Below are 144179 nucleotides of genomic sequence, written 5' to 3'. Positions count from 1 at the left end.
TCTTATTTCCAATGTTTCTTTTGACCTACCAATTACTTTTAATATTAGCTCTGTTTTTTTCTTGTTCATAGGAGTGCTCTAACTTCTTGATAACATCTTTCAAGGTTTGGGGTTCTAGAAACTCAATTTTATCTTTGAATGCCATAGGCAACCCACTGATGAATCTCTGAATTTTGGCTTTTTCATCCTTGATATATGGTACATACCTCAATAGTTCTAAAAAATTGGTGACATACTCATCACTAGTTAACTCACCCATTTTGAGTTCATATAACTATTTGGCCTTCCTATCATAATAGCAATCAAAAAAGTATTTCTCTTTGAAGAGATTCTCAAACTCATCCTAGGTAAATTATTTCTCAACCGTGGCTCTAATGTTCTTCAAGTCTTCCCACCATATGTTTGCTTTTCCTTTAAGATATATGTGGTGACCCTAGCTTTCATATTCTCAAAATAGTTGTGTATTCTGAAAAACTTCTTCATTCCTAGCAGCCAACATTTTGCATCCTCTCTTTTCTTCGTATCCCCATCAAATGTGGGCGATATGGCTTTCTTAAAATCCTCTGGCATGTGATGCTTTCATTTGCTTCCTGAATGATGATGATGGTATTGGTGAGAATGGTTGTGCCTCCGGGAAATAGAACTAGATGGTTTGCTAGAATAATGTGCTTGTGTGCTAGCTCCTCCCCTTGGAGTGCTCAAAAGTACATCTCCTAGCACAATTTCCTCACTTCCTCGCCTAGGCCTCTTTATGGACTTGCCACCATCTGCTCCATTGGTGTTTTCTTCCTACTCATGAAGGCTTTTCCTATCTCTACGACTGACCCTCATCTCATATTGTCGTTGCCTCTCTCAATCCGAGAGAATTCGCAAGATGACTGCATTGATATTTGCTTGCCTTTCTTGGGCTCTTACTAGCCTATAATTATCGGCCATAAAGCTTCCCACCTTAGCCCTCATGCTTATCAATGTGTCCATCTAGTCTGGCAAGTGATTCCCCCCCCCCGGGTCAACTGATATGTCTTCCTCTTTAGCTCTAACCTAGCCACTTCCATGTTGTGATTTATCAGAACTATGCTCAACCATTTCGGTCCTCATTATTGTATTTCCTTCGTTTTGTGATGCTTGTGATGTGATGTAAACCACACACATTTTTATACTTTTCATGATAATTGGATAAACACTTAATCATAACCATGAATATTGCATTCATGGGTCTGCCATGGAGACCCCTGTTATGACAAAACGACCATGTTAGTGTGCCAACCATATTTACAAATCATATGCATTAATCATTCAATATTGCAATTCTATCATGATAATATAAAAAACATATTTATGGCCATGATCCTACTCTCACTGAGTTTTTATCTATCTGCAACCAAACAGTTCAAATTAGCAAAAGGTTACCATCAAGGAAGCAATCAATAGTTTAGACCGACTTTTAACACCTAAACAATTTCTTAGTATTTTATTTTTATAATCAATACTTGCTTATGTTGAAGCCCATCCAGTCCAAGAGTTGAACCTGGAATTTCTAATACCACTCTGTAACATACCCAACTCCTTAAGTCATGTTATAGGAATTGGGTAAACATTAATTTTTTAACTCTACTTAGGCTTCCCAACTCATCATAAGAGCTTCGCAACAAGATCTTTTACTCTGCAAGCTTAGATATATATCAGGCCTTGTCAAATGCAATGGCCTATGCTCCCCACATCAGCTCGGCGCCTTTAAACACAACAACTTATGCCTCTTGGGTGGGTCCTGTTGGACACAACACCTTGCTTACCTTCTCCCATTGATTCCCCAAGTGCACACTTCAGTTTACCACCGGGGCCTCTATTCCAGGCTTACGAGGATGGTGGGGTTATGTCATTTTCTTCACATTGGTCAGCCCTTCCACTCTTTCCTACCATCGTGACCTATCCCACATCACCCTGACTCCCTCATATTGGTGCTTCCTTCGCTACACCTCTTTACTTTCTAAGGTCACAACATTGGGCTGACCTAGCCAGCGAGACCCCTTCTCCACCAATTGGGTACACACTTTGCCATAATGGTATGAATTATGTCATCTTGCTAGTCTTCTCCTGGCATATACAATCAAATCCCTACTTTAGTCTTTTAGGGTGAACTCGTCGAGTTGAATCGACAGGTGGGCCAACACAGTTGGCTTACATCACCCTGTTGGGTCCTTTCTTGCCCATTCCTAAGCACGGGCCTTTGCTAACCATCAGGATTATGTGGTTGATGGGGTCACTCCCCTACCAATGTTGAAGCAATCAGGACACACCATACTGCTGGATCTATCCCAGTGCTCTCTTCTACCATGTCGATGGGGAGCCTCCACATCTAGGGTTACCTTCCAAGGGTAGGATGAAGTTTAGTCAAACTATGCTATAATTCTATGGCACTCCTCTCTACACTGCATTGAACGAGCACTCGACCTCCACCATGGCTTGACTAAGGGATTTGTATCCTGGCTTATGCAATACATCAGACTGGGATCTTTACAATTTTTGTAAGAGAAAGTCTTCGCACTGCCATGATTTCCTTAAACTAGATATTTTGACCATGGCTTTATCTCAGAGATCCTACAAACCTGTGGATCAATGCCAGTACTCGGTGCCAACGTCGATGGTTTATTAAGGTGCCCTATGGTGCTACCCTTCCTAAGATTGATCCAAACCAACTCCAAGGAGTTCCTAGCCTATCTACATTCCCCATTTGTGGACAGGGAATTCTAGGCATGTTGGTATAGGAGCTCCTGCAGCCCTTACCTACCACATCCTTGGTGTGAACTCCTAAAAAATATCCACCTTGTCTACCACACATGGAGATTGTCAGAATCCATGCCAAGAGTGCAAAGAACTCTATGGCGCTAAGAACAAGCTTCTAGGGTCAAGCTAGCTATGCCCTGATGCTAGCGAAAGACATCCAAGTTGTTGATAATGCATGGTTGGTGAAGCCTACCTACATGGGTTTCGATTATCCCTACACTTGAAGGAAGAATAACCCTTCCAGCGTTGACATAATGCCTTTTGCATAGGTTCAAGGGTTTATAGCCCGATGAAGGAACATCCATGTATATGCACAGACCCTCCTAAGCGGGCGATCCCTTATGTAATTATTTCATGTTAATGAAAATGGTATATGTAATTATTTCACATATATGCTATTAGCAACATTCTTATATATTTCGTACATAATGAAATTATTGTGTAGAGAAGTGGCATAATATTTGTTATTAAGTTTATTCATTTACATTTTGTTTCATATTGTAGGTTATGACAATATTAGCAAGTGCTTCACACAACATCTCTTTACAATCTAGAGGCATGTGCTTGAGAAACTCATTTAACTCCAACAATGCTTTTAGAAATGCAACACATACATATAACTATGCATATTTATCATAACCATAAAAGCCATCTCCACACAGAAGAGTAACCACATACTTATTGCATCAACAACACTATTACAGTCCAAAATTCCAAGACCATTTCAACCATAAATGCATCATAAATTAATCAACATGTGAACATACACAGATGGTTACTTATCTTTTAAACTTGGAGGGAAATTGAGTCTAGGACAAGGACTCTCCACCCAACCATAGACAATTGCAACCACACTTACTTGTAGCTATCACCCCCAATCCAGATTCCAGAGTCTGGGGGGTGCTTGCTTAAGGGAATTGACCACAAACTGCCAACTAAAGATATGGAATCTTAGAGGACCTCTTCCTCAATCCCACAGTTGATTGTTACCATCTTCTTCTGCACAAGGAATCCAGAGGTATAATTCATCATGGTGTTGGAAACATGGAGTTGGCATTGATGTCAACTATGAAGTTAGCCTTGTATTAGCATTGATGTCAGTTGTAGTTGTGGGAGCTTGTACATAGTTTGATGTTGTGTTTTATTGATGAAGGTGCTTGGAAGAGTGCTTGAGGGTGGTATGAACCTATGGTTGTAGATATGGGGAGAGGATTTTAAGTTTTTCCCCATTTGGCTAATGGATGCACATTAAACATGGACAACTGGCATTTGTAGTCTTCGCAACTTAGATTCTCAGTGGAATACTAGTGTCCACAAACTAGATTAGTTGTGGAATATCAGTGTCTGTGACCTATGCATGGAAAAAGGAGATCCACAAGCCTTTACCATTAAATTTTCCTAGGTTATTTTGACACAAGGAGTGATTGATATATACTTAATTGGCTATATGATTTGCCACATTTCATTTGTTTGAATTGTTCATGGTTGATCAGTTGCTTGAGTCTCCAAGGCATTATGGAATGAAATTAATGTGTTGGATTTGATCATGTTTAGCAGTTGGTTGATTTGGTCAATCTGATCTAATCATCAAGGAGAATTGGAACGCATTAATATGTTTGATTTGGTCAACATGTGGCCTAAACAAGTTAAGTTTTAAGTGTGTTAGCATGTACATTCCAAAGGTTGGATGCAAAGCAAATTATATGTCAATTGTTACCCTATGCAAGGAGTGAATGTATAATTTTACCCATACTCCTAGACACATTATGATTGGAGCAAATGTATACATTTTTATATGTTGTGTGAGTTCCTTGTGTGATTGACCAAATCATTGGCCAATTCATGCAACGATTTTAGCTAAACAATGGATCGACATCACTAATCTGTGTGTGGGCCAAAGTGTGTATACTTGAGTGGTGTTTTGGAATTCAGACTAGTCATTGGTTGAGGATGTGTGTTTAGTCTGTTATGAAATGGTTAATGCATATGGTGTTTTGCAATTTACCTAAGACGGTGATCCATCATATGATGTGTGATTTGATGTATAGAAAGAATGATGAGAGCGGATATGATGTGGAGCAAATTGAGTGTTTATTGTGTGTGTTCATATTTATTCTTGTAAACCTATAACAAATCATGTAAGGGTGTGATTACAGGATGAAGGATACTCTTGTGTAGGTTCCTTAGTAGCCTGTAGCATTATGTGAGGCATAAATATTAGAGGTTGGATCAATAAGTGTTGTGCGCTCTGGATTGGTTGTTCAATTAACCAGTGTGTTAAAGCCCGTGTGTGGAGTATGGAAAGTGATGGATCATATGTGTTGTGCATTGAAATGTCGAGTAGAGATAAACCGAATCTTTGATGTGATGGATAGATGTATTGATTATTGGTTTATCTAAGTTAAACATGTTATGAATGGAGTGACTTGTGTATCAGTGTGCACAGAGTATGGTCAGGGTTTGATGTTGTGTGATGGACATATTGTTCCTCGTGTTGTTGTGTTCTTCTTGTGATAGAGACATGGTGCTTATTCCTTGTATCGATACCTTGCATTATCATGATTATATGTTGTATATACATTGGTGCAGTTGCCATACATTCTGGATGTATAAACCTAGTATTGTCATAGTTAACTTTATTGAGTCAAATCTTTTTGTTTGAGTTTGTATCTTGAGTGTTGGTTGAGTGGAGTATGTTGTTGGTAGCATTTTATTGCTAGAGAGATATTATGCATATTGCTAGGGTTTGAGTGTAAGAGTAGCCCGAGGCTATGTTAGAGAGTGTGTGCTTAAGAGCATTGTGTTGCTAAGTGGTTTGTATTTTAGAGAGGTTCATGTGCTTTAGTTTCCTTGTGTGAGTCTACCACCATTAAGGTTTGCTCTCATTGTTGAGCAAAGAGTGAGTTTGACAATGTTGTTTGTTGAGACAAAGGATGAAGATTGTAATGATGCTACTACAGTCATGTCAAAGTGAATATTGAGTCAGAATATGATGTTGAGTCTTGAGAGTTTGGTTGTTGAGATTATGGGCTTGGATATTCCACAGTTTGCATTTTTATGTTGTCTACATTTTGAGTCTAGAACAAGACTCATCCTCAGGACTGAATCTACAAAGAAGAGAAATTGGAGTTATAAATATGATCTAGTATGCTATCAAGGTGGGGAGCCGACCAGCTCAAGGTGAATAATCACTTTTTTATTTAAACATAATTTTTATTTCAATTCATTTTTTATTATTTTGTCATTTAATTAATAAATTATTTATTCATAAATCTTTTTATGATATTCTATTTTATTTTAATAATGATTTTTATAAATTAATGCTTTAATTTATTGCTAATATATTTTAATATAAGTTATATTATACTCAATTAATATAAATCTTGTTATTATTAAATTCATTACTACATTTATGTTTTCAAATTTTTTGTAATATTTGTTTTTTCATTCTTTAATAAATTTCATTTTAATTTTAATTTAATTTTATTTTATTTTTATTTTTAATTAAATTATAATATTTTTTTTTGAAGAGTAGTATTAATATATTACTTTACTAATATTTTGATTTTTGATTTATTTAAGCCTATGTTATTAGTTTATTGATAATATATTTTAATATGAATCTTAACTATACCTAATATCAAATCATGTTACTAGATTATATAAGAAATATTACTTAATAATACTTAATATTATTATTAGGGGTAAGAGAGGGGTAGAGCTGGGTTAACAAAGGATTGGTTCAAAGAAGGGAGGGTTCAAAAGGGGGCACGGCTAATAAATTCATAGGGATGGAACATGAGAGGGTGATAGGGAAATTTTTAGGAGAAAAGGAGGAATGTGATATAGGAGAGAATTGGGAGGAGTAGGGGGCGGAGGTGCAGGAATGATGAAGAATGGTAAGGATGATGTGAAAGGGAGAGCATTTTATTCATTGCGGGGGAGAAGGGAAATCCAAATTCTGCTAACATACAAGCCTCCACCCCTATTGAGGTTGTGTGGGTGGTTGATGATTTCAAGTGCCTCCTGCACTTTATGTTTAAAATGGTGTTTTTCATTGGCAATGACCTTTGTGTCTTCCAGGCAGATATGGAGGAGCAGGGGGCAAAGGTGTGTGAATGATGAATAATGGTAAGGATGATGTGAAATGGAGATCATTTTATTCATTGCAGGGGAGAAGGGAAATCCAATTTCTACTAACTTACAAGCCTCGATCCCTATTGAGGTTGTGCGGGTGCTTGATTATTTTAAGTGCCTCCTGCACTTTATGTTTAAAATGATGTTTTTCATTGGAAATTACCTTTGTATCTTCAAGGAATATATGGTGGTTTTCCTTGCCCACATGCTCAACTAAAGTTGAAGAACGCGTTCTTTCATTTCGGATATCTGCACTGTGCTCTTTAAGCATGATCTTGACAGACCTACCTATTTCCCCAATATAGTATTCCCCACAAGAACAATTGATCATATAAACACCTTTCTGCTAGAGGTGCTCTGGGTTGTCCTTGAAATATTTCATTCTTTGTTTAATATTCGTCATGGGTTTGAATGAAGTTTTGATGTCTTTCCTCGTGAGAAATCTAGTTAGCTTGTTAGTGACTCCATGAATATATGGAAGGTAAGCATTAGCAGTTGGGGGGTTTTGAGACTTATCTTTCTTGATTCTGGATCTGGCTTTCTGGATGGCTTTGATGATGTCTTCATTATTGTATCCTAAGCTTGTAAATACTTTTCTTAGGTAATTAATCTCTTCTTTGGTGTGGATTTCATCTGATATTCTACATGCTCTAGTAAAGAGGGTTTGAAGAACACCCATCTTTTGATCTGGGTGGTGGTGTGAATTTGAATGAAGGTAATTATATGTATGTACCTTCTTTCTAAACATTTTGTGCCCTAAGGATCCATCCTTGTTTCTTATGAGGAGGATATCAAAAAATGGGATGCAATTATTCTCCTCGACCTCCATTGTAAAATTGATGTCATCATATATGCTATTGAGATGGTTTAAAAAAAATTAAGTTCATCATCCCCATGAGGCCAATCGACACTAGTGTCATCCACGAACCTGATCCAAAACTTAGGTTTTAATGGGTAGGTGTCAAGAGATTTCTTTTCAAATTTTTCCATGAAGAGATTGGCTACAATAGGTGATAGAGGTGATCCCATATCAACTCTTGATGTTTGCTCAAAGATTTCCCCTTGGAAGGTGAAGAAAGTAGAACAGAGACAGATTTCAGCCAGCTTTGTAGTTTGGGGGTCTGCCACTTCTTTTACTACTTGGACTACTTCATCTAAGGGAATCTTGGTGAAGAGATGGACCACATCAAAACTAATAATTTTATCACCCGGATCCAGCTTAGCTTGTTTAATGAACTCAACATACTGGCTAGAGTCTTTGAAGAAAGAACTGGTTTTACCAACTAGATTTTGGTTGTTGCCAGAGTTAGGGGTGTTATTAGGCTTTGAAAATGAGAGTCTGTTTGTCAACAAATATTTATGTATTGTTACTAAGCAGAGAGTCTTAGTGGATCTAGTATGAAAATAGATGAAACATGGTCCATAATTGTTTTAGCAGAGATTCATGGAACTAATTTGATAATATATGAAGAATGGTCCACAAGGGTTTAAAGGTTGGGACCTTTAGTGGCAAGTGGTGGCTTCCTTCAGGTGGTGGACTGAGAAACTATTTGGGGGTCGGAGCCTCCAATAGATCAATATATAAAGAGCCATTTGGAAGTGGGTGCTTCCAAGTAGGTGGGTGCCTATAGCTCATTGGGGGTCAGTGCCTCCAGTAGATGAGTGTTTGTAAGTAATTATGGAAGTGGCGGCTTCCATTAGGTAGTGGAATGGAGCAAGTGGTTGCTTACATATATCACAAGTCAAATATTACACATTTGTGGCTACCAATGATTGGTGTAAAGGAAGATATTATTTAATAAGAAGAAGAAAACAAAGTTCAACGGTTTTTCTCTCGGGAGGTTTTCCACCTAATGTCTGGTGTCATCATGTGTTGATGATGGTTTATGTGATTTGATGTGTTGTTCACATGTATTTTTGATCTTATGTTATGTATGCATGTGTTACCTGTTGCTATATTTTGTGTGGTGCTCTTTGATGATTTATTTAATTGTTGTACGAAAAGGTAAAAAGTTGTAATTGGTGATCCATTGGTACAATATTTATTCACCCCCACCCTCTCAGTATTTTCAAGCTCCCAACAATTGGTATCAAAGTAGGTGTCTTTAGATGTAGCTTAACCATTGGAAGGAAGATTTGGTATTTATTTTTTATGGGTCATCAAGGTGTGTCTCTGCTTAGTGCTCCAAGCTATCAGATATGGAGCTAAAAGGTTAAAAACTAGTGGAAATGTTTGGAATATTATGTGAAGGATGTGGCAAATGTACCCTCTGAGTGAAAGTACAAAAATGTAATTCCCAAAATAAATGTGTGATTTTCAGTAATTTGCATAATGCAGATCTTGAGAAGCTAATGGATCTTAAATATGAAAAGGAAATATGGGATAGATTACAGGTCTTTAATGGAGGAGACATTAGTAGCAACAATGGAGAGCAAGAGAAGAAGAACAAAAAGAAAAAGAAGAAGGGATCTCGAAAGAAAAAGTCTGATCCAGATGAGATCCATTCCCCCCTAGTGCGAGTTCAACAATTCTTTTAAGAGAAGAAGTCAAAAGATGGAGGCACAAGAGAACTAGATGTGATGCACCAACGATAGATTTGAAGGTAAAGATGATGGTGATATATTTCTTAGATGTGTTTTATATGGATTTGATGTTAGCCATATAGATTTGAGTAGTCAAGATGGTGATGAATGTGATATAATGATGCTCCTTGAAGTTGAACTTGATTCAACCCTAGCTATAATAGAAATGTTAACTGTTGAAATCAAAAGACTAACAACTGTGAATGGGATAAAAAAAATTATTGAAACTTTTTGATGTCAAGGGGGTTGAGATGAAAGATGAAATCATCAGCTTAAAGACCTAGTCAGACTGGGAAAGAAGAATTTAAGATGTAAATAGAATTCGATTAAAATAAAGTGAGGATCGATGTGGAAGTTGGAGGCAAAAATTGTCTCCATGAGAAAGGAGCCAGAAAAGAAGGACAATCAGTTGAATATGGAGAAGAGTATGTGGCTCTTAGACAACATAGTTGAAAACCACGATTCTCCCTTGAAAAAATCTAATCAAGTGTTTCATAAGGGATAATCTAGCTCACAAACACATGCAAACAATATTGCAATACCCAAGAATCCTAGAGCTAAGGATGGAAACAACATGAGCAACAAAAGAGGAAGGAAGAAATAAAATCACCAGCCAAGAAGTGTACCAAGAACAGCACCTATGTCTAGAAGACAATTCACTCCAAGAGAAGAGTTTGGTAGATCTCAAAGGAGGAATAATATCCCCTTTGTTGCTTTGATGGATGAGGTCGAATGATATATTTTCCAGAATTATGGACATGTTGCAACTAGTTGTAGAAGCAAAATGTTTAGATCTGACTAGTAGAATATGTAGCAGTTTGGGTAGCAAAGAGATCATCAACCTTTAGGTATACTAACACATTTTATGGCTATTTCTTTCATGTAACATGTTTGGCCACAAGGCAGTTGAGTGCAGATATCATGCATGGAGTAGAAGTATGATCATTGGTAGAATAGATCTAATGTGAATAGTAGAAGATTTTATCCTCTACCTTATATCTTGGGCGTGAGATGCTATACTTGTGAAAATCTTGGTCACGTGTCTAGAGATTGTAAGTTGTCCAATTTCTTAAGAAAAATCAGGCAAAAGGAACAATTCAACCAGAGTAGGCCTAGCAGAAAACCAAAGGAGAATGCGCATATTGGAAAGCAACCTACCAAGGTGCGGAATAAGAAAGAGGAGCGATTGGTGAAGTGTTGTATCGCTCTATGCATGTTTGAAGAAGATGATCAATGGTACATAAATAGTAGATTTCTTGTCATATGTCAGGGGACAACAACAAATTCCTCGCCTTGAAGAAAACCAAAGATGGTCATGTTATTCTTAGACATAATGCTCCAGCTAAAGTTTTGGGAATAGGTAAGGCCAACCTTGGTGATAAGAAGACAAATACAGTTGATGTGTTGTTGGTTGAGGGCTTGAAGCATAACATATTAAGCACAAGCCAGATGGTATATGGAGGCAAAGAAGTCATCTTCAACTCCAAAGTTTACAACATCTAGAAATAAGAGTCAAAGATATTGATAGCAAAAGGAATTATAACCTATGACAATGTGTACGTGTTGAAGGGAAGATCAATTAAAAGAAAGAGATTGAAGACAATCTCTCCCTCTTCAAATCTTGAGTAGGACAATCTAATCTCCATTATTGTCCATTATTCTTAGATTTATTCATAAGCAAGATTGCAAAAGAGAAATGTGAGGCATTCATGGTCTCGGGGGGAGCATATGGCGGCAGCATGGGAATCTTGAAGACAAAATGAAGACAAATTGCAACAAAAGCATGGTGTGCTTGAGAGCCTAATGCATGATGAGGTTTGCAGGATCAACAAGAAGGTTGGAAAGTGCATGAGTTTAGCGGGAGTTGTGACATCAAGGGTTTCATATTATTTCTATGTTTATTTCACCTCATATTGTAGGAGTTACACATGTTGCATTCATAAGTGAAAAGAACGTATTTTAGCCATGTATGTACTTGTTCATCATTTGGAAAATTGGTTAAGTAACCCTTGTTTTAGGCATGCATAAGATAAAGTCATTTAATTTTAGCCATGCATAAAAGGAAGTCTTATTTCAATCGTGTATCCACATTTGAGTGCAAGATTTAGCTTTGTACTTCCATTCATATAGCCATGTACTTGCATTGTATATCATTGTTATCATTTGTAATTATTGGTTGTGTAATCATTGGTCTAGTTTGTGTAGTCTCTTACATGTGGCAAAGAGACATAGGTAGCAAGAAAATTCATGAGCAGCATGAAGAGTTGATTGCATCCCAAGCACATGTTCAGGGGGAGAATGAGCGTGTTCATCATTATTGGCCCATTATTTTAAAGAGATACAAGTATGAGCAACAAAGTTTTCTTGGTTTCTAATGTCTATTTCGCAAAATGTGATGTAGCTTATTATGTCATATGAAAACAATTGGTATCAACATAGTACAATTGGTGTCAGCATGGTGTTCCAAGTGAGGTTTGGTCACCCTTTGCTAGTGATTTCAAAGGGGGTCGAATGAGACCAGCCACAAGTGGAGAATGAAACCAACCAACCAACAGAGAATGAAGGGTAGTTAAAGAAGATCAGTTGGTGGTGTGGCTATGGTGTTGCCATCAATGGAAAAGGGGGGGATTGTTGGTAGCATGGTGTTGGCATCGATTTCAATTGTGAATTCATCTTTGTATTGTAATTGATGTCAATTTCAGACGTGGGAGCTTGTAAATGGTTTGATGATGTGTTTTGTTGATGAAGGTGCTTGAAAGAATTCTTGAAGGTGGTATGAACTTGTGGTTGCAAATTTGGGCAAAGGATTTTGAGTTTCCTCCATTTAGAAAACAAATGCACATTAAACATGGAAAATTGGAGTTTGTAGTCTTTAAAACTCAGATTTCTAGTGGAATAATAGTGTCCACAACCCAAATTAGTTGTGGAATACCAGTGTCCACAACCTGTGTATGAAAAAAAGAAATTCATGGCCCTTTATCATCGAATTTTCCCAGGGTATTTTGAGGCAACGAGCAATTGATCTGGTCTTAGTTGGCTATTTGTTTCAATCACGTTTGATGTGCTTGAATTGGTCATGGTTAATTGTTTGATTGAGTCTCCAAGGTGTAATGGAATGAAGTTAATTTGTTGGATTCGATCATGTTTAACAGTTGGTTAATTTGGTCAATCTGATTTGGTCATCAAGAAGAAGTGGAACACATTAATATGTTTGATTTGGTTGATTTATGTCCTGGGAAAATTAGCTTTTAAGTGTGTTAACATGCTATTCCAAAGGTTACATGTAGAGAAAATTATATGTCAATTTTTGCAAGAAGATTTTCATAGTCAAGAACTTGATGATGATAAAAACTTATAATAAACTATGTGTTTTCCTTGTTGGGATGCCTGATGTTTCAAGTGAACACTTCACCCATCTTCATGGACATAAAGCTTAATTGATGATGCAAAGAGTGCCACACCATAAATCAATAGAGGATGGATTTAGAATCTAATCATCAAGGGAAATAAAAAGGTAGTGAATGTTGATATCTCTCAATAATTAATTTAATAATATAAATTATTTAGGAATTAAAGAATATTAAAATTGAACTCCAATTTTTACCAAGAATGGTTAAATTAATAATATGCTTAGGAAAGGTAAAATAATTATATTGTGTTAGAATTGAAAGGATGAGAATGATGATAACTCTAAATAATTAATTTAATAATGAAATTTAAAATCACGAATTTAATAGTCAAAATGATTTATTAGGAAATAAGGGAAAGGGAAAATAAATGATATTGAAATTGAATTTTTATTATAATTGAAAATTTGATAAAATTGATTTTAACTTGGAATTGAAAATTTATTTATAATAAGTATTGGATAAGATTAGAATAAAAAGAGGGGTTTAATGGAAGAATTATCATGGACGGAGAACAAAACCAACCAAACAATGGAGAATGAAGGCCAATTAAAGAGGATCAATTGGTGGTGTGGTTGTGGTGTTGTCATCAATGCCAAATGGGGGAGATTGTTGGTGGTGTGGTATTGGTATTGATGTCAACTATGAAGTCAGCCTTGTATTGCCATTGATGTCAATTGCATATGTGGGAGCTTTTACATGGTTTGATGATGTGTTCTATTGATGAACATGCTTGGAAGACTGCTTGAAGTTGGTGTGAACCTGTGGTTGAATATCTGGGTAAAGGATTTTGAGTTTTCCCCCATTTAGCTAATTGGCCGACACTAAGCATGATAAATTGGTGTTTGCAGTATTTATAGCTCAGATTTCCAATGGAATACCAACGTATGTAGCCTAGATTAGTTGTGGAATACCAGCGTCCACAGCTCATGTGTGGAAAAAGGAAATCCATGGGCCTTTGACATTGAATTTTCCCAAGGTATTTTGAGGAAACGAGCAATTGATCTAGTCATTATTAGCTATTTTATTCGGTCATGTTTAGAATTTGGTTAATTGATCATCAAGGAGAAGTGGAACACATTAATATGTTTCATTTGGTCGATTTATGGCCTGAGAAAATGAGCTTTTAAGTGTGTTGGCATGTACATTCCAGAGGTTGGATGCAAAGCAAATCATATATCAATTGTTACACCTGTGTGAGGAGTGATTCTGCAATTTTACCCATACTCCTAGACACAGTGTTATTGGAGTAGATGTATACATTTTTAGATATGATGTGAGTTACGTGTGTGGTTGACTAGATTGTTGGCTAGTCTGAGTAATGAGTTTAGTTGAACAATGGACTGATATCACTAATTTGTGTGTAGGTTGAAGTATGTATACCTGAGTGGTGTTTTGGCATTCATACTAGTTATTGGTTGAGGTTATGTGTTTAGTTTTTTATGCAATGGTCAATGCCTATGGTGTTGTGAGATTTATTTGAGATGGTGATCCATCATATGATGTGTGATTTGATGTATAGAAAAACGACGAGAGTGGGTATGGTGTGGATTGATTTGAGTTTTGATTGTGTGTGTTTATAATTGCTCATTTAAACCTGTAGTAGATCATGTAAGGTTGTGATTAGATGATGAAGGATACCCCTGTGTAGGTGCCTTGGCAACCTGTAGTGTTATGTAATGCAGAAATGTCATAGGTTGGATCGATAAATGCTACACACTTTGAAGTGGTTTTTCAATTAACCAGAGTGTTAAAGCCTACATGTGGATTATGGAAGGTGATGGATCATGTGTATTTTGCATTGAACTATCCAACAGGGATAGCATGAATCTTTGATGTGATGTCTAGATGTATTAATTGTTGGCCGATTTGAGTTAGACATGTTGTGAATGGAGTGACATGTGTATCAATGTGCATAGAGTATGGTCAAAGTTTGATGTTGTGTGATAGACAGATTTTTCATGCTACTATTGTGGTGTTCTTATGATAGAGACACAATGCGATAATCTATGTATATGATAGAGTTTTTGATAAGTTTTTGTGTATGTTGATGCCATGTATAGATGCATTACATTTTCATGATTATATGTCATATATACATTGTTGTAGCTACCATAAATTCTTGATGTATAAACCTAGCATTGCCACAGTTAGCCTTATTGAGTCAGAGTCTATTGTTTGAGTTGGTATCTTGAGTATTGGATGGGTGGAGTATGATGTTGGTAGCATTATATTAATAGAGAGATACTATGTGTGTTTCTAGGGTTTGAGTGTAAGGGAAGCCTAAGGCCATGTCAAATAGTGTGTGGTTGAGAGTATTGTGGTGTTGAGTAGTTTGTATTGTAGATAGGTTCATGTGGTTTGGTGTCCTTGTGTGACTTTGTTACCATTCGAATTTTTTTGAGTAGAGAGTGAGTTTGAAAATGTTTGTTGTTGAGACAGAGGAAAAATATTATAATGTTGTTGTTATAGTTGTCTCCAAATGAATATTGAGATAGAATATGTCGTTGAGACTTAAGAGTTTGGTTGCTACTATAGTTTGAGGTGTTGCTAGGGTTTAGCAGTGAGAGTGTGTTTGTCAGTAGAGATTTAGGTATTGTTACTAAGCAGATAGTCTCAATGGATCCAACATCAAAATATATGAAACATGGTCCAAAATTATTTGAGCAGAGATTCATGGGCCCATTTTGAAAATATATGAAAGGTGGTCCACAAGGGTTTGAAGGTCGGGGCCTTCAATGGAAAGTGGTGGATTTCTGATTTGGGGAGTGGTGGATTCCTTCAGGTGGTGGCCCTAGAAACTATTTGGGGTTTGGAGCATCCAATGGATAAATATTTGTAGAGATAGTTTGGAATGGGTGCTTCCAAGCAGGTGGGTCCCTGCAGCTTATTAACAGTCATTGCCTCCAACAGATGAGTGTATGTAATTAGTTGTGGAAGTGGTGGCTTCCATCAAGTAGTGGCTTGGAGCGAGTGGTTTCTTGCATACATCGCAATTCGGAGCTTGCAAACTAGTGGCTACCAATGATTGATGTAAAAGAATATCTTATTTAAGAAGAAGAAGAAGAAGGCAAAGTTCTGTGGTTTTTCTCCTGGAAGGATTTCCACCTAATGTATGGTTTCCTCATGTGTTAGTAGTGATGGTTTATGTGCTTTGATGTATTGTTCACATGTATTGTTGATCTTATGTTTGGTATGCATATGTTACCTACTACTATATTTTGTGATGATGCTCTTTATTTATTCAGTTAATTGTTGTAAGGAAAAGTTAAAAAGTTGTAATTGGTGATCCATTGGTACAATATTGATTCACTCCCCCCCTCTCAGTATTATCAAGCTCCCAACAATTGGTATCAGAGTGGGTCTCTTCAGGTGTAGCTTGACCATTAGAAGTTATTTCTAGTAATTTTTTTCTAATGGATCATCAAGGTGTGTCTCTGCTTAGTGTTGCAAACTAACAAGTATGCAATGAAAAGGTTAAATATGAATTGTTAGCTAGTGGATCTAATGTTTGAATATAGTATGTGAAGGATATGGAAAATATCACCTCTCAGCGAAAGTGCAACAATGGAATTCCCAAGCTAAATGTGTGATTTTCAGTAATTTTCACAACGCGAATATGAAGAAGGTAATGGATTTGAAATCTACAAAGGATGTATGGGGTAAATTGTAGGTCTTGTATGGATGAGACATTAGTAGCAACAACAGAAAGTAGAAGAAGAAGAACAAAATAAGAAGAAGAAGATGGGTTCTCAAAAGAAAGAGTCTTAATCAAATGAGATACATCCCCCTAGTGTGAGTTCAACGGTTCTTCAAGTGAAGAAATAAGAAGATGAAAGCACAAGAGAACCAAATGTGATGCAACAAGGAAGATATGAAGGTAATAATGATGGTGAGATATTTCTTAGTTATTTTAAATGGATCTGATGTTATCCATGTAGAGTTGAATAGTCAAGTTGGTGATGAATGTGATAGAATGATGCTCCTTGAAGCTGGACTTGATTTAACCCTAGCTGTAGAATGATCTTCCTTGAAGATGAACTTGATTTAGACCTAGTTGTAATAGAAAGGTTAACTATTGAAATCAAAATACCAATAGCTCTGAACAAAGATCACAAAAATTTATTGTAGATTTTTTATGTCAAGGAGGTTGAGCTGAAAGAAGAAGTTATCATCTTAAAGACCCAATTAGAAGAGGCAAAAACAATTGAAGATGTAAAGAGCAACTAGTTAAAAGAAAGTGAGGATCAATGTGGAAAGTTAAAGGCTAAAATTATATCCATGATTTAGAAGCTAGAAAATATTGGCAATCAACACAAGATGGAGAAGATTATGAGTTCCTTGGCCAATATGCTTAGCAGCGAAATATCTCCCTTGACCAAATCTAGTATATGGTTTCATAAGGGAGAATCTGGCTTAAGTCACATGCAAACAATGTTGCAATATCTAAGAATCCTAAAGCAGAGGATGGTAATAGCATAAAAAAAAAAAGAGGAAGGGAGCAACAAAATCGACAACCAAGAAGTGTACCAAGAATAGAACCTATGTTTAAAAGGCCATTCATTCCAAGAAAAGAGTTTGGAATATCTCAAAGGAGCAATGATAACCCCTTTGACCCTTTGATGGATGAGGTGGAATGCTATATTTTCCACAACCATGGACATGTTGCAGGTCAATTGTAAAAGAAGAATTTTCAGATCTTACTAGAAAAATATGCAACAGTTTGGGCAGCAAAATAGATCATCTTCCTTCAAGTATACTAATGCATTTTATGGCTATTGATTTTCATGTGACCTGTTTGGCCATAAGGAAGTTGATTATAAATCTCATGCATGGAGTAGAATTGTGATCATTGATAGGCATAGATCTAATGTGAACAACATAATATTAGATCCTCTTTCCTTATATCTTGGTCATGTGAGAAGTTATATTAGTGACAATCTTGGTCACATGGCTATGGAATGTAAGCCATAGTAGATTATCACTTCCATACATTCAAATATTGGTAGTTTTTTAGGAATATTTTCATCAGAACTTGGTTCAATAGTTTCAGTTTGAAGATAACATATTTTTAGTAAAATTATTTAGAGTTGTGATTGAGGGGGGGAATGTTAGACCATGAGTCCCTAAACAATCATAGTTCCAAGTCCGTGAGTTGTAGACCCTATATTTATGAGGTGTCTTCATTATCCATTGAGTTGTCAGTGTGATCTAGATCTAGATCTAGAAGATTTAGACAATTCAATTATGTATTATAAATTCATATTTTGAGATCAACCCAATACAACAAATTGGCTTCAAGACTTTTCCACCAATATGCTTGCTTGTCTCTTGTCCATGTTAATTCTTAATAGAATGTCCCAAAATCCATAATTTATGTCCTTTACCACTCTTACAAATGAGATTGTTTATTCAACTAGGTTAACCTCATTTCCAATGAATTAGCTTTCCAACTAATTAATTTGTCTAAGAGCAATAGATTCTTTATGATGGCATATATGATAACAACCCTCATGTCAAACCATGTCTTTCACAACCTACCCCATAAAACTAATTTCTACATGGATGAATAACTAACACAGTTCTGGTATCCCATATTCTTGAAGCATGAAACTTCTTTATTTTTTTGTCAAATCCAAGATTTCGGGAAGTCAATTGCATTATAACTGGACAACAACCCACCCGAATATCAGCACAAGACCAAGTTTTATTGTGAGGAAAAGGGGTCCATGAAGAAAGATAAAGTAATATCGTGATTCGAATTTATGGATTTCAAGCTATGTCACTACAACTGCCAAAATTTGTTATAGATAGATATTTTGTTACTACAGTTTGTAGGCAATACCATTCATGGCTGCTTTTATTTGAATGCAAAAAGAAAAAACAATTTATTTCTTTGCGATTTACTATTGGAGAAGTCACTATAAATAATGTGACTCACATTCCAGAGCTTGCATAGTCTTTATATTCTTTTAACTTAAGTGAAGTTGAAGCCATTCAAGGCTTTGATCCAGAATCCATATTTTCTAGACACCTGGATACTATTAAGTACATCAATGTTTTTATAAGAATTGCAAAAGAAAGTAAGGAGAGTCACACTACCCCATACAAAAATCAAGATTTAGTAATGGATATGAAGGAAATTGTTGAAGAAGTCGACGTCAATAGAGAAGGAAGATACAAGTAGAGAGACACAAACCCTACATAACAACCTTCACCTTGAACACTTTGGATTGGTCTAAGTTTATCTTTTAGTCAAAGGAAGAGAAAGGATACCTCAAGTGGAAGGCTAAATATTAATGGGCTATCAAGTAGTAGAGATGAGGAAGAGACACCTTTGAGATTCACTCCAGAGAGAGTGAACACGATTAAATCAACCGCCAAAAGTTCAGAAACACAACAACTATCATGTGGATGTGGAATTTGATAGCACTAGACCATGTGATTGGGTTAATGCTTGTTTAGCAAAAAATCAAGAAATAATGGAACAAATTGTTGAGGAAATCATCACTTTCAATGACCACCTTGTCACATTACAAAATGCAAGCGATGAGAAAGGTAGAAAAAAGTTGGAAATTAAAAGAGTAAAGTTTCATAATAAAAAGGTTATTAATTAAGTAAAACCAAATGTTGATGTGTCTGGGGTTGGAGCCACGAGGCTCCTAAAGTTGCATCAAACTATGGTTGATGAACTGGCATAGTCTATTAGTGAACAAGAAGTAGAAAAACTGAGGTTGAAAGAAAGAATAAAAGAGCTAGAAGAATCTCTAAATATGTTCCCTTTGTTTATGACTCCATTAGCAATACAAGCTCCACTATTGGAATTTCCAACCTAGTACACCCCATAGATTTAAGAAAGCGGCCAACCTCCTTAATGGAGTAAAATCATACATTATTAGTAAAATAAACAAAATATTGAAAATGATTGAGATGCATGGGAAACAACTTTCCATATTAAAAATTATCTTTAGTTGGACATGAATTTTGTAGATAATGGTTTATCTAATTTTAGTCGAAAGGTTGATTCACTCTCTGATATAAAGAGAAAATAAAAATATCACCTAACAACTAGCTGAATAAAGTAGATCAAAACTAGATGGTGTGCGAAAATCAATATACTGGAGGAAATCAATTGTGAATGTAACAATATAAATGACAGAAGAGGTGATGACTTTTTCAAGGCGCTAAAAATTGTTGAAGATCCGCACGGTCCATGCATCACAAACGAATCTGGATTAATTTTGAAACAGATGTTAATCACTGAATTGGACAGTCCAAAACAATCAATGAGAGAAAATTTGGATAATATAACTAATTTTATTGAATATAAAAATAGCAAATGGCTAATTGCTTTTGTTGATGTTAATGAAGATTAGTCTGCCTTGGTTGTGCAATTGTAGAAAGAGGCTTGGGAAATTGAGGAGGATATATTCAATGAACGGGTCAAAATGGATATTACAGCCCTTGTGATGAAATATTATAGTCAAAATTGGCTAGATAAATCCGTCCAGGAAATCATGAATCCGAATGACAGCTAACACTTCAATAATCACGGTCTATTCTTTCACATGTTGTGAGTATTCTTAAATCTTGGAACATTTGCTTTTCTTCTTTCCAATGTTTGATCATTTAGGTTTCTTGATTATGTTATCATGACTTAAGACAATCATGGATGGAGTTTCTTACTTTTCTTCCAGGTACCTTCTTCACATTATGGTTCACGGGAGCCAAATCCTAGTCCCCGTTGGGATGAATGCATTTACTTTTGCGATTAAGTATCAAGATTTGGATGAGTTCTTTAGGCATCAAACATTAATGACTACATCAAAAACATTGTATTTCATTTAATATCTAAATGTAAGTTTAGTTACATTATGGCTTCTATCCACACATGCCTTCCCTTCAGCACATGCCTTTCTTTCAGAGATAATAATCTTTTATTACGTGTACTTAATTTATTGACTACAACTTTATTATTTATTTTGATCTTGAGCATAATGAAATATTTGAAACTACATCTTATGACTCTCACTTTGCAACTATTTTCCAGAATGTAACGATGGATAAAGGAGGGAACATGCAAGAACGACATAATGAGTGAATGTTAGGGGAGGTGGCAAAATATTCTTATTGCAGATCTAAGCAACCTTCGGGATAAAAAAAATGTTGGTCGTCTTCAACTCTAATTCTAGTGCTTAGTGGCAATGATGTTTTGTTCTTTAGTTATTTGATTACTCTCACTAGTACAAAATGGCTAATTAGTTACTAAAAAAGCGACTAAAATTTGCATATGAATGACCATTTTTCAATTGGTGACCAATAGTGGCTAGTTTATAGTATCTTATAACATGACCAACTTTTAGTCGTATTTAACTTAATCATTAATTGGTTGCCTCAATTTTATTGTCTAGAAGTATATTTAGTCATTGATTTAGTCATTGATTTAGCCATTAATTGTCATTATTAATGACCAAATACACAACAAAATATATTACTACATGATCACCCGAGAAAACCAAGTAATGGAAAAAAAAATGACCAAAATGTTGGTCGTGTTATAAGATACTATAAATTAGTTACTAATAGTCATATATATGCTAATTTTAGTCATCGTTTGAAACCAATTAATGCCCAAAGAAATATGACTAAATTTTGGTCGTGTTATAAGATATTGTAAATTAGCTACTAATAGTTGTATATATGCAAAATTTAGTCGTCATTTGTAATCACAAATTTATCATTTACAGTTGTCTTTTATTTTTTTTAGTAGTTTCATATTAATTATATAAAAGCCTAATTTAGTAGTTTATATTCATTTCATTTACTTTCATTGAAAATCACTATAAACAACTAATTTAGTCATCATTTCATGGTGGGTTCAGTCTTTTCCAAATTAAGAATAAATAAATGTTTCCAAAGAAAAACATATTCAGCGTTATCCATGCATTAATAATAATGCATAGCAAAAGAAAAAAGGAACTTGATAAAAAGATATAGACCTCATGTAAAAATGTGTCATTCTTATGTATACTTCTGTTTTGTTTAGATATGTAAACCAAATAAAGATTAAAATTTTAAGAAAATATGATTCATTCCCAATGACACCCAATTTGTCATAGAAGAGTAGATGATGTTACAAGCCTTTGCATACTAAGATCAAATGGCTTCATAAGGCCTCATGCAACAACAATGTAGAAATGATAGCACCAAACTTTCAAAATGTAAAGTTGTGTAAAAGATACCCATGCTAACAGAAAAGTTTAAAACTTGAAGAAATGATTCATGCATGCAAGCATCCAATTACAGAAACTTAGATGTATGCATCAAAAAGCCTCAAGCAGAACCAATATAGAAATAATACCAACAAATTTTCAAATGTATAGCAATATGGGGAAGATATTATGTGAGGTCCCTATACTACTAGTTTAACCCCTTATTGTTATTAGTGCAACCCCCTTATTATATTTTTGTACCCATGTAGTCCTCATATTTTTATTATTGTGCCCCATAGAAGCCCACTATTGTTATTGTTGTGCCCTTACATTATTATTGTTATGTCGGCTCTGATTATATTATGACCCCTTAGACTCCTATATATAGAAAGGAGGTCTTGCCATTTGTATCATCCAAGAACTATTCATTTGTGTAATGTAAAGGAGGTTGCCCCCTCGAAGAGGCTTATTTTGAAGGCGTTGATCTCTCTTTTCTATCTTTTTGTGAGCTGGTTTCATAACATTTGGTACCAGAGCTTTGAATTCTAGGGTTTCGCTGCTCCAAACAGGTCATCATGGAATATTTGCTACAAAATTTTTTCTGCGATGTTTCAGAAGCTAAAGATAAAACCCATTTGAGCTGAAATCGTTATAAACCTCAGGTCCGAATTTCAGATATTGTCTCGCTATATTTTCGGAGATATGATCTAAGGAAGTTATGGTTTTTGAAGACTCCCGAATTACATTCCAAACAAGTGACCTTGGGAAAATTGTCATAACTTTCTCTGCGAGCATCAGATTGAAATTTCTTAAGAAGTTACAGAAAGAGGACGGATTGTAGTTTTTTGTGTATCTTTTTCAGATCAGAAGGTCGAAATAGTGACACGCGGCATGTCATACAAGTTCGATCTATTGAAAACTTATATAATCGGGTCATCTTGGGAGATTGGGCATAACTCTTTCCTGGAGAATCCAATTTTGACCATACTAGTGGCATTCAAAAGAGAACTCAGAGGGTTATCACAGATCAAAATTTCAGAACTTAAAGATCTGAAATTACATAGTTACAGTCATTTCAATATCAAGCTCCTAAAACCAAGAAAAAGTGATATGAGGAAGTTTGATGGCAAGGATCCGGTAAACTGGATACTACATATGGAGCAATATTTTGATCTACATGAGGTGAAACTATTACAAAATGTACATATTACATCTTTATATTTAGAACCAAATCAATTTTTATGGTATAAAGGGATTTGTTCTCGTAAACCACTTGTCACGTGGTTAATTTTCACGGAGGAAATGATAGCACATTATGAGGATACAAAGAGCAACACCTTATTTGACCAATTGATAAATCTCAAACAAAAGGGTTCAATGGAAGAGCAACATTGAGAACTTCCAAAAATTGAATATAAGGGTAAATGATATTCTAGAGAAGCAAAGGATTGATGTCTTCACAGGGACTTTAAAGGATAACATTCAACATGAGGTTCGTCTTTGGGAACCTGATTCATTGTAGAAGGCATTCGGGTTGGCAAGAAAAACTGAAAGTGAAATTATGGAAACAAGGAATCCTACCACTCACAACTATAAATATGGAAGTGTTTTTTCTCCTAGCCTTCCGCAACCTACAAGGTTTACACCACAACAATTGGAAGAGAAAAGATAAAAAGGGCTTTTTTACATTGGTGATAGGAAATACACTAAAGGTCATAAGTGTGTTGAGAAGAAATTATTTTACATAGATTGTGAAGAGGAGGAAGAAAATAATCAAGAAACTTCAAAAGAAGAGGATATACACCGGGAACCAACCCTAGAGAAAGAAGAAATGAATTCGACCATATCTTGTACTGCATTGGCAAGAATTACCACTCCTCAAACTCTCAAGATAGAAGGACATGTCAAGAAGAAAAAGGTTCAAGAAGTGAAATATGACATCGAGCATCAAGAAATGAATCTAACCATATCTTGTAATGCATTGGAAAAAATTACCACTCCTCAAACTCTCAAGATAGAAGGACATATCAAGAAGAAAAAGGTTCAAGGAGTGAAATATCACATCGAGCATCAACAACACGTTCTCCAACTTTTAAAGGATGACCCCACTTTGGTGCAAAATCGAATGAAACAACAAGTAGATCAACATCACAGTGAAAGAAGTTTTGATGTAGATGATTGGGTATTTTTATGGCTACATCCATACAAAAAGATGTCCCTCAAGCAAGCTATTTATGAGAAGGAAATGTTGGCAATACTACATGCACTTAAGAAATGGCGACCTTACCTAATGGGAAGACACTTCAAGGTAAAAACGGATCATGATAGTCTTAAATACTTTTTAGAACAAAGATTATCTTTAGAAGAACAACAAAAATGGGTCACAAATATGTTGGGTTATGAATTTGAAATCATCTACAAAAAAGGGAAGCAAAATGTTGTTGCATATGCACTCTCAAGAAAGGATGAGGATGTGGAAGCATGTATTTGTGCCATTTCTATTATCCAACTAGATTGGATAAACGAAGCAAGGGATGAATGGAAGAATGATGAATATGTGTGGCCACTCATTCAAAAGTTGCAGAAGATCCTAGTTCAAATAATATTGCTAGAACTTGACGAGGAAGGAAAAATCATATTGGAACCTGAATCAGTCACTGAAACAAGAACCCGACAGCTACGAAATCGATCAATTTCAGAGTATCTCATCAAGTGGAAGAAATTACCCACTAAAGATTCCACATGGGAGGGATGATAATTTTATACAGAAGCATCTAGAACTACTCAAGCATTGAGGACAACAATTTTGACGGAGAGGGGCATGTTAGGTATTTATACTACTAGTTTAACCCCTTATTGTTATTAGTGCAACCCCTTTATTATATTTTTGTGCCCATGTAGTCCCCATATTTTTATTATTGTGCCCCATAGAAGCCCACTATTGTTATTGTTGTGCCCTTACATTAGTATTGTTATGTCGGCTCTGATTATATTATGCCCCCTTAGACTCCTATATATAGAAAGGAGGTATTTTCATTTGTATCATCCAAGAACTATTCATTTGTGTAATGTAAAGGAGGCTTCCCCCTCGAAGAGGCTTATTTTGAAGGCATTGATCTCTTTTTTCTATCTTTTTGTGAGCTGGTTTCATAACATATTCATTTTATCCACTAAAAAGAGAAAGCACCCAATAAAAATTAACCCAAAATTTTAGTGAAATACACACGCATCCCCTTTTTACTCAAGAAACAAATTTTGCTCCTTACAGATTAAAAAAAAAAAAAAAAATCTTTTACAATTTAACAAAGCTCCATGGGTGTCTCATACATTTTATTTAAATTATAAATTAAACAAATGATGTTATTTATAAGGGTCTCTCCTTAGCTATGCATGAACAATGCAACAACTTTTTCCTTTGGATGTATTTCTTGCTTGTCTTACCATTTCATACAAAAAATTCATGTGAGAAGGCTATAGATCATAACATTACCATGAAAACTCTAGTAATTTTCCAAACCCGATACTTCAACTAAAAAATTATCCATGTCACTTGCCTTATTAAAATAAAGGCATGTGGGATGGTTACATATCATCATATTTGCATCTAGCAATTGTTCAGCTCACAACTTCAATTGGAAGACATTGAATGTCATCTAAATAACCATTGGACTATATTTGATAAGATACAAAAGATTAATATGATTGTTTACAATCACATGAATTGAAAGGACCGTCTCAATATGGAACATTCTTGGGAAGGTTCCTAATTACATTATTCTTAAGACCTACTTTTGTCCGCATTGCCTCCACTCCAGAATGTTGTATTTTCTTTAATGAATTGCACCTCAATATCTTCTCTTTTGATTGCACAGTTGCCAAACCCATGCTTCAATACCTGCCAGAAAAAATCCACTCATTTTTCCATGCAAGGAACAAATTTTCAGCCTTGAAACTCAAACTGTATTCATGTGCACACTACATTTCAATATATTATCAAAAAATGCCCTGGAATATATCACCTTGAGACTAATGCACGAGAAAGAGAAACATCTCTCTCAGTCATTGGGTGTGGCTTGTGATGGTAATAATGAAGAAATTCAAGAGAACCAAACACCTTGCATGTTTTTCCATTTTCAAATTTTCTTTGGATTACCAGTGTAGCCCCTCCAAAGAAAAGTTCAAAGTTGACATTGAGATTTTTTTCTATAGGCACTATTTGCAACTCACTTTCATCCACATAACTATCCAGAAACAAAAAGTAGTTCCAAACCATAGCATAAATAATAAATAACCATGCAGTAAGCAACTATATCCTTTGACATCACATACAAGAAATTGAAAAGCGGGAAAACATCCTATGAAATAAACCAATTACATAATACAAGAAACCACAAACCTGTTGTTGTAGTCATAAAAGTCGTCTAAATCAATATCTTCTTCTTCATCTCCATCTCCATAGTGTAATTTGCAGTGGTTTTTGGAAATCATATGCTTCTTAACAACTTCTAGATTTAGAAATGGTTTTCATTTCTCATTGCAATACAAACACATAAAATTATTGGTCACCTGTGATGGCAGAGAAAAAGCACTCAATTCTAAGGATTTTGAATAATTTTGTCAAAATGTGCAGTGGAAAACTTGAATTATATATATATATATATATATATATATATATATATATTCTTCTAAAATACCTTGAGGCCAAGATAACTTAGTAATCCACAAGGATCTTTCAAATATCCAACATTAGGAATAAAAAATCCTTGCATCTTGTGAATATGCTCTACAAAACTCTCAATGGTCCTTAAATCAGATATGAAGCAGCAGTTGACATCTCACTCTAACTTCTCCGTTATCGACTCAAAACTGCCTCCAACATTTCCTAAACTTGATTCATTAACATCCTAATTGTTGCAGTCATAAAAGTCGTCTAAATCATTATCTTCTTCTTCATATCCATCTTCATAGTGTAATTTGCAGTGGTTTTTGGAGGTCATACGCTTCTTGACAACTTCTAGATTTAGAAATGGTTTTCATTTCTCATTGCAATGCAAACACATAAAATTATTTTTTTTTTACAAAATCGGATACTGGTATATTATAAAAACTTCAAAGGACTGAGTCCTATTACATCGGGATGACAAACTAATGTAATGAGGATCCAAAACGGGTTCGCAGACCCTTGATCCTTGTTGCTACAGAAACGGTAACTGAAATAAAAGAGGTAACGGCTATATTGCCGGATAAAGGAGCCTGCAAGCCAACAAAATTTGCAATTCATGAGTCTTAGGTGTTCTTCTGGTTAACAGAGTCATCCGGTAGGGATTCCTTCCTTGCACTAGCTCTGGTTGAGGCTTCCGCATGCATACTTTGGGTGAGATTCCTGATATGGGCAATGGCTTCCTCTAGATGGGTGCATCTGTCCTTCAGGGCCTCGATCTCGGCTTTATATTTCTCCAGCTTCTTCCTTTTGGCTCTGCTATCCGCCTGATAGTCATCTTTGAGATCATTGAAGCGCTTAATGAATCTACCTATCATAAAGGTGTGCGCTTTGCAAAGTGTGCATTCACTGTTTGTAATGACATTTTCGAGGGGATTTGGAGCAGGCTCCTGAGCTCCCTGCTGGTGCTGCTGGTCCTCCATTTCTTCAATCTTGGGGAGGGAACGAACGGGCTGGTGGTGCAGGGAGGGACGATTTCTGGGGGAGGAGGCGATGAAGGGAAGAGACAGGGAGGAGGAGAGCAGGACTGGGGCCAGATGAGAGGAGCAGGGAGACGAGGGAGCGTATGAGGGGAGGGGAAAGTGCTGACACAGCCAAACAACCAGATTGTTAGTATAAAACGAAACACTGAGATTAAAAATGCGTGAGTATACCGCTGATGGAGGACGAGATCCGATCTCCAGGTGGTTGCGCCCGTCTTCAAGATAATGACTGTGCAGGGAGAAGGCACCCGCAATGCCCAACGAGACAGAGAAAGATGGAATTGCGGGGGGGGTTATCTGCTATAAATAGAGGGAGAGAGGCAGCTTGAGCGGGAGGTCCAGTGATGATCAAATCGGATCCTGAAGTGACTATGAGGCCAGATGGAGATTTTACTGCACGCGATGAAGATATTGGAATGATTGCCGTCTGAGCAGAGCCTGAGGTTGGCAGCGGGGTGCGGATATGACACTAAGTCGAGGTTGAGAGAGGTGACCTGAACGTTCATAGGGGGGCGGTTCTGAAAGAGGAGGGACGGAATGGTGCAGTCGAGGAGATTTGATAGAAGGTGAAGCGATTTGGGGATTGGCGTAGAACGAGAGAGATGGAGTCTGAGGTGGCTCAGAGTCTGAGGATTGGGAAGTGCACAAATTTTTTTAAGGAATGGCTTTGTCATAGTGCTGATCATTTTCTCTGACTTGGCCGACCTGTCTAGTGGTTGCCTTGTTGGCCTGTTCGTCAGCCTCTCTATTGTTGCTCCTTAGCACATGTTTAAAAGTGGCTCCATTTAGATCTCTTATGTTATCGTTGATCCTGGCTTTGATGTTGTTCAGTGCAGCTTGCTTGAAATCCTTCCCCGAAACCATGGCAGCTATAATAATGGTTGAGTCTCCTATAATGAGCGGATTTTGTAGCCCAAGGTTCTTCAGAATGGAGGTTCCCAGGAGAAGACTATAGGCCTCGGCCCTGTTGTTGGACATCATGCCCAATCCCCACTCATAAGTTACTATATTCTTGCCTTGGTGATCTTTGATGACTCCTCCTGCACCTGCCTGACCCGGATTATTTTTTGAGGCCCCATCGAACTAGAGAGAGGGCCTCTTTTGGTTTTGGATCCATTCTCTGATTTCCTCATTAGAGCCTCTTAGCTTCCAATCAATCTTTTTCTGACCTGTGTTAGCTGCTTTGAAGTTCCTTGTTTCGTAATTGAATTTTCCCATCCATTCTGTTTCCACTGGGTTTCCGGATTCTTGATCTGAATGAGCTATTCCATTAGCGCTGATGGTCTCCGAGATGAGAGCAATTGTTTTTGCAAGAGTGCTTGAGATGCTGGCCTTTTCATTGTTAAAGATGCTTTTGTTTCGGGCATTCCAGATTTGCCAACAGAGGGTAGGAGGGATACTATTCCACAATCTTTTGGCAAGGGTTTTGTTTTTCTTGGGGTAAGGATAGTTGTTCCCCCAATTTTTTTGGAGGAGGTTGATTTGAGTGGGAAATTCACTTGTTCTTAACGGGCTAATAATGAGCTTCCAACAGTTTCAGGCGAAGGAGCATTCTAGGAAAAGATGATTGATGCTTTCTTCAGCAGCTCTACACAGGCAGCATATTGAAGGACCGAGGATGCCTTTCTTCCTTAGGTTTTCTGCTGTGAGGATTTTGCTTTTGAGGAGCGTCCAATTGAAAAATTTGATCTTTGGGATACATTCCGGATTCCAAGCCACTTTGTGGAGAGGCCAATTATTGATTGCTGTGGCATTTTGAAGGATTTTGTATCCTTCTTTGACTGTGTAGATTCCTCCATTGGGGTCCCAGACATACTTGTCCTCGGATGTACTGTTGAGAGGAGCTGCCCCTGAGAGAGATAGCTTGAGGTCGACCCACGGGTTCCTTAGGTTGTTTGGGAGGGGGAGATACTTCCAGCCCAGCCACCTGTTTTGCTCCCAACAAACACATAAAATTATTGGTCAACTGTGATGGCAGAGAAAAAGCACGCAATTCTAAGTATTTTGAATAATTTTGTCAAAATGTGCAGTGGAAAACTTGAATTATCTATATATATATATATATATATATATATATATATATATATATATATATATATATATATATATATATATATATATATATATATATATATATATATATATATATAGATATATATATATATATATTCTTCTAAAATACCTTGAGGCCAAGATAACTTAGTAATCCACAAGGATCTTTCAAATATCCAACATTAAGAATAAAAAATCCTTGCATCTTGTGAATATGCTCTACAAAACTCTCAATGGTCCTGAAATCAGATATGAAGCAGCAGTTGACATCTCAGTCTAACTTCTCCGTTATCGACTCAAAACTGCCTCCAATATTTCCTAAACTTGATTCATTAACATCCTAACTCTTCATAGATTCTGATGCTACACTAGCCATGCCATAGGTCTCAGCCTCCTTCCATTCTTCACTGCTTTCATATTCTTCTGATTTATCTTCATTCAAAGAAGAATAAGATTTTTTGACAAGATATGAATTGTTTATTGCACGTTCTAGTAGTGGCCTAATGACAGTAATGCCGGCACTTTGAGAATCTGGAATTTTCGAAGCACACGAAATGTCAGCCTTTGAATTAAGATGTTGAGTGTGTGCCTTGACACTTATGTATTATTTTGCACAAAGCGAGCAACAATACAACATTTGGTTGCTTTCCAACCTCTTATGTTCCTCTTGCAGTGTTTCTTGAAACAATAGTTGGAGGCAGTGTGGTCCCTTTCGGCAAAATTCAATAGATGGATAATATATAAGCCTAAGATAGATAATTATTATTATCCAATTTTAAGGTCACGGCTAAGCCATACACCAAATTGGTGTATGAGACCCCCTTTTCTGTGGGACAATAGACTCACCTCCGCACAATGATTTGACTACTAAGTCTACGAAGGCATACATACTCTACCCCCCTCTAGTTTTGATCTTGTGACCTCTTAGGAGGAAACACATGCTCTTAATCATTAGGCCCACTTAGGTTGTATAATCTTGGATAATACATAAGACGATATTGATGCAGAGCTTCTAGTCTAAAAATAATATCACAACAACATCAATACCAAATATATGCAATCAACTACAAACTTTCTAAAAAAATAGACCATCAGGCCATGGGTTCAATACAGGCACCTCTTGCAACATTGTTACATTTTGGCCTGCTAAAAATGTCACATTCCCATTATATTTGCTTATGGTTGTTGCTCCAACAAATGGATTAAAGCGAGCATTGCCATTTCTGGATCTGAGAAATGGAGTGTAACAACTTGTTGAAGGATCGCGTAAAAATTTGTCAGGATCACAAATGTGATGTACGAAAAGGACAAGACAAAAAAATCACTTTCACCTTAAGGTAGTAATGAAAATCACAAAATTTAGTCATATATTATTTTACAAAAGTTGCATAGGAATAGCAACACAAAGGGTAGTTAAAGAAAAAGCCTAGTTTTCAGTCACCTATTAATTTACAAAAGGTGCATTATAAAAGAAATTGAAAGGTACAGTATATGTAGAAATGTGTAGAATAAATTTTCAGGACCTAAACCAATTCGATGCAAAAATTATTCGAGCTATCTGCTTTTAAACAAAGCAAAGTTTTGTGGAAGAAAGAATGCATTCTCTTTAAAGATTTTTGTTAATAGAATGATTGTTTCATTTATTAGGTTATTTAAGGTAGGGAAAATAAACTTATGCTATGTCCAGTGGGGTCAATGCATTGACTACAATCCTATAACATACTAAACCTAACTAATGACTCACTCTTGATGCTACTTAACCAAAGAGATTGGATACCACCACTAAAAGTTTCAAAAGTTATAGGCCTATCAAGGAAGGAAAGTGCAAGCCAGAGAAATGACAGGATAACTTTGTAGAAATAATTTATGATTACTAATAACATGCATCCCTACTTCTATTATTTGATTATTAGCAGTTGTATGTACATGTAGTTTTTTTTCATTGACCTGTTTTAAACATTTATTGGAAGCTTTCTCCTTAAAAATTGAGACTTCTAACAATGTGCTTTTATATCAATGCCATATCCATATGCCAGAAACAAGGAAATGTGAGAAATACCACAGGGCCTAGTTGTTGAGAAGCATCAAATGGGCTAGATAAGGCAAGTTCATAAGAATGGTATTGGCAATCCATAATCTGAGGCATTAATGTAACACTTGCAATACTTGGATCAGTTTCAACAAGTGAATAATGAGGGTCCAGCTGTACTACTAGATCTTGCTTGGATGGATCAGGTTGAGAAACCCCATTTTTTGTGATTGAATTTGTAATCTCAATACTAGAAGACAAGTTATGATCTTCACTGGGAGTTGTTTGTTCATGGTGTTCACTTGGAGACTCGGGACTTGGGTCTGACGTCCTGCAAGAATTCCCCATTATTAACATTTTTAGTTTATTTCAATAAAGATGAAATAAAATGCCTCAATTTAACTGACTCAACATTATCATAAAAAAAGGTATTAACCTTGAATAAAATTCTTCATTTGAATCCTCTATTTTTGGGATGTCTCAGAAAGTGGAGTGGAACTCTTGTCACTACCACCCTTGCCAAACTTTGTGCTTAAAGTATTTCCAAAGAATGCTCCAAAGCTTCCAAAATTGAGCCCTATAAAAGCAACTTCAGGAACTTGAAGATGATTCAGAATGATTAGATGTTGATCATTTCGAACATTTAGTTGTTCCAGTTCTTCCTCCAACTTGGTAGCTCCATCATCCACATTTACAGCATTGGGTGGTGATAGAGATGATGCACTTATTTCAGCAACACTTGCACTACTTGTGCTACTATTAATTACGCCAGGGTTCTACTGTTAATTACGTTAAGATTCATAGATGTAGTAATCTGGTTAGGGGGATTTCACTTCCACTCCATGTTAGGCCCAATTGTTAAATAGGAAAGACAAAAATTGTCACCAAAAAATGGTATACCCAAGCAATGCACTTGTTATGATTTAAAACTCCCTTTGTAAGTATTAAATCAATTAATGTACAACACCTTGCACCCTAATTCAAAATATCAACAAGTTTTATATCTAAGTTAACACTAGCAGGAAAAATTAATGCCTCCTCTAACAAGTCATCAGTGCTCACTATAGGACACAATACAAAGGATTGAAGCAGAATGTGTAGTAGATTTTTCTTGCAAAAATCGTTGAATTGAAATTATGTGTGTGTTAGTTGTAGTACATTATGCATAGATAGATGATACATACTATCAATCTAATAAACATAAAGAATTCTTGTATAACTCAGGTTGAAGAATTCAGAGTGAGATTGCTCCAATGCCTTTGTTTTAAGGTATATGGAAAAAGTTTAGATCAAGACCAACTGATAAATCCATAGCACCCAAATGCAATAGAAACATGAAAGAGGCATATATATTTTCCATTTAGAAATTAAAGTAGGGATTTTATGAAAGATTTGAGAGGTTGAATGGATTATCATACCATGAGGCAAAAGTATATGGGAAGATCAAGAAAAAACATGCAAATGATGCATGTTTCATGCTATGATTTTAAGATTTCAAGTTCTTGTAGAGGAACTTCAATGATCATTGTGGAACAAAAGAGAATATACAATATCGATTAGTTAGATTGCCACAATTCATTGACTAGAATGGGGATTATCGTACTCAATCCAAATAAGATGAGATATTCATATTGATAAAGAAGAGGTTTTTTATACATCCTTTGATAACAATAAGTAATTAAATTACACAAAAGATCCCTGATTCATCATACTAATGTGTCTCAAATAGAGAATGGAAATGAGAGTTCCCAGGCATCTAGCCAATCCTGTAAATTCTAACTTAATCCCCAAAATGCATAAAATAGAGCCTTGAATGAATTCATTTGACCTGCCCATCCAACACCATAGCATAACCATGTGACCAAACAGTGTAGATTTTATAGTTATATATTATTGTGGCATGCCCTACTTACAATTAAACCATGTGACCAAAGTCACCAAACAAGCATGAGATGAAACAACAAGGGAATTAAAAATGAATAAATGGAAATCAGTAGAGCCCAATTGCATAGTCCATAAATAAAAGTATCACCTAGATACTTTTTAGCATCAAGGCTTCCACTCACATCAAAAAGGGAGAATGTATGCCCCTGTAGCTACACCATGCATATAACTCCTCCAAAATTGTCAAGACAAAACAATTAGAAAAACTACCATCTTACTTAGATTGAGACCTATAAGCAACCTAAATAGACCTGGCCAAAGCTTAGTCACTTTATTTATCCCTTGGTTTGAATTGGAATTAGAATTGGGTGGAAACTTCCTATTGAGGATAAAAAAAATTGGCAGGTAACAGTATGAGTTTCCACAAGCAAAGAAAATATGAGATAGTCATTGGCCAGTATACAACTAGACCATTTCATGAAATCTAGTGAGATATTTCTTTTGTACACAACTCCATAATTGTCTCTAGAATGAGTCTCAAACTGAGGATCAACCTTTCATTGTGTCTGACTACCAAGACCAACTCTATGTTTTGTAACTTATGCTTGTACAGGCTCTACAATCTCGGTGCCATCCTTGCCAAGTCCCTGAACCAATCCATATAATTACAGGATCAAGATTTAGGAGACAACCAACCAGGGTTAAAAAAGAAATTAATGCATGTTGTGCACTCAAAAATCAGTCTCACATACCGAGGCTTCTTTCCAACCCATGTTTCTCAACATGTGATTCCCCACATTACTTCCATCAATAATTTTATCAGAGGTGATGACTTCATAAATTTGAGCTTCACCTCCTAGCAGCACTAAGCCAAATGTCACTCTACCCACACCTAGGGAAAAGGGCATGTCAAAGCATTTTCCTCTACTTTTGAGACCTGAAAATAATGAAATTTCTCGATATGGAAAATTGCAAAAGCCATATCTTACAGTCACATTTCTATGCAACAACCAAAACTCTCACAAGGAATGATATAATGATAAAAGTGTAAATTGCATTTCTGGTGAGTTAAAAGTGAGACTATGGTAATATGACATTTTAGTAAATATGCAATCACATTTCTATGTGCTAAAGCGAAAGTAACTCTCAATGGATAATACAATGAAGGAACCGCGGATTACATTTCTGGTGACATAGACATGCAAATACGGTAATATAACATGAAAAAAAGTCTTCTAGAACTTGTAATATAATAAACCTGAGACAAAACTAATTTCTAAAATACATACTAACACTAAGAAACATTGATAAAATATCAAAATACAAGCAATTAAATCTTATTTTTCTCTGCATGCTCTAAGTCTAATAGACTGTTTGCAAAAGATGATGATCCATAAAGACTATGCGTTTATGTTTCTCTATCTCTATAACCGTATTGAGGAGTTTCAGAAAACATGTGTTTTGTTGGAGTCATTGGTCCATAAGAGCCTAATGCAGATGCATTTGTCTTGAATGGAGTTGATATTGTACTAGCCTCAGGGACCACACTTGGTCCAACCATTGATGATCTAGATACTATTGCTCTAGTAGATCCTAAAAAGTTTACATTTGTTCTCACCACTCCTCTTGTTGATTCTTTAATCACATCCCTTATTATACCACCAACACTATTACTAAAAAATAGAGGCTTTGGCTTTACTGCACTATCAAATGGAGCATAATTACCACCAAATGGATTTCCTGCTCCACATCCTAGATATGAAAATCCCTTATTAGCTTCTTTTGCATTTACCATGTTAGACTTAAATTTTGGAGCACTTACACCTTTACCAAACATATTTTCATTATTAGTATTATTATGCTTCTCATCTGAAAAGGTAGGTAATGTTGCTAGAGAGGAACCATCATCTAGGGCATATTTGCATTATTAGTATTATTATGATTCTCATCTGAAGAGGTAGATAATTTTGCTAGAGAGGAATCATCATCTAGGACAATCCGAGCAACCTTCTCTTCATGAAGACATTGCTTCCACATTGTCAAGATAGTGTTCATTTTCTTCTTACTAACCAATATATTGCCTTTAGAGGCCAAATTAATTTCTTTTAATTTTTCCTTCTCTTTCTTTGTATTTATCTATGCAACAGTTGTAGCAGCCTCGATAACATCTAGTAAAGAGGATTTTTTATCTAAAGCTTCATTATTAACAGTGATTTTTGCAACTAGAGCTTAAATGACCTTTATTCAATGATTAATTTCCCCCTCTCTAGACTTGCTTGATGTCTTATTTTTGTCACTAGCTTGATCCACATAAGGCATATATTGTTGTGTCTCTTGGTCATAGGAATACCAGGTACCATTATTAGCATCATAATAGAGCCCTACATGATTGGCTTAACAATTAAGGTAAGGAACAAAGGACTAGTGTTTGGTGTTGCAACTTGCAAGTCTCATCTACAATAAGCATGTGCCAAACCTCACAAGTAGTGCTTAATGATAATATCTAACATATGAAGGGCATGAACTCATGAAAAAATCCTAGCAAAAGAAGGGTAATATGAGACAAAATAAATGGATACCAATATGACCATAAGATTTAAACCCATATGCTTCATCCCGGACAAACCAGATTGATGAATCATGCCTCCTTCAGAAGGTTAAACATTTTCACCCGTCATTTTGCCTTCAATGTGTTTTTTATCATCAAGGTTGTACTCCTTAGGTGCCCATCCAACAAAGTCATATTGCAAAAAGAAATAAATGAACAATGTAAAAATAATGATACTTTAGATTATGGAGGTATAATTTGGTACAATTTTCTAGCAACCAGTTTCTTATTTAGTAATGTATTGTGTCAAACAGTAGCACCTATCAACTTATGCACATTACAAAGAGAATAAATTTGTTGTCTTGAAATCCAGTGTAATAAAATTCTACAGCAAAGAAAAAAAAATCTTGAAAGCTTAAATGATGTTCAAAAAACAAGAATATAATAGAAAACCTGATGTGAAAAGGTTGCAGCTTCAATTGCAGCACTAGAAGGCTTCTGGACTGAGAAGTTCCAGTAGAGGAGTTTGGTACCATGAATACTATTTTCATATGCAACCCTCAAGACTTGACCATTCCTTTCCAAATTTTTTCCATTAGTTGCCTCCAATGCCTTTGTTGCTTCTTTCACCTAGAAGGATACTCATCCATATAAAAACAAACTATGCATATGAAAAAGGAAAATTAGCAGCAAAGAATGGGAATTAGCTTTGGAGATTTTATAAATAAATGTATGAAAGTCCATACCGAATGAAAAGGTACAAATGAAAATCCCCTTGAAACATGAGTAAATTTTTCATAAACAAGTTGAAGGTCTGTTGTAGAGGCTACAACCACCCTCCAAAATTTTTCCTTAGCTTCGTTTTGGAGCCTCCCTACCAACCTTTCACAACAGCATGTCTTGTCTTGTCAAGTACACAAGCTTCAGTGATTTTCTTGCAGAATGACAGCTTGTCCATCAAAGCTTGTTGCATCCCCCTCACAGGCTGTTTCACCAGACTTGGTCTAGCTGCAGGCTGAGAAGCTCCCTCAAGAAATTGCGCAATTCTAGAGGGAAACCATTCTTCCCTCCAAAAATTGCGCAATTCTGTCAAGCAGCCTGCTGTGCTCCAGAATTGTGCAATTCTACCTGTCATTGTTCATTGATAAAATTGCACAATTCCTCCCAGTAGGGCTGCTTAGTGCAAAAATTGTGCAATCCCTGTAGGCAGCCATCCCAATCCCTGTAGGCAGCCATCCCAGCTCCCTCCCATAAATGTGCATTTTTTCCTCCTAGCTGAGCAGATTGTTGCATGTGTAGTTGAGTTCACCAGTTCCCTCCAGAACCGAGCAAAATTGATTTGCATGCATGGGCTACTCCTCCAAAGGCAGCATGCAAAGGCATCCTTTTATTCAAGGATCTATTTTTAGCAGCTGGAGGTTACATGCAAGGATCATCTCAGAAACCTCCCGCCAAGTGTTGATTTTCATAGATTTGTGGCATGCACGTCACAACCTCGATCTGATCAAAACTCATCAGCTAGACGTTGTAGAGCTCATTCCTCACCTCGACCTTGCACCATTGGCATCCCACATTACATCTAGGAGTCGTCGAGACATTCAACTCAGTTTTCTTGGGGTAAGCCTGATGCTAATGACTTGCATTACGTTTCTGGCATTTTTTGTGTTTCGCTTCGTATGAATGTTGTTTGCTTGATTTTAGTGAAAGCTTGTTGTCATTTGCATGCATACTAGCTTGTACTAGCACCGTTTCAGTTTTCCTTTGCATCTCACTACTGTCGCATGCATAACATTTTTTTGCATGGAGAGTCATCGTTGCGGCGACTCGATTCACACACATGCATGCTTTCCAATTTTCTGAATCATGCTCTTGTTGTTTGCATGAATGATCATTCACTCTTGTTTGCACTTGTCTCATCATGCATTCACACTTCTCATGTTTTCAATCACCCGTCAGCCAGATTGGGCTACCTTGGCCCGAACCGTGCCTTGCCCAGCTAGCAATGCGCATTTTTGGAAGCAAAGGCTTTGCTTTCCCTCCAGAAATTACGCAAGTATAGCTAGGCACTGACCTCCAAGCTTGCACTGCGCAATTCTTGGAGGCAGTTTCCTCTTGGCCCCAGAAACTGCGCAATGCAGTTTGTTGGTTGCATGTCACTGCAGACTGAAATTGCGTAGTTTTAGTCCTTAGTAGGCCAGACTGGACTGTGTATTGCATAGTTCCAGCAGTCAGTCCGCCTCTTGATAGCTTGGACTATGCCTTGCGCAGTTTTGGCAGTTAGTCTCCGAAAATCCTGGTGGAAATTGTGCAACCTTCATGATCATTCACGCAGATATGTTGCAAGTCAGTTCTCAAGTTCGTTTTGGTTTTCAACTGACATATTGCTTGCCATGAGTGTTTCCATGTCTCTAGGTATCTCAGGTGTTCATCTGCCTCTCAGTCGCATAGGTACAATGGTTTTAGGAGAGTAGAGTTAAAGACACTATCCAGAGCACGCTTGGGGATGCAGTGAATCAAGTGTCTATGAACTTGCCTACCCACGAAGACATCAAGTTGTTTGTAGACAAGGACCTCAAGATATGACAGTAGCAACATCACAGCAAGCAACACATCAAAAGCAACTAAAGGAAGCATATCCGATGCCACGAACGCAAGAGGAAGGTTGTTGACAACATAGAGGCAGAACAAAATTGCAAGCTCAAGCAAATCCACTTGTGATCAAAGAAACTTTGGAGACTCAAGCTATGAGGTGACAACGTGAAATGAAGATCATGAGAAGACAGAGAACGGAACAAAGAAGGAGTTGCATGTGTTGAAGCATCAACTCAAGGGAGAACAGGAGTTGCATAGACGAGAGAATGAGTTGCAGCAGGAACAGGTACAGCAGTGAGCGCAACCTACACTCACAGATGAAACTGCACCCGTACAAGTTATAGATCCATCCCAGTAGTTGATACAAAGCAGACAAGGTGATCAGTGTTGTTGATCGCATGCAAGGGAATTCAGCATCATGCATGTCATTGTGCGCACGCATGCGATCCCACCCATTTGGCACACTCACCGAAGCGAAGACAAGAAGCAAATCCAACTGGAGTTGAAAATGTATTTTGACAAGTCAATGCGCACGGCCACCAACACATGCTTGGAGATTAGTGCAGACTCTATGTATCAACATGTTGTTGGTCGGGTCACACCTAGGACGACCATGTGCATGCCGCCAGACAAGTGGGACGGAGGAGCCATATCAGTGTACCCGGATGCAACGAAGGCAAGAGTTTGCCTCAACAATATGTCACCATTGAGCACACGGACACCATCACGGATGACCAAGCTTGGCATTAGTTCGCCACCATCGACCATCACAAGGATGTCAAAGAGTTTGGTCTCAACACAATGGTCCAAGTGTTAGTGATATCTTGCATGGCTTGCTCAAGCCATTTTGTCTCACATGGGTACATGTGCATTGTAACGTAATGTCTTGCCAAGTGTAAGTTCAAGTGTCGATAGTTGGATGTAACAATCATAGAGTAGATGAAGATTCATGAGGGTAAATGAACTATCACAAAGGGGAATGTCAAGGGTCACCCCACCCTTTGTTATAAATAGTCCCTCATAACTCATTGTAAGGGCTTTTGGTTAGCCAAGCTTTCGATAGCACTATCTAAGAGATAGCTTGGATAGTATTGTAACGAGCCTTGGCTTCTCCACTACACATACCTGGTACATCTCTTTGGAGGAGCAGGGAATTGTGGCTATAACATTCCGCTGTCTGAACTAGTGGTTGGACATGGATGTATTGTATGACTGGAACTTACACTTCTTAATATAACAAGAGCCAACACATTTCATGCATATGTTGTATTTATTTCAACTATTTGTTTACTCTAAATGATATATGTATCTGTTTGCTTATGCATGCATGTATAGCTATTTTTGTGTATGTGTGTATGAATCTTTCTTAAATGTGTTGTTGGTTTAACCATCACTTTGGATTGCTAGCTAACTTGGCTTCCATGTTGTGATGCATCCTTGCTCGTGTGTTCCCTTCTTAACTCCGTGCTATCACAGGTTTCCAAGTGGTGCACTCATCTCAACCCCCGCATGTTAGAACCTCTCATGCACCTTCCTCGGCTCACTGCATATGTCACACCCTTCCTACCAACAGAGTTATCTTACTTGCCTCTGTGCGAAATCACGGTCAAGGCATTACTGTATGACCCAGTGCTGGGACTCCTACACCAAACGCTCTAAGGTCTAATTTGGACTTCTTACCGAGGAGATCCCCTTACATGTTGGCAGGTATAGCACCGTCAACATTTTTGGTGCTAGAAGGAGGGCCAGATGATAAGATGAGTCCTCGCATATGTTTTGAATCTCTACATATCTATCATGACTAACTACAGAGTTGCTCTTCTAGAGTGTATGTCTTATGGAAACGACTTCATAATCTCGGAAGAGCTCTCAGATAACTTGTCACATAAAACATACGATGGTGGAGGCTACATATCCTTGGTTAGGCATGCAGTCGGCATTGTAGGCTCATGCGAAAGACATGGAATCTTTGAAGAATACATCACCTGCGTGTTTTTGATCTACACGATTTGAGGGCATCCAATGCACTAGTGTGTCGCGCTGCCCAAAAAATCTATTCGTTATCTTTCTCATCTGGTCACAGAGATAAACAGTGCTTTCAATCACTTTAACCATAAAGAACTCGATCAAGAAATTCTTAAATTACAAAAAGAACCTGATGAATCCGTTGATTGGTTTTACACATGCTTTTGTAATCTTGCATACCGATTTCCCGAAGATGAAATTGATTGGGAATTTATTTATGGGAGATTTGAGTATCTTCTTCACATATGTGAACCCCACTCAGCACACTTCGGTGATGGAGCTGCGCAATCACAGGAAGGCACAGTTTTTGTCACAAGTGATTGTCTTCCTTCACCTCATCAAACAACTCCACCACCATGTAGTGATGTGGGAGACCATGCACACACATATGTTGAACTGTCACAACTTCCCACCCCACCTGCTCTTGAGATCTACACAAATTTGGCTTGCAAGCCTATTGGTTGTCATGTGGATTCATTCCCTCAACCTCCATCCTTGCATCCTATTGATCCTCTCGATTGTACTGTCTCGTTTTCTTCCATTCTAAACTCCTCACCTGCTGTGAATGAGGATCAAGTTGTCGACGGAGTTGGTGTTAGCCAACCTTTGCCATCATTCATGATGAGTGTGTGCGGGAATCTAAAGAAGAACCCGCTGTGAAGGATGACTCCCTTTCAACCGCGCCTCATCTTCTTTATCCTGACATCACTTGCAATTCTACCACTGTTGTTTTCCCCTGTGAAAGCTCATTTCCAGATGTTTCTACTTCCAACTGTTCACAAGACACGTCGGATGTCAGTCTGTCATTACAGTGTGGAGAGGACACATATTCCTCTGGAAATCTGTCCAATCTGTCATTTTTCATTTCTAAAAACACAAAGGGTGAACATCTTTGCTTCCCATCTACCCCTCTTCCCGATTCATCAAATCATGAGGATTCCGACAAACATCCTGAATTTTTTGATCTTGGTTGTCGTGACCTCTTTACTTCTTCATCTGATGACGATGTTGATTTAATCATTGTTAATATGTCTAATACACTAGTCTACGATGATCTATCTATCAACGAAGTCAAAACCCCATAGACTGACGAGGCACTTCAGCCTGAGCTGATGGTTATGTTAGACCCTTGTTATCCTGAGGTTGGTTTCACTTTCAGTGAGGAAATTGTTGAAATACTCAAGGCTCCCCATCACTCTCTACTTTGCATTGAAGATCAACCAAACACCCAGATTACGCTTCCTCCACTCGAACTACACGATCCCATCGCTCATGCATTGGAGGAATCTTACACAACAAGCACACATGCACAACGTAAGTGGTCTACCTTTCTCACATTTTCTTGCATTTCTAAGTCTAGAGAATGCATACACTCGACATCTGCACATAATGTAGCATAGCACCATGGCAGCTCCACAGAGTGCATGTCATGCGCTTTCACTCATCGTTGTTTTGTGGTCACTTGTAAGCTCAGAGTGTGTTTGTCTTCATCGTTATATCTTTCATGATTTGTTTGTTTGTGCAACTACGATGTTTGCAAACCGTGCCTTCACCAACATGGGTCAACCAATGCGCCGGTAGCTGCCTTGGAAGTATCACTTCACGTGAGATGACCCATGCACTGTTAGCTTAGGAGTAAGAGTAGTGTTTTCTTTTGGGTTGTTTGCTTGCATGCATGTTTGCTTCTTTCTTTGTGTGTTTGTTTTCTTACTCACTTTCCTTCCGTATTTGCTTCTACTTCTTGCTTTGATTTTTGGTTTGTTTGCTTGTTATTATCCGTAGGTTAGTTTCGCATGGACCGTGTGCGACTCTTGAAACAAGTTGGGTAAAGTACGAGAGGACTTGTACAACTATCAGCATTTGGTTATATGTTGTTCGCTCTCTTATGTAAGAACTTGTTGCCTTCATTCCATGATACATCAATGGAAAATATGTATTGTTCAAAGTGAACCTTGGTGAAAATACAACGCTTGCACGCTAACTAGTATCCCCTACTCTAGACAGTTGTTTGTGGGTTAATCCTTGTCAGCTTAGCCAAGTAGAGTAAGGTGAGGGGGGAACCTTAACAATCACATCAGAGGTATACATAAACTACTTCTCTGAAGGAACAACCTCTTCTGCTCTCAATAAGTTGGGATCCCTCTTCCTCCTCTAAAATGAATAAGTGCTATACACAGTTATGAAGATGAAAAATGAAAAAGTGAAAAAAGTTTAAAAATAAAAATAAAAATGAAAATGAATAAGGAAAAAGAAGAGAAAGGATTCATGTGCAAAGAGGTGATGCAAGTAACTTTGTCGGGGTACTAACTAAGCTCACTAGCAGCGAAGCGATGCTTATGTTCTTGCGTGACTCCACCGAGGTACTGTCCAGGCCTACTGGCAGCGAAGCAACACCAGAGATGAAACTAAGGCTCTGACGATCATACTGCTTGTGCACCAATATACCCCTCAACCCCAATGGAAACAATTGTGTTGACTTGGCTTGGAATGTGTATCAATCGACAAAGAGCTTGGCAGATGCTACATCTTATGATCAAGCAGGTGTGGAAACCAAGACAAACTGAGAACTGAACAATACTTCTGGAGGTGTTAGACTTGCTTTTCACAAACAAGGTCCATTCAGAGCGCTGGAGTTCTACCAGTGTGTCGCCAATTGTTGTAGCGGCTACAACCACCCTCTAAAATTTTTCCTTAGCTTCATTTTGGAGCCTCCCTACCAACCTTTCATAGCAACATGTCTTATCTTGTCAAGTACACAAGCTTCAATGATTTTCATGCAGAATGACACCCTATCCATCAAAGCTTGTTGCATCCCCCTGACAGGTTATTTCATCGGACTTGGCCCAACTGCAGGCTGAGCAGCTCCCTCAAGAAATTGTGCAATTCTGGATGGCAACTAGCTTTCCCTCCAGAAATTGCGCAATTCTGTTTGGCAGCCTGCTGGGATTCAGAATTGCACAATTCTACCTGTCACTATTCATTGAGAAAATAGCGCAATTCCTCCCAGCAGGGTTGCTCAGCCCAGAAATTGTGCAATTCTGGGTAGCAGTCAATTGCTCTACCCAGAAATTGCGTAATCCCTCTGGGAAGCCAACCCATCTCCCTCCCAAAAATGTGCATTTTTTCCTCCTAGTTGAGCAGTTAATTTGATCGGTTCCCTCCGGGATCAAGCAAAATTGATTTGCATGCATGGGTTGCTCCTCCCAAGGCAGCATGCAAAGGCATCTCTTGATTTAGGGATCTATTTTTAGTAGCTGGAGGTTACATGCAAGGATCATCTCATAAACCTCTCACCAAGTGTCACTTTTCCTATATTTGTGGCATGCACGTCACAACCTCAATCTTATCAAAACTCATCAATTGGACGTTGCAGAGCTCATTCCTCACATTGACCTTGTAGCTCTGGCATCCCACATTGCATCTAGGATTCGTCGACACATTCAACTCAGTTTTCTTGGGGTAAGCCTGTTGCTCATGACTTGCATTGTGTTTCTGGCGCTTTTTGTGTTTTGCTTCGTATGAATGTTGTATGCTTGATTTCAGTGAGTGCTTGTTGTCGTTTGCATGCATACTAGCTTGTACTAGCACCGTTTTAGTTTTCGTTTGCATCTCACTGTTGTCGCATGCATGACACTGTTTTGCACGGAGGGTTGCCGTTGTGGCGACTCACTTCACACACGTGCATGCTTCCCATTTTTCGAATCCTACACTTGTTGTTTGCATGAATGAGCATTCACTCTTGTTTGCACTCATCTCATCATGCATTCACACTTCTCGTGTTTTCAGTCGCTCGTCATCCGAACTAGGCTGCCTTGGCCTGAACCGTGCCTTACCCAGCTAAATATGTGCATTTCCGGAAGCGAAGGCTCTGCTTTCCCTCCAGAAATTGTGAAATTCTAGCCAGGCACTGACCTCCAGGCTTGCATTGCACAATTCTTGGAGATAGTGTCATGTTGGCCGCAAAAACTGCGTAATGCAGTTTATTGGTTGCATGTCACTGCTGACTGAAATTACACATTGCACAGTTTCAATCCTCAGCAGGCCAGGCTGGACTGTGCATTACGCAGTTCCAGTAGTTAGTCAGACTCTTGACAGGCTGGGTTTTTCCTTGCACAGTTTTGGCAGTCAGTCTCCCAACCTCCAGGCGGAAATTGAGCAACCTTCATTATCAGTCACACATGTATGTTGCAAGTTAGTTCTCATGTTCGTTTTGGTTTTTGACTGACAGATTTCTTGCCATGAGTGTTTCCATGTCTCTAGGTATCGCAGGTGTTCATCTACCTCTCAACAGCACAAGTATAATGGTTTCAAGAGAGCAGATTCAAAGACATTATTCAGAGCATGCTTGGGGATGCAGTCGATCAAGTGTCTATGAACTTGCCTACCCACGAAGACATCAAGTTGTTCGTAGACAAGGACATCAAGATATGATGGCAGAACCATCAATAGCAGCTGAAGGCAGCATATTAGATGCAACGAATACAAGAGGAAGGTTTTTGACAACACAGAGGTAGAACAAAGTTGTAAGCTCAAGCAGATCCACTTGTGATGAAAGCAACTTTGAAGACTCGAGCTATGAGGTGATGAGGCGACATGAAGATCGCACGAAGGTAGAGAATGGAACAAAGAAGGAGTTGCATGTGCTGAAGCAACAACTCAAGGGAGAAAATGAGCTGCATAGACGAGAGAATGAGTTGCAGCAGGAACAGGTACAACAAGGGGCACAACATGCACTCACAAATGAAACTACACTCGTACAAGTTATAGATCCATCCCAGTAGCTGGAACAGAGCAGACAAGGTAAGCAATGTTGTTAATCGCATGTAAGGGAATTTAGCAGCATGCATGTCATTATGCGCATGCATGCGATCCCACCCATTTGGCACACTCGCCAAAGTGAAGACAAGAAGTAAGTTCAACTGGAGTTGAACATGTATTTTGACAATTCGATGTGCACGGCCACCAGCACATGCTTGGAGATCAGTGCAAACTCTATGTATCAACATGTTGTTGGTCGAGTCGCACCTAGGATGACCATGTGCATGCTATCAGATGAATGGGACGGAGGAGCCATATCAATGTACTCGGATGCAATGGAGACAAGAGTTTGCTTCAACAAGATGTCACCATTGAGTGCACGCACACCATCATGGATGATCAAGCTTGGCATCAAGTCGCCACCATCGACCATCACAAGGATGTCAAAGAGTTTGGTCTCACCACAACGGTCTGAGTGTTAGTGATGCCTTGCATGGCTTGCTCAAGCCATTTTGTCTCACATGGGTACATGTGCATTGTAATGTAACGTCTTATCAAGTGTAAGTTCAAGTGTCGATAGTTGGATGTAACAGTCATAGAGTAGATGAAGAGCCATGAGGGTAGATGAACTGTCACAAAGGGGAATGTCAAGGGTCACCCCACCCTTTGCTATAAATAGTCCCTCATAACTCATTGTAAGGGCTTTTGGTTAGCCAAGCTTCCGATAGGACTATCTTAGAGAGAGCTTGGACAGTATTGTAATGAGCCTTGGCTTCTACACTGTGCAGAGCTAATACATCTCTTTGGAGGAGCAGGTGGTTGTGGTTGTAACGTTCCGCTATTGGAACTAGTTGTCGGACATGGATGTATTGTATGACTGGAACTTACACTTCTTAATATAACAAGAGCCAACATCTTTCATGCATATGTTGTATTGTATTTCAGTTATCTGTTTACTCTAAATGATATATGTATTTGTTTGCTTACGCATGCATGTATAGCTATTTATGTGTATATAAGTATGAATCTTTCTGAAATGTGTTGTTGGCTTAACAATCACTTTGGATTGCTAGCTAAATTGCCTTCCATGTTGTGATGCATCATTGCTCGTGTGTTCCCTTCTTAACTCCATGCTATCACAGGTTTCCAAGGGATGCACTCATCTCAATCCCAATGTGTTAGAAACTCTCATGCACCTTCCTACCAACAGTGTTATCTTACTTGCCTCTATGTGCAATCGTGGTCATGGCATTACTGTATGACCCACTGCTGGGACTCCTACACCAAACGGTCTGAGGTCTAATTGGGACTTCTTACCGGGGATATCCCCTTACATGTTGGTGGGTCCTGTTAGCCTCCTGTTGCAACAGGTTTCATATTTCATGATTGACAGTGGAAGTGCCAAACATGTTCATCTTTTCCATGCTGCAAAGGTTCCATTTTGAAAGGTTGCTCAGTCAAAGGAAAACCAAATAGCCTAAGCTTGGTTTCCCTAAAGTTTAAATTGCTTGTCTTAGAATATAGAGAATAATATCTGGCCAAACAGCTTAAGCTTGGCAGATGTGTAGATAGGTAGAGAATCTTGGGAGCTCAACAGTTCAAGCTGAGCCCCTGGCAGAAATAAGGGTAGTTTTTAGATAGGAAGGCAGTTGAAAAGAAAAAGAAATCAGGGTTTGCAAGTCTAAATGCACCCTTCCTGAAGTAACAAAAAATGCTAGGTGTTGTTAAAAGGGTAGGTAGCCTGGGGTTGCAGAAACAAGATTGTCTTCAGTTTTGGGCTTTAACAAGCACAGCTCATCTCATCAATGGTAGAATTTTTGAAGCATATCTAACATCCCTTCTCCTCCCCCTCAAAAGTTCCTCACTAACATCCCCTTAAAGACCTCAGGATCTGCCAAACAAGTCCTCATTCCATTTCATTTTTGTAAAACATCAAGGTAAAGTTGGTTTTCTTAACTGAAAAGAAGCCACATTTCTTGTGTAAAAGTTATGTTTTCATCTTCTACACAACCATCTATGTTTATCATCAGTTCACAGACTTTTCATCATTTCCCCTCCATTTTCATTTTCATAAACTCATATTAATTCCTAATTCTATTATGTAGCTCCCTAATTTCTCCCGTATCCCTATTCATTACTAAAAATATATAAAAAATCCCCAAAAAATATTAAATAGCCTCCCTAGGCACTATAGCCATATGTTCTAAAAATAAAAAAAAATAAAAAAGGTAGGGAAATATCGAATCCATCTGGGCCCCCTCGCTTAAAACCTTACCCGCAAAACCCATGTTTCCGAAGTTCATAACCCCGCCCGCTGTGTAAAACCCGAAAAACCCACTTTATTAATGTTGTAACCCCCCCCCCCCCCCCCCCCCCCCGCTGTACCAATAAATTAAATAAAATACCGAGTGGGTCCCTGCCATAACCCACCGTCACGTTGATTGTCCCGCCAGCCGTTAGATCTGGCCCGCCCCAGATCTATAGTGGGCGGGCTTTTCTATATGAAACACGTCCGAGCTTTAACGTCCAGGAGTTCAGCGGTTTTCCCGCCGTACTCCCGCCACGCGTCAGGCTCTAGGGTGTGGCGGAGCCCCTCCTCCCAAAACTGCTTACGTGAACATAAGCGGTGCACCCAGAAACCGCTTACCGCCCTCTCCTGTGTGACGTCAGCGCCACGTCTTATCTACTGACATCACCTTCTGCACTCCGTTGTCCTCACACGTTGCCGCCACCTCACCCCGTTGTCCCTGCACCCTGCCTCCATGGCATTGCCACGTCACTGCCACGCCACTCATCCGTACATAATGACGTCATCCATCCCGAAAAAAGCGCCAAATGACAATTTTTTCGCTTAAAAGAGCGCGGACGACCGTTGTAATTCATTTCTATGGGTTCATTTGAACGCGCCGGCTCCCTATTCCATTCATTCTCTCACTCCCGAAGCTTCAAAGCGACCAGGCAAGCTACTGCGGACTGCAATTCAGCTCCATCATCTATCTGCGTACCAGTTTGTCCACCTTCGGCACAGTCTGAACCAGGTATTTGTCATATCCTCCTCTTTTTCGCTCCTGCTTGTTCATTTTATCCACTGCACTCACTGTAAACCTGTAAAGTTCCCCAATTCGTAGTTCTGTTGCGCCTGAGACTTCAGTAAACCTGCTGAAGGCCCCTCACTTCAGAAAAATCTCAGAAAACCTCATGCCCATTTACACTTTTGCGGGCGAATTCTGTTTAAAGCTCGGCCCCCAGTAAAAATTGCTCAGCAGCTCAGCATTGCCCAATTTTACCCCGTTCCGCTGTTCAAATCCGTCCACTGAAACTGCAATTGCCCTCTGCTCCCCTGCATTGTTCCTCACAGTCTTTAGCTCCAGAGAATTTACCAAGAAAAGGGAGGTTGACCCAAAAACTCCTCCAAGTTGGTCTCTTACAGCATAGGCTCTCAAGCCGTTCAACTACTATCACATTTGAAGTTCAATTTGCCTACTCTTGCTGGTTGTTGTGAGCAAATTTGATAGCCGATTGTTTCAGTAGCCCTCCTTTCAGCTCAAGCACGCAAAGTTACATAATGGCCGCTCCATCTGCTCTGAATGTTACTCCCATCAACCCGCCAAGTAAAGAATTGGAGTCCATGCCCTTGGCCGATACAGATTACCTCATTCAAGACTTTGTTGCCAAAAGAAATCATCTACGCACCTACTGCCAGCTGAGAAACTGTTTCATAGACAGAACTGACAAGTATTGCATATGGGAGTCCGGTCTGCCCCATTATTTCCTCCCTTCTGTCAACGTCTTTCCTGAGATCATTCACCTTTGTGCTGCAAATTATGAACCGAGTCAGAGGGTTGTCAAGTCTTCATCTGGAAGCATACTTTTCTACACTACTCCTGACTCCATCAACCAGATGTTGAACTTCAAAACAAGTCACACGCTACTGCCCTTTTCCATAAATAGTTTGCTGCAAGAGGCCTCGTGGTTACTTGGTACCAAGATTGAAATGGTTGCTGAAACATTTATGAGGGCAGATTGCCAACCAAAAGAACCACCTCCATTTCCTTATGATCATTTCAATGAGGTGGGCAAATTACTGGTAGATATGATATCCTATGTGTTGGGATTCACATCAACTGAACTTGTAGACGAGACAGTGCTGGTTATATTGTCTTCTTTCAGCCAAGGACAGCCTCCTGCTGTCAAGTATAATTATGCCAGGTTCATATCAGACAAAATCCATGACCAGCTCACAAGACTAGATAGGCAGGGAATTTTCAAATATTCCTCCTATATCTATCATCTCTTCATGTTTTATCAATCTGACATCTTCCAATGCCCTATCAAGAAACTGGATTCAAGGGGAGAAAGGAGGTCTGTTGTCTTCTGGTCATCAGTTTTCCACCAAGTTCAAGACTCCCCTTATTCATACTGTGAGTTCATTGACCAGTTTGTATATCCTGTGTCCTGCCTCCTAATGAAGGTTCCTCCTCCTAGAATAACCTATGAAATGCAAAAGATCTTACAGTTGTCTAAGAATTTCAAATTAGGTGATTGGTACCTATATCAAAACCATACGGTCATCAGAATTTATGGCTGTGAGTTGTGTCCTTACAGGCTTCCAAGATACGTGCCAATGAGGCTGTTTGCATTAGAATACTACAGGCAACTTATAAATTCAGATTTGACTCACTTCCACAGCACTAAGAAAAGGGCACAACTGAAATTCAGAGACCGCTTAGGCCCCTTCATCATGAACAAGAAGGATGGTTGGCAAGAAGCTGACCTAATACTCAAAGATCAATTTAAATTGAAGAGGAGTTTCTGGTGGGTCCCTTATGACCCGCTTGGTTTTATTAATGCCAGAAGGGTCAAGTATAGATTGACACCATATGACCACTGCAAAAACCCTCAAGTCGAACCATATGCTAACCAAGATGCATGGGTACAAGGAACTCTAGTGGAAGAATTAACTCAAGAGGAAATTTTGGAACAAACTGCTAAGGATCTTGAAAAAACTCTTGACTTGGATTCTGATGACCAGGTATATTTCAGGCTGCCATACCAAGTGAAAGAGGGCCCGTCTACAGCTGCATCTTCACAGATTGCCCAAGGAGCTTCTACATCAGCAACAGGTACAGCCAAAGGGAAGGAACCGATGGAAACAGAGCAAACGGTCAGGGAACAGCAGGTCACCTCAACGGGACAAATTCAAGGACAAGCCCTCCCACAACAAGCAGAGGCAGCCCAAATACCAATTTTGCAGACTCCTGCCCATGAAGAGAGAGGCAGGAAAAGAGACCGGGAAGACTCCACACCTGCCAGTGGGTCTACACAGCAGCCTGAGTCAAAAAGGCAAAGAGGTGACTCTCCAATTGAGGAGGAGGTCAGTGAAGAGGTTGTAGAGAGCCCAAGAAGGGAAGCAAGTCTGCATACACCAACAAGCTCTGTTCAGCAAGAGCAACAGAGACAACAAGAGCAAGATGTACAACGCGGATTGGAGGTATCTTCCTCCACACAGAAAGGCAAGAAACCAGCCAGCACCAAGGCCAGCTTCAAAGAAATCAAAGCTCAAAACGAGCAACTGAGAGTGCAATTGTATGAACAATTCTTGAAGGCAACACCTGCCAAACAGGAAAGACTGATGGCAGCATTTGATATAAAGCAAGAAAAGATGTTTTTGACCCACTTCAAGCCCAAGGTGCAGCAGCCACAGTCAGCTGCAGATTTTGTTAAGACAAGGCTAGAGGTCCTGTCCAAAGATATTCACCCCATGGACCAAATAGAGCTACACAAGCAGACAGCTGAAATGCTTTATGCTACACTTGCTGAGAAGGCCACATTGGCTCATGAGTTAAATGAATCATTGAAGAATACCAACACTCAGTTGGATTTTGAGAGACTGTCTTCCACGGCCAAAGATAATAGAATTAGAACACTGGAGGAGATTATTGTGGACTTAGGACATGATCCTAAAGATCCTAAGGGTGTGAGGACCCTTATGAAAAAGAAAGACGACGACATTGCTGCATTAAAAAAGAGATTGAGGTTGCTTCCTACTGAGCATCCTCAAACAGGGGAACTGCAGAAAGAAAAAGAAGCTGAGGATCAACTGGATTTGATCATGAAATTAAACCAAAGAGTGATTGATTTGGAAGGGGAATTGGAGAAGGCACTGCAAGAAAAACAGGGAGAGTCGACCTCCCAGCCGCCTCAAACACTTCCAACTGGTGTTGCTGTTCCTCCAGCACATGCAACGGCCACCCCTCCAATTATTCCAACAACCACAGCAACTACAGGTGCTACAGCAGCAACAACAGCAATTCCTGAGTCTAGCATGAGCATGGACGAATTAAAAAGGGCTATCAAAGAGGTAGAGCTTCAGGCAACAGAGATTAAACAAGCCCAAGAAAAATTGGCTGAGCTAGGAACAAAATATGACAAATCTAAAATGACAGTGGGTGAGCAATCAAGAGAAATCAAGGCCCTGAGGGACAAAATCAAAACCTTGGAAAAAGAGCTGTCATTGGATAAGACTTTGGCTGAAGTAAAGAAGATCCTGTGGGCCAAAATAAATCAGTCAATCGCTGGCCAATGGAGGTCAATTCAGGCCATATATGAACAGGTGGAACTGCTTGGTCGTGCTAAGACTGAAAGCCAGAGAGCCAAGGCAGCATTAGGAAATATGCCTGACCAGGCCAACAGAATGATCAATTTTCTGAATCATCAGACTAGGGAAGAACTGGCAGCACTCCATATCGTGAGCAGAACAGATGCCATACTGACAGCAAAAAGTGTGCTCACATTGAGAAGCCTGGTGCAAACTCTGGAGGCAAGATGTCGGGATATACAAAGAGATGTAGACAATTTTGACGTAAGGCTTGCAGCATTACAAACCAGGGGATTGCCCAGCCTGCTGACCAGTGCTGGAAAACTATTGACATGTGACCAGTATTCTACCAGGCTCAATAACTTTGTCAATAATCAGCTTACTGCTGCATCAAGTTCCGCAACAGAGGCCGGGCCACCTACAGGACAGACGCTCTACGACAGACTGGAAAGCTTATTTTACCTGGAGCACGAGATCAATCATCTGTTTGAGATGCCGCCTAGTTATTATAAGTACACAAAGGCCGATGAAACACTTGTCAAAATACAAAGACATCAGTGGCCTTCTGAGAATTGGTGGTAAGCAATGCTGGCCGTATTACCCAGGTGATTTCAGTTTTTCCCTCTTTTTTGTTTATTTCAAAATCACAGACAGCTGCAGGTCATCAGCAAGCCCAGATTAAGGCACAGAATGCACTAGACAGAGCAATGAAAGAAGGCGCAGGACAGGTAGGAGCAGTTACCAAGCAAAAACGCTGAGATGGCGAACCTAGGGGCGCGGATTTCTAAGAACGCGGCCCAGCCGACTCAAAGTGACTCAAAAGTCAACATTTGCTGCCAGAAGAGAACAGCTGTTGCACTTGTATTTATTCCAGCATTTACTTTTTCATCAACCACTCCTTAGGAGTTGGTAGAGAAGTTATGAGCTATTAACTTCTTGCCTAGATATTTTTGTATTCAAGTTTTGTATAAATACGACCCTCTGCATTGTTAGAGGGGTTGGTCGGCTAATGTATCTCGAGAGAGACTCGCACTGTATGTCTGATATTTTTCTATAATCAAAGACTGCTCAAAAGTTTTGGAGAACATCGGTCTGCGCAGTGTTTAATGGTTGAAGATGTTAATGTGGAATTCTTGCGCTGCTATATGAAACAATAAGTGTTCCTCATCTCTGTTACTTTCATCTCATATATGCTCAAATCACAGAAAGAAAGATTGGTTTAGAATTTGCATGCTTGCACTCTATGCTCAATTTCTGTGGTCTCTTAATGTTTTCCTCTTGATTTAGGGATGAATATGAATTCCTTTATGGCTCATGTTTAACCTATTTTACATATGAATGGCTGTTAACTAGGAATTCTTAATTGCTCCTAGGCAAAGCTTATTCGTCTTCCTTCTGCTAAACATGTTTGAGAGATTCTTAATTGCCTCTCATGCCTTAGTTTTCACTCCACCCTATAGCTTGAAAGATTGTTTCATATTCAGCTACCTTGCTCCATGTTTGTCTTTTTGACCAAGAAAACGCACCAGCACTCCTACTCTTTGACTCCATGCCCAATGGTTTGAAATAGACCAGATAATGTTTTGCCTCTCTGCTTGAATTGCACCATCCTTCCTACCAAATTACAAGTCAAACCCCTGAAATCAATACCTAGCCTAAAATCCTTTTCAAACAAAGCTAAATCATAAAGAGAGAGCCCTCTCTGATTGCAGGTTGGCTAGAACCTGCAGTCCAAAGTTGGTTTGTGGTTACCTCGGCCGTATCCTTTTCCGGAGCTTAAGGACAACCTGAGTGATAACAGGTCCAGCACCGTCAACAAGGTCCTAAAAAAAAGTTAGTTTGTGACATAGACACTTATCATTTGGAAAGAGTAACTTATTCATCAATCACATGAAGCAGAGTAATCAAATCTATCATGGTTACCTTTATAGGAGAAGGCTTGGAAAATTCATATTGTAACATCTCTTCATCAACATTCTCATCTAACCCATGAACAACTAGAACATGTGTTGGTCCTGAGAGACAAAAATCTTGTAAGATCTATCAGATAGTTCACAAACACAGTGCTTCAACTTCATACTAGATGCCTCTGAATAGAAAAAATGTGTCTCACCATCTTCTGATGCTTTGTTTCCAGTTTGCATTGGATTAGAAGAAGCTACATCATCTGCAGGAGCATCTTTAGTTTTCCTTGTTGAAAAGTAACTAGGTTTAGTCTTCATAATGACGTGTAATTGTGATTTTATGTAATTGATGAAAAGAAGAAAAATAAAATTATTATTGTAATGTTTGTCTCATGGGTTTCATGAGCAAGGAATTTTATTTTTAGTGATGTCTCTCATTGTGAGCCTTTAGGATTTTTCATCTAGTCATAAAAGTCAATTTCAGTCTATGTCATGTACGAAGGACCCTTATTGGGCATATTACATTTGTGTATGAATCAATGAAAGTGTCAAATATCCCTCCATGACCAAGACAAAGTCACCTCCTTAAATTTAGCTTCAAAATAATAATATAATCTCTCAAATGGACACATCGGCTCATCCTCCTGTCAAGTCAGATAATTAAGCATGGGAAACAACTATAAATAGGCTAGTTTGGATTTCAATTAGAGACAAAAATTTAGAGAATTTTTGGATGGTCATCAAGTCTGCAATTTAGTCAAGGTTTAAGGCAGAAGAAGAAGTGCAAAAGGGGTCAAGGAAGGCAACCTTATTCAGCAAGTAAAGGGAGAAGAAGATAGAATTATTTCAAGACTACTTTGGGCTTTTTTTTGTCACACATGGGCAGTAAAGAAGCAACATCTATTGCAGAGGTAACCGAGAGTATTGCTAGAGGATCCAAAGTTGGCAAAGTCATTTATAGAAGCTAAAGTCATCAAGCCAAAATATGTGAGAGAGTCATCCCTCTAAGCAAAGAAGTAACAAGGTGTAGAATTTAGTTATTATACTTCTCACATATTGCAATTAGGGCCAAAATACAGTGCAAATCTGAAGCAGAAAGAAGTCGAGATTGAAGGGTAGCCGAAAAGAAGGAAGAAACAGAAGTTTGACTAGTATTGACTTACGCACAAAGATCAGTGGCAGGGAACTTATGTCTTGGTCTTGGAGAGGCAAATAGGTCAAGGGCCTTGGTCTTGGTATTTGTCAATTGGAATATCTATAAGAAGAAGAATTGTGTAACAAACCTAGTTAAAAACTCACGTAAAAATATATAAGGCCACGATTGATGGGACACGTATTCCAAGTTGAATGTTGGTTAGGACATGCTGGTAGTGGGTGTTCATTTGGTTGTTTATGGCTAAGAAAATTGGAAAAGGCAATGGCTAAGGCTTTGGAAAGGAAAAATGGCATTTTTGGCACATTTGTTTATGAAAATAATGGAAAATAGGAGAAAAGGAAGGTGAAAGGTCACATATTGCATGTGAGGAGGAAACTAAAGGGAAATAATGGAAAATGAACAAAATAAAGGCCTCGTTGATAAAAAGGCTTTTGAGGATCAGTTGGCAAGCTCTTAGTTAGTGTAATCTCTTGGCTCAATATTTTGTTGTGGTTATGCATGGGATCAAGAAAGGAAAAAGAAGGCAAGATGAAGCAAAGATCAAGTAGGGAAAGGTAGGATCAAGCAGCTACAACAGGATTCGTTGCAGGTATCTTTTTACTTGTGTATTTTCCTTGCTATATTTGGCATGCATGGTATTGCATGTGATTCTTTTGTTGTTGTGTCATGGTAACAGTATTTTCAGCCCAACGTTGCCATTTTCAGATAGCCATGGTGTGATGGGGTTCTCATGTTTTGGTTGAGTTGGATTGCCAGATGGATTCGAAGCTGAGTGGGGTGGATCTTCAAATGATAGAGCACATGTCATAGTGGTCCTTGAAATGGATTGTGGATTGTGGTAAAGAAACTAGCTAAGTGATCTCTAAGCCATACTGTGGGTTGCGGTAAATCTAGGATTATGTTGCATCGGTGGGCTTAGGAATCTTTGTTGGTGAATGGCAGGATATATGGTAAAGCCAAGAGGTGGTTTTCTATCCATTGGGCCTAGTAATCTCAAGTGTGGGATATGTGGTAAAGCCTGGAGAGTGGATCTTGGTTTAGGGCCTAGTGATTCGGGTTTGGATTGTGGTAAATCCTTAGAGACTAGGAGGTAGGAAAATTCCTCACGGTGTAGGTGGAGAAATATGGTGGCATCCATGTTTGTTTGGCCTAGTGATCGAGTGGAGATCATGGTAAATCTTGTTATGATATGTTTATTATGTTGGCCTAGTGATCTAGGATGGATTACGGTAAAGCCTGGTTTTTATTGGTGAGGGTGAGGTGGTTTAGCCTCAGTATGCCCTAGTTGGTTCTTTTGGTTTGAGTCCCACATTCATGCTTGGAATATGGCATGAGGGTGAATGGATGAAGGGAGATTTGGCTTAGCCATTCTATGGTCGAGTAGAACATGGAAGTCCCATCTCGAGTTTGGTTTTTGCATCATTAATGAAAGCTTATTTCTCCTTGTATTTCTATGAGCATTTTGATGGATTATATGTGGTCTATATGACTTTACTTTCATGAGTATTTCTATTTTTATGATGTTGGTTATATGTTTGTTGTATGGCAGCAACTATGTATAGTTCCCAGCATGTTTTACTTGTAAATGAATGGATAATGTATCTATGGTCTAATAGATGGTAATGTAGAAAATGACATGAGGGAATAATGGTTCTTAGTGATTCTCATATAAGTATAAGATCCCTATGTTTAATTATGTTGGTTACACCTGTAGATTACATGCTTGCAACATGTTTGACGAAATGCATGACATGGCTAGTAGGGGTCTGATTAAGGTCTTGTTAAACTTGTTACTTTTGAATCATTGTTTCCATGTTCTTTTACTGCTCCTAAGTTATCATTCCATTCCGGGTAGTGAACTGAGCTCTGGGCCTGAAAAAGTGGCTCAAATCCTAGGGACGTTCGCACAGAACTAGCAAAATGAGTCTTTGAATGCTGCCAGGCAAGCCTGTGGGAGAGACTATGGGTTTTTGGACACTATCATTCCTATAGCATGAGAGCGACTAAGTCTTAAGTTGGTCAAAACATCAATAGGACCCAAGGGCAAGTTGTCTAAAGTGTTGGATTGGTTCCTTAGGGTCCTCAAGCTGATGTTGAATGTTTTTGTGTTATGTTTCTATTGATTCCACTTCCTTAAGGTCACATAGGAGGTTGAATCCAATCATAGTAGCCTCTCGTCGCATATTTACCACGGTTGGCATGGTTACTTGGTTAGATGTGGGAGGGGGTGTTACAATTTGTTTGGTTTTTCCTCTCAAAGAGTGAGAGGCTTTGGTCATGGTTGATAGCATATATTTTGTGTTTCTTGTCTCTTTATGGTTTATGCATTGGTATTTGTTTGATGAAGAAGAACACTAATAACCTAACTAAAAGAATATCTTAATCTAAAGAAGTAAAAATCACTCACAAGCAGTTACTAATAGAAGAGAAATCACTTAATATTTATGCCCTATATTTCTCAACACAGTATCATAGCTAAGGTGACAAAGTCAAGGAAGGGCATCTAATCAAGGGACACTCAAGGATCAAATTTCAAGGAAGGCATCAAAGCGAAGATCATCTTGAAGTCAAAAGAAGCATCATAACCCTAGATCAATGAAGTCTACAAAGAAATATTGGGATCATTGTCAAGAGGGAGAAGGCCAAAACCCTACATCTCCTCAAGTTAAAGTGTTTTGAAGACTATTCATCCAAAGTAAGCTAGATCAAAAGGTGGTGTTTTCTCACTTTCAATGGGATCAAGGATCATTCTTGAAGAAATATACCTTCATTAAGGAGAATTTTTCTATCCTCTATATCATCATCAAGGAAGCAGCAAGAAGAAGGAGCATCCTATCAAGTAAACATTTGAATCTCTAAAAATTTATTTTTGCAAGGAAAGCAACAAATTAGTTGGGGCTTCAAACTATCTTGCATGGAAGAAAAGGACATATATGAATCTCATTGAAAATGAGGTTATGGAACATGTCAAAGGTTTTATCACTAAATCAAGAAAGGAATATGCTCAAGCTCTTGCCAAGTATATGAAAGAGGAGGTTAGGCCTCAAAGGATTCTCATAGAATCCATCAAGGATCCCCTCATCACATATGTGTCTAAACTTGAAACCTCAAAAGAAATCTATGGCAAACTAGTAGAGTTGTTTTCTGTAAGCACTGTTGGAGAAGTCATATCATTAAGGAAAGAACTCTACAAGTTGAAGATGTTAAGGGAATATGGAATAGCCTCATACTTTATGAGGCTATCTCAGATCTGGGATCTACTGCAAGATCTGGGAGAAGTCATGTCTGATAGAGAAATGACTACATTTGTATCAAATGCACTACCAGAGAAGTGGGGTAACTTTTATTCAAGTATTATTGGAAGAAAGAAGCTACTCCATTCCAAGACCTATGGTCATTGTGTAAGATTGAATAATCTAGACTAAAGGCCAAATATGATGTGGGAGTAGGTGAGAAAAATCAAGCTTATGTTTCCATAACAAAAAGAAAGGGACAATTTCGAAAGTTTGGTCCTCAGAAAAAGAATAAGAACATGGCTAAAATACAATGCTATGGGTGTCAAGAATATGGGCACTCTAGGAGAGATTGTCCTAAGCTCAAGAATGACTATAACAAAATAGGAAGAGAAGAAGCCCACATCACCAAAGAAGTGGAGGAAGTTGAAAAGAAGTAATCCAAGAAGGAGGAAGTAATAGATCTCCATTATTGAGATAGTCTTCCTCACATAAGTTCTTTTCAAGCTCCTAATTCTTCTAGGATATGGATGTCATGATTCACTAAGTAAAATAATGGGATGCATCAAGGAATCATAGAAGCATTGAAAGCAAGAGCTTGGGACAACATCATTGAGAAGCATGAAAGATGGTTAGAATCTATAGAGGTCAAGGATGTAGCTATTGGGAATCTCATTGAAAACACGAGTGGCAAGGTCATCTAGTATAAGTTTCATCATATATTTGTCAAAAGGAAACATCTGCTGATGGGGATACTTTAGATCCTCAAGATTCTATGATGGAGTCTTCATTGAAAGGTTCACCGATCATGAGGGGGAGCAAGTGTTTCATTAAGAATTCCAAACTTGTAGAATTCATGGGATGATGGTATGATGACATAAAAGTGACACAGATCAATGGATTAAAGCTCTTTCAATCAAGGAAGCTACTACATGAAGTCTGGATGACCCAAAGGAAAAATTAGGTATGTGTGCTTACATTTGATATTGTGGAAGTCATGTCATATGGTTGCAGGTAACATGGATCAATGCTCTATCTTTAGAGCATAATAAAAAAGAAGGATCTCCTCCCTCGAAGGAATGCAAGAATGCATGGGTCACACATTCACTAGATGAAATCAACATAATATGTCCTCATATGAAGTATGAGGAGGTTGACAACAATTGAGGAACTCTAATCGGAAGCTCCTGGGAATGAAATGTGTGAAGAAAGGAAGGAAGAGATCATGGAATATGCAACCATGGTAAATGAAATCAACATCCGAAAGACCAAGAAGATTTGACTAGGATATCTCCATAAAAGATATGAAGACTCTCATGGAGTCTGAAAAAGAAAGAGGCCCTTGACAATATATATATTTGGGAGATGTGTCGATATGTATGCAGGATGCTGATAAAAACTAGGAGATGTCATGATGAAAAGACATCACAAAGGTAATGTTGATTATAATGTTCATTCCTTTATTTTCGAACAAATATATGCATGGGTTTATGCAGGGCTGTCGAGGGAAGATCTATGGATATCTTCCACCACCGATGCACATGTAACAAGATGAAATATCCTTAAGTAAACATGGCATGAATAAATCAACATGGCATGAAGGAAGGCCAGATACGGAGTGATGGATCACTTTCCGATGATGATATGGCTGATTCATGGATAAAAGTGATGGATTTTCGATTCCATATATAGAATTCCCAAACATGAATACTCCTAGATAAAGAAAAGAAGTTCATGGCATCATGAAGAGGAGTTCTTAAAGCAACTGGTTGTCCCATAATCTCCACCTGAGGAGTTATTGTAGGTCACCAACTAAGAGGGAGCCTGGAACAAGTTTCTTACTTGGAAGAAACTTGTGAATTCATGAGCCAAGAGGGAGCTTAGGTACATTCCTTTATTTTAATAGATATGTCCTCCCTAATTAAGAGGCAGAGATAGATGCATCATTCTTGTCTTCACTTGGGAAGACAAAATGGAGGATTGGGTAAACATCTGGCATCCATTGCCTTTAAGGATGTATTAGGGCATCCAAGATAAGAGTAGTCGTTGAGGAACGATATTCTTTGAGTATTAGGAATCCAAAATGAGAATAGTCTTGGTGGAACACACCCTGAGAACCCGAGTGGGATATGTTCCAGGAGAGACAATGATGAGGTTGTTTATACGTCATTTGTCTCACCAGCATTGTGCTCAGATCTTGTGGAGAGATATAGTTGTTAGTCAAGGCCTTACTATGTGAAAATGTTGGTTGATATGATGCTAAACAGATGGGTTACCAATCTGACTCTTCTTATGAGAATTTCTTCAGATTGAGAATGACCAAGTACCATTATGAATACCTCCCTAGTTAAGAGGGAGTGTTGAAAATTAACTAGGTTCGGTCTTCGTAATGACATGTGTAATTATGATTTTATGTAATTGATGAAAAGAAGAAAAATAAATTATTATTGTAATGCTCGTCTCATGGATTTCATGAGCAAGGAATTTTATTTTTAGTGATGGCTCCCATTATGAGCCTTTAGGATTTGTCATCTAGTCATAAAAGTCAATTTGAGTCTATGTCATGTATGAAGGACCCTTATTGGGCATATTACATTTGTGTATGAATCAATTAAAGTGTCAAATAGCCCTCCAAGACCAAGACAAAGTCACCTCCTTCAAGTCAGCTTCAAAAGAATAATATAATCTCTCAAATGGACACGTCATCTCATCCTCTTGTCAAGTTGGCTAACTAAGCATGGGCAACAACTATAAATAGGCCAGTTTGGATTTCAGTTAGAGACAAAATTTCAGAGGAGATTTCGGTGGTCATCAAGTTTGCAATTCGGTCAAGGTTTAAGGCATAAGAAGAAGTGTGAAAGGGGTCAAGGAAGGCAACCTATAATCAACGAGTAAAGGGAGAAGAATATTGAATTATGTTAGGATTTTTTTGGGCTCTTTTTTGTAGCACATGCGCAGTAGGGAAGCAACATCTATTGCAGAGGTAACCGAGAGTATTGTTGGAGGATCCAAAGTTGGCAGTCATTTATAGGATCAAGTCATCAAGCTGAAATATGTGAGAGAGTCTCCCCTCTAAGTGAAGAAGTAACAAGGTGTAGAAGTTAGTTATTATACTTCTCATGTGCTACAATTAGGGCCAAAATACAGTGCAGATCTGAACCAGAAGGAAGACGATATTGAAGGGTAGCCGAAAAGAAGGAAGAAATAGAAGTTTGACTAGTATTGACTTGGACACAAAGAGAAGTGGAAGGGAACTTGTGTCTTAGTCTTGGAGAGGAAAATAGGTCAAGGGTCTTGGTCTTGGTATTCGTCAATTGGAATCTCTATAAGAAGAAGAATTTTTTTCGGGTTTTCCTGTCAAAGAGTGAGAGGTTTTGGCCCTGGTTATTAACCTAATCTTTATGGTTTATGCATTGGTAGTTGTTTGATGAAGAATAACACCAATAACCTAAGTAAAATAAGATCCTAATCTAAAGTAAAAAGCACTCACAAGCAGTTACTAATAGAAGAGAAATCACTTAATCTCTATGCCCTAGATTTGTCAACACACCCTTCTTTGCATTGTACAAAAAATAAATGAAACCTGAGACATTCATATATAAGCAATATACCGTAATCATTTTCTAAAGACATAAATGATAAATTATACAAAAGTGAAAACTAACCTAAAAACATGATATGTGATGAACAAAGTTGACACAACCACAGACAGTGCACATCCAGTTAGCTGCAACATTCACACCTTTAGCACCTCCTTGAATGGAACCCTTTGTTGTGCTTTCATGTCCCGATTCTGGTGCACCTATACCTCTAGTTCGCTTGCTATTGCAAAGTGAAAATGGTGCACACTAAGAATGTATATAGCAAACACAAGATACAAAATTCGAGATATAATATTCAGTTTTCTTGAGTTGATCACATGCAAAATTTTAAAAGGAAGCAACTCAAAATATATAGATTTTTACCACTTGCTAAAAAAATGTCAAAATGACACAAAATAACATGAAAATTTGTTGTTTAGCACATATTTTAATATGAGAGACAAATTTCAGTCTCATTTCATGAATACCAATAAGCTTTTGAGATTAACTTACAACATCTTGGAAAAATATTTCATCAAATCTCTAATCAAAATTCCTATTTTGGTGATCAAAGAATATTTAAGTACAGATTGTTAAAACATTTCCATGATCTCTGTCATTGAGATTGCAATTGCAGGGTATTGTAGTGGAAGAGGGCATCCTTTCAGTATATTTAAACAGAACCAAAGAGGTCATTGTTGAGTCTTACATCATATCAAAAAGGTGCAGTGCAGAAAAATGGGCCTCTTAGGCCCACACAATAATATTGTAAAAGCCTCAATATATAGTGTTGTAATTTTAAAAAAATGGGGTTGGTACTATTATCTTGTCATCTTGAAGTGCCCAATGCTCATGGTAGCACATGGTGGTATGAGTTACCCACATAATAAAGTTTGTTTGAATAGTTAGAAACACCCACCATGTGGCACTGAAGGTGCTATAGAATCTCATCTATCCTCATTTGGGGCACCCCCATGGTGAGGCCTTCTAGGTTCCTTTATACCTCTTATAGCTCATGTATAGACTCATTCCCATGTTTGTTTTACGTTAATAATTCTATAATAGTTTCATCCATTTTTATAATTACTGTGATTAGAAATTTTATTATAATTTATAAAAGTTCCCTTATTTGGTCCAAAATTGGTTGTGATGATTCATCTATGGTCTCAGTGGCTTAGATACATTTGGGCATGTTTAATTGGGAGTCCATTGAGTCAAGGATTATTAACCATTCCCAATTCCTATAAGAAAGTAAACCATGACTTTCATGGGATGTATCCCATATATATGTTGTAGTTTATGGAACAATGCATACATATTTAAGAAAATCCATACAATGCAAGCCTTGGAACCCATGATTCCTCATAAAAACCTATAATATGCTTCTTCCATATGGATTTCTTCACCCAAAGGTCAGGCAAATGTTCACTAATGCCTCCAGATAATTTATTGAATTATTTATATTTCTCCTATCCTTGTTGTAAAACATATTCCAAATATCTCTTTTTAAAAACAGATATTGCATGATCACTTATGGATTAGCATCAAGTTTTGAGGTATCACTTTTGGTGCTCCACATGCTTGGTGAATTTCCCTTATCATCTTCAATTCCTCTACATGTATCTCCCACTTCTAGTTTGATTTCCTCCTTAAAGTATTGTTGACATGTCGTATGTGTCTCCATTGCCTTTTACCCAATCTAATACCTTTGAAAATTCAACTTTTCTACTTCAAGGGAGGTTCCAACATAACTTAGGTAAGGGAGCTTTAGGTCACAATACATCACCTAATTTTTATTTTTTTATTTTATTTTTATTTTATTGTCAGTATTTGATATGGTATCACCAAGGTGTTTTATTACATTGCATTAGAGATTATGATCATGTATATTCTACAAGAAGATGTAGCAACATATGTAAGGTTGTTATTATTAAGGAAAGATATATTAAAATCCTTCTACATAACTTGTCTTTATCCCAAGTAAATCCAAGATCTACAAAATTATTCTTCAAGTGAGCTCCCCCATTCCCTCCTTTTTCTTATATGCAACCATTAGGTTACTTAACTTATCAAAGGAGACTAATAAATTAAACCGAGTTAGTTTTCTCTCACATTTTAGTTTCTTATGAACTATAAATTCCTTAATTTAATCTATATCCCTATATTTGATAATAAACCTTAAAACCATAAGTAATCTAGTGTCTTTACTTCTTCTTTCCCTTTTCTCTTCAACTACTACAATTTTTTAGATTTCCACTTAAATTGGGTGGTGATTCCACTCTCTACATCTTTATTACTGTAGTATGGAACTTTAACCTAACCATCACACTACTTTTTTTGCAAATCCATTAGGGAGTTCCTCTCAAGCCTTTCTTCTCATGAGTGATAAGATTTTCTTGTGTTATTCCCCTTTCCTCATTATAAAGAATGTTAGGTTAACAATTATTCTTGAATTGGTTCAAGATGTAAAGCCTAGTGATAGGTAGATTGTATTCTTCATGTTAGTTGGAAGCCTTATTTTTCAAGTAGGGATGTTGCAACATGATGGCTTATCTAATCACACGTTGTGATTCCCTCTCATGCATAGAGAGGATGTTATTTCAATTTGTGGAGAATACTACGATGGTAGGTATGGATGTGGTAAGGTTTACCCATATGCTAATCAAAGTAGATGAATTTTTAATTAAAATGGGAAGAGTATATCAATATCAGAGTTTTTGGGACCAAGTTATAAGGGGAATCCTAACATGTTGATGAACTTTGTAGGTGAAATGATGATCTAAAATGGAGCAGATTAGTAATGTTGTGCTAATTCCCGATTCAGAATAAAACCCAAGATGCTTATCATTTGCTTATTCAAGTGCTTAAGGATTCACCTGTTTTCTTAATTAACTGATTCCCATGAGAGTTTATTATGTAAATGTTATAAACAATTTAACATAAAAACATATGATGAACAGTAACAAAATAACAGCAAAGAACATCAAAATACAACACACAACACATAGATTTGATGAGGAGTTCACCCCTCCTGGGCTACGTCTCCTTGGTCCAACTTCCAATGCTTGGGCCTCTCTATTATGCTCAAAATTACAACAAAAGTGTGTTTACAATGCTCAAATGCCTCTGAAAATTGTCTCAATGAGTTTAGAATAGTCAAAATTGCTATATTTGACTCTTTTTTTTACCTAATTTGGATAAGAACTGAAGAAGTTATGACCTCTCCCAGTTCTCCCACAATTTGCTCAACAAAGTCCCCTTTTCCGGCCACTAACCATCAAATTCGGCCTAAAATCCGCCAAATTTGCCACATTTCAGCCACTAGAGCCATACTTCCCGGCGAGTTTAGAAATCGCAATCGGCAAGGACCAAAACCCATACACTGCGGCATCGGCGAACCCAATGAGGATATAAACTGCAACATATAAAAATATCACGTCCGAGCAGTCTATCGGAAATCACAATCAGCAATTATTGCCAGAACCGTATTACAAACACCAACCATTTTCTGCAATTGCGATATGTGATAAATCGCATCACAACCTGTCTCCGTCAAGGCTGATTCTGTAATACTCGTCCACCTCCGATTTTTGATATGCGATATCGCAATCGCAAATCAGCGTTGTTGGGGGTCAATTCTTAACCTGCATCCTCGGTTTTTCCCCAATATACGATATGTAGGACCCAGTGGCAACCTGCCACTTGGCACTTCCCCATTCGCTAAGACTTTTTCTATGTCATCCAATCCTGCCACGTGTCCAAGTCAAACCTGAACTTTGACTTGCTCTAACTTTTGCATATGAGCTTGGATTTAAGTGTCATTCACACTGTTGGATTCAGAATGAAGATTTCTTCGATCTGAAGCTAAGATTATCAAGATTTTAACACTTTGATTTTTGAGCATAATTTTGAGCACCTTATCACTCCTCCCCACTAGAAGTCTTTTGGACTCCAAAAGATTATATTCAGTTATTGAACAAATGAGGGTATTATTCCCTAACCTTCCCCTCTTCAATCCATTTGGCCTTTGATGGATTTGTACCTTTGAGACCCACTCGAAGATAATCAACATTTCCCCTCTTTGATGACCTCATTTTTCTGTTAAGTATGGTGTCTTGCTGAAGCTCATCAAGAAATTCTAGAGAAAAATATTTAATTGATGGAATCTGTACACTTTCTCCTTGATCTTCAATCAAAGGAGGCTCATACAATCTCAAATTTTCAACATTAACAACAGAATAAATTTTCATATATGAAGGCAAATCAAGCTTGAAAGCATTATTTCCAATCATTTCTAGGATTTTAAATGGACCATAATGGATTGGTTTCAGTTTTTTACCTTCGCCTTGAAGCCTTTCCTTGCTAATGTAAAGCCAAATGTCATCACCTACTTGAAACTGATGATCCACATGATGCTTATCATGTCTTGCCTTATACTTGCCTTGACTCTTTTCTAGTTGTTCTTGAACTGTTTGGTGAATCAACTGAATTTGCTCAATGAATTTCTTTGTTCTGTCTATGTCGATATGTCCATCTAAAACTAAATATTTCTCAAAGATAAAATCCAACGGCGATTTTGGCAAATAACCAAGAAATACCTCAAAAAGGCGAAGTTAGAGTCGAAGAGTGTTTTTCTCGGTTGTAAGAATGTTGAATATAATGCAACTGTTCATCTCACAACTTAGGATGTTTGTTACAATATCCTCTTAGCAAATGAATAATTGTCCTGTTAACCACTTCAGTTTGACCATCTATTTGCGGATGGAAAGTTGTATTTTTCTTCAACTTGGTGTCCATCAAGTTCCATAAATTTGACCAAAAATTCCCAACAAATCGGGAATCACGATCACTTACAATAAAAGTAGGTAATCCAAAATGAACCCATACATTTCGAAAGAAAATTTGAGTTGTTTGTTCAGCTGTAATTTGTTTCTTACAAGGCATTAATATGCACATCTTGCTGAACCTATCCACAACTATGTACAAATAATCATGCCCTTTCCTTGATAAAGAAAGACCTCCTACAAAATCCATAGAAACACTCTCCCATGGACATGAAGGCACTGGGAGTGGTGTGTACAATCATAGTTTCCTATTACTAGGCTTACTGACTGAAGACAATGAACCTCTGATAAAACGTGACACACTTTCAAGCATACGAGGCCAGTAAAAATACCTATGGATATTTTCCACTATTTTACTTACACCGAAATTTCCAACAATAAGAGAAGTGTGTGCTTCCCTTGTGACATTTGCTCTTTCTCCCTGTGGAACACAAATTTTTCCCAAATGATACAACAAATTATCATGTACATGGTAGTCTAATTCCTCAACTTGGTGGCCTTGACTCAAGCTTGAATATACCTCTTGAAAGTCAGCATCATGTGTGTATTGTTCAACATAACTTTTAGGCAAAACATAATTATTCTTGAGTAAAATAGCTACATTAACAACCCGTCTAGAAAACATATCAACAACTCTGTTATAAATACCTTTCTTATACCTGATTATCAAGTGGAATTGTTGTAAGAATCCCATCCAACAAAAGTGCCTTGATCGTTGCAATTTTGTTTGAGATTGCAAATATTGCAAAGGTTGATGATCGGTGTGAATAATGTTTTCTTTTTCCATTAAGTAATGCTCCCATTTCTTTACACTTTGCACCAATGCGTAAATTTCTTTATTATATGTAGGATAGTTAATAACAACACCATTAAAAATCTCAGAATGAAATGAAATGGGCTTACCATGCTATAAAATAACTGCACCCATGGCGTATTCAATTGCATCTGTTTGTATTTCAAATGGTTGTTTCACATCTGGCAATGCTAAAACTGGGGTTGAACTGATCTTTTTTTTCAAATCATCGAATGATTTTTGTTGTTTTCCTCCCCACTGGAAGACAACCTTCATGCTGATCAAAGCATGTAGTGGAGCTGCTATGGAAGAGAAATTAGCAATGAACTTCCTCCAGTACTGTGTTGCTCCCAAAAAACTCCTTACTTTTGTGACTGCTTTGGGTATTGATCAATTCACAACTGAAACTTTAGAGGGGTCAATCTTCAACTCACCTCCTCCAACTATATGACCCAAATACACTAAATAAGTTTTCCCGAATTCACATTTAGACATATTCAGAAATAATTGTTCTTTTTTGAAGACACCCAACACTTTCCTCACATGCTTGACATGCTCTTCTCGTGATTCGATGAATATCAAAATATCATCTAAATAGACAATTACAAACTCATCAAGAAAGGATCTTAAAACATCATTCATAACTCTCATGAATGTAGCTAGAGCATTGCAAAGACCGAAAGGCATAACCAGCCACTCAAACAATCCCTATTTGGTTTTAAAATCAGTCTTCCAAATATCCTCCTCAGCTATTCTAACTTGATGATATCCACTTCTCAAGTCTAATTTAGTGAAATATTTTGCATTCTTCAACTGATCCAGTAAATCATTTATTTTGGGTATCGATTCTTTATGGTAATTTTATTCAAAGCTCGATAATCTACACACATGCACCAGGTTCCATCTTTCTTGGGTACCAAAATAATTGGTGAACCACATGGCGAAGTAGAGGGATGAATTACACCTTTATCTAAAAATTCTTGGACTTGTTTCTTAATTTCTAAACTTTCCAGAACTGACATTCGACACATACCAATATTTGGGAGTGGACAGTCTTGCTGTAGTTGAATTTGTGTGTTGAATTCCCCTTTTTGATGGTAATCCCTTTGGTTCTTGAAACACAACTCCATATTGATTAAACACATCAACCAATTCAGCTTTCAGCTTCATGTCACAACCTGCAAAGGATTCATGCTCTGTGTCATTCTTCTGCTTGATCATAAGGAGCATGAGATTCTTGTTGGAATTGACCAGTTGCTTCATTTGCCCTGCACTTGCTATAGAAAGATTAAGCTTTTTACGATGGGCTCTCACAATATACTCCACTCCATCTTTGAAAAAAATGACATTTGCTCTCAAATCTATGGAAAACAACTTTCATGTCATACAGATACAGACTTCCTAACACAATTCCAGAAATATCCAGTGGCACTACATCTAATTCAACTTCATCAATGAAATTGGTAGTAATAGCAAACCTGAAAACATATTTCCTTATGACCTGAAGATTTGCATCCTTGGTTATCCAACCCAATGGATACGGTTTATGATGAGGCACGGTTTCCAGATTCAAATTCTTGACCAAGTCTGTAGAAATTAAATTTGCTTGGGATCCACTGTCAAACATCGTATCAATCTTGGTGTATTTGGAAATAACTCTAATATGGAACAACTCAATTCTGTTTTCTTCATTTAAAGCGTTGTTGGAGTTATTTGTTACATTGGTGCTTGGCACGGCTTCCTCTTTGCTTATTTTTTCCACGACTTTTCTTTTGGTGACTATGGCTGCAATCTTTGTTTCATCACCTAAGTCGGAACCCAAGTCTTGTTGTACAACAGTGTTTGTCTTCTATTTCCCTTTATTGTTGAATTTATTCAGTCTTAATTCAGGATGAAGCTTCCAGCAACACGCTTCACCATAGCCCTTTTTGGAACAATTCTTGCACACGGGTTTCTCCCCTTCTTTCCTAACAAAATCATTTTTTAATGCTTTCCTTTAGAATTCTTTCCTTTCTCACCACTCTGGAATGGCTTATTCTTACCTTCTTCTTGTGCATTTTTCCCTCTTGCTTCGAGGTGTGTAGCTTGAACACGGACGTCATCAAGATTTGTGGGATTAAACATAATAATGGTGGGTCGAAGATAGCTATGAAAACCTCCTATGTATTTCAGCAAAGTATCTTGTGACTGCAAGTCTACTCCTAGCATAAGAGCTCTTCTCCTAAACTCCTGAGTATACTCTTGCACATTTTGACCTTTTAACTGTCTGAAATTTTTCCAATTCATGATGGATTTTTGCATATGAGCTAAAGGGTAGAATTGTCTTTTGATTGTAGCAATGAAATCAGACCAAGTAATAGAGATCTTACCATGTTTTTAATCTCCTCTTGAGTCCTTGCTTCCCACCAAATGAGTGTTGCACCCTCCATTCTCAATGAAGCCAACTGAATTTCGATATCATCCTCTTGAAGGTTCTAAATTCTACAATACACCTCTAGTTGACGAATCCAGTTATCCAGCTTTTCCGCATTAACTTCACCACTATACATGGGCAACTCGAATTTAACATCAAGTTTTAGAAAAGGTGATTTACTAGCTCCTTTTGAAGAATGATGATGAGTATGAGTAAGGGTTGTATTAGTGGAAGAGTGTGCAGATGCTTGTGAAGAAGAAGATGAAGAAGATGGTGTAGAGGGTGGAGTTTTATCTCCATTCCCGTTACCTCCTCCTAAAGAGCCTTCTCCTTTGGGAGGTTTAGAACTTTCTCCTTGCAATGTGTTATTCCTCTCTTCATAGAGGACCTTCACCATCTCTGTCATATCAAAAAAATCCTTTCTGAAGGTCTTCTCATCTTCTATCATGTTTGTAGGTTCTCCTTCTTGAGACATGATCTCTGGAGTCTCAACTACAACTTGAGGCTGAACTGGTGTTGGAGATTTTGGCAGCCTTTCTCTTCTTCCCCTTGACCCAAATTCAGGGCTTCAAACCAGCTTTCCTTCACCTCTTTTAAGTTTTAAACTTGTAAGCATGACATAAACTTGAAAACAATTAAATCCTTCTTTCACAAAGCAAATCTATAAGAAAAAAACCAATGCTCTGACACCAACTTGATCTGAAATGGAGCATATTAGTAATGTTGTGCTAACTCCCCATTCAAAATAAAAACCAAGATATTTATCATTTGCTTATTCAAGTGCTTAAGGATTCACCATGTTTTCTTAATTAACTGATTCCCATGAGAGTTTCTTATGTAAATGTTATAAACGATTTAACATAAAAACATATGCTGAATAGTAGCAAAATAACACCAAAGAAAATCAAAATACAACACACAACACAGATATTTGATGAGGAGTTCACCCCTCCTAGGCTACGTCTCCTTGGTCCAGCTTTCAATGCTTGGGCCTCTTTATTATGCTAAAAATTACAACAAAATTGTGTTTACAATGCTCAAATGCCTCTGAAAACTATCTCAATGAGTTCAGAATAGCCAAAACTACTAGCATTGACTCTTTTTTTACCTAATTTGGATAAGCACTGAAGAAGTTATGACCTATCCCAGTTCTCCCACAATTTTGTCAACACTCCCCTTTCCAGTCACTAATCATTCTTCGTCGGGGCCGATTCTGTAATACTCGTCCACCTCCGATTTGCGATATGTGATATCGCAATCACAAATCGGTACTGCTGGGGGCTGATTCTTAACCTGCGTCCTCTGTTTTTCCCTGATATGCGATATGCGAGACCCAATGGAAACCTGCCACTTGGTGATTCCCCATTCGCTGGGAATTTTTCCATGTCATCCAATCTTGCCACGTGTCCAAGTCAAACCTGAACTTTGACTTTCTCTAACTTCAGCATATGAGCTCAGATTTGAGTGTCGTTCACACCGTTGGATTTAGAATTGTTGGAAAATACTGAGAGGGGGGGTGAATCAGTGTTCCTTAGCAATTATCACTTTTAAATCTTTTCAGAGCATTAGTTAATCTTCAATTATTATTAATGTTCATGCAGTAATAATAGTAAATAATAACAACGATTTTCGGTAGAAAACCCCTTTGGTTCAAAAACCATCGCACGCTTTTCTAATAAATTCTTTAATCTTCAGCCCCAACTGAAATGAAAGCATCAACTTCCTAGAATTCTAGAAAAGCATTCTTCTCTAGCTCCCACTGGATGGATGCTCCAAGGCCTAAGATTCTTTAGTAATCAACTGAACGGATGCCCCAACACCCAATGAGCTACAACTCACCCTAGCACCACCCTACCACCCTGAAGTTTTCACAGGCTTGAACCTGTTGGTGACTTCATGCACCAGCCTACCACCACCCTACAACCTTGAAGTTTTCACAGGCTTGAACCTGTTGGTGACTTCATGCACCAGCCTACCACCACCCTACCACCCTATAGAAGAATAAAAGAAGAATGGACTCTCGTCCCAGGGAAAATGGTCCACTTTACAATGATATATAATGATGTAGAAGAAGAAGACACACTAAACCATAACCCAAACTATGACATAACCACCTAATGATGATCTTAGACCTCCCGACACTACCTCTTCAACTCTTGGTAGATAGACACTTGCACAACTTTTATAATGATGCTTTTACAATGACTTTGTACAGTGATACTTTTACAATGATTGTATGCAGTGCTTCCCACTTGAAGACTTCATGTAGTGAACTTCTTGTTGTTGTTCTGCACCTTGATTTTTGCTCTTGTCATGCTACCCTTTCTCATTCTTCAAAACATTAGATTATGCATTGAGTCTTCTCTTGATGAGTATATAATACCTGCAAAAGGTCTTCAAAGAAATACCCATGACATGATAATAGCAAAACTTACCTCGTCCTGCAGAGCATATGTCAATGCTAAACAAATACAACAAATTAAAATACAAAGAATGTTGGGTCCCTATAATACTAGTGATTACCTCATTAATATTGTAGTTGCATCCCTTATTAATATTGTTGTGCCCCTATTATCCCCATATTGTTATTATTGTGCCCCATAGAATCCCTCTATTGTTATTTTTGTGGCTTTATATTATTATTGTTAGGTCGAATGGGTTATATTGTGACTCCTTAGACTCCTATATATAGAAAGGAGGTTTTGTCATTTGAATCATCCAATAATTATTCATTTATGTAATGTAAATGAGGTTGCCCCCTCGAAGAGGCTGAATTCTAAGGCGTTGATCTATATTTTCTATCTTTTCTTGAGCTAGTTTCATAACATTTGGTATCAGAGCTTTGGGTTCTAGGGTTTCGCTGCTCCAAACAGGTCATCATGGAATTTTCGCTATAACTTTTTTTCTGCGACGTTTCAGAAGCTAAAAAAAACCCATTTGAGAAGAAATCGCGCTGAATCTCAGATCCGAATTTCAGAGTTGTTCGTGCTATATTTGTGACGATATGATCTGAGGAAGTTGGTCTTCTTGCAGACTCCTGAATTTCATTCCAAATAGGTGACCTGGGGAAAATCGTCATAACTTTCTCTCTGAGCATCTGATTGAAATTTCGTAAGAAGGTACAGAAAGAGGACGGAATGTAGTTTCTTGTGTATATTTTTCAGAGCCAAAGGTCGAAACAGTGACTCGTGGCACGTCGTATAAGTTTGCTCTACTGAACTAGTCTATAATCAGGGCACTGTGGGATATTTTGCGTAACTCTTCCTTGGAGAATCCAGTTTGGATCAGACTGGTGGCATTGGAAAGAGGACACAGAGGGCTACTGTAGGTCACAATTTTAGAACTGGATGATCTGAAAGTACAAAGATACATCAGAGGCAATATCGAGCTCCTACAAAGTGAAAAAAGGTGTGTAGATTCTTTTAAATTTTTGCTTAAGATTGGTTTGAAAATTTATTTTGAAGGAATTCAAAGGGCATAGTAGAGCATTATTATCGGTAACGGATGCCCCGAGGAAAGAAAATGCAAACACCTAGTAAGCAACCTGAAAGCCCTAGCATGACTCATGAAGAAGAGGAAGAAATGCTACATGATATATCAAAATTACAAGAACAAGTGCAACAAATGTCACGCTCACAAAAGCTAACAGAAGCTAAGATAAATGGCGTGGAATCTAAGATAAAGGGCATGGAAGCTAAGATGGACGATTTGAAGATAGATTTGAAGACAGATTTGAAGAGAGACATGGCAGATTTGAAGACAGATTTGACAAATTTTCTACAAGAAATACTTACTAATGGTGAAAAGGTTGTAAAGGAAACTCATGATGCGAACAAAAGAAATGTTAATCATGATTTCATAGACTCCAATGTGGGATCGAAGACCCACCATATTCCAAAAATCAATATGAGGAAGTTTGATGGCAAGGATCCCGCAACATGGATATTACAGATGGAGCAATTTTTCGATCTCAATTATGTGCAAAACACACAAAAGGTACGTATTGCAACTTTATATTTGGAACCAAATCAGTTTGTATGGTATCAATAGCTTTGCTCTCGTAAACAAATTATCAATTGGGCAATTTTTACGGAAGAATTAACAGCACATTATGAGGATACAAAAAGCAACACTTTTTTTAGCCAATTGATAAGTCTCAAACAAAAGGGTTTAATAATGGAGCACATTGAGGAGTTCCAAAAATTGAACATAAGGGTAAAAAATATTCTAGAGGAGCATAGGATTGATGTGTTCATAGGGTCTTTAAAGGATAATATCCAACATGATGTTCGCCTTTGGGAACCTGATTCATTAGAAAAGGCATTCAGGTTAGCAAGAAAAATAGAAAGCAAAATTATGGCAACCAGGAAGCATACCACTCACAACTATAAAGATGGAAGTGTTGTTGCCCCTAGTCTTCCACAACCTATAAGGTTGACACCACAACAATTGGAAGAAAAAAGAGCAAAAGGGCTATGTTACAGTTGTGATAGCAAATACACTAAAGGTCATAAGTGTGCTAAGAAGAAATTATTTTACATAGATTGCGAAGAGGAAGAAGAAAAGGAGCAAGAAAGGTCAAAAGAAGAGGATATACTCCAGGAACAAAGCCTAGATAAAGAAGAAATGAATCTGACCATATCTTGTAATGCATTGGCTGGAATTACCACTCCTCAAACCATCAATATAGAAGGACAAATCAAGAAGAAAAAGGTAATAGTGTTGATTGATTCAGGAAGTACCCACAATTTTATTGATTGTAAGGTAGCAAAAGAATTGAATTGCTTCTTATATATAGCACCAAAGTGTCAAGTGATGGTTGCAAATGGAGGAACAATAAATTGCTCTGGAAAGTGCCATAATATCAAGCTATCGATGGGAGAATATGTATTGACTAGCCCAATGCTTTCCATTCCAATGGGAGGTGCTGATGTTGTACTAGGAGTCCAATGGCTACAATCCTTGGGTACATTAGCTTTTAATTTTCAAGAACTTTTCATGAAATTTTTTGTGGAAGGAAAGGAAGTTGAATTAAGGGGTATTGCAGGGAAACCAAGAAAGATAATCAGCTCTAACAGTATGACAAAGCTTCTAAGAAAGGAACAAAGGGGTGTAATTTCACAATTATGTTCACTAGATGTTTCCACATTGGAATCATCTATTTCTCCAGATCTCCAAAAAGTCTTGAACAATCATTCCAAGGTATTTGAGACTCCCAAAGGTCTCCCACCATTCGTGATCATGATCATGCTATTCATCTGATTCCAGGAAATGTTCGTCCAAACATCAAGCCATACAAATATCCCTATGCCCAAAAGAATGAAATTGAACGTATGGTTGTAGAAATGCTAGAGGCTGGTATAATTCAACCGAGTCAAAGTTCTTTCTCTGCTCCAGTAGTATTAGTGCACAAGAAGGATGGATCATGGCGCATCTGTCCGAATTATAGGGAGCTCAACAAGCTCAATATTAAAGATGAGTTTCCGATTCTTGTCATTGATGAATTACTGGATGAATTGCATGGATCAATTTACTTCACCAAGTTGGATATTCGTTCAGGATATCATCAAATCAGAATGAAGACTGAAGACATTCCGAAAACAGCATTTAGAACTCATGAGGGTCATTATGAATTTTTGGTCATGCCTTTTGGCCTTACCAATGCACCTTCAACATTTCAAGGTTTGATGAATTCCATTTTCAAACCATTCCTTAGAAAATTTGTGTTAGTATTTTTTGATGATATACTAATCTACAGCAAGTCTTGGAAGGATCATGTTGAACATGTTGACAGGGTGCTACAACTATTGGAGGAGAAACAATTATATGTAAAAAGATCCAAATGTTTCTTTGGAGTACAAGAGGTGGAATATCTGGGTCATATTGTATCTCATGGAGGAGTTAAGGTAGACCCTAGCAAAATTAAAGCCATTAAGGAATGGAAAATCCCCACATCCATAAAGCATCTGCAAGGATTTCTCGGGTTGACAAGGTATTATCACAAGTTTGTTAAGAATTATGGGAGAATAGCAGCACCTCTAACAACATTATTGAAGAAAGATGCATTTTCATGGACTCCAGAAGCAACAAAGGCCTTCGAACATCTTAAAGAGGAAATGTGCCAAGCACCGGTCTTAGCTACACCAGACTTCACAAAAACCTTTATTGTGGAATGTGATGCTTTAGGAAATGGAATTGGTGCTTTTTTAATGCAAGATGAAAGACCCATTGCTTTTGAAAGTCGTCCAATCAGGGGAAAGTTTTTACACAAAGCTATTTATGAGAAGGAAATGTTAGCAATACTCCATGCACTTAAGAAATGGCGAGCCTACCTAATGGGAAGACACTTCAAGGTCAAAACAGATCATGATAGCTTAAATAATTTTTAGAACAAAGATTATCCTCTGAAGAGCAACAAAAGTGGGTCACAAAGATGTTGGATTATGACTTTGAAATCATCTACAAAAAAGGGAAGCAAAATGTGGTGGCAGATGCACTCTCAAGAAAGGATGAGGACTTGGAAGCATTGTTGTGTGCCATTTCTATTATCCAACCAGATTGGATAAACGAAGCAAGGGAGGAATGGAAGAATGACGAAGAAGTGTGGGAACTTATTCGAAATTTACAACAATATTCAAGTACGTCTAATACATTTAGCTGGAAAAATTATTCTTTATGGTACAAAGATCGCTTATACCTCTGTAAGAATTCCCAACTAAAACAAAATATTCTTATGGAATTGCACACTTCTCCCTTAGGAGGGCACTTAGGATTTTTAAAAACTTACCACAGGGTTAAGAAGGAATTTTTTTGGGATGGCCTTAAATCAGATATTCAAAAGTTTGTGGTAGAATGTTTGGTTTTCCAACAAAATAAAGTTGAAACAATTAAGACCCCGGGTCTATGACAACCTGTATCCATTCCAAGCCAACGTTGGGAGGAGGTTTCAATGGATTTTATCACAGGTTTACCCAAGTCTGAGGGAAAGAGTGTCATCATGGTGGTAGTTGACAGACTTACCAAGTATGCACACTTTTGTGCATTATCACATCCATTTAAAGCCAGTACAATATCTACTACATTTATGGAAACAATTCAAAAGTTACATGGAAACCCAAAGATTATTGTAAGTGACAGAGATCCCATTTTCACCGGAAATTTTTGGACAGAATTATTTTCTTGTCTTGGTACTCAGTTAGCTCATAGCTCATCTTAACATCCTCAATCTGATGGGAAAACTGAGATAGTAAACAAATGTTTGGAAGGATATCTTCATTGTCTTGTATCTGATAAACAGACACAATGGGTCAAATGATTGCCTCTGGTTGAATGGTGGTATAACACTTCCTTCCATACAGCAACAAAAATGACCCCATTTATGGCACTTTATGGATATCAGCCACCATCCATCACATCATATTTAAGAGAAAATTCTAAGGTTCAAGCAGTGGAACTTCACATTGAACATCAACAACAAGTCCTCCAACTCTTAAAGGATAACCTCGTGTTGGCACAGAATAGAATGAAACAACATGCAGATCAACATCGCAGCGAAAGAAGTTTTGATGTAGGTGATTGGGTATTCCTACGGCTACAACCATATAAGCAAATGTCCCTCAAGCAAGCTAAGAAGGATAATAAATTATCACCAAATTATTATGGTCTGTACAAGGTGTTGCAAAATATTGGTACCATGGCATACAAATTGGAGCTTCCTGCAGCTTCTCGATTGCACCCAGTTTTCCATGTTTCATGTTTAAAGAAGGTTATAGGTGACAAGCTCCCAGTTCAAACAATATTGCCAGAACTTGACGAGGAAGGAAAAATTATATTGGAACCAAAAGCAGTCACAGAAACAAGAACTCGACAGCTACGAAATCGATCAATTTCGGAGTATCTTATCAAGTGGAAGAACTTATCCGCTGAAGATTCCCCATGGGAGGATGAGAATTTTATACAGAAGCATCCAGAACTACTCATCCGTTGAGGACAACACTTTTTTGAAGGAGAGGGGCATGTTGGGTCCCTATAATACTAGTGATTACCCCATTAATATTGTAGTTGCATCCCTTATTAATATTGTTGTGCCCCTATTATCCCCATATTGTTATTACTGTGCCCCATAGAATCCCTCTATTGTTATTTTTGTGGCTTTATATTATTATTGTTAGGTCGGATGGGTTATATTGTGACTCCTTAAACTCCTATATATGGAAAGGAGGTTTTGTCATTTGAATCATCCAAGAATTTTTCATTTATGTAATGTAAAGGAGGTTGCCCCCTCGAAGAGGCTGAATTCTAAGGCGTTGATCTATCTTTTCTATCTTTTCTTGAGCTGGTTTCATAACAAAGAACCTAATGAACTTAAGAGATGAACATACATATATAGAAGATCCTTACCTGTAGCATACCTTTATTGCATCATTTTGTTGCACATTTCTCTTTGCTTCCCTAGAAAGTCTGGTCCTTTGCACCCCTTGACAACACTTGATCTAGTTTTTCTTGCCTTCTAGGAGCACAATATTTAATCTGATGTATCTCTGTGATTTTAAATCCCCAATATGTGATCTTTGGTTCTGTAGCCCTCTAAGCCTTCTTTCCAATGCCACAGGTCTGGCCCAATTTGGATTCTTCAAGGCAAATTTATGCCCAATCTCTCACAATGTCCTAATTATGGACTAGTTCAGTAGAGCAAACTTGTACGACGTGTCGCGTGTCATTGTTTCCTCCTTCAACTCTGAAATTGATACAAAGAAAACTATAGTCTGTGCACTATCCGCCACTTTTTACAGAATTCCAATCCTCTTCTCAAAGAGAGAGTTATGACGATTTTCCCAAGGTCACTTCTTTGAGATGAAATTCGGTAGCCTGCAAAAACCCTAACTTCCACATATCATATCTCCAAAAATATAGCGAACCAAGATCTGAAATTTGGTCACAATGTTCATCAGGATTGCAAATCAAATGGGTTTTAATTTCAGAATCTAAGACTTCGCAGAAATGAAGTTATAGCGAAAATGCCACAATCACTACTTTTGGAGGATATATGAGATTTCTTTTTATAGAGTTGAGAGGGGCTTCTATAGAGAATATTGGAGGGATTTTAGGAGCTTAAAAAACTATTAATTATTGACTATTCAATGAAAAAAACCAATTATGAGTGCCATGCCACAACCCCATAGGGTTTTGCCCCACTAACTGGGGTTACTAACTTCAAACATGAATATCTCTCAAACCGTGAAGAATTATTTTGCGTGCCATATATCAACGGAAACATCTCAACAAGTAGAATCCATATAGAAGATCCTTGATTCAAAATAGAGTAAGTTTTCGAGTCAAAATTCCCTTGCAAGATTAGGGTATCCCCTGGTGATGCTTGGGTTGACATCAATGACAACCTCATATCATTTTTAGATCAACAATCTCTCCCTTTGGAATTGATGGCAACACAAGTACTCCCCCTGCGATCAGGGCACCTCTTCCTACAGCCTTCTCTCACCCTTTGACATCAATGGGAAAGGGTAACTCCTCCTGACACACAACCATCCTGTGGACCTATACACACTTCCACTCCCCTTTATTTTCCAAATAAGGAAAATCTAATGAGAACTTGGGAGAATCCCAAGCTTCTGGCAAAGATATTCAAATGCTTCACGAGGTAAAGGTTTAGTGAAGATATCAACGATTTGTTCTTTTGTACCAACATATTCAGGTTTGATATTCTTTTAAGTGACTTGTTCTCTAAAAAAATGATATTTTATCGGAATGTGTTTTTTTTTCTAATGCATGACAGGATTCTTGGAGATGCTGATGGCACTGGTGTTATCACAAAAGATGGGAATAGGCTCACTAAATTGTACTTGAAGATCTTGCAAAGTTTATTTCATCCAAAGGACTTGAGTACAACAAGATGTCGTTGCAATGTATTCTGCTTCCACTATAGATAACGAGATTGAGGTTTGTTTTTTTCTCAACCATGATACAAGACAACCACCTAGATAGAATGTTGCTCCACTAGTACTCTTACGATAATCAATGCTTCCTGCCCAATCTGCATCTATAAAGGCTTGAATAATGAGATTGTTGTCCTTGGGATACCACAAGCCATATTCTGTTGTGCCCTTTAGATATAGAAGAATTCTTTTGATGATAATACTATGATATTCTTTTGGTGCTACTTGGAATCTTGCTACTTGTCCAACTGCCTACATCGCATCAGGTCAGGAGGCTATGACATATAGGAGACTACCAATCATGGATCTATACAATCTTTGGTCCACATCCTTTGACGAATCTTCTAAGCTTAACTTGCAACCTATTATCATGGGGGTAAGGACTGGCTTGCAATCTTCCATCTGGATTTTTGAGCATTTCCTTGATGTACTTGGTTTGATATATGAATATTCCTTTATCCTGCTGAGAAATCTGAAGCCCCAAAAAGTATGTCAGCTCTCCAAGCATAGACATTTCAAACTCACTTTGCATTTTTATGGCACGATAAACATCCTAATAGCTTCCATTCTGGCAACGGGACAAAATGTTTCTTCAAAATCGATTCCTTAAACCTCTGCATATCCTTTTCAGACTAATCTTGCCTTGTTCCTGGTAACCTGTATTCCTTCAATTGTTTTTCTCCCCATGAACATGTAATGAAACTACCATATTGTTCAAACTACATGTTTGTCAATCGTAGACTTGTATCATATACTATTGCATAGACTCCTCGTCTTCAAATTTCTAGGAGTCGATAAGCTGAATTGTTCAAAATAGTGTGTCATTTAATGAATCGTCTTGACTCGAGTCATTAACCGAAGCAACTGTTGATTCCTCACAATCTGTTACGAATCGTGAAAGCATAATTGTTGCGACCTTATTGCCTTCTTTCTTTTCTTGGTCATCTTGTACTTGCTCATCCTGTATCTCTTTTCCTTTCCAAACCTTCTTATTCTCGTCGTCAAGCTTTTCATTCATGGTTGATTCCATCTTGTACCTGCAGTTACGAGCTATGTGTCCATAGTTATGACATTTGTAACATTCGATGTTATTCATAAAAGATTCTGTTTGGTGTTTATCTCATGATCCTACAAATTTGCTTCTAGGATTTTTTTGATAATAGTTGAACTTGTTTGGAACTTCACAATCCCTATCCATGTGTCCAAAATTGTTACATTTATAACATTCAAAATCATCTCTCAAATGATAAAATTTGTGGATATTATGTTGAGTTCTGGAATATCCATTTCTAAGAGATCTCTTGGAATTATATTCATTCCAAACATACATGAGACATTCTGAAGCTCTATGTCCAAATTTTCCACATGAATAACAATAGCCAAAAAAAATATATTGGTACATGGATGAAAATCTTCGTCGGGGAATTGTCTTCCAAGGTTGTTCTTGTGAATCTTGTCCAATGAAGTCTACATGTCTGTCAAATCTCATAGGTTCATTGTATTTTGTTGTAGAAGGTCCTACTTCTTCTTCTTTGTAACCGAGGCTAGTTCTGTCGTTGTAAGATCATTGATTGTTGATGAGTTCTTCCAACACCCTTGAGTTGTTGGCATAGTTTTGGACAGTTTTCCCCTTCTTCACTTCCTTATGCAGTGAGACTACTTCGACTTCAAATGCTTCCCTTGGTTGCTTTCTTCCAATTTCTTTTGAAGTGACTCTTCAATACATTTGTGTTCTTCAACTTCAATTTTGAGACCTTGAACTTGTTCTTCAAGAGTATTGGAACGGATCTTCTCATCCTTGAGCTCTTTTATAAGCTTGATTGCCTCCTTAGAAAAATATTCTATGGTCAACCCTTCTTCTTCGTTGTTTGATACCTCTTATTTATTGTGCTTGGCCATAAACAATACTCTCTCATTGGCTTCTTCTTCACTGTCATTGTCTTCATCGGATGATGAGCTATCTTCTTTAGAGAGAAAGTTCCTTTTGAATCCTTTCTTCTTGCCTTGCTTGTTGAATTTCTTCTGTTCGGACATTTTGTTGCGAAATGCCCAACCTCACCACAACAGAAACATATCAATGGAAGTTTACCTTTGATTTTTCCCTTACCAATTTTTAGTTTTCTCGTAAAGTAAGCATATTCTCCATCTGAAAAACCTTCTTCATCATCTTTCTTTTCTTCAGACTTGTAGGTACAAGTGCAGGTCTTTGCCTTTGAAGGTTGTTTGTCCTTATTGGTTTTCTTAGATGCAGGGAACGCAGTTTCTAGATGCGAAGTACCCTCTCCTTCACCAAGTCTCATTTCATATGCTATGAGCACCCCATGTAATTCCTCTTTGCTGAGTTTGTCCAGATTTGCACTGTATTCTAAGACCGATACCTTTGGGTTGAATCTTCCTGGTAACGTTCTAAGAATCTTTCGTATAATAGTCTTCTTGTCAACAGGCTCTCCCAATCCTTCCAGAGTGTTGGTTATTTCATCAATGTGTTGGAAGTATGCAACAATGTTGTCATCTTCTTTCATTCTGAGTTGCTCAAATTTTGCTCTGTAGATTTGAAGCTTTGCTTCTTTGACATTTGAGTCACCTGCATATATATTCTCAAGCTTGTCCCATACATTTTTGGCGGTTTTACAACCCAACACCTTATGATAAGCAGATTCAATAAGTCCAATGATAATAATATTCTTTGCTTTTGCATCATTTACCAAATTCTTCTTACCTTGTTCATCCACAGTTGGTGTAAAGCCATTTTGAACAGTGTCCCATACTTCGTAATCTTGTGCCAAGATATAGACCTCCATTCTTCCTGTCCATAGTGCATAATTATTTTCATTGAATAGAGGTACACCATTCTTGGTATGCTCCATGATCTCCTTCCAGTTGTTAAACTGTTATTGAAGGAACCAAGCTCTGATACCAATTGTTGGAAAATACTGAGAGGGTGGGGTGAATCAATATTCCTTAGAAATTAGCACTTTTAAATCTTTTCATAGCATTAGTTAATCTTCAATTATTATTAACGTTTATGTAGTAATAACAGTAAATAAAAGAACACAGGAGGCACAAAGATTTTAGGTGGAAAACCCCCTCCGGGTCAAAAACCACCGAACGCTTTTCTAATAAATTCTTTAATCTTCAACCCCAACTGAAATGAAAGCAACAACTTCCTAGAATTCTAGAAAAGCATTCTTCTCCAGCTCCCACTGGATGGACACTCCAATGCCTGAGATTCTTCAGTAGTCAACTGAATGGATGCCCCAACACCCAATGAGCTACAACTCACCCTAGCACCACCCTACCACCCTGAAGTTTTCACAGGCTTGAACCTGTTGGTGACTTCATGCACCAACCTAGCACCACCCTACCACCCTATAGAAGAATAAAAGAAGAATGGACTCTTGTACCAGGGAAAATGGTCCACTTTAAAATGATATAGAATGATGTAAGAGAAGAAGACACACCCCAACTATGACACAACCACCTAATGATGATCTTATACCTCCCGACATTGCCTCTTCAACTCTTGGCAGATAGATACTTTTACAACTTTTACAATGATGCTTTTACAATGACTCTGTACAATGATACTTTTACAATGATTGTATGCAGTGCTTCCCACTTGAAGACTTCATGTGGTGAACTTCTTGCTGTTGTTCTGCACCTTGATTGTTGTTCTTGTCATGCTACCCTTTCTCACTCTTCAGAACATTATATTATGCATTGAGTCTTCTCTTGATGAATATATAATACCTGCAAAAGGTCTTCAAGGAAATACCCATGACATGATAATAGAAAAACTTACCTCATCCTGCAGAGCATATGTCAGTGCTAAACAAAAACAACAAATTAGAATACAAAGAAGCTAATGAAATTAAGAGATGAACATACATATATAGAAGATACTTACCTGTAGCTTACCTCTGTTGCATCATTTTTTTTCACCTTGCTCTTTACTACCCTAGAAAGTCTGGTCCTTTCCACCCCTTGACAACACTTGATCTATTTTTTCTCGCCTTCTAGGAGCACAATATTTAATCTGATGTATCTCTATGATTTCAAATCCCCAATATGTGATCTTTGGTTCTATAGTATCCCTCTCAGTCTTCTTTCCAATTCCATAGGTCTAACCCGATTTGGATTCTTCAAGGCAAAGTTATGCCCAATCTCTCACAATGACCTAATTATGGACTAGTTCAGTAGAGCGAACTTGTACGACATGTTGTGTGTCACTGTTTCCTCATTCAACTCTGAGATTGATACACAGAAAACTATAGTCCGTGCACTATTCGCCACTTTTTACAGAATTCCAATCCTCTTCTCAGAGAGAGTTATGACGATTTTCCCAAGGTCACTTCTTTGAGACGAAATTCGGCAACCTCTAAAAACCCTGACTTCCACAGATCATATCTCCGAAAATATAGCGAACCAACATATGAAATTTGGTCACGATGTTCATTAGGATTTTGAATCAAATGGGTTTTAATTTCAAAATCTAAGACTTTGTATAAATGAAGTTATAGCGAAAATTCCACAATCACTACTTTTGGATGATATATGAGATTTCTTTTTATAGAGTTGAGAGGGGCTTCTATAGAGAATGTTGGAGGGATTTTAGGAGCTTAAAAAATTATTAATTATTGACTATTCAATGACCAAAACCAATTATGAGTGCCATGCCACAACCCCATAGGGTTTTAGCCCACTAACTAGGGTTATTAACTTCAAATATGAATATCTCTCAAACCGTTGAATTTAGGCTTCTGTGATCCATATCAATTATTATGAGACAAGTGTTTCGGCGTAAATCACATGATAGAGCATTTGTCGACGTGTTTCAAAACACTTGTCTCGTAATATCTCTCAAACCGTGAAGAATTACTTGGCGTGCCATATATCAACGGAAACATCTCGACGAGTAGAATCCATCTAGAAGATCCTTGACTCAAAATAGAGTAAGTTTTCAAGTCAAAATTCACTTGCAAGATCAGGGTAGCCCCTGGTGCTTCTTGGGTTGACATCAATGACAACCTCAGATCATCTTTAGATCAACAAGAATGACGAGCTCTTCAATCTGACGCTAAGCTTATCAAGATTATGACACTTTGATTTTTGAGCATAATTTTGAGCACCTGAACAAATGATTTCCTAGAGAACTGGCAGGTACAACGATTGGAAAGCCATGTATCTCAGTAGATGAATCTATTTTTCTATAAAAATCAAAAATCATTTTTTGCAGGCACCAAAGGAAGGAGCAGAAATTTCAAGGATGAAGGCCACAATTTGAGTTGTAGTTACGAGAAAAAGCAAAGAGAAACCACCCATGACAAAGGGTGAAAGGAATAATCATAAGAGAAGCCTTGATGAAAAATCAAGAAGAGATTATTGATAATGTTGTTAATATTTTGCTAAGCCTTTGGGAAAGACCAAAATTTTAATTTATAGAGATAGACTAGGTATTGTATGTATTTCTCAATTAAGTTGGCAGTGTTAAAAATAATTGAGAAATACATTTGTTTGTGACATAGCTATAGCTCTATTGTAGACAACTCTATTTATCAATTATTGTGCACATCTTGATGTTTTCCTACTTTGTCTTTTTGCCAATTTGATCTAATAATATTACCATATTTTATTAAAATTTAATTAAAAAAAAAAGTATATGGTACATTCTTGGAGATTTTATTTTCATCGGTTTCATCTAATAAAAAATCTTTATTATATCACTATCTCTTAGTAAAAATTCATATCAAAAGATTGTATACAATTCCACGCTCATTGAAAAACCAATTTGATTAATATCACAAACCAATTAATAATAAAATAAAACCCTCCTTGAAATCACAACACTAGAAATTAAAAATATTACATACCAAGAAATGAGATCATTGAATGTCACTAACTGTTTCATGCTTGCAAACATAAGAGTTGGTGTAAATATCGTGAATATGACTTGTAGAGAAACAAAAACACAAATTTTCTTGATTATGCAAGTAAAAACTCTCACATGCCACAAAACATATGTGGCCTCGAATGAATTAAATTATTTTGTCCTCAATCCTTCCTCTAGATTGTTATCTCTCATCACCATACCTTATTGGCACAAGTACCTCCCTCTTTTTTTTCCTTCATTTAGTTTTGTTTTCTTTCACAAGTATATTATGCCAAACGACTTAAGTAAATAGCTTTATATGGTCTAAAATCCCAACAACATTATATTAGTTAAAGGTGACATTGTGATTCAAACACTAAAATATGAAAACATGGTTTATGCCCTAATGTAGGATGTTATGTGGCTTGATAAAGTAGGATTTTGACTTGGGCATGGAAAACAATTTGCTAATTTTGATCAAATTGGCATTTTTTCCACTTAGCTTAAAATTATATAAACCATTGAATGAGTGCTTTGGATAACTAAGCAAAAGATATTGGTAACTAAAGCATCATCAACAACATTAAAGAAGTTACTGTTGATGATGTCACTGCTTATCCATGATGACGACTCCTAGTTGATAAGATATCTCTTCTTAAATGAACCAGATTGATATTTGTACCTAGGGTTTGGAAGCAAGTCTTGAGCCATTCCTAGGGTTGTGAGTTTTTAGGGTTTGTAACCCTAGCAAGGACCCGAAGGACTTAGGGGTTGAACCCTGAGACTAAGAAAGCTATGCAATATTGAGCAGTATTAGGGTTTGGAAACCTGGTACTGAGTGATGTAAGTCTAGGGTTTGGAATCAAAACCATAAACAACCAATTTCAAACCCTAACCAATCTAAAGGTTTGAAGAAAATTCTAGGGTTTATAGTCATTTAGTGAAGAAAGTCAACAGTGAATATTTCTGATGTCTAGAGTTTATAGTCATTAAATGAACTTGAAGATACTGGGTTGAGCTTAATTCTTTATCTTTTAGATAAAAGGATCAAAAAACTATTATTGTTGGTAGAATAATGAAAGGACCACTAGTGTTGAACTCATTGGCAAAGTGATGTTGTTTTTGTAATAACTATGCAAGAGAGTTTTCCATACGTATGTTCTCATTGGTACAACTTGTTTTGGCATTTGAACTCTTGTTAAAGTACTTCGTGTGATAAAGTTACAATATTGATATTGTTGTATAATGTGTATTGTGGTTGGGAGGATCTAAGATTTAAAGATTACATGTCTTAGCAAAGCCTTAGGGTTTTGGATAATCAAGATTGAATACCTAGGTTGAATATCTAGGGTTTGTAATTTTAGGGTTTATAAACCCTAAGTGTGTTAGAACAAGAAAAATCTAGGGTTATGGATAAAACCCTAGGACTATGATTCTATGGTTTGTATCGATATAATATTTGGATATAAAACCCTAGCTGATTAGTGAAAACCCTAAGGATTAGGGTTAGGGCTTATGGGTTAATCCATAGGGTAAATTGTTTCTAGAAACCCTACTTCCATGACGTTAATGCAAGGAAGATCTAACATGTTGTGTACTTTCTGTATTATTACTGTCATCGCTTTTATTTACAGTCTCTTGTTTTGGTAAATGCATTTGTTCTTCCTTGGCCTCCAAATCCATATTATAGGAACATATGATGAATATTCTGATGGAAGAATAGGATAACAAGAGTACAGGTGTTCTATGAGCATTAATCTCAAAGGGAGCAGGCATAATCAACAAGACTAAAGCATTAAAGACCATTGTATCTTCTAAATAACAGTGTTGATTCATTTCTATGAGCCTTGTTGAGATTTTCCATTATGGATTGTGTGTCCATGGATATCTACTTGAAAAATTCTCCACTACTAAATTGATGAGACCTTGTGACTAGCACACTTTATGCATACCTATCAAGGCTCAGTAAAACTAATTCCAACCTCCATATGAAGGTTGTGATGGATGAAACTGGGAATTTGCGTCCTTATGTGTTTGACTCCCAAATGAAAGAGGTAGTAGGATGTTGAATTGGATAAGAAGAATCTTGGGTCAATTCCCTATTTGGAATTGGAAGTCTAAATTTTCGCTTGGGAAAGGGAAGAATGGTATCAATATTCTATTATAGGCCTATGATCATCATGTGCAGGCAACAAATTGGGTTGCAAGGATTCTCCGATTATCTCAGAAGTACTAATGATAGAAAAAGCACAACCAATGGTTAGTTTTGGCTCTCCTATGATGAGAAAAAACCAATATTCTGTGGCACCTAGTTCTACTAAGGCAGGGTGCATGGGAGCATGTGCATGAAGCAATTGCTCATTGCTTTGTTTTGAGAATCTATATGAGAATCCAATGCTCTATGAAAAGATAAATCATATTGGCAGGAAACATCATTGCTTTCGTGACTTGATGTAGAAAGGAGTGGTGAAGCTCCAATATATCTCCACCATTGAGTCCTTCTAGACTGAATCTTAGAAGAGATATAGAGCTCTGCTACTCTTTCCCAATAATTCTACAATGAGGCCTAGAAAGGATGTGAAGATCTATTATCTTGACGCTAGGGTAGTCTATATGATTCTAAGTCTAGGTTAAGACCTAGAGATGCTTCAAAATCAGTCTTTACAAATCAAGATGTTATTTGGGAGAAATAACTAGGTCATAGTTTGACCTGTGATTCAAGGCATGCTTCTAAAGGTGTCTGAGATCTAAGGTTTTGTCACATGATCGAGGTATATGCTACCATCACAACCCTTCGTCTAGTGTAGTCTTATCTTCTACATATGATGAAAAAGGTCATATCTCACTAAACATGATTGAGACATTGGCACATGAAACCTAAGAACTTGTGGGCGCACTCTTGCATTAGTATAGTTATTGTATTGATGTATTGTTGAAGATCTCTTTAAGAAAGGAATCCTTTTTTTGGTTTTTTTCCCATTGTGGGGTTTTACGTGGTCTCTGACCTAAATATCTGTGTCTCTTATTGTGCTTTGTGATCTATGTTTTCTCCTTATTATTATTGATTGATTTATGAAGTGAATTTAATGTTGGAGATGAATAAATTATGCAAGATAATTGTAAAAATTCCTCGTATATTCAAACTGCTAATTGTAATTTACTAAGACAATAGACTTGAATATACTTTACTCATCTATGAAAACAATTTAACGATCACAAAATCACGAAGCATATAAGAGAAAGAATTCAATCAACACATTACATAATGATTTCCTGTGGATAGCCATAGCTAAAAACCCCTACTAACTGTATATTGCATTAGTCAAAAAATATGAGAATATTACAATGCTTTGCTCAAACCTGAGCAATCTCTGCACTATCTATATATGTCTCATTGCTTCCTAGACAAGCCCAGGCCAGTACTTAACCAATTTTATGCTTGCCCAAGTCCCTCTTTCCTTGCGTTGTTTCCTTGGGAATTAGCCCCTATTAATTAGGGGAATTCCTTAATCAGAATTGTGCAATCCTCATAGGCCTTCCTCTCACTACATGCACCACCTTCACAATTCGGATGATTATACAATTGATATTACATTGTCCCTAAACTCCAATCTCAACTAGGCAACTCTCAGATATTACATGCATGAGTTATTTATGAGTGAATTATCATTTTACTGGTTGATCACTATAGGCAACACCACACTACATTGCAGACAGTGCCAGACTACTAGACCTCCTAGAAGTTCCTCAACAATTGGAACTAGTTTAACTTAATTTAACTCAGTTAAACTGAATTAATTAATTACAACTCAAAATGAACTCAACTAAAGATCCTATAAAGTAGGAGACAGTCTACATAACTCAAGTTAGACCCTCAACTCGAATTAACTGAATCAACTAAGTCAAATTAACTTAGTTAACTAATACAAGTTATCATGAGATCTGGAATTACACTTTTATTCCCAATTTAATTCAAGGACAAAATTAAATTAGGATTTTCTTGTTGCATTTTCAACAATGCTATAACAACCTCACTTGTAATTAACTGAAGCTTAGAAATATTATAAATTCTCTCTGCATCTGGTTTCTCAACAATCTCACTATTTAAGGAGGGCCTTGGGTTGGGTCATGGGATCTAGTTGATCTCAAAGACACAAAACAACAAATACTATGAATGCTTTCTTATTGAGACACAAAACAATAGATATTATGGGTGCTTTCTTATTGAGACACAAAATAATATACTCAAACTCAATGTTACAATCAATAGCTCATTGTTCTTGTTGTTTAAAACTACTCCAATTCTTTTGATTTATGAGGAAGAATGAACACAAACACTCAAATTGTACAAAATAGGCAAAACACAAGGATGCAATTTTTCGATAAAATGTTCTGAAAAGTAAAATGAAATATGTCAACACTAGGTGGATGAGATATTGCTTGAACTTGATTGTTGGACAAAACAATATTAGTTGGATTTTCTTTTGAGGCCAACTAATATTTAGGTGAGAATATTCAATTTGTCAATAATGCTCATAATTATGGAGATATTGACAAGTTGCTCCAACCATGCAACAACATTTGACATGGTTGGTTTTTCATTTGGGTTATGCCTAACAGAAAGCTCTACAATATCATCCATTCTAAGAAAAGGTGCGACATTTACATGATAAATCCACATTATTGTCTAGAATGATTGCCCATTTAACAATGTTAGGTGGATCAAATTCTATATCATATGATTTTCTTCCACTTGAAATTTCCAGCCACACCAAATCTATACATGTCAACCTCCTTAATAAAAGTCGAGGCTTATGGTAATCTAGATCAATATAGACATCCCTTTTTTAGATATGAGAAGGTAGACCTCTTTCTCTATATACAATTAACCAAAATTTATAACCTTGGCTCCCTCTTTTACATCCAAAAGGATATTAAAGGCTTTAATATCTTTTTTATGATTGCACATAATCTATCCTTGTGAGGGTAATCGATGCCCCATACTACTTGCATGGAGATTTTCAATCTCAAAGACAAATTAGGAGGAGGAAAACATTCATGCAAATGACCATGAAGAGTTCCATGAGGCATGAACTAATACACAAAAAGCCTTTCACCTATCTCCTTGCAATAACCCAACAGATTAACCAACTACTATGTTGGAGTTGGCATATAATTTCAAGATCTAAATAAAATATATATTGTTGTTACAAGAGTACAACCTACAAGGGGTATCAAAATACCTACTTTTGGTTGTATTGATTTCTATTGTCGGGCTATATGATGCAGGAGCATTAGAAATTTCAAGACAATCAACTTTGGAGAACAAAAGCTTCAAGAGGGGGCCTTGATGTTTTAGAATAAATTTTATTCTTCTATGTAAATAAATTATATTTTCCTAAATTGATACATTTGAGTTTTAGATAGGGTGAGTTATTATTCTAGAATCTTGAAGAAGATTAGGATGGAAGATTTGAATGTAACTGAATCTTCTCTAATAGGCAGAATTTAAATAGGACTATGGTTGAGATCTTATAGGATCTTAGGAGTGATATTAGGAGAATGAATAGGATCTAAAACCAATTTAGATCTATCTATGTTACCTATATATGCAATGTAAATCTAAGAGAAGCCTAATGGTCAAATAGTGTAAAATACGATCAATAGAGAAAATGGCCAATTGAGAGAGGAATCAGGCCATAAGAATGTAGATCAGGGTTTGTGTTGATGAATGTACAATTATATTACTATGTGAAATTATTTGTATCTCTATGTATTCTCTGAAGCATTTGAGTTGGTAAATGTTCATGGCAATGAAATTGACTAAAACTACGCATAATTTGTTCCATTCATCTAGTATATCACAACGCGCACACAGAATGATAGTCTCATTAACTAGCATAAGTAATTTCTCGTTCTCCCTCATGTGGAAAACTTCTACTTGCTTGTTGAGCGAACACAAGTTAACAACTCACTAGTCCAACTCAAATGGGTATTGGTACAAAGTACTTTCGACCTCTCGAATGCGATACAACTAGTACTCCCATTAAGAAGGATTAAGAAGGTTTATAAAGGTATCTAAGAATCCTTTCCCATACTAATGAAGAAGACAATCCATCTGTGGGTGTCTATAAAAGGAACAACGAGATTGAACTCCTAGAAGGAGAATTCGTGAGTGAGGATTTTGTGCATATGATGATTCACTGTATGTGAATTTGAGGGTTAAGCACATTTGTAGATTTGAGGTAAATGGATCTACCTAAATTGAATAAGGGAGGCCAAGTGAACTGTAATCCATTCTAGGTGAGTAAGCATGTAAGATATAGTAACCTTTTTTTATTAGGGAAAGGGCATAGTCAACTAACAAAAGTAAACAGCCAATGGCAACCTAAAACAATGGCTTTGTGCAAATGTAGGACTATTATTCCTCTCACATCACAAACCTAAATGAAACCTATTCTTGAACAACCAAAGGGTAATAATGCATCAAATTAGTTAAACTTATCAATTTTTATTAATGCACAAATCCGTATAATAAGCATCTCATTGCTTTCACAAAAATAATGATATGTTGTGGCTGATTAAGATCATGGAGGTGTGCAAATTATCATATGCATACAATTGGTTGATAAGTGGAGATAAAGGTTGCCTAAAGAGATATAATATAGAGTACATGCTCCTAGATAAGCATTGGAATTCCACAATTTCGAAATTTGGATCAACAAAGCTCCACTAATCTAAGAAAGATATGTAACAACTTAGGTCATGGAGACTTTAGCCTTTTAAGTAAGCATTTGATCCTCATCTTGTTATGAATGTACAAGCAAATTAAATAAATTGATTTTAAGCCTATTAATTGGGATCAAGCCTCCAAAATACAAGCACTCTTGTAATAAAATTATTAGCGTTGCTACAAGAAAAGGTCATGCTTATGTAGTTTTTTCCTTCTATTATGTCATAATTGGCAAATGTAAAGTCATGAAGAACCCATTTTCATACTAAATAATGCAAATGTTCATATATTCATTTCTTTGGTATTTTGATACATTTTTTTCTCTTCAAATGAATAGTATGGTTTATTTTAATTTGTCCATATAGAAGGGTAAAAATATGACGACCCTTCAAATTGAAATATGACCTTGCCCTTCAAATTTTATCCCTAGATTATCTTGCCAGTGGTGTTGTCAACTTCCTTTCATATATTCCCCAACAATAGAGAATTTGAATCTATATACCTAATCATCTCCATCAATAAAGATGTAAAATAGACATTACATTTGCATTCAACCTAACAATCACCATTCAAAACCAATTCTTTAACCTTCTTTTCATGCTCTACTTTGGCTTCCACTTGTCTAGAATCTATACCACTCAACACTATCAATAGTAGATTGTAAGGCCTTTTCCACCTCAAATCGCAAGAAGAATGAAATAGGTGGTATATCTTGTATTTGTTTGTTTAAGGAATTCTTTTTTTGAAAGAATCCTATAAATGGAAAAAAGTTCCAAAAGCACTTACGCACCTCTCCTGCATCCAAAATAGTGCATGTGATACAAGGAATTTTGCAAAACTCTTTGACGGTTTATTTAGATCATACACATAAGGAGTCTAAAATATATGTATATATTTACTTCGACTCATCAATCCAAAAAAATAAAAGTCGGTAGTGCGTCTGTAATAACTTTAGCCACAGTAGGAGGACCAACCTCTTTGGTTCTATCCTTTGATACCTCAAAAAAGAATAATGTTCCCATATTTCCAATACAATCAATTGCCCTTAAGAAGTAGGGTCCTTCTATAAAGGTCAACAAGGGCCTTTTTTGAATCATTGTTCAACCACAAATGATAATTGAGCACCCTAACAAAACCCCGCCTTACTTAAGGTCTTCCATTAACCCTTTCCACTTTGATACCCCCATATCTAAAAAATTCATTCTTAATTTATTATAACCTAGGTGTATAAACCATAGTTTATCTATAGATTTCCTCATGATTTCCTTAATGAAGAAAGGAGAACATGTGCCATTAAATGCAATACATTCAGTCATTAAAAAAATAGTAATTTCATCATCTACCTCTTGTCTTTGTTGTGCATCATACATATCTATCAAATTTTGAATTTATTGTAGACCTTCACTCTAAATTACAAAACCACACATCACTCTCAAGAAACTGACAATGTGCATTTACACTGTAATCAGTGATTTTGGAGTACTCTCCAAGTTTATGTTTCTTAAAATCAAGAGGATGGTCTAAGTTCATGTCTATAGTTTCACATGTCCCAACCATAGTTTAAAAAATCGGTCGATTTGAACCAAAAACTGGTCAAATTGGTCGGTTCATTAGCCAAACCACTGAGAAAACCTGGTCAAACGCATGATTCGCCCTTTTTTAGACAAATCGGGCACAAACCGACTGGTTTATGATGGAACCAACTATATTTCCCATAAACTAATCGGTTCATTGCAAGCTAGTCGTGGACCCACCAGAAGAATCCTTGAAGGCTTGTGAAGTAGTTTGGAGGGAAAATAAGGGTTGTTTCCCTCCAAAAACAACCCCTCCAAGCCAATAAAAGGAGGCCTCCCCTCTCATTTGCCTCACACATCTCATTTGGATTTGTTGTGAGCTTGGAGAGTGTTGAGTTTTTGTTGGAGTAGTGGAACAAAAAATATTCTAGCTAAGTAGTAGCCATCATGCCAAAATCCAAGGATACTACATGGGCTCATTTTGATATGATTGATGGAAAAATGATTTGCAAATATTGCTAAAAATCTATTGAAGGAGAAGGTATTAACAAGTTCAAGCAACACTTGGCTGGGATAGGAGGCCATGTAAATCCATGTGGAGCACCAAATGAAGAAATAGGGCATATTAAGGCAGAATACCTTCAAAAGTTTGAGACTCAAGTCATTAAACCAACATAGAATTTTGTGACTCAAGTAGTTGCAAAGTTTAGGAGCGAGACTCAATCAACCTAGTTTGATCATGTTGAGAAGTTTCAAGTAAAATTGTCGATCACTAATATCATATATGTAGACTTGTAGTAGGCTAGTGGCCCCATAGTTTGTAGGCTTTGTTTTTGGGCTCTAGAGGCCATTTAGAGCCTCATTGATTAAATATTTTGTTGCTTATATGTATGCACTTGGTGCCATTTTGATATATTCACCTTTACATGGTACATATATGAGCAAAATTTGTATATTTTCTGTCTATTGGTTTGGAATCATTGTTTTAAATATTTAAAATAGTTTTTTTTCATTAAAATTAATTATTTCAAGTGTTTTTTTAAAACTGGTTCATTAAAGATCTAATCAGTCTTGGTTTGACCAATTCTGGTTTTTAAAACTATGGTCCCAACCATGTCAATCCTAGCCATTTCAATTCCTTTGTTTGGCATTCTACATTTCTACCAAAATTTTAATTTATTTAATAGAAGCTTATACCGAATAGTCTAACAACCAAATCGACAAGCTACCTTTGTATTGCAATGTATAATGCTCCATCCAATTCATATGTCACTACAAGCAACGACAAACTTACTAGCTTCTAGTCAGGAACTCTAATGATTGTCATGACAAGCTACATTTGTAATGTAATGTAAAATAGGAAGTTGAAGTTCATTATGATAAAAATTTCATCCTTCGAAGGGCACTACAAAATTTGGTGGAATGGAGTTCTAATACTAAGTAAAAATGTACCCATTTTTCCTTAATTGATTGTAAAACAATCTAGATCCATCTCAAATCCGAATCAATTAAGCACCAAGAGGGATCAACTCTACTGAGATGCAAACCTTTTTTTTAGAATGAAATACTTGAGAAAAGGTTGGCACCTCAAGGGATTTGATCTCTCTTGGTGCTTGATATATCTAGAGGTAAGATGGACCTAGGTTGGTGATAAATGAACACATTAATGAACTACAAAAACGCAGATACTGAGGGGTGCAGGGAAAGGAAAACAATTCAAAAAGTGAAATGGTAAAAGGATAAATACATGGGCATACAGAAATAAGAAATTCAAAAGATAACTAACAATTTATGTCTATTGATAATATTAATGTCTGGAGCAACTACTCTTAGTTTACCATGTCGACGTTTCAAGATACTAAGTGAGAGCCCATCATCCAAACTCATAGTGAGAGAGAAGGAAGCCAAGGAAATGGTGTTCTTTGCTTATACACCTTAAATATTTGGATACATAGTGTGATGTAATATCTTATATTTATGGTATTGAACATCGTTTTGCACAAATTAGTATGGCCATGAATATTTGGGTTTATATTGAGATGTAATATTTTTCATTTACAATATTGAGGACACATATTGTGATGTAATATCTTATATTAAAAAAAAATTACACCGTTTTGCACAAATTAGCATGGCCATGAATATTTGGGTGCATACTGAGATGTAATATTTTGCATTTACAGTATAAAGATGAATCAATGTAGACCACTGGGCATATAAATATTGAAGTTTAGGTGGACAAAATGGACAATATATTTGCTTTCTTTTAACATGAATGGTTGCATTGAGAGAAGTCGAAACACCATGACAAAACTTTTAACCCAAGTACTCTCTTAATTTTTTTTTATGCCGGTTGAATTTATATATTCTCCAATTCGAGCCAGATAAACCATACTCAAATCGCCCTTGCTTATTCTATATTTCATTATACTATGCATTTGTTAAAAATTTGATTTAAGTTATATTGAGGGTTATAATTTTATTATGTAATGAAAATTTGTTTATGGTTTTTTGTCTTTAAGTTTTCGTCATAATATATGATTTTAAGTTCTTACAAATGAAATAGCATTTTTTTCAATAATTTTAATTGTTTTAAAAAATATCTTTCATTAATATAATATATCAATTATGGTTAATTAATTTTAATAAATTTAATAAATTATAATTCTAATAATTCTAATTTAATTTATTTGATTGAATGTATAAAAAAATAGTATATATTAATATAATAATTATTGCAATATAGTTAAGTTTAGCTTGTAATTAATTATTAGTTAAGTTTGGCTTGAATTGTTAGGAGGAATAATTATTACGTCTCACTTAGATTTGATCCCCCCATTTAAAATGTAATGAATTCACATATTTTATTTATTAATAATATGGCTAGGTGTAAATTACAAAAATTAATTTAACCATTTATATTGTTGTAACTTGTTATTGAATTATTTCCCTCTGACTTTTGAGCCTTTATCAATAGTTGGAACAATCATTACTCTGGATCTCTTGTGGGAAAGCCTCGCTTAAAATGGATCTAGTCCTCCCTCCCGAAATATATGTTGACAAATTTGGTTTTCTAGAAATAGTGTCATTTTTAAGAATGTCTTCTTCTCCTCTAGATCTATGTTCATGAAATCCCTCTCTCTTTGTTTAGAATTCAATAAAGCAAAGCTAAAAGACTAAGACTCACCTTTAGATGCTATAGAAAGGCGTTGGATAGATCTTCTCATTACCCCTTAAGACTTTGTCCCCTTGCCTGTCCAAGGTCGTTGTACAACTAAAGTGAATTGGAAACCCAAACTCCGTGATAATGCAATTGAAGAGTGGATTTCTCAGCAAAAGAATTGGATCTTATTTTTTGATGGGGCCTCTAAAAGGAACCCTAGGGTGGCAGTAGGGGGAGAGATTCTTCTAAATCCCAAAGGAATACATGAAATTAAGTATGATTTAGGGCTTGGAAATAAATCAAACAACCTTGCATAGATGTATGGGCTATATTGTAGCCTCAAGTTAGCCAAGTCCCATAATGTCTCCTTAATAGTAATCACTCATGATTCTCTCATTACCATCCAACACCTACTCAAAGAATATAATCTAGTGAACAACCAACTCTCCCTCCTCCTTTGCAGAATCAAATCCATGTTGGAGGCCTTCTCCTCAAGATCTTATTTTCACATCCTCAAAGGACATAATAAGGATGAATATATACAAGCATCATATATCGACCCCCTGAAAGGGGTCTCTAAATTTTAACATTGTAGATGGATTCAAAGACTCCTTTGTCTCTAAATTTTAACACTGTAGAAATCCATCTACAGTGTTATAATTTAATGAAATGTAATACTTCAGTATCAAAATTGCAATTTTTCATTTTCGGAGTGACACATTTAAAAATGACTAATTCTTGTTGTACTTGTTATTTGGTCATATTTTTTTTTTGCACTACAGTAGTCGTTTACATTAATCATTTTTTATTTTGTCGCTTATTATCTAGTCATATATTTTAGTCTTGGACTAAATTAGTCATTTAAGTTAGTTGCTTTTAGTTGGGTCATTTATTATCTAGTCATATATTTTATCTTAGACTAAATTGGTCATTTAAGTTAGTTGTTTTTAGTTGGGACAGTTAAAATTGCTCAAATTTAGTAGTAATTCACTTGAAATAATTATGGTGACTAAATTTTTTAGTCGCATAGTCACTAATAGCTCATTTTGTACTAGTGCCCATTTTGATTATGAGTCTATTGACCAAATTTGTGAAGAATTTTGTGATAATATTTTGAATAAGATCTTGTATATCCCTGAATTCTATGACATTGACCAAGAATATTAATTGAGCATGGGTTTCATAGATTGTGCTTTCAGATTTTATATTATATCTGATGTTCTAATATTAATTAGCATAAAAATGAAGGTTCAACGAGACTTTTGGGTTGCAGGTATCTATTCCATTTGTAGTATTTATTTTAATCATGATTATGATGATTGACATTTAAATATGGATACAATTCTTACTATTGTAGTCGTGTTGGTTATTGTCTAATATTTTTTAAGCAAGAAGACTTATAACAAAGATCTATAGACATCACCAAATGAGGAAGATTGTGATTGTTGACTTTGAGCTTAAATTTCATGTGAATAGTCAAATTTAGTAAATTCTTGCAATTAAATAATTAATGTGAATTTAAACTGAATTTACTTTTTGAGTATGTGGGTGTTGCATGCATCAATTAGGTGCAAGGCCAAATTTCTTCATGCTTGTGCAATATTGTGGGAGAAAAATGGTAGTTACTCATTTACTTCTACACATGGTTTACTTCGGCATAGACTTTATCTTGTCGTATGCCTTGCTTCCACACATTCTTTGGCTTGGCACAATTTTTTGTGACACAACACTTCCCCTTCGGCGCATGTCCTCTCTTCTACGTGTCCACATGTATTCTTGCCTCCACACACCTATTCGATGCACCTACATCTCATGCAACATTTGTTCCACAAGTACACAACCTATTAGTTTATGACACTTGTAACAAGACAAATTAAATAGAAATCATGATGAATCAATGAAACAGAACCCAAGGTAAAAGATTTTTATCACTAGTTGTTAAGATTCCCATCATAGTCAAGGTTCTGGCTCCAAAAGGTTCTAAATATGTTTGAGTCAATAATCTGATATAACTTTCCATCTTGGTTTTCAAAACCAGATATCGAGCCATTTGCAAGGTGGTTTTGGCAAAGCTCCTTTGCAACCCGATATCAAAAAAAGCAATGCCAAGTCAACATAGTGGTAGGAACCAACCCACCCATCGGTTCGCTCTGTGTGGTTAATCACCTTCCTATTTTGCATTAGATATGCATTGTCCATCGTGATTTAGACATCTGACCACACACCAAATCTTTCAGGTAAGATGCATTTTATTGGAGTATAGACCCCACTTTCTATGACATTATGTGCATACCCCTAACACCCTACCCCTCCCTCTCCCTCCTCGCTTACGTAACATAAATTCCACCGTGAATTGTCGGCAATGTCTAAATAGCTAAGTGTCTTTGCCAACATGATTATAAATTAATTATTTCCATTTTGGTCCTAGATTCATAGAGTGGTAGAATTACCTATTTACCTTCACACATGCAACATGTGTTACTTGCTTATGGAGTTTAGCTCTACACATATCTTGCTTTGATAATGTTTAACTCATACATGCCTTACATTTGCACATGCCATATTCCACACATCCTTTACTTTCACCAATGTTAGTGTTAATAAACTTTTTCTAGTAGGGAGACTTGTAACATAGACCTATAGACATTACCAAATGATCAAGACACCTATGGACATTACCAAATGATAAAGTGATCCAAGTCGATATTGGTGGCCCACTTGGACCCTCGCCATTGTTCTTTCAATTTTTTTTCATTTTCCTTAATTGTAGCCCAATTTACTATTTTTGGCAGTTTTTCAGGTCCTCAACTTCAGGAGTCGTTTTTAGGCCCTAAACGACGTTTTCCTGGCAAAATGAAATTCGGTGATTTTGAAAGAAATCACATCAATAGTTGTAGTCCTCAGAGATCTTTCCAACAAGGTATCATACATGTCAAACAAAGATAATATGACCAAGTTACAACCCTAGGAAGTTGGCTACCCAACTAACTCCAATGGGGCACATAGACTCTTCGTGCTACATCTCCTCGAGTTATGGTTTTGGTTATTTAGGGTTTTCTCTCATTGATAAATAATAAAAAGGTCCTTGAGCCTCATTTTAATGTAGTTCAAAGGCATGTAGCTGCCACATCTCTTCTCAGAGATAAGCTATCATCGTCCAAGCTAGTCTTATTTCCATTCTATTTGTAAGTATATTTCAGTATTTGATATTAATGAAATGAAGTGTTATTTCTGTTGCATCTCTGTAATTTGTTGCGTTCCTATTTAAATCTGGATCAGTGGTATCAGAGCGGTCTGATCTTTCTCATTTTTTCTTTGCATATCCCCAATGAGGTCGGGATATAAGGAGTTAGGGCTCGATCTAGTTGAAACTTTGCAAGATCAACCTTGCAAACCCTGACAATCACCCATGGGGGAAGAAAATAAAGACGAGGGAGTAGGAGATCCTATCAAAATATTGATCGAGGAGGCCCTCGAGAAACAAAGGAATGCGATGATGGATAACTTTGCCTAAATCCTTCAACGGTTGCCCATCAACGGCGCATCCACATCCAGTGGCCACTCTGGAGTCTCCACACCTTTTAAGGTACAAGTAAACTTTGACATTCCCATATTTGAGGGCCAAATAGATGCAAAAGTTGTAGATAAATGGTTAAATCTGTTAGAAGGATATTTTTTTGTTCATGATTTTTCCAGCAGGGAAAAAATTACTTTTTCTATTCTCAAAACCACCCACCATGTTAAGGACTGGTAGGAAACCTACTGTGAGAAGAAGGATGAAATTACGACCTCACTGTTTTCAGTCGCTTCCACTTGGAATTCATTTTGAGATGCCATCAAGGAGAAGTATTACCCTGTCGAGAGCTATGAGGACAAATACATAAAGTGGACCACGCTACGGCAGGGAAGGGATCAAGATGTGCAAGAGTTTACCAATGTTTTTCATACCCTTTGCACAAAGTTGGGTATCAAGGATTCTGAGAAACATTTGGTACTCAAGTACTGCAGTGACCTACACAAGTACATCCAGGACGAGATGGAGTTCCTGGACATCTTCTCGCTCGACACGACGTACCGATACACCGTCAAGATCGAGTAGAAGTTTAAACAGAAGAAGCAAGACTTTGGATCTACAAATCCGAAGCAAGGGAAAGGTGCCCCCAAACCACAAAATAAAGGACAAAGCTAATGAGGGACGGCCCAGGACAACCCGCCAAAGGCACAAGCAAAGGATAGCATTGCGAAGCCGAAGAAGGACACAGGAAAGTGGTGTGAGTTCCATAAGAGCTCCACTCACAACCCAAGTGAGTGTCGGACCAAGCAGTCACTGATGGCCGAGCTAAAGGCTTTAGAGTCAGATGCATGTTTCGACTCTAAGTTAAAACCCAGCAAGGGTAATGACAAAAGGAAGCAAATTATCGATGTGGATCCCAATACCATTGTTGCCACCACGAAGATCCAGAAGGAGGAACCTGAAGATCCAGAGGAGGAGGAGCATATCTTCCGCTCCCAGATGTGGGTAAAGGGTTCGTTATAGCTCATTGTCGAAAGCGGGAGCCAAAAGACCCTCATTGCAGTAGAGGTTGTGAAGCAGCTAGGCTTACCGACCACAACATACCCACAACCGTACACCATCAGGTGGCTTCACCAAGGACAGGATCTCCGTGTGAGCCAACAATGTCGCCTTCCATACAACATCAAGCCCTTCACGAATGAGGTATTATGTGATGTTGATCCCCTTGATGTTTGTGATGTATTATTAGGATAACCATACTTGTAGAAGCGACATACTGTATATGAGTCAAGGCCTCGCGTTGTTAATGTTACCTTGGGAAATAATTTGTATAGGATACCAGAGGTAGCACCGCCTACCACCATCTCTCTAGTTACTACAAAACAATGCAGTAAGCTCATTTCCAAAACTGGGAAATTTGTTTTCATGATCATACGCCCTCAAGGAAAGAAGAAGACAGTGGCCATGACCTCCAGACATGGCTCCTCTGCATGAAAACAATAGATGGACAAGGTCGTCGAGGAGTACAACAACATCTTCACCTCCCCTGCAGGGGTGCCTCTACACTATTAGGTCAAGCACTCCATCGATCTGACCCTAGGTGCGTTGTTGCCCAATGGACCAATCTATCAGTGCTTCGTTCTGGAGAACAATGAAATCAAGATAAAAATTTAGGAGCTGGTGTAGAAAGGTCACATCTAGATGAGTTCATCACCTTGTGGGAGGCCGATCATATTGTTACAGAAGAAGGATGGGACTTGGAAACTCTGTATTGACTATCGGGCACTGAACAAGATCACTATCCGGAATAGGTACCCGACCCCACGGATTGATGACCTTCTAGACCAACTCAAGGGGAAAAATATTTTAGTAAGATGTACTTGAAGTATGGATATCACCAGGTACCAATCAAACCCTCTTATGTGTGGAAGACTGCCTTCAAATCCAAGGAGGGCCTTTTCGAATGGTTGGTTATGCCTTTTATGTTGACGAATGCTCCTGTAACATTCATGAGGTTGATGGATGACATCTTGCAGCCATTCACCAACTCATTTGTAGTGGTATACTTGAATGACATCCTGATCTTCAGGCAAAGTTGGGAAGAGCACCTCCACCACATCCGACAGGTTCTCCAAACATTGCGGCAACACAAGCTGTGTGCCAATTTGGAGAAATGCACTTTTGGCATGACCCAAGATTAGTATCTGGGATACATTATTAATGAACGAGAGGTGCATGTGGATCCAACCAAGATCCAAGTCATTCGGGATTGGCCAACCCCAACCACTCTGACAGAGCTCCACAGATTTCTGGGTCTTGCCAATTTCTACCGCAGGTTCGTGTTAGGGTTCTCTCATATCACTTGGCCCTTGAGTCAAGTCACCAAGGGAGGAGAGAAAGAAAAATTATTTTGGTCTGAATCTCAACAGAAGGCATTCGCAGAGTTGAAACATTGCCTCTGCTCTACACCAATGCTCACATTACTAGACTTGCAACAACCATTTGAGATCAAGATAGATGCCTCTGACTATGCTATTGGGGCAGTCCTTACTCAACAGGGGCATCTAGTGGCATATCACAGTGAGACACTTTCAGACGCAGTACAGAAGTATCCCACTTATGACAAAGATATGTATTCCATTGTGTAGGCCTGCCGACAATGGAAACATTACATTTTGGGGAAGGACACTGTCATCCACATAGACCACCGACCCTTGCAGATCATAAGACACAAGAGAAGTTGAAAAATGATCACCATCAAAAGCGGTCCACATACCTGCAACAATTCCATTTGAATATCAAGTACAAGAAGGGCAACACCAATAATGTTGCAGACTACCTCAGTTGACCACCGATCATGGCGTTAACCACCGTGCTCAACCCTTGTGGGCATGAGACTTCTAATTGGCCACTTCTCTACAAAAGGGACCCAGAATTCGGCCACACATACCATATGCTCTTGGAGGGTTAGAAATTTCCATATTTTCACCTCTAAGATGCTCTGTTATGTTGTTGGACCTCAGAATTACTCTCTCCTTGACAACTTTTCTCACTTCTTTCTCTTGTTTTCCATAAAAGACAGATCCCCATCACTGATAAATGATAGATTTTGTCTCAAGGAGGACATTAAATGATTGACATGTTATACTTTTATGTTTTTGCTATTTGAAATAAGTTTTTGCAAATTAGCTATGGAACGCAACCTATTCTATAGCTAACTGTGTGTTCCGTAGCTACTTCCATGGTTGAACAGGTTACAGGTGTCAAACAAAGAAACCGGCCACATGGGCATCTCTGGAATCGTCTCGACATGGATCCTATCCTAGTCACCCAGCCCAGATCGATAAAAAAGCCAGCTCAAGACCACAGTCAAAGGTGGAGTCAAACGTATGAAACCCAGAAGCAATAGGACTCTTTGTCTACCCTTTCGTGGTTAATTAATAAATCCAACAGATCTGTTGAAGCATTAACTCGGATCAACCACCTATGTCAACGGTTTTGTGCAACCGCCTTGTTCAAATTCAAGTCACCTATAGCTGATCAAACATTTACGCAAACTGGTTGTAATACGTGTAGACCACCTATAGCTAATTTTCCTTAAAAGATAGTTATGAATATTTTCTTTTAAATACCAGTTGAACAGAACTAGAGGGAGTTCGAAGTTTTTGATGTATTAAGTTTAAACTTATCAGCTCTGTAATTTTGGACTTTTGTTCCTGTTTTATAATACAAAGTCGTGTGTTGGTTGATGATCATTTGAAGGAGCATTTTGAATTAAGTTAGTAGCTCAACCTAGTCAGTTGTAGAGGGCCCCTGCACTAAAGGAGGTTTTCTTTTCATTTGTTTTCTTCTTTCTGTTCATTTTTAAATTCCTCATTTACTTTTAGTAGTGTTTATAACTTAGGATTTCTTGTAGTTTGATTTCTTTTAGTTTTAATCAATAGCATAATGTTAGAATTTAATTGTGCAATCTTGTCTCCCCAATCCATTTCATAAATAAAATGACTTTGTTTCTAAACGAAGTAAGATGGAAAGTAACGAGGATGCACTATTGATTAGCTTACTCACTATTTTTGTTATTTATTTCTTAGTTCAGGTCGTCAATGCACTATATTAATGAATGTTTCTGGTCACTATTTCAAGTTGATATCCATCCTAAACTAAATGATTGAACATTCACTTTACATAAGGGTTGAAACCAATCAGTTACCTTCTACATGTTTTTATTTAGTTTTTTTTCTAGATCATGAAGTACAAAAGTTGCTTGAATTCCATCTCAAGGAGGTTATGTTGGAAATACTAAGAGGGGGGGGAGTGAATCAGTATTTCTTACTATTTATTTTTTTAATTGTTCTAGTGATTGCCAACAATCTATATAGATATGTATATGTATACACAGAACACAGAAATCAACAGTTGAATTTAAAGCTTTTATTAAAACTCAAGACAGTGCAAATAAATAAATACAATATAAGTATAAATCTGATTGTGAATAGTTGCCAAGCTCCAACTTGGACTTCAGTGAGGCTCCAACCTCCAAAGCACCAACTCTGTTTTGCAGTGGTTCTACACTTAGGAGCACCTACCCCAATGACTTTAGTCCTGTTCAGTTCTAAGGCTCCAACCTCTTGGGCTCCAACCCAACCTTGGTATAAATAGGTATGTTGCTGCACTCTATTCAGCTGAGGTTGTCTCACTCCTGCTCTCCCACCTCTGCTGCTTCTGCTTTCTCACCCTCGGGTTCTTCACCACCATTATAGCACCAACAGTTCTCTGTTTCTACTGTTTTATACATTCCCATGCCTTTGTCCATTCGTTTCCGCTTACACCGTCTCTTAGGCTTCCTCCTCAGTCGTTGTCATTTCCTCTGACTTGCTTGATCTTTCATCTTCCCTCCTTGATCGCTGTGACTTCCTCTGTGCTAGCTTTTCATTCAACTTCTTGGCTTTACGATCAATGTGTTAAAAACTGTAATCCAGGCCCGTTTTTTCAATGATAACAGGCATCCACAACCTCTTGTGCATATATGTTCTAGTCTGCTTTTCACCTCCGACCATGTTAAACGCAAGTATGTAAGGCTTTGGCCGCCGATGGATAGTGTTAAAATATATATGTGTGTGTGTGTGTGTGTGTGTGTGTGTGTCAGTGTCTGTGTCTGTTTCTCCTCCAATCACGTATTCTGCGCATATATCTATATATATATATATATATATATATATATATATAAATTGCCTTTTTTTTTCGTTGATCGCTGCACCCCAACGTAATATTTCCCTGTCACATCCACCTTGATCTCCACCGTCGATCGCCCATGATCTGACGGTCTCCGCTATGTTTACCGCACGATTAAACCCTGTTCGTATCCCTGTCGTTGATTACATTCACTGCTTGATCTAACGGTGATCGCACCTCCCGCTTTTGTTAAGTGCTCACGCGTTAACACGTGATTGTGGCGGTTTCGTGCCCGTCACTTCAGCCACGTCTCGTGCATTAACTGGATCGCGCGGCCATATACGGAACCCGCCTTGGGCCCAAAGGCGGTGCGGGGAATACCGCCCGCCCGCTAAATTACCTGTCCCCCGGCTGTTAACGTCCGTGAATTCCGCTCTCGATTACTGTTGGATCCACCGCGCCCTGATCCAACGGCCCGCATCACTCTCGTTAACCTACGTGCATCTTTATCGCCCGCGACTGTTGGATCTGCCCGTCATGCTCTATCTGTCGTCCATCCTTCGAAATACCTGCTTCAAAACCTTCGGTGGTAGAATCAATAATCAAAACAGCACAATCGGCCTGTGATGTACTCGTAATCATGTTCTTGATAAAGTCATGATGGCCTGGTGCATCAATAACGGTACAGTAATACTTGGTTGTCTCAAACTTCCATAGAGCAATGTTAATAGTAATACCACACTCGCGCTTAGCCTTAAGCTTGTCAAGAACCCAAGCATACTTGAATGAACTTTTGTTCATTTTCGCAGCTTCCTTCTCAAAACACTCGATCACACGCTTGTCGATACCGCCAAGCTTGTAAATAAGATCACCGGTAGTGGTGGACTTGTCAGATTCGACATGTCCTATGACCACAATATTGATGTGGGTCTTCTCTTTACCCATGGTTTTCTAAAAACCAAGTATTCCTGAATCAAAAACGCGAATAAGCAGCTTCAGCTTCCCACCAAAAAAGAATCGCAAAGCTCCCCTGCTTCGCTCTCCACCTACTCCGATGGCTCTGTGTGCTCCTCTTTTTTGGCTCCGTCTGCTCCTCTCGTCTCTATCTGCTCCTCAAATATTGCCATATTGACATCAATGACAATCTGTGTCCAACAATCTCCCCCTTTGTTATTGATGGCAATATTCTTCTGCTTTCTCCCCTTTTGACATCAATGGAAAAGGGATGCATATGGACTCCCCCTGTCAAACTGCTCCCCCTGTCCTGCTACATCTTTATGAATGAACTTGAGTCATGATAAAGAAATAACCCCCATCTTTTGATGCAGATGTTCGAATGCTTCTCGAGGAAGAGGTTTTGTGAAAATATCAGCTATCTGCTCCTTAGTACTGATATATTCCAAGATGATGTTTTGTTCAACTACTTGTTCACGAAGGAAATGATACTTGATTGGTATGTGTTTGGTTCTTGAGTGCATCACAGGATTTTTGCTGAGACTGATAGCACTTGTGTTGTCACAATAGACGAAAATTGGTTGATCTGTACATATGTCGAGATCTTCTAAAGCTTCCTTCATCCATAGTATTTGAGAACAACAATCTGCTGCAGTAATATACTCAGCTTCGGCTGTGGATAATGATATGGATGACTGTTTTTTGCTGAGCTAGGATACCAAACAGTCTCCTAGGAAGAATGCATTTCCACTAGTGCTTTTCCGCTCATCTATGCTTCCAGCCCAATCAGCATCGGTGTGTGCAGTTACAGTCAGTGTTGAGTCCTTTGGGTACCAAAGACCGAAATCAGAAGTTCCCTTCAGATATCTGAGAATTCTTTTTACAGCTAATAATGGGATTGTTTGGGAGCATATTGAAATCTTCCCACCATTCCTACTGCATGCATTATGTCTAGTCGTGTAGCTATTAAGTATAGAAGGGCTCCAATGACCTGTAATGAGTTGCATCTACTAGAGGGGAGTCGTCATCTTTGCTCAGTTTGCAGTTTGTGGTCATAGGTGTGCTCATGGGTGCACAATCCTCCATTCCATATTTTTTGAGCATGTCTTTTAGGTATTTGGTTTGAGATATACACAATCCTGCTCTAGTTTGAGTTATTTGAAGTCCAAGGAAGTGGGACAGCTCTCCTATCATTGACATCTCAAACTCTTTTGACATGTTTTGAGAAAATTCATGCCTCATTTCATCATTATTACTATCAAAAATCAGATCATCGACATAAACAAGAGCAACTAGTAACTTACCTTGATCTGTCTTTATGTATAGATTGCTTCCAGCCACTCCCTTTTTGAAGCCTTGTTGTTGTAGATAGTGATCTGGTCTTGCATACCAAGCTCTAGGAGCTTGTTTCAACCCATATAAAGCCTTTTTCAGCTTACAAACTAAGTCCTTTCTTACTGTTAGATCAAAACCTTATGGCTGCTCCATGTAGACTTCCTCCTCGAGTTCCCCATTTAGAAATGCTGATTTCACGTCCATTTGATAGATTTTGAATCCTTTTGAGCAAGCAAATGCCAAGAACATCCTGATAGCTTCCATACGGGCCACTGGTGCAAATGTCTCTTCAAAGTCAATTCCTTCAATTTGTGAATAGCCTTTGCAGGCAAGTCTTGCCTTGTTTCTGATAACCTTTCCTTCCTCATTCATTTTATTTTTGAACACCCATTTGGTTCCTATTATGTTTTTGTCCTTTGGATGAGGTACTAACTCCCATGTCTTGTTCTTCTCAATTTGGGTCATTTCTTCTTCCATGGCTTTTACCCAATGAGGATCCTTACTTGCTTCTACAAATGTTTCTGGTTCTATCATAGATAGGAGGGCAATGACTTTTCTCTTGGGTGTAATTGTTATCCTTCTTTGGGTCTGCACACCTTCATCTTTATCACCAATGATCTGCTCTTCTGGATGGTGTCTTTGGACATACTTCGTCTTAGAAGGGGTATTAGGTGGTTCTCTTTCCTCTTCTTCTTCTTCTTCTTCCTCATCTATTTCTTTTTCTTTAGGTTCTTCTTCTTCAATGAGAGAGTCATCTTCATGTTCTTCAATTTCCTTTACTAGAAGATCTTCATCAACCTTTACATCAATGTTTTCCACTATTTTCTTCAGTCGATAATTGTAGCACTTGTAAGCCTTGCTCCGTATAGAGTATCCAAGAAATATCCCTTCATCAACTTGAGAATCAAACTTTCCTGGTGAACTTGCTTCCAAAGATCTTGAAGTACTTCACCGAAGCGGGTCTTCCTTTCCATAGCTTATAAGGAGTTTTATCACAATTTGGTCTTAATTGAGTTCGATTCAGTGTGTAGACAGTTGTCCCTACTACTTCTCTCTAGAATCTAGGCTGTAAGTCTGCTGCTAATAGCATAGTTCTTGCCATTTCTTGGACTGTTCAGTTTCTTCTTTCAACTACCCCATTTTGTTGAGGTGTTTTGGCAGCCAAGAATTCCCTTTTAATTCCATGAATATTACAAAACTCACTAAACTCGTTTGATGTGAATTCTCCTCCTTTGTCTATTCTGAGGCACTTAATTTTTGAATCTTTTTCATTTTCTACAAGGGCTTTTAGATTCTTGAAACACTCAAAAGTTTTAGATTTATACTTTATGAAATATATCCACATCATTCTAGTATAATCATCAACAAATAACACAAAGTACCTTTCTCCTTGGAGTGCTTGATTTCTAGTTGGCCCACATACGTCAGCATGGATGATCTCTAAGGGCTTCGATGTAGGGTGTTCCTTTGTCTTGTGGCTGATTCTGGTCTGCTTTCCATGTTGACATGTGATCCAGATTTAAACAGGAACACAACAAAATATAGAGATAACCATATACACAAAGATGCAGCGGAAATAATACTTCATTTCATTAATGGAAAATACTGAAATATGCTTACAACCAGAAATGGAAATAAACCAGCTAGGGCAATGGTAGCTTATCTCTGAGAAGAGATGTGGTGGCTACATGCCTCTGAACTGTCTTACAATGAGGCTCGAAGGCCTATTTATTGTTGAGAAATAATGGAAAACCCTTAACATTCTGAAATCTAACCCTAGAAGATGAAACGCCAAATTGTGGGCCCCGTTTGGGTAAATTGGTACATCAATTTCCTGGGGTCGTAACTTTGGCATATGATCCCCATTTGATGCGTACAATAGCTCGTTAGAAAGATCTATCCGAGCACTACAACTTTGGGAGGCAAAATGAATGGACCCATGTTGCCCCAGATTTCCCAAAAAACGTCGTTTAGGGCCTCAAAACGGCTCCGGAAGTTCAGGACCCGGAAAACTACTAAAAATAGTAAACTGTGCTACAATTTAGGAAACTGAAAAGACTGAAAGAGACAGTTGTGGGGGTCCAAATGGGATAGGTGGGTGGCCACCAACATCCACCTGGATCAACGTGGACCACAGACTGCTTGATTCGGTTTAAGCAGCCTTGGCATGTCTCGTACAACTTTGATCTTGCTGATATTGATCAGATTTTCAAAGCTTGTATGTCCAAGTCGCTTGTGCCACAGCCAACTCTCATCTGTCTGACTCAGGTAGCATTTATTTTCTTGAATCTTGTTCATAATGTAAATGTTGTCTGGTGTCCTCACCCCTTTTGCCACAAGTTTCCCTGAGGCAGAGTTCCTTATTTCACAGTCTTTGGTGCTGAAAACAACCTTATGTCCTTGATCACAGATTTGGCTGACACTCAAGAGGTTGTGTTTGAGTCCATCAACCAGCAGAGCATCTTGAGCTTTTCCCTTTCCATTGATCAACGTAACTGTTCCTTTTCCTGCAATTCTGCCAGATCCGCTTCCAAAGGACACATTCCCTTCCTTTTTGCTCAGTGAGACAAGCTTCCTGTTGTCTCCCGTCATGTGTCTGGAGCACACACTATCTATAAACCACTGGTTTCCATTATTTTGAGCATATAGAGCCAGGCTGCATTTGTTCATGCTGGAGTTCTTGCTACTTGTCTTTCTTCCTTTGAGTGGGCAGTCTTGTTCATAGTGTCCATTATTGTATCAAAAAGAGAAAATCAGATCAAATTTGGTCAAGGGATCAAATGAATTAAAGGTTTTGATTTGTCCCTGCCTTTTGGGGGCATATGAGTTGATTATTCTATCCTTTAGCTTTGTCTTTTCACTTCTGCGAGCCATACAATGTCTGGCTTGATGACCAAAGTTTTTACAGTGAAAGCAGTGTCCAAGAAAGATGGTTTTGTACTTGTTGAAGCAACCACGGTTTGAGTCGATTTCCTTCCTGGGAATTACTCCTCCCTCGTTCTTTGGATTTGCGATGGGCCCTTGGTGGAGTACAGGTTTGTATTTGCTGTAGTGTCCATGATTCGACTCCACATTCTTCTTTGGAGTAATTCTCTCTTCATTCTTGGGATCTGGGGTGCACTTTTCATCTTTTGGATTGCAGGAAAGTGCATCGACATAGCTTTTCGCATTATTCTTAGTGCTTGAGGATTCTCCTTTGAAACCTATTCCAGACTTGTCATGTTGAGGTTTTTGATTTTTCAGAATAGTCTCAAGTATTTGAGAGCTTTTACAGCCCTTTTTAATTTGCTCCAACTCCTTTCTCAGAGACACTATTTCGGTCTCACATTCTTCACAAGTCTCTTCCTCTTCTTTAAGCTTTGCTTCCAAGAGATCTTGTCTCCTTCTTATTTCCTCGTTTTCCACTTTGAGAGAAATGATTTTGTTCTGTAGTTTCTCATTTTCTTCAATGGCACTTATTAACAGTTCATCTACATTTCCTTCCAACCCTGAGTCATCATCATCTGCGAGTGCCATGAATAATGCTTCTTGGCTTTCATCATGATCGCTTTCCTCATCTAATTTCCTTTTGATGACCATAAACTCATCCTCATCAAACTCATCTTGCTTGGAGAAGAAGTTTTTCTTATTGAACCCTTTCTTTTTATGTGCCATTCTTTTAGAATTTCCTTCATCATCGATGTCATGTTTATGAGGACATTTTGGTGCATAATGACCTATTTTACCACATTGAAAATAGATAAGAGGATACTTGCCTTTAAGTTTATATCCTTTCTTCAGCTTTCGTACAAATTGAGCCAATTCGGATTCCACATCTAACTCATCACTACAGTGATTCCTTTCTTTCCCCTTCTTTGACCTTGAGGCCTTGAATGTTACATCTTTGGAGCTTGGGCCACCTTTCCTCATTTCATAGGCAGTGAGGATTCCATGGAGTTCATCCATTTTGAGGGTATCTAGATCCTTTGCTTCTTCTATAGCGCTTATTTTGGAGTCAAACCTGTCTGGAAGAGACCTTAATACCTTTTGAACAATGGTACTTTCTTCAACTTTTTCATCCAATCCTTTAAGGGAATTTACCACTTTAGCTACTCAGAGGAGGTATGCTGCAATATCTTCTTCATCTTCCATCCTCAAACTTTCAAATTGTCTTTTGTGAGTTTGAAGCTTTGCCTTTGTGACTTTTGAGTCTCCATTGTACAAGCCAACTAGCTTCTCCCACATTTCTTTGGCCGAGGTATAGTGCATGATTTTTGTAAACTCGGAATCAGTGGTTCCACTAGTGATGGAGTTCATGGCCTTTGCATTTGCGATGTAGGCTTTCCTCTCGTCTTGGTCTGTTGGAAGAGTGGAAGTAGTTTTGTATTCATTTTGAACAAAATGCCAGACTTCAGGTCCAACAGACATTAAGTAGTAAGTAATTCTTTTCTTCCAGAAACCAAATTCAGTGCCATCGAAAAAAGGAGGTCTTCCTGATGCTTCGTGGTTTCTCATCATGGCTGCAGATCCTTATTCAAGCTGTTAGGCTAGTATGAAGAAGCCTGCTCTGATACCAATTGTTGAAAATACTGAGGGGGGGGTGAATCAGTATTTCTTACTATTTATTTTTTTAATTGTTCTAGTGATTGCCAACAGCCTATATAGATATGTATATGTATACACAGAACACAGAAATCAACAGTTGAATTTAAAGCTTTTATTAAAACTCAAGACAGTGTAAAGAAATAAATACAATATAAGTATAAATTTGATTGTGAATAGTTTCCAAGCTCCAACTTGGACTTCAGTGAGGCTCCAACCTCCAGAGCACCAACTCTGTTTTGTAGTGGTTCTACACTTAGGAGCACCTACCCCAATGACTTCAGTCCTGTTCAGTTCTGAGGCTCCAACCTCTTGGGCTCCAACCCAACCTTGGTATAAACAGGTATGTTGTTGCACTCTATTCATCTGAGGTTGTCTCACTCCTGCTCTCCTACCTCTGCTGCTTCTTCTTTCTCACCCTCGGGTTCTTCACCACCATTACAGCGCCAACAGTTCTTTGTTTCTATTGTTTTATACATTCCCATGCCTTTGTCCATTCGTTTCCGCTTACACCGTCTCTTAGGCTTCCTCCTCAGTCACTGTCGTTTCTCTGACTCACTTGATCTTTCAGCTTCCCTCCTTGATCGTTGTGACTTCCTCTGTGCTGGCTTTCCATTCAACTTCTTGGCTTTACGGTCATTGTGTGTTAAAAATTGTAATCCAGGCCCGTTTTTTCAATGATAACAGGCATCCACAGCCTCCTGTGCATATATGTTCCAGTCCGCTTTTCGCCTCTGATCGTGTTAAACGCATGTATGTAAGGTTTTGGCCACCGATGGATAATGTTAAAATATATGTGTGTGTGTGTGTGTGTGTTTCTCCTCCAATCAAGTATTCTTCGCATATATATATATATATATATATATATATATATATATATATATATATATATATATGTGTGTGTATATAAACTGCCTCCTTTTTTTCGTTGATCGCTGCACCCCAACGTAATATTTCCCCTTCACATCCGCCTTGATCTCCACCGTCGATCGCCCACGATCCGACAGTCTCTGCTATGTTTACCGCACGATTAAACTATGTTCGTATCCCTGCCGTTGATTACATTCACCGCTTGATCTAACGGTGATCGCGCCTCCCGCTTTTGTTAAGTGCTCACGCGTTAACGCGCGATCGCGACGGTTTCGCGCCCGTCACTTCAGCCACGTGTCGTGCATTAACTGGATCGCGCAGCCATATATGGAAACCGCCTTGGGCTCAAAGGCGGTGCGGGGAATACCGCCCGCCCGCGAAACCGCCTGTTCCCCAACCGTTAACCTCCGCGCGACTTCCGCTCCCGATCACCGTTGGATCCATCGCGCCCTGATCCGACGGCCCGCATCCCTCTCGTTAACCTGCATGCATCTTTATCACCCGTGACTGTTGGATCTTCCCATCGTGCTGTATCTGCCGTCCATCCTTCGAAATACCCGCTTCAAAACCTTCGGTGGTAGAATCAATAATCAAAATAGCACAATCGGCCTGTGATGTACCCGTAATCATGTTCTTGATAAAGTCACGATGGCCTGGTGCATCAATGACGGTACAGTAATACTTGGTTGTCTCAAACTTCCAGAGAGCAATGTCAATAGTAATACCACACTTGCGCTCAGCCTTAAGCTTGTCAAGAACCCAGGCATACTTGAATGACCTTTTGTTCATTTCCGCAGCTTCCTTCTCAAAACGCTCGATCACACGCTTGTCGATACCGCCAAGCTTGTAAATAAGATGACCGGTAGTGGTGGACTTGCCAGAGTTGACATGTCCTATGACCACAATATTGATGTGGGTCTTCTCTTTACCCATGGTTTTCTAAAAACCAAGTATTCCTGAATCAAAAACGCGAATAAGCAGCTTCAGCTTCCCACCAAAAAAGAATCGCAGAGCTCCCCTGCTTCGCTCTCCACCTGCTCCGATGGCTCTGTGTGCTCCTCTTCTTCGGCTCTGTCTGCTCCTCTCGTCTCTATCTGCTCCTCGAATATTGCCATATTGACATCAATGACAATCTGTGTCCAATAGGTTATCTTTCAAAATTGAAGGTTAGAGTAACTAGAAGTACTTCAATTAATTTCATTCTCTGTATTTATTCCAACATGACTTACAATTTTACCTTCTAGTTTTAAGAATTATTCATGAACTAGGATTAGATGAGAAGATAGGATAGATGCTCTGTTTTTCCTTCTTTTAACTTAGATTTTGACTAGTTTTAAGCTCTTGGTTCACCTTTAGGAAATTTAGATTTAGTTTCTCATAGTTAAAATTGTACATCATTAGGAATCAAAGAATAGAAACCCCCAAAACAATATAAAATACAAAACAACGAAGTAAGAAGGGTTAACTAGCACATACAGTGCACTACACTTCATCAGCTTACGAGCCTTGGTTGATAATTTATGCAAAGAAATTTAGGACACTAAATTGACTAAACATTTTGGTGCCATTGCCGGGGAAGTGTAACTAGGAAACCTTATCTCTTACATTCAAAAAGAAAATGATATGCATAGAGAAAGAGACTCTAGGGGTAGATTTATAGCTAGAGGCGGGAGTTCAATTCCTACAACACCACCTACTTCACCAAGAACAAGAAGAGATACACCTCCACCTCAAGCTCATACTCCCAGCCATAGAAACCGTGAAATTCCAAGGGCAGAAACCCAATCAAAAGAATCTCCTACTTCATCTACCAAGGTAGTCCTAGAGGAGAAAAATTTTGGGTCTCCAACAGCAAGAGTAACCTTTTTCACCTCCACAGGGGAGCACATTTTAGTTGAAGAATTAGGAATACCTTGTGAAGAAGAAGAAGAAGAACCTCTTTCCCATATCCCATTAATAGAAGAACCAGAGGAAGGCAAAGTAACCTTGCAGGTTGAACCTTATACTGACTCTGAAGAAACTATAATGGCAGAAGAAGGAGAGGATGGAGAATTCACACTGTTTGGAGGAGGGGGTAGAGGAAGAGGTAAAGGAAATAATGGAGGAGGCAAAGGAAATAGGGAAATAGATAATTCTTTTGGATTCCCTATAGTGGATGAAGAAACAAATGCCACAATGAAAAATATCTCACCTTCTGTCCTCCCAAATTTCCATGGGTTAAAAAGTGAGGATCCTGAAACATTTTTATCTGAGTTTGAAGTCTTGTGCAGAACCTATGATTATCTAGAAGACTGTCAAAAACTTAAGTCGTTCCCTTCAACATTGAAAGGAGTTGCTTTGAAGTGGTTCATGGGGTTAGTCACTCAGTGCATTAGAACATGGAATGACATGAAAAAAGTGTTTTTGGATAGGTATTTGGATTATTGCATGCCTACCAATCACAAATATGAAGTGTTCAAAATGATGCAAAGAAAGGATGAAAATTTAGAGGATTTGATTGAGAGACTCAACTATAATTTGAAAAGAGCAAATATGGACAATTTAGATGAAGATATCTTAAAAGCTCTTTTATTAGAAGCCATTAGAGATGAGTGGATAGATATCCTTAACATGATTGGGAAGGGATATACCTCTCAACTCCCATTAAATGTTATAAGAGAATTATGTGTTCATCTCTCAAGAGGGAAATCCAAAACCGAGAAAGGTCCAATAGATCCTTCTCTTGTTAGAGTAAATAAATCTGCAATTGGATCAGTGAGTAGGGCATAATTTGGTAATATGCTTGATGAATTCAAAACAGATATTCTAGGGAGTCTTAGTGAGCAAATCGACACCCTTAAGTTGCAAAACAAGTAGAAAACTGAGGCTAATGCTTTAGCTATTTTTTGTCCAAACTGCAGAAAAAAACATGCTCTAAGAGAATGCCCTTTGCATGCAAAAATTATAGAGACTTGTATGATTTGCTCAGAGAATCATGAGACCAAAGGTTGTCCTTCGATTCCAGGTCTTAAGGTTATTTTTCAAGAAGAAATGTAAATTCAGCAGAACCTCTTTTCTTTATCTCTAGAAAACCTTGGCAGGGGCCACAAAATCAGGGATTTAACAATCAAATGTATCTTCAACCCCCACCAAACTGGAATTATTGGCAGCAACCTTGGCCTCAACCTCAATCTCAATCTCAACCTTGGGCACAAGGAGTACAAAATCCTTATGGGAGATTTTCTCAATATTATCAATATCCTCCATCATATCAGAATTATCCTCCCTCACACATTCCACAACAAAATCAGCAGCCACAACTTCAAAATTAAAACCCTCAACTTTCATTATCATTTCCACAACAAAACCAAAATCCTCAACTCTTACTGCCATTTCAGTAGAGACCAAATCAGCGACCTGCCCAACCATTACCAAACCCCAACAATAAAAATCCTCATAATACTTACATGGTGGAAGGACAACAATTTCCAACTTATATGATCACTCCTCTAGATCTCAATGATGTTCAACTAAGATCTGGTAGGGTATTATAAAAGGAAAGGCCTTTTGTAGCTATTCAGGAACAAGACAATTATGAGGAAGATTCTCTACAACCCAATAAAAGTTCTGAGGGAACATCTCTCCAAAACCAAAATACTGAAAATGAAAAACAGAAAGAACCAGTGAACTCAACTCCTATCATTGAGCAGCCAGTATCTACTTCTGCACCTCCTTTTCCTGAAAGATTACAAGTCGATGGAGGAGTACAAAAGCAGATCACGTTGCCTAATTATGATTTTCTATATGAATTAAAAAATGTCTGTATCAAAATTCCTTTGTTACAAGCCATTAAGGAGATTCCAATTCTAGCTAAAACAATAAAGGAGTTGAGCATAAAGAAACCAGGAAGAAAAGCAAAAGAAACAAAAAGAATTCACCTGGTAGGAAAAATAGCATATATAATGATGGGAAAAATTGCCATACAAAAATATGTAGATCTAGGAAGTCCAGTTGTGAAAACACATATCAATGGAGTTGAAATTCCAAATACATTGATTGATTTAGGGGCAACAATAAACATCATGAGCAAACAAACCATGGAACAGCTCAAGCTTCCTAATCTTCTTTACACACCTACATTACTGCAATTAGTGGACAAATCTGTAATCAAACCAGATGGAGTGTTAGAAGATATTTCAGTATCCTTAGATTCTTGGGAATATCCTGTTGATTTTATGATCTTGACCCCTAAGAACAATCTAGGAGGACATCCACTCATATTAGGAAGACCTTGGCTAGCCATAGTTGATGCTTTCGTTAGCTATAGATCTGGTGATATGTATATTTCTGATGGGAATTCAACAAAGAAATTCACTCTATATCCTCTAGCACGAACAATCACAGAAATAGATGACAAATAATGGATTGATGATGAAAATGACATTCACCCTCTCTTTACTATTTCATATATTAGTGAAGATAGTCAAATCTTAAATACAATGGAAATTTTTGAATCATTTCCATAATATGAACATGATCAATTTCAAGAAAAATCCAATATTGAATATTTGTCATCTAGGCAGATGTCTCTTTATTCTATGGAAGAATTTGGTAGCTCTACAATTGAAATCTTTCCAGGGAGAACATTGAACATAAACAATAACTTGGAAAAATTACAACGGGAAAAGCTAATCAAGACATTACAACAACATTATGTTGCATATGCATGGGAATATATTGACATGAAAGGAATTAGTCCTAAGACTTGTATACATCACATCTACATTGAGGAAAATTGTAGACCTATCAGACAACCTCAGAGAAGGATGAATCCAAATCTTAGGGAAATTGTGAAAGAAGAGCTGCAAAAACTGTTGAATGTAAACTTCATTTACCCAATTTCAGACAGCCAATGGGTTTCCCCTTTAGTGATTGTGCCTAAAAATAATGGTAAATGGAGGGTGTGCATTGATTACCGAGAATTGAATAAAGCTACCCTTAAAGATCATTTTCCTTTACCCTTTATAGATCAAGTGTTAGATACATTAGCAGGTAAGAAGCATTTCTCATTCTTGGATGGTTTTAGTGGTTATAATCAGATTCAGGTGGCACCTAAAGATCAAGATAAAAGAACATTTACTTGTCCATGGGGAACTTAAGCCTACCGAGTACTTCCTTTTGGGTTATGTAATGCACCTGCAAGATTCCAAAGAGCAGTACTAGGAACTTTTTCTGATCTAATACATGATTGTGTAAAGGTATATATGGATGACTTTACAGTCTATGGGAATACATTTGAAGAAGCTTTGGAAAATTTGGAAAAAGTTCTTAAAAGATGTAAGGAAGCAAACCTTTCACTAAGCCATGAAAAATGTTTTATGATGTTTACAGAAGGTATTGTTTTAGGGCATCACATTTCAAGAGATGGGATTAAAGTTGATAAATCTAAAGTTGAAGTCATCTCTAAATTATCAATTCCAAATTGCCAAAAGGATGTTCGAAGTTTTCTAGGATTTACAGGATACTATAGACGATTTATAGAAAATTTCAATAAAATAGCATTCCCACTCTTCAAATTACTCACTAAGGATTGTGAATTCAATTGGAATCCTGACTGCTAGTTAGCATTTGAGACCTTAAAAACAAAAATTTCTGAGGCACCCATCTTGAGAGGTCCAAATTGGAAACTACCTTTTCACATTTCAACAAATGCTTCAGATACAGCTCTAGGAGCTGTATTATGGCAAAAAGACTTGATTCCCTATGCCATCTACTATACAAGTGAGAATTTGACTCCCACTGAGTTGAATTATACTGTGACTGAAAAGGAAATTTTAGTTGTTGTTCATGTAATCAACAAGTTCAAACATTATATAACAGGCTATGAAACCTTTGTTCATATAGATCACTCTGCAATTAGATACTTAATGAATAAACCTATTACTAATGGCAGAGTTACAAGATGGCTTTTACTCTTGCAAGAATTCAATATTACTGTGCTAGATAGACCTGGTAAACATAACACAATTGCTGATTTCATATCCAGAATTCAAAATATCAAAGATGACACTCCAATTGAAGATAAGTTTCCTGATGAATATCTTTTTGCAGTGACTACTCAAACTCCTTGGTTTGCAAATATTGCTAATTACTTAGTCATAGGGAAATTGTCTTCACATTTGTTTCCTAGAGAAAAAAGAAAAATCATTCAGATAAGAGCAAGATATTCATGGATCAATAATGAATTGTATAAAATAGGCCCATATCTTATGATCAGAAAATGTGTTAGGGAAGATGAAATGCCTGAGATTCTTAAGGCATGTCATGATGAGCCATGTGGTGGACACTTTACTGACAAGAGGACAACCTATAAAATCCTTTCTTTAGGATATTATTGGCCATCCATCTTCAAAGATGCCAAAGAATATGTCAGGAGGTGTGACAGCTGCCAAAGGGTAGGGAAACCTACTCCTTCAAATGAAATGCCACTACAAATTCAAGTACTCATTGAACCTTTTGAAAAATGGGCCTTAGATTTTGTTGGGCCAATTAATCCTTCATCTAAGCAAAAGAAGTATATATTGGTATGCATTGATTATGTCACTAAATGGGTAGAGGCCAAAGCATTACCTTTTGCTAATGAAAAATCTGTAGTTAATTTTCTTTTTGAGGACATCTTCACTCATTTTGGTGTTCCAAGAGAAATTGTGACAGATCAGGGATCTCAATTTACATCTAAAATGGTGAAGGGTCTTGTGGAAGATTACAAGATCAAACATAGGAAATCTACTCCCTATCATCCACAAGCAAATGGTCAAGTTGAATCTACAAATAAGGTGATTGAAGGAATTCTCACTAAGACTATGCATCTACATAGAAGAGATTGGGCAAAAAGCCTTCCTGAAGCCTTATGGGCCTATAGAACTACATGGATGAACACAACAGGACATACACCCTATGAAATTGTTTATGGGAAACAAGCCATGTTCCCTATAGTGTTTCAAATCAAAACCTTCAAGATGGCAGTCCAATTGGGACTTGATTTATCAGAGGCACAGAAACATAGATTGGAGCAACTCAATGAACTTGATGAAATTAGGCAAGATGCAGTCCACAGAACCAGTATAGTCCAACAACAAAGGGCTAAATGGCATCATAAATATATTAAGGAAAAGAAGTTTCAAGCAAGAGATTGGGCATTGTTGTTCGATTCAAAGTTCAAATATTTTCAAGGGAAGTTTCAAACTCATTGGCTTGGGCCATATGAGATTGAAGAAGTCTTTAATAACGAAGCAGTTAAGATAAGGACGATAGATGGAAGTAAAACACCTCTTCTTGTGAATGGTCATCGGTTGAAGATATATCAAAAACCAATTTCAAGAGAGGAGTTCATTAAAATTTTCCAGAATAACTCTGAAATGAAGCTAGTGAAGAAAAATTCTTCTTCTCCACTAACTTAGTCTTTATTTTTCCTAAGAAATGACTGATAAAAATAAAAAATAATAATAAATTGTATGAGGTTGAAAACCAATCATTGATTGGCATACTTATACAGAAAATACAGGGTGAAAATCAGAGATTTCTGACATCCTATATTTTCCATTTCCTTTATGTAATAAGTAGTGACAAAAAGCTACATTCATTTATAGTTTAGAGTCTACAAATTCATCATCTCATTCCATCTCATTATGTCTTTATTTTTTTACAAGTTCCACTTCATCTCACTGTCATATTTCATTTACATTTTATATTTTTACAGTTTTACCCCATTTCACCCTATTTTTCATTTTATCTTACATCTCATTCCATCTCATTATCATAACTCATTTCCATTTTATTTTTACATTCATATTCCATAAGCCATATTTCACTTTTCCTTCTTTTCACATTCTACAGTTGATTCCATTCCGCAGCTAATCTGATTCTGCAGCTACAACTTACTTATTAGCTCTGGCACAATTGTACAGCTCACAAATAAATCATGAATGCAAGGAAATTGAAGAATCAAGTTTTGGAGATCAACCATGCTCAAAGTACCTACGGATCAACACCAAAATAATTATCAAGCAAAAGGTTAAGTTCTAAAGGTAAAATGCAAAATTTATTTCAAACGGCAAGTAACAAACATAAGTCATGTATAATATGAATGATCATATGTCTCCTTAACAAGTCATCATTTGATTTGATTGCCACTTCATGATACCACATCTCCGCCACATCTTCCACATTCGATACCAAACGGTCTGTAATGATTTCATCATACCACACCTTTGCTACGTTCTCCATACTCTGTACTTAAATGGTTTCTAACTAGCAATTGCACCAAATGTTGCAATGGAAACGCCGTAAGGCAATAGCATATAACATTAATTAATGTTTCTCTGACAATTTTTGAAAGGCAGAAAAAATATCTAGAAAAGGCAAGGACCATGCTATAGTAAAAACTTACATCTTGCTACCTTAGAGTAGGACCAAGCTCTAATCCTTGAACTCTATTGGAAAATTTCAGTGAGCACAGAGTTTCTCCCATGTCATTTTCATGGGGACTAATTTGTACAAATAAAGTCTTTGTGCATCCTCCTGAGTGAACATGCATCAAATTGGTGTTAGATGTTGTGCAAAGACTCTGAGACAAGACAATATCATACCATCTCTATATGAGCTCATTCCTTCTACCATCAGCTGCCAAAACATGGCTCCTCCACCTACTCTTCCCATGCTAGCAGAAGAATATATACAGTGAAAACTTACATCTTGCTACCTCCGAGTAGGACCAAGCTCTAATCCTTGAACTCTATTGGAAAATTTCAGTGAGCACAAAGTTTTTCCCATGTCATTTTCATGGGGACTAATTTGTACAAATAAAGTCTTTGTGCATCCTCCTGAGTGAACATGCATCATATTGGTGTTAGATGTTGTGGAAGGACTCTGAGACAAGACAATATCATACCATCTTTATACGTTCCTTCTGCCATTAGCTGCCAAAACATGGCTCCTCCACCTGCTCTTTCCATGCTAGAAGAAGCATATATTTGTTTATAAACCATATCAAATAAATTGTCTCTCTAGTCAATGCCGAATCTTGGGTCTTTAGAGGATTTCTCAAAATCTACAAACAGAACTAGTTTCTTCAATATTCTACTTCCATCTTCTAGATGGTTCTTTATCCAACCTAACCGAATAGTTAATAAATAAGGGCAAACTTCTCTTTGTATTCAGACTGATGCCCTTCCAAACGAACTTTATTTATGTACAGACATGCAGTGAATAATTAGGAATATGTTAATAAACCCCAATTATTCTCCAGAGCGATAAGAAAATAAGGGCAAACTCATTTCAAAAATTCTTAATGCTACCGTTCCATCTTCACTTAGATTGTGGTGGAAATAGGAAGCTTTCCCGAAGGATTACAGGAAGAAAATGAGACAACATTAAGAAATTCAGTTGAATTTGGAGGAGATGAATGTGATGGCAAGGCAAATCTATTAAACTTTAATAATCAAATATGTTGAATAAATCTGCCACCATTGGAAGAGGAACATTTAATCCCATGAAGCCACTGATGCGTTGGGCTGAAGGTCCCTCACCAATTTGAAGAATATACGGCTCTCTAATGATATTTCTCAAAGGAAAACAAGAAAACAATGTTCTGACACCATAGGGCGTTTATTATTAGCTCCATATTTGCTAAAATTTGCATTTTCTGTCTTACAAACATTCTAAAGCTAAGTTGTCTTCTTGCATAGACGCAGACGAACAATGATGAGGAGAATTAGGGATTTAAAAATATAAATTTACATGCCTGCTAGTTCCTAAAGAATATCCCAATAACTCTAGCACATATAAAGAGCGAATTCTTTCTAGGAAAAGAAAAGGCAAATCTGTTAAACTTAAATGATCAAACATGTTGCATAAATCTGCCACCAACGACGTTGAAACAGTACATTTACATTAGTCTCATGAAGAAGCATGAACATGCCAAGTTCCAACGCTAAAATATTTTTTAAAACATATATATGGAAATGTGTTCATCTCTTCATTGGATGCATTGTGCATTTGATATTCATAAGTTCTCTTCCTGGGCGCACTTACTCTTTCTTGGCACACACTTGTGTTTGATTCTTGGTGACATGCTTGGTTTTTCAACACATGGATATTTGCTTGTTGGCACTCTCAGTCTGCTGCTAAGATTTGAAAAGTGGAATGACAAAAACCAAAAGTGGAATTGCAAGGGGGTGGTTCCCTAGTGGTGAGCTTCACCAATTCAAATATGCACCTAGTTGACTTAAAACCCAAATAAACCATACGCCAAATTGACTTGAACAAAATTTCATATTTCTGGCACACTTATGATCCTCTTAGGTTAGCCATTTTCTTGGCTATTTTCGAACTTAGTTTTTACTTGTCTCTTCCAGTTTTCTCTGCAAACCATTGCACAAACCACTACCATTTAATGGCCCCTCAAATAGTAGATTCGATGAACTTTTTACGAAGCGAAATCATACCAATTTCCAAGGCTAATTTGTGCTAAAATTTATTGTGTTTTGGTTGCTGCTTCCCCAACGAAATTGTGCCTTTGTCAGCGGCATTTCATGGCCCTTCAATATAGTGATTTGATGGGTGCCTTGCCAAGTAAAAATGTGCTCCCTTTTGTCGCGACTTGGTTGGTAAATTCTCAGCAAAATCATGGATCTAATCCTAGTGAATTCGTCCTCTTTTTATACTGCATTTTGGTCACCAAAACACCCAGCAAAAACGAACCTCTTGGCTCTGTCAACCGTGTCTGCAATTGTAAACTTGTGATATTACCTCTCTAACATTGCATATTACATTTTTTTCAACCTTCACTAATTTCATCTTACTGGGCCCTGGTTGTCCACACATCTGCCTCTGCCCACAACTTAGCAATATTTTCATTATTGGTTTGATCAAATATCACTGGTGATATGTTTCTCCCACTATCATTGTTCATTGTAAGCAGATTTATTGCATCTGCATTCAAATATTTCAAGGTAATGTCCTAGTTTATTGTAGAATCCATTGACAGAAAAGAGACACTTGCAGTCACTATAGGAAAAGCGTATCATCATTTGATATATTGATTTATCTAGATTCTATAGGAAGGGGAAGCTGGGTAGAATGTACCATATATGTGAGCTCTAGCTTGAATTTCACAGCCCCGGTATCTCAATGCAGCATTAACATATATACAATTACTAAGGTCCATGGGTCTGCAAATGCTCTTGATCCTTTCTATAACATATTGTCAAGCTTCTCAAAATTAAGCAAGTTGAGACAAACAAATAACAAATGCGTCATCCTTTGAACCTTGCAATGTACATAAGCTTGTAGTCGGAATCATGATTGGCCTTTGGAAAATGTCCTTTCGACCAGTGAATTCAACACCAAAACTAAGGATTGTAAGAAGATACATCCTTGAGTGCTCTCCACTGGTGAATGACTAATTAATTAGAAGTATAGAATATCTACTTCTATTTGGCAATAAAACATATTCCTAAGGGATCTTTGATATGACCAATGAGGAAGTTTAATCTAGTTTCCACCGACAATATCACAATCATAAAATGAATTCCAAATAGAAAATTGCTTGCCCATCCATTCACTATTCCATCTCATTGATATGAACATATATGCCTCACATTCATTACAGAGCCCTGGCATTCTTATGACTACACTTCAATGACTTTTGTTGATGCAATTAAAAACATTGTGTGATAGATGCAGCAAAAGGTGATAATTCCCATGTCATAGTACTCACACTAAGGTATCCCATTGATAATCATTGAGTAATACAACCCTATAATATCTTGAATACAACTCGACTATGATGCAAAGAATACAGTGAAAAAATCTTTGGGCCATATACCAATTGTTATGAGAATAAGAACACCCAATAAAGCTGGTGGATTTCTGGAAAAGCTCAAAAAAGTTTAACTGTATTATTTTTCCAAGAAAATGTTACAACATCCCCAATCCAATAAATCATTCATGGGAGTTTAAACACCCTAAGTAGATAGAAGCTTCCATCTTTGACCTGCTTCTCCAATCCATGAATGCCTTGATAAGCATTTCTTCTAGGGCTTCATCTTCCTCAACTTCTTTGGGGAAACTCTATGTTCTGCTCCTTATTACTTACATAATGAATATATGTTGCATCACCAATTCCCTACATCCAGAAGCTTCTTTCAATGGTGCATGCAGAATTGCTACCAAAGGACAGACTAGATATGTGTTCAACAAAATAGCAACAAATTCTTCTTTGGCATGTATGCACAGGATCTTTAGTACAGATAATGAGGAAGACGAACCCTTCATTATGGCCTTCTCCTTAAGAATGTGTATGTCTAAGCTACGTTGTCTTTTGATTTGGAAACCTTTTCAAGTGCATGACATTCTCACAATAAATACCATCTAGAGGATTACTACACATTCAAAGTCATTATAGCCATCCACTCATCCTCCATACCTTATGTCTTTATGGGGAAAAGAAAAGATGATACCTCCCAAAAACGAAATCAAGAGTTGTTCCAACCTTGTACATTAAGAGCAGCTACTAGATCTTCAACATTGTTGCCCAATACAACAGAATTATTACACTGACCATCATCGATAACAACTTCATGACTTCCCACAACCGCATTCAATCTGAAGAAACAAAGTTGAATATCTCGAACAATTGCATTAAATCGTCAAACTGGGTGTAAAAATGGTTCCATTATGACATAAATTAAATTGTGTAATTTGTAGGGATTCAAGACTAATTTCCAATTAGCATGAGGCCTTATTATGAATGTAAGATCAACAATTTTCAAGCATAAATTTCTATGATAAAATAGTCACCGCCATTCAGGGTACAAATAGGTCTCCTAGGAAACTTGACCAAAAATCACTATTAGCAAATTTCACACGAGTGTTGTGCATAAGAAAACTATTAAGTATCTTAACAACATGATTACAAATAGCACGGGAAGGTAAGGAATACATCAGCTGAATAAGATATTTCCCTTGATATCATGCAAACAACATATCCATACTCTGCCATTGCAAAAACAAGTGTTCAATTTTTCTTTCTTTTCTAAAAATGCAAAGAATGTTACCTCATTTTTAAGATCTGAGTCACATTTTGTAAATGCTAGACCTGGGATCGATAGCACTCCAGAGAACTCTGTTGAAAGCAGTGATCACAAATGTATCAATGACATTCCTTTCTTCTGCCTACAAAAATAAGAACCCCCAATCACACCTGTATGAAGCCACTAATGTGTTGGGTTAAAGGTCCCTCACCAATATACAGCTCTCTAATGCTATTGCTCAAAAGAAACCCAAGAAAACATTGTTCTGACACGACAAGGCGTTTATTGTTACCCCCATATTTGCTAAAATTTGCATTTTCTATCTTACAAACGTTCTGAAGCTAAGTTGTCTTCTCTAAGCATAGATGCAGATGAACAATTTGCAAATGATGAGGAGAATTAGGGATTTAAAAATATAAATTTTCATGCCCCCTTGTTCCTAAAGAATATCCCAATAACTCCAGCACATATAAAGAGAAAATTCTTTGTAGGAAAAGAAAAGGAAAATATGTTAAACTTAAATGATCAAATATGTTGCATAAATCTGCTACCAACGACGTTGAAATAGTACATTTATATTGGTCTCGCGAATAAGCATGAACCTGCCAAGTTCCAACACTAATTGCTACCAAAGGAAAGGCTATATATGTGTTCAACAAAATAGCAACAAATTCTTTATTGGCATGTATGCAGAGGATCTTTAGTACAGATAATGAGGAAGACGAACCCTTGATTATGGCCTTCTCCTTAAGAATGTGTACATCCAACTTGTGTTGTCTTTTGATTTGGAAACCTTTTCAAGCACATGACATTCTCACAATAAATACCAGCGAGAGGATTACTACACATTCAAAGTCATTATATCCATCCACTCATCTTCCATAGCTTATATCTTTATGGGGAGAAGAAAAGATGATAGCTCCCAAAAACGAAACCAAGAGTTGTTCCAGCCTTGTACATTAAGAGCAACTACTGGATCTTCAACATTGTTGCCAAATATAATAGAATTATTACACTGACCATCATCAACAACAACTTCATGACTTCCCACAACCACATTCAATCTGAAGAAACATAGTTGAATATCTCGAACAAGTGCATTAAATCATCAAATTGGGTGTAAAAATGGTTCCATTATGACATAAATTAAATTGTGTAATTTGTAGGGATTCAAGACTAATTTCCAATTAGCATGAGGACTTATTATGAATGTAAGATCAGCAATTTTCAAGCATAAATTTCTATGATAAAATAGTCACCGCCATTCAGGGTACAAATAGGTCTGCTAGGAAACTTGACCAGAAATCACTATTAGCAAATTTCACACGAGTGTTGTGCATAAGAAAACTATTAAGTATCTTAACAACATGATTACAAATAGCACGGGAAGGTAAGGAATACATCAGCTGAATAAGATATTTCCCTTGATATCATGCAAACAACATATCCATACTCTGCCATTGCAGAAACAAGTGTTTAATTTTTCTTTCTTCTCTAAAAATGCAAAGAATGTTACCTCATTTTTAAGAGCTGAGTCACATTTTGTAAATGCCAGACCTGGGATCAATAACACTCTAGAGAGCTCTGTTGAAAGCAATAATCACAAATGTATCAATGACATTCTTTTCTTCTGCCTACAAAGATGAGCACCCCCAATCACACCTGTATGAAGCCACTGATGCGTTGGGTTAAAGGTCCCTCACCAATATACGGCTCTCTAATGATATTGCTCAAAAGAAACCCAAGAAAACATTGTTCATACACCACAAGGCGTTTATTATTACCTCCATATTTGCTAAAATTTTCATTTTCTGTTTTACAAACGTTCTGAAGCTAAGTTGCCTTCTCTGAGCATAGATGCAAATGAACAATTTTCAAATGATGAGGAGAATTAGAGATTTAAAAATATAAATTTGCATGCCTGCTAGTTCCTAAAGAATATCCCAATAACTCCAGCAAGTATAAAGAGCAAATTCTGTAGGAAAAGAAAAGGCAAATCTGTTAAACTTAAATGATCAAATATGTTGCATAAATTTGCCACCAACGACGTTGAAACAATACATTTATATTGGTCTCACGAAGAAGCATGAACCTGCCAAGTTCCAACACTAAAATATTTCTTAAAATGTATATATGGGAATGTGTTCATCTCTTTATTGGATGCGTTGTGCATTTGATATTCATGAGTTCTCTTCGTGGGCGCACTTCTTTCTTGGTTCGCACTTAATGTTTGATTCTTGGTGACATGCTTGGATTTTTCAACACCTGGATATTTGCTTGTTGGCTCTCTCGGTGTGCTAGCTGAGATTTGAAAAGTGGAATGACAAAAACCAAAAGTGGAATTGCGTGGGGGTGGTTCCCTGGCGGTGAGCTTCAGCAATGCACAATATACACCTAGTAGACTTGAAACCCAAATAAACCATACGCCAAATTGACTTGAACAAAATTTCATATTTCTGGCACATTTATGATCTTCTTAGATTATCCATTTTCTTGGCTATTTTCGAAATTAGTTTTTACTTGTGTCTCTTCCAGTTTTCTCTAGAAATCATTGCAGAAACGACTGCCATTTAATGGCCCCTCAAAAAGTAGATTTGATGAACCTTTTACCAAGCGAAATCATACCAATTTCCATGGCTAATTCGTGCTAAAATTTACTGTGTTTTGGTTGTTGCTTCCCCAACGAAATCGTGCCTCTGTCATTGGCATTTCGTGGCCCTTCAATACAACGATTTGATGGGTGCCTTACTGCCTAAAAATGTGGTCCCTTTTGTTGTGACTTGGTTGGTAAATTCTTAGCAAAATCATGGGTCCAATCCTAGTGAATTTGTCCTCTTTTTACACTGCATTTTGGTGACCAAAACACCCAGAAAAAACGACCCCCTTGGCTCTGTCAACCATGTCTACAATTATAAATTTGTGATATTACCTCTCTGACTTTGCATATTACACTTTTTTTCAACCTTCACTAATTTCATCTTACTGGACCCTGGTTGTCCACACATCTGCCTCTGCTCACAACTTAGCCATATTTTCATTCTTGGTTTGATCAAATATCATTGGTGATATGTTTCTCCCACTGTCATTGTTCATTGTAAGCTGCTTTTTTGCATCTGCATTCAAATCTTTCAAGGCAATGTCCCAGTTTATTGCAGAATCCATTGACAGAAAAGAGGCAGTTATAGTCACTATAGGAAAAACGTATCATCATTTGATATATTGATTGATCTAGATTCTACGGGAAGGGGATGTTGGGTAGAATGTACCAGATATGTGAGCTCCATCTTGAATTTCCCAGCCCTAATATCTCAATGCAGCATTAACATATATGCAATTACTAAGGTCTGTTAAACTTTAGCGGGCCTGCAAATGCTCTTGATGCTTTCTATAACATGTTGTCAAGCTTCTCAAAATTAAGCAAGTTGAGACAAACAAATAACAAATGCGTCATCCTTTGGTCCTTGCAATGTAACTAAGTTTGCAGTCAGAATCATGATTGCCCTCTAGAAAATGGCCTTTCAATAGTGAATTCAATACCAAAACTAAGGATTGTAAGAAGATACATCCTTGAGTTCTCTCCACTGGTGAATGACTAATTAATTAGAAGTATAGAATATCTACTTCTATTTGGCAATAAAACATATTCCTAAGAGATCTTTGATATGACCAATGAGGAACTTTAATCTAGTTGCCACCGACAATATCACAATCATAAAACAAAGTCTAAGTTAGACGGCTCAAAAACCATGCTTTACTCAATGGAGTAACTTGAATCTCTTCTTCTGCAGTTTCCTTTAATAGGGGATCTGATAAATCCTTAGTGCTGATGAAGGTATGGCATCTAACAGCTTTGATAGCACAACAAAGTAGAAGAAAACAGTTTACCCATGTAGTAATATCTAGGATTGTTTTAGCTGAGAATGTTTCAGTTGAGAAAACTTTTGCTATAGAGGAAAGGGCTAATAGTGATCCTAAAACAAATTCGATGGTCCACCAGGTAATGGCAACAATGGCTGGTAGTTTCTTGAGATTTAGCTTTAACGAAATAGCTAACACAAACAAACCATGTAAAAGCTTCTACAGTGATATCCAAGATGCAGCTGCAATCCGATGACGTGATCTCGCGTGGAGGTTCAAGTGGAAGCACTATGTCTCCATTTCGAATCCCACTACGATGCCCTTGACCGCGCAGCAAGGCACGATGTGCTGCAAGTCCTGACGCCCGCCTGGAAAACACCTCTGGAGAAACCCTACCTCTGGATTGGGGATTGGCACCCCGCACTCTTCATCAATCTCTTACACGGCCTCGTAGTGCATTACCTTTGGACCGCCTCCGTCTCGAACCTGCGACGTCGGAGAAGAATTAGTACCGCAGGGGTGGGCTGGGTAGACCAAGAAAATGTTATACGATCTCTGCCAGAGCTTCTGAAAAATGTAACAGAAATCCACACTCCCAAGGATGAAGATAAGATTTGCTGGTGGTGGTGTATCCATCGCCCAAAAAAGAATATCAGCAATCATCATTTTCTCCATTTCGTACCTCTGGCCTATGATTCATGTTACACATAATTATTCCTGAGTTAAAATTTAGGAACCATTAGTCATACTTAAACCATTATTCATACTTGCAACTAATTTACCATTATTCATAGTTTAGCTAATTTAGCAGAGTTATAATCAGTGAAGTGAAATTAAATGGTTGATAAATGTTTACGGCCATAAAAATAAGTATATGTTATTTGTAATTCAGAGTATTTATAAATCCAGACAAAAGTGGAGGTTTGTAATCCAGATAATTTGTAATTTGTAATCCAGAAATTTGTAATTCCGAGTATTTGTAAAGCCAAGACAAAAGTGGAGGTTCCAGATAATTTGTAATTTGTAACCCAGATAATTTATAAAGCAGGTAATGTGTATGTACTCCAAAAGAAAGTTCATATCTAACTAGATCCACATGTGTGAATAATGTGAATTGGCATGGCATCAATATAGTATCATGGTGGTCAATAAGATAAATTAACTTACATGAGGCAAAACTTCCATATATAAACTCCAATTGAGGTGATTTTTGCATTGCTGGAAAAGGTACTCTTGATGAGTAGAAGAACATTAATATGTTGGGAACTTTTTTCTTGGATTTTTTACCCCGAAAATGACCATTTCGAGCCTCAAATTGGATTTAGAGTTTTTGGACCTTAAGTCACTAAAGTAAGACATACCCTCATAATGAACCCTACAATCCAATGCTTCTAGTTTTCCACCTAAAAAATACCCAAAATAATTAAAAAATTATATAATAATGAAAGTTTTCAATTCAAAATGTTTCCTAAACTTTTTTTAACCCAAACCATAATAATGAGCCTAAGTGGAATTTGAACCCAAAAAAAATTCAAATAATAATATCATTTAAGTGTATCGCATATACTAACTCATTCATTAAACCAAAAGAAATTTAACTCATTAATTAAACCAAAAAAAATTAAAATAATAATATTATTCAAGTGTATCGCATATACTAACTCATTCATCCAAAGGAAGTTACATAGAGATTTTATCGAGTGGAATATCATTACTTGAAGGAGTACTTCAAATACAAACTTGCTTGATCCTTTCAACGAAATCGTGCTCGTAGTCACCTCCCTTTTCAATTTTTAAAAACCAAGTTAGTAAAATCAACCTCAATTTGATAAATAATCATTATAAAAATTTAATGTCGTTATGAAATGTGCATAAAGCTTCATAAAGCCACTAAACACTAAAATGAATATCAAATAATTAAGGGAAACCATACATATAGATCCATCTCTAATCAATAATCTATTTGCATGCAAACTTTATTATTGCTTCTCTATCAAAAGAATTTGACTTTATGCTAAATCTTTAATGTAAGTATAGGCTAGCTCCTTCACAAAAATAAGGGACGACTTATAGTGCTCCATATTAGTATAGGGAAGTGGTGTTAATTAAATGTAAAGCTATATAGATGAGACAAACAATGTCATTTATAAGTTAAGATATGACAGGATTAGTAATGATTGTACAATAATATATTAGGGAGTATTGAAGGTAGACACACACTAGTTTATCATCCATGGACCAAGCACATAAAGCTTCAATAACACTCCATTAAAAAAAAGTGTAATGACAAGATTTGAGCATTAAGCAATAGTAGATAACATATATTTTAACAAGATTAGAGCATCAAGTTTAGTGTTATGCTTACCGTGTTAATGTTTACTTGAAACTTTTTCTACTCATATGACATTATTAAGTGATTTTGCATACTTAGTATTGATGATGGAGAATACTTTTTACTTTTAATAAAAAATATTTTCCCTTTCTTAATGAGAACAGTTAGAAGTGTCTTTTCACTCTTCGAAAATATATTTTTAACTGTGTCTTAAATTCAATTAAGAAGGAAACCAACTTATCAACAAAGTCGACAATTAACCCTACAGCTGGGCACTCCAGGAACCTAAATTTATAATTAAGTTGCTCTCACGACAATGAGACTTTACAAAATAGCGATGCTTGTGCCTCCCCATCTCATTGACTTCCGTACTACCCTTCAAATGAATTTTTCAATAATCCAAAGCAACTTTGGATAGGGAAAGGTTTCTAGGTTAGTGCAATACGAATCATTGTTACAGAGACTTGATAAATTGAATTACAGCAGTTACAACGTTTTGGCTAGCCAGCCCAGAAAAGACAGCAACCTCATTAGGTTCAGAAGTTTCCCCTCCAGCCAAATCAGAAAGAGATCTTATTGTATGAATGGCAGTCTTTGTTGAAGGCAGACCAGTGCTACAACTGCACTTTCCATGTCCATGGGACTTATATTGAACTTGGTATAGAGGATGTTTATGTACGCTGCATTGTCCACAAACACGTTTGCACTCGCTCCTCTTTCTACTAGAACAACCTTGGGAGTATATGGCAGACAAGTTGTTGAGTTCAAACATCCTTCCAACTCCAGAGTCTGAATAAACACAATCAGAACTATCAACAAATTTTATTATAAAAACACAGATAGTGTAGAGTGTTTTTTTTTGGAAATTAAGATAAATCTAAACAATACTTGTATGAGATCAGATCTGATAGAGGCTTGCTTGATTACAAAGAAATATATACATACATACATTTCCTGAAAGAACTAGTAAATACCTCAAGGCTCTTTGCAGTCTGATAGTAGTGCTCATCCACAGGCACCCAAAAAGCATGTTGCCTGACCTCTGGAGTTCCATTTACTGGAAAAACTTCCTCAGGTTGATACCACACATTATTAAGGAGGTTGCTTGAATTCTGATCTGATGGAGTTGTGGAGTTTGCAAAGTGAAGGTACCCGTATTGTCGTGTGTAATCTCCATTTGATTCCAGAGGAAGTTCATCATTGGGTCCGTCTCCATATCTCTAAACCAACACATACAAATTCAATCACAAGATAGTTTTCAATCACAACTTAATAAGTAAATTTTTTTTTCTAAATCTTTGTTTTCACAACCCAATTATATGGCACAGTCCAAAGATGCATAATTCTGTGATTTTTTTTCTTGTACTTTTTACCGAGATAAGTTCAAATCAAAGTTTCAGGTATTCGAACTTCTCCACAAACTCAAAAAAAATAAACTATCAAAAAGATCGAAACGTGAAGGGATCTAAGATTTTTACCTTTTTAACAGGAAATTTTCACTTCAGAGACCTCTGATTAAACTTGAATATCTGAAAAATAGAGCAGTTCGTGAAAACTTAACCGATACCAAATTTGACAATCGAATAACCATGAAAAACAACCAGAAAACATACCCAAAATTCATATTGATGTTCGCACCATAACAGTAAGAGCTATACAGATGCCCTTTATTGTAGGCACTACTGAGATTACATTGAAAACACAAATTCTACCGTCGTAAAAAATGCTCTGAATCGATAAAAGAGAAACAGATGACGTGCAAAAGTCTACAAAAATAACCCAAACTCATTACCACTGCCATCTCTAGCCCTCTTTGAAGCAGGAAAATTGAAGTCTACCCTCTTCACGAAAACAAGATCAAAAGGAAGTCTAAAAGACAAAATAAAAGGGATTTTGTAAACCCTCCTTAACATTAAGAGATTTCTTTAAGATCTGCAGCAATACGAGCATATAAAATCTGCAACAAAAGGTCTAGGGCTTCATGAATGATGAATAGCTTCAAAGATATAAAGATATAAACAACTCTATGTAAAAGAATTATAGAAGAGATAAACTGCGGGTGGAGGGTTTCTGGAATTCTCAAAGAAGAAGGTGCAAAGATTGTTAAATCCATTGGATATGAATTTCCCAACCTGCAAAGAACACAAAACTCAATGACGAGAAAATGAAATTGCAAAAATAAATTGAAAAGTTGTCGACAAAGTCCAAAGAAGAGGTAAATGGAGCAAATTAAAGGTCGGATTCCCTCACAGCAAAACGCTGGAACCCCACCTGCAAATGACAAGGCTTCCAAACATTTCAAAAGGAAGTATTAAAAGACAAAATAAAAGGGATTTTGTAAACCATTCTTAACGTTAAGAGATTTCTTTAGGATCTACAGCAATACGAGCATATAAATAAATCGTAATTTTAGAAGGAGAAAAATAATTATTTTAGAACCGGAAAAAAATTACAAAAACCCTAGTATACATACCCGAAAATAATAGCATCGCAGATCCTAATATTTTCCTCTCGCGGACATCCGCTAACACCTGCAGGGGCGTCATCTTCCAGCTTCTTCAGATCAGCCATCAGCCTCTTCAGGCACGCAGTAGACTTACTGCCTCCCGCCATCGTGGTTCGGGAGATACCACAATTACTATGACGCAAGCGAAGAAAAGCGCACAGTTACGCAGCGTTGGAATGTTCAAGAAGAATAAGAAAAGAGCTTCCATGGCTGTCCGTGATAATAACCAAAAATGAACCGTTGCATATTGTCTTCCAACAACTGCAGATTTATATTTCTGCTCACATTTATTCTCTGCTGCTGTCGCCGCTGCCGATTTGGGTTCCTTACCTGCCGCGGATGCAATCCTCGCCAGTTATGATACCGCTGTCGATGTTTCAACCAGCGCTGATTAAAATTCCAAGATATGATCCAACGGCACAATTTCCTTTAATCGTCTAACACATCAGATCAATGGTCCAAAATAAGACACGGTGGCATATAAGGGAGTTCTTCCCCGAGGGAAACGCCTTACGGCGTAATAACTCCATCTGTTAACGGTCAAAACTACGATGTGACCAATGTATTCACGTCTCTCCAAACCCTCACCGTCTACTTATTCCATGCAAACCCATAGTTCTTTTTCACCATACCCATAGTCAGTCCATTTCATAGACCAGGAGAGTAATTCTGAAGGTTAGAAAATTCTACGAAACAGAGACCATGGGACTCATTGTCAGGGCAGAGCCCGTAGGGGCAAAGTTTATGGAAGGGTACCCATAACTCAAGGAGATGCTGCAGAAGGCTGGATGGCTCAATTTCATTGAAAAAATTGATGGATATCACAAGGAGATCACAAAATCTTTTGCTAGATCATTCGATGGTAGAGAAGTAGAGATTGGAGACATTAAGTTTGCGGTAACAAAATATTACATAGCAGAGGCTACAGAACTACCAAGACTTTGTGAGAGATGGTTCAAAAACAAAGAATTTCATAGTAAATCATGGAAGGTAATCCTCAGGAACCTAGGTATGGATGTCACTGCATTTAGAAAAGGAATTCCTATTTCAAAACTTAAAAATAGATGGAGAATCATGCTTTTGATATCACAAAAATTTATTACATGTGAGGGAAGATTCGGATGCATGTATGTTTATCATATATGTTTATTGATGAACTTTCTAGAAAATGGAAACATCAACCTCCCTTTCTTCCTTCTAAACAGTCTAAGGAGGATGGCTTCAAATGTACAGAAGAAAAAGAATTCATAAACACAACTATATACTATCATGGGTTGGTGAAAATATTGGTTGAGTTTCATCTGAAAAGAATAGGAGATACTTGGGAAAACTTCTAGATAAGAAACTATTTCCAAGAGGCACCAGAGTCACCTAAAGAGGGTAATGTGAGAAGGAGTAAGAAGAAAAAGACCAGTATGACCATTCAAAGAAAAGCTGAGTCCTCCACACAGAAAATGATGAAGAGCCAGTCTCTAAGACAGAGATCAGGGAGCAAATCAAGCAAAAAGGAAAGATAAAAAAGAAAGCTAGTGGAATTACTAAGAACAAACCTGAATCTTCATTACAACAAGATGATGAACAACTAATCTCTGGAAAATTAACAGAGATTAGGAAACAAATCAAGAGGAAGGAAAAGATAGGAAAGGAGAAAAAGAGTACAAAGGAGGAGAACATAAACCCCATACAACTTAGAAGGAGCTCTAGACTCAGAGGTGTGGTAAAGAAGGTATCATCAAAGGGAACAGAGTTCATAAATCTAGAAGAAGAAGCCCCAGAACCATCTCCTGATAATGTTCCATTTACATATAGTTCTCAAAAGTATCCTAAACAGTATTTTGAAGGCAGCCCTAGCAGAGCATCCCCAGGCATAGACCTAGTACAACAACAAATTTATGATTACATAGAATCACTGGAAAAGAAAAGTGTCTCAATGGATCCATGATCCTCAGCCAATCCAAAACAACCTGTCAATCCACAAGAACCTCTGACTGACTCTCTCAAACAAGAAATCTATGAGTTAGAGATATTGAACAGGCATATCAAGAAAGAAAATGAAACCCTGAAGGAACAAAGAAAATTGGATAAATCCATTCATGATAATACAATACTACACCTAGGTCTATGGTACAAGAAGAATAGGAAGTTGAAGAGGAAGAATAGAAACTTGAACAAAACAGTCATCAACCTTAAATAAAAACTTCTCATGAAGAAACCCAGGATGGCAGTGACTTCAAAGAGGAGCAAGAGAAGAAAGTTAGATGTACTAGCAGAGGTATCTGAGCAGATGCAATAGGAAAGAAGAGTTCACATTTTTGGAAAAATTGCATGGGGACATGCAATGATTTTACAGTGGGGGTATGTTGGACCTCAGAATTACTCTCTCCTTGACAACTTTTCCCACTTCTTTCTCTTGTTTTCCATAAAAGACAAATCCCCATCACTGATAAATGATAGATTTTGTCTCAAGGAGGACATTAAATGATTGACATGTTATACTTTTATGTTTTTTCTATTTGAAATAAGTTTTTGCAAATTAGCTACGGAACGCAACCTATTTTGTAGCTAACTGTGTGTTCCATAGCTACTTCCATGGTTGAACAGGTTACAGGTGTCAAATGAAGAAACCGGCCACATGGGCATCTCTGGAATCGTCTCGACATGGATCCTATCCTAGTCACCCAGCCTAGATCGATAAAAAAGCTAGCTCAAGACCACAATCAAAGGTGGAGTCAAACGTATGAAACCCAGAAGCAATAAGACTCTTTGTCTACCCTTTTGTGGTTAATTAATAAATCCAACAGATCTATTGAAGCATTAACTCAGATCAGCCACCTATGTCAACGGTTCTGTGCAACCACCTTGTTCGAATTCAAGTCACCTGTAGCTGATCAAACATTTACGCAAACTGGTTGTAATACGTGTAGACCACCTGTAGCTAATTTTCCTCAAAAGACAGTTATGAATATTTTCTTTTAAATACCAGTTGAATAGAACCGGAGGGAGTTCGAAGTTTTTGATGTATTAGTTTAAACTTATCAGCTCTGTAATTTTGGACTTTTGTTCATGTTTTATAATACAAAGTTGTGTGTTGACTGATGATCATTTGAAGGAGCATTTTGAATTAAGTTAGCAGCTCAACCTAGTCAGTTGTAGAGGGCCCCTGCGCTGAAGGAAGTTTTCTTTTCATTTGTTTTCTTCTTTCTGTTCAGTTTTAAATTCCTCATTTACTTTTAGCAATGTTTATAACTTAGGATTTCTTGTAGTTTTATTTCTTTTAGTTTTAATCAGTAGCATAATGTTAGAATTTAATTGTGCAGTCTTGTTTCCCCAATCCATTTCATAAAGAAAACGACTTTGTTTCTGAACAGAGTAAGATTAAAAGTAATGAGGATGCTCTGTTGATTAGCTTACTCACTGTTTTTGTTATTTATTTCTTAGTTCAGGTTGTCAATGCACTATATTGATGAATGTTTCTGGTCACCATTTCAAGCCGATATCCATCCTAAACTACATGGTTGAACAGTCACTTTACATAAGGGTTTAAACCAATTAGTTACCTTCTGCATGTTTTTATTTAGTTTTTTTTCTAGATCATGAAGTACAAAAGTTGCTTGAATTCCATCTCAAGGAGGTTATCTTTCAAAATTGAAGGTTAGAGTAACTAAAAGTACTTTAGTTAATTTCATTCTCTGTATTTATTCCAACATGACTTCCAATTTTACCTTCTAGTTTTAAGAATTATTCATGAACTAGGATTAGATTAGAAGATATGACAGATGCTCTATTTTTCCTTCTTTTAACTTAGATTTTGACTAGTTTTAAGCTCTTGGTTCACCTTTAGGAAATTTAGATTTAGTTTCTCATAGTTCAAATTGTACATCATTAGTAATCAAAGAATAGAAACCCCCAAAACAATATAAAATACAAAACAACGAAGTAAGAAAGGTTAACTAGCACATACAGTGCACTACACTTCATTAGCTTACGAGCCTCGGTTGATAATTTATGCAAAGCAATTTAGGACACTAAATTGACTAAACATATGCCACCTGGGACACCTTTGTGTTCCTTCAAGCGAGCGTGCCAAGATGATTTGGGAAGCGCACTACAGTCAGGCCGCTAGAAATTTCGAGGTTGAGAAAATGGTGGCAGTACTGCAGAAGTATTTCTATTGGTCGAATCTTCGACTGGATGTTGGGAAGTACATCAAATCCTGCATTGCTTGCGCCATTGCCAAACTGACCATCAAGAAGCAAGGCCTCTATACTCCACTGCCTACCCCTAGTCAATCTTGTGAATCCATCTCCATGGATTACATGTTGGGCCTTCCTTCTACTAAGCATGGCAACAACTGTGCTTTTGTGTTCGTCGACAGGTTCTCAAAGATAGCTATTATGGCAGCCTGTACGAAGAATATCACAGCAAAAGCCACTGCTAAAATCTTCTTTGAACGAGTGTGGGTACACTTTGGGATCCCACATACTATCATCTCAGATCAGGACAACAGGTTCATCAGTACATTTTGGTCCAGTCTCTAGTCGATGTTGGACACCAAGCTCATTAAGTCCACAACTTTCCATCCCCAAACTGATGCCCAGACAGAGGTCGTCAATAGGATGATCATACACATTATGCGCATGTACAACTCAAAGCATCCATGCACATGGGTTGAGAGCCTCCCTTATGTCCAGCATAGTTATAACCGGGCTCTCCACAACTCGATTGGCCACAACCTTTTTTAGGTGGGCTTGGGATTCCATCCACTATGTCCCATTGATGTGGCCATACCATTTACAATGACTTAGGCATATTTGGCTCATGTCTAGTCCGAAGTGGACAAGGCAAATAGCTTCATTGAGTACATTCAACACATCCGAAAATAGGTCCATGACATATTGGACAAACCCAATGCTAAGTACAAGCAACGACATGATCAACATTGGGTGCCACAAGTTCTAGGTGGGCGACAAAGTTTGGCTACATCTGCAGAAGGATCGCCTCGTTGGGCCCCACCACAAGATTCGACTGCTTCGTATGGGACATACACCATCACCAAGGCTATGGGAGAGCATTCTTTTGAGCTCAGCATTCCCCCATTCCTTGGCCTGCACGCAGTGTTCAATGTGAATCACCTTCGGCCATACTTTCCACCATTACTGGACACATATGAAATTGCATAACAACTCACACCAATAAAGTTAAATCCAAACTGCATGGAACAAGATGCAACTAATTAGAACATGGACACGCATATCAAGAACACTTGCCAACAGAAGATCCAGCTGTATCGAGTTGTCAAAGCCGGCCAACTCTTGCACCAAGGCAAATGGCTCACAAGGGACCAAGTTCAGCAAAAGTTTCCTCATCTCATGGAGGAACTCAACGCAATGGAGACCACTACTTCCTAAGGAGGGAGGACTGATCCAAGTGGATATTGGTAGTCACCCGCCTATTCCACTTGGATCCTCACCATTTTTTTTTCCAATTTCCTTAATTGTAGCACAATTTACTATTTTTGGCAGTTTTTCAAGTCCTGAACTTTCGAAGTCATTTTCAAGTCCTGAAATCGCGTCAGCAATTGTAGTCCTCAGAGAGATATTTCTAATGAGGTATCATACCATCAAAAGAAGATACTATGACCAAGTTATGACCCCAAGAAGTTGGTTGCCCCACTAACCCCAATAAGGTCTATGAACTCTTGGTGTTACATCTCCTCGGGTTAGGTTTTGGTTGTTTATGGTTTTCTCTTATTGTTCAATAATAAAAAGGCCCTTGAGCCTCATTGTAACTCAGTTCAGAGGCATGTAGCTGCCACATCTCTTCTCAAATATAAGCTACCATCGCCCGAGCTAGTCTTATTTCCATTCTGTTTGTAAGCATATTTCAGTATTTGATATTAATGAAATGAAGTGTTATTTCTGTTACATCTCTGTATTTATGGCTATATTTGTAATTTTTTGTGTTCCTGTTTAAATCTGGATCAGAAAGACTATCGTTGTTGACTTTGTTTATATATAAATAACATTGAAAATCTCTTATGAGTGGAAAATTTCAAATCTAATAAGTTGTTTCAATTAAATAATTAGTGTGAATTTAAACCAAATTTGTTTTGTGTTGCATGCATTGAAGTCATAATATGCATTAACTTCTTCCAGTATATAAAATGTTTTGACTTCTTCATGCTTCTACAATATTATGAAAACAATCAAATGATACCCTTTTACTTCCACACATGCTTTACCCCTGTAGATAGTTTATTTTTGCATGGACATTTCCTTCGCATATGCCTTGCTTTCACACAACATTTAACTCTGTACATCTTTGTGTTGCACAACATTTTCCCTTCTGCACACATTCCCACTTATGCATATCCTTAGACATTCCCACCTCTAAACACTTGTTCCATACACTCTACCCTGCATACCACTTCTTTCACATATGCACTATTTTGCACGATTACTTTCTTGTATTTGCCATTTCTTGCATGCTTTGGTACTCAATGCTATCAATTATTTTTATGCCACCTATTGTCATTACAAAAAAAATTGTGGCATAATATTTATCATTGTTTGATGGTTTTTTACGCTTTATAAATCATGTTTTAAATGCATGGAATCTATAAAAATATTTTGTAGCTAGGTTTTAAAACCATATAATTGGTAAAACAAAATTACAAATCACTTTACCTCCACACATATTTTATTTCTACATGAACTTTAAAACAATATGAAAAAATTTAAAAGCTTATGCATTTGAAAACTTTAACTAAACCTATATATGAAATGTTTTTTAAATTGGAATTTTTTTTAGAAAATATCCAATTTCAGAAGTAATTGTGAGAAACAATAGGTGTATGAAATCGGGGATGTGCGCAGAATAAAGGTTCTCCTGCACATACCCTTATTCCGCACACTAAAAATATTCCTAATTCGATCTTGAGTTATGGTACACACATGCTACAATTTATAATTAATATGAATTTTAACTGAGTTCATCGCTCTCGGCTCCACATATAGTTTATTTTTTCATAGACTTTTCCCTGACACATGCCTTGATTCTACACATTTTTCAACATTGTATATGTTGGGTTGTGTCATATTCTTTCCACGTAGTTAATAGGGGGTTTGAAGGGGACCATATGTTAGGTTGGGCGGACCCACCTATGGTTTTGTGCATGATTTTCGCACATGTTTTTTGGACGCGATAGTTTTCGGTCCATGGTATTGGATGCTTCGGCATGTATAAATATGTATTGTAACATTGAAAGGAACATAATGAAAAATCAAGCTGGTAGTCCCGATTTTGGGATCCAGGGAAAAATCTCTATGCATATGTGTTTTATGGGTTATGCTCTCGCATTGTTTATTTTCTTTGTTTAAGAATTCATATGCAGGTAATTTCTGTACAGGGTTAAAACCTACATTTGGTATCAGAGCTGTTTTGGCTTCAAGGGGACGCCTTTGTTGCTGAGGGGTTTCGCTCGGGCCTGTGGTAGACCCTGTTCAGTGGGAGATCTACGAGATCGATTCTGGTGGTGAAAGAAGATGGCGAGCAGTGGAAAGATAGAGATTGAGAAGTTCAATGGTCAGAATTTTGAGTTGTAGAAACTCAAGATGGAGGATCTGTTGGTGGATAAAGATCAGTGGATCACGGTAGATCCGGGTACTAAACCATCGGGAGTGACCGATGAAGAATGGAAGAAGTTGGATCGGAAGGCAAAGAGCACAATACGATTGTGTGTCTTGGATTCAATATTGCTGAATGTATCAGGGGAAGCTACGACAAAGGCTTTGTGGGTCAAGTTAGGGACTTTGTACCAATCTAAGTCTCTGGTGAATAAACTGTTCCTGCGGAAAAAGCTGTATAACCTGAGGATGAAAGATGGAGACTCGGTGACAGAGCATCTGAATGCGTTTAATACTGTGGTAAGTCAGTTATTATCTGTTGATATTAAAATTTCAGATGAAGATAAGTGCATCAGTCTGTTGTGTTCTCTACCAGATTTGTGGGATAGTGTGGTTATTGCAATAGGTAGCAATGCAACTGCTTTGCAGTTTGATGAAATAGTCTCAGCCTTGCTGACGGAGGAGATGAGACGGAAAAATATGGACAACCAGAATGGTGATGCCTTGTCTGTACGAGGACGGTCCCAGAACTAAAACAAAAATAAGTCATCGAGTGGGAGATCTAAATCTAGAGGGAGATCTAAATCTCCAGGAAAACCTACAAAGGTGGTGTGCTGGAAATGCGGAAAGGAAGGGCACTTCAGAAGGGATTGTAAATCTAAAGCTCCTAATAAAGGAAAGGGATCTGATGATGCTCCTTCTGCAGAGGCGAAAACCACCTCAGATGAAGGTGGGGATGTGTACCTGGCTTCTTCAAGTACACATGTAGATCATGAGGCATGTTTGATTGACTCAGGTGCATCCTTTCACTTCACTCCCCATAGAGAGTGGTTCTGCGAGTATGAGAAATACGATGGTGGTGATGTCTTCTTAGGAGATGATAGGAAGGCT

General features: G+C 37.5%; 1 protein-coding gene and 5 pseudogenes across 1 annotated transcript; all 6 read right to left on the bottom strand.

The window, feature by feature from the left end:
• Positions 1–25858: 25858 nt before the first annotated feature.
• LOC149229687 (cytoplasmic 60S subunit biogenesis factor REI1 homolog 1-like) lies at positions 25859–27766 on the bottom strand (annotated as a pseudogene).
• A 2452-nt stretch (positions 27767–30218) lies between these two features.
• Positions 30219–36433, bottom strand: LOC149229686 (SUPPRESSOR OF ABI3-5-like; annotated as a pseudogene).
• Positions 36434–36448: 15 nt separating this feature from the next.
• Positions 36449–106635, bottom strand: LOC149229685 (SUPPRESSOR OF ABI3-5-like). Its single transcript, XM_089381104.1, has 9 exons — positions 106555–106635; positions 62274–62453; positions 62156–62169; positions 54426–54502; positions 54252–54327; positions 37222–37238; positions 37086–37153; positions 36797–36969; positions 36449–36539 (listed from the first exon to the last, which is right to left on the bottom strand). Exons 1-9 carry the CDS (start codon positions 106633–106635, stop codon positions 36449–36451), a joined length of 777 nt encoding a protein of 258 aa, XP_089237230.1.
• Positions 106636–106643: 8 nt separating this feature from the next.
• On the bottom strand, positions 106644–107170 carry LOC149229684 (elongation factor 1-alpha pseudogene; annotated as a pseudogene).
• Positions 107171–114371: 7201 nt separating this feature from the next.
• Positions 114372–114922, bottom strand: LOC149229683 (elongation factor 1-alpha pseudogene; annotated as a pseudogene).
• Positions 114923–133437: 18515 nt separating this feature from the next.
• Positions 133438–135770, bottom strand: LOC149229682 (bark storage protein B-like; annotated as a pseudogene).
• Positions 135771–144179: the final 8409 nt, after the last annotated feature.

Source organism: Pinus tabuliformis, chromosome J (genome assembly GCF_031772625.1).
Source record: "Pinus tabuliformis cultivar Carrire ecotype Pingquan chromosome J, CPIR1, whole genome shotgun sequence".
NCBI lineage: Eukaryota > Viridiplantae > Streptophyta > Pinopsida > Pinales > Pinaceae > Pinus > Pinus tabuliformis.
This window is presented reverse-complemented; position numbering and strand designations above follow the sequence as displayed.

Coding starts and splice junctions, on each gene's coding strand:
- LOC149229685 (XM_089381104.1), bottom strand. CDS start 106,635: ATGCGGGCCGTTGGATCAGGGCGCGGTGGATCCAACAGTAATCGAGAG. Junction 62,454..106,554: donor CGTTAACAGCCGGGGGACAG/GTAATTTAGCGG, acceptor ATACATTCTTAG/TGTGCACCATTTTCACTTTG. Junction 54,328..54,425: donor AAACAAAGCATCAGAAGATG/GTGAGACACATT, acceptor TTTGTCTCTCAG/GACCAACACATGTTCTAGTT.